A 137,854-nucleotide genomic window follows, 5' to 3' on the forward strand; every position below is an offset into this window, starting at 1 on the left:
GGGGTACCACTGTATCCTTATCACAGTTTAAAACACAATCACAGAAATAAGGTGATTCCTGAAAATAGGTATCTCAAGTACCAAAAGCCAGGGTAAAGATGAATGAGAATGACTTTAAGGAAGCACTAAGCCTAGCTGCAGAAACCCTGGAAACCAGAAATCTCTTTCCCCTGCCTCCCACATGTTGGCATCCACCTGCATCAAGAGACAATGGAGTGTGCCTTCGGGGGTGAAGTCAAACTGCTGTGTTTAGCAGCACCAAAGTGACCTCCCTGAGGTGCAAGCCTGGAGGTCCTGGGCTGCCCAGCTGACAAGACCTCTCTCTCAGCCTCGCTGATGGGGTCCGCAGGAAAGCAGAGCAAGACGCCTGGCACCAGCCTGGCGGTAGGAGTTGCCAGAAGAAGGTGTACCAGGCGCCATCCAACCGTCTTAGGGACCCCGCTTATGCAGGGCTTAGCTCCTTTTTTTTGTTAGAGTGTTTATTAATTTTCCAATAAAAAACATCCAATTAACATATCAAATCATAATCCAAAAAAAATTAAAATACCGGTAAATTAAAAAAAAGATCAAATTGTCTTCCGAATTGTAATTTTGATTTTATGGCTTCCCACAGTCTGAACCTCGAAGCATATCCAAATCTCAGTCCTGCCTCTCATCATGTCGGGCTTAACCCTTAATCTTTTCTCCTTCCAAAGATAACCCGCAAGGCGGCGGAGGTTTAGGTTCAGAATCTTCCTTCCCCTAGATGGGCTCCCTTCCCAGGCTGACAAGCCTCACCTGCCCCCTGCTTCCCTCTACAACATGGGCAGAAACTCCCTTCTTAACCACTGGACCCACTATCGGTCTCGTCTGCTCAAACTACAGAAGCCTGTCTTCATACAGGGGAAGCCCCTGACTCACAGAGGGTTTGAGGCCCATCAGCTCCCATCACCTGCTTCAGCCGGCCAGTCGAAGCCGTTCCCTAGGTGTGGCTGCTGCCGCATGCTGGCAGTTTCTAGGAGCCACAGGTGAGAGCTGAGTGCAGAGTGGGGACCAAAGGTCAACAAACTACCCCAGAAGGAGCACGACAGGTTCCCCGCCAGAAGTACTACCCCTCTCCTAACACCCTGTATACCCTCACATGGAACAACGCCAAAAGAAAACGAGAAGTAGAAGTACTGGAAGAGTCTTCAGATATTTAATTTTTTCAGTAGTAGAAAAACAAAGATACAGGGGGGCAACTCAACTATAAAAAAGTACAAAACACCCCAAAATTCAAGTATCAAATAAATTAACAAACAACCACACACACACATATACAAACAAACAAAACCCACTGATTGCATTGTTCTGATAAATTAATTCTAAGCTGCTATGATCTCGGAGAGTAAATGCACACTACTAAAAGTCAATTATTTATCGGAAACCTGTTTTTAATCCTCGTGAGATTCAAAATATGTAGAAGCAGTCAGATTATGCTAGGAAGGACACCTCAAAATACTAATTAACATTAATGAAACCTCTTTTGCATAATTGGAAAAACCACCCGAGTAATCTATTCACACACTTTTCATCTCAAACAGGGAAGGTGGTGAAATATTCAGTAGGTGTGATAGGTTTTATTGAAATAAAAGGTTGCTTGCTTGTTTTCGACATCACTCCCAAGGTACTTTTCTTCCCAAAATATGGTTGGTGACTTTCTGCAGAGAAAGAAAACGAGAAATCTGTTAGCCTTGTCATCACTGCGGTGCCATAATGATACCCATGCCAGGAGGGCAAACCTCCTACTGTCACAAAGCATCCATCCACTGCCCGCCCATCCATCCTGTGCCGTGGAAACGGAAGCCTTGAGAGGACGGGAGAGTGCCGAGAAAAGGTGTAGCACAGGAAATTATAATAATAATAATAATGATTTAGTATTTGTACCCCGCCCATCTGGCTGGGTTTCCCCAGCCACTCTGGGCGGCTTCCACGGAGACCAAAAATACACTAAGATGTCACACATTAAAAACTTCCCTGAACAGGGCTGCCTTAAGATGTCTTCTGAATGTCAGGTAGTTGTTTATCGCTTTGACATCTGGCGGGAGGGCGTTCCATGGGGTGGGCGCCACGACCGAAAAGGCCCTCTGCCTGGTCCCCTGTAGCTTTGCTTCTTGCAGTGAGGGAACCGCCAGAAGGCCCTCAGCGCTGGACCTCAGCGTCCAGGCAGAACGATGGGGGTGGAGTCGCTCCTTCAGGTATACTGGGGAGAGGCCGTTTAGGGCTTTAAAGGTCAGCACCAACACTTTGAATTGTGCTCGGAAATGTACTGGGAGCCAGTGTAGGTCTTTCAAGGCCGATGTTATGTGGTCCCAGCAGCCACTCCCAGTCACCAGTCTAGCTGCCGCATTCTGGATTAGTTGTAGTTTCCAGGTCACCTTCAAAGGTAGCCCCACGTAGAGCGCATTGCAGTAGTCCAAGCAGGAGATAACTAGAGCATGCACCACCCTGGTGAGACAGTCCGTGGGCAGGTAGGGTCTCAGCCTGCGTACCAGGTGGAGCTGGTAGACGTGGTGACAAGAGCCTGGCTTCTGGTTCAGTCCAAAAGTCCTTCTAGCCCAGCATCCTGCTCTCACAGTGGCTAACCAGATGTCTATGGGAAGGCCTGCAAGCAGGACCTGAAAGCAACAACACTCTCCCAATTGTGATTCCTGTGATGGCCTGAGATTTGGACTCGGATGCTGAACCTGAGGGATCCCAGCCTGCACAGGAGTCCTCGCCTCCAGAACCAGCTGAGCTGGGGCTGGGGCATGAGCCTGAAGGGTCCTCACCTGTGCTGGATCCTCAGGTGCAGGCACCAGCTGAGTCTGCTCTGGCTCCTGAGGTGATGGAGGACCCATTGCCTGCAGGTGCTCCACTCTCAGCCCCGTCAGGGGAAGCTGAGGTTGCCTCTGGGTCCGGTCACCCTCCAGCCTCTCCTGAGCTGCAGAGGCTCAGGGCAGAGAGGCAGAGGGAACTAAGTTCCTGCAGGAGGAGTGCTCGCCTCCAGGCCAGAAGAGGCGAGTCACCTGAGGATCGGGGTCGCCCTATGCCTCGGGGCAGATAAAAGCTGGCTAGCCCCAGTCCCAAGTTGCAGGAGGAACATTGTTGGTGGCTAGTTCCTGCCTGAACCCTGTCCTGCTTTCGTGCCAAAGCTCCTGACCTGGCCTGGCTCCCTGCTTGCAAGCCTGTTCCTGACTTCACCAGACTCCCTGCCCTGCACCCAGCTTCAGCTACTACGGACTGCCTCCCCGTTGCACCTTTGACCGCGGACCAGACTTGGACCTCGCCTCTCGGGTAACCCACGGGACCAGCACAATTCCCAACAAATTGTATTCAGAAGCATACCACCTCCGGCAGCATGGACAGCCAGCTTTTGGAGAAATTATCAAAGCAGTTAAAACACAGTAAACAAAAAAGGCCAGGGTCCAAAGAGTCGTTTTGGCTTGTGCTGCCCTAGAATAATTTGGTTTTTTAAAAAGCTATGAATTGCTGGCCCTCAATGCCATGGTGAGAGGCACAGGCTTTGCATCTGTGGCCATTTCATTATGTTTACTGCAGTGCCACCCTGTGGCGAAAAGTCAAATTCACAACTATATTTTTCTCCTTGTTTTTCCAACTTTGGTGGTTTACCATGGCTTGCTGAAACAGAATCTTTTTTTGGTGGTGTCAAAAAAAAATAGTGCTGCAAAAACACCTGCTTGATGTTAACATGCAGGGAGTCACATTAAAAGACTGATTCCTTGCAAATGTCGGTTCTTAACGAGACGTTCTGATGACACTTGAATTTAAACGCATGTTAAAATACAGGCTTTGGGAGGGGAGTCTGTTGATAAAGGCTGGTCTGGTCTTTTTTTATTTACAAAATTCACAGCATTGTTCTGGTGGGTGTAACTCCACTGGATATAGAATATTTTAGTCCAGGGTGCACACCTGGTCAGGATTTAGTAATGACTTGATTTGGAGCTTCACCTGTACTCTGTTGTGTTCACTGGGCTTCTGGCTTGTGGGAGGACTTCACATGCAATGGGAAGAAGCCCATGGGCTTTCCCTAATGTTATTTGCAAACCGCCCTGTGATTATATTGTAAACTGCCTTGTGATCACTGGACAAAGGGCTGCACCGAAATTTATAAATTAATTAGTAATTAAATATTCACAGCACTCTTACATAACGACCTCAATTCTCCCTCCCAAAACCAAACACACACACACACACACACACAAGCAAACAGCAAGGAAAGTTCAATCAGTTCTGCTTTGACATTCTTCCCAGTCCACTCCCTGTGCCAGCAGCAGAGGCAAGAAGGTCAACAATGCCGTTTTTATTTTGTTTGTATTAAATCGCAGTGCAAAATTTGCATTTATGGGAGCCCATAACGTGATTTCATAAAAGTGAGGGATTGCCAGCTACCGTGATGCTTACGACAAGCATTTATGGACCTTTTCTGCGTTGCAAATTGCATTTTATGTACCAGAACAGTTAATATGCAGCCGCTTTGCTGAATGGATCATTAAATCCCGGGCCGTGAGAAAAGCTTCCTCCAGGAACCTTGTCCCTACAAGATCCGTTATGGCTTCTTGCCCTCTGAGCTACTTTAGGAATCTACTTGGGTGGAGAAAATGGGGTATCAAATGCCGTCAATGCAAACCTATAGGGCAGGTTTCTGTGGGGGGGTTCTCTGGATGTTGTTGTGCTCCAATTCCCATTGGCCCAGCAGCCAGCATGGCCAACGGACAGGGACGAAGGAAGCTGTAATCTAATGACAACTGGGGGATCCACTAGCTTGACACCCCCTGATATAAGAGATCCCAACCCTGCCCCTCCTTTTTTATTTTTAAAATAAATATTCTAACTTCCCTGGCTTTTTTCTGGCCCATGTAGGACCAGTCTGGATAGTTAGCCTTGCATTTTAATCTTGTTATTTAAGCTGTATTTCAATTAATTGTGTTTATATTTGGTGTTAGCCGCCCCGAGCCTGGTCTAATAATAATAATAATAATAATAATAATAATAATAATAATAATAATAATTTTCTATTTAAAGCCTGGAAAGGCTGCAGGATTAGCATGATGAAGATCTCCAGTTCAATCTCTGATGACTTCAGTTAAAAGGTAGTAGGACTGGGGGGGGGGGAGAACCTCTGCCCCCAAACCCTTAGCAGAGCCACCACTTGCCAGAGAAGAGTGGACTACGTGGACCAATCTCCACATTCCTTGTACTGCAGCTTCAAATGTTTAAAGGCAAAGATGTCGTTCAGTGGTAGAGCACATGTTATAAGAACCAGGTTCAATCCCAGAATCGCTCCAAGGGTTTTAGGTAGGAGAGTCAGAAAAGGCTTCAGCTGGGGATCTTAAAGAGAGCTGCTGTCGGTCAGAGCAAATGGCACTGGCAAAGGACCCCTGGACGGTTAAGTCCAGTGAAAGGTGACTATGAGGTTGGGGTGCTCATCTTGCTTTCAGGCCGAGGGAGCCGGCATTTGTCCACAGACAGCTTTCCGGGTCATGTGGCCAGCAGGACTAAACCGCTTCTGGCGCAACGGAACACCATGACAGAAACCAGAGCGCACGGAAACGCCGTTTACCTTCCCGCTGGAGCGGTACCTATTTATCTACTTGCACTGGTGTGCTTTCGAACTGCTAGGTTGGCAGGAGCAGGGACCGAGCAATGGGAGCTCACCCCATCGCAGGGATTTGAACCCCCAACCTTCTGATCAGCAAGCCCAAGAGGCTCAGTGGTTTAGACCACAGCACCACCCGCGTCCCTTTACGTAGATGGCAATGACAACCGGTTCAGCTCAGGAGGAAGCAACTGCACATGTTCATGTGCAGAAGCCAGGCATTCCTGGTTGCATTGGCGCATGGCAGCAGCATACCTGGGCAGTTTCCCTCGCTCTGCCCCTCCTAGGCAACATCACCTTTTAAATGAGTGCTTGTTTTGTTGACCCGGGCGGTATATGGAGGGTTGAAAAGTGTGGTCGCCGGGGATAAATCAGGGCATTGCAAGAGAGCCTCTTGTCTGCCAAAACTCCCATTTCCCCACTGAAATACTGAATCAGGTGAAGTCTGAGCATAAGAAGAGCCTGCGGCCCATCTGGATCTCACAGTGGCCCCCAGAACAAGAGCACTCTTAATAATAATAATAATAATAAATTTTATTTATATCCCGCCCTCCCCAGCCGAAGCTGGGCTCAGGGAGGCTAACAACAATCAAAATAATCCAACGTTCTAAAAACATTTCATTATAAAATTAATTAAAATCAAATTGATGGCAACCATTAAGCAAAATTCTGTGCAGATTGCCAGAGGGGGTCAGGCTGCGCCCTGACCAAAGGCCTGGTGGAACAGCTCTGTCTTGCAGGCCCTGCGGAAAGATGTCAGGTCCCGCAGGGGCCTAGTCTCTTGTGACAGAGCGTTCCATCAGATTGGAGCCGCGGCTGAGAAAGCCCTGGCTCTAGTTGAGGCCAGCCTAACCTCTCTGTGGCCTGGGATCTTCAGGATGTTTTTATTTGCAGACTGTAAATTTCTCTGTGGGACATACCAGGAGAGGCGGTCCTGTAGGTACGAGGGTCCTAGGCCGTATAGGGCTTTAAAAATTAAAACCAGCACCTTAAACCTGATCCTGTACTCCACCGGGAGCCAGTGCAGCTGGTATAGTACCGGCTGAATATGATCTTGCAGCGAAGACCCCATAAGGAGTCTCGCCGCGGCATTCTGCACCCGCTGGAGTTTCTGGGTCAGTCTCAAGGGCAGCCCCACGTAGAGTGAGTTACAATAATCCAGTCTGGAGGTGACCGTCGCATGGATCACAGTGGCTAGGTCAGGGCGAGAGAGATAAGGAGCCAATTGCTTAGCTTGGCGGAGATGAAAAAATGCCGCCTTTGTTATAGCTGTAATCTGCGCCTCCATAGAGAGGGAGGTATCGAAGATTACACCCAAACTCTTAACAGACGATGCTGGCACTAATTGCACCCCCGCAAGAGATGGGAGTTGCCCCCTCAATCCCATATCGCCCCGTCCCAGCCAGAGGACCTCTGTCTTCGAAGGATTTAACTTCAACCGGCTCCCACGTAACCATCCAGCCACAGCTTCCAGACATCTGGTCAGTGTGTCTGGGGCCGAGTCAGGATGGCCATCCATCAACAGATAGAGTTGGGTGTCATCGGCATACTGATGGCAACCCAGCCCAAAACTCCGGACAAGCTGGGCGAGGGGGCGCATAAAGATGTTAAAAAGCATCGGGGAGAGAATCGCACCCTGAGGCACTCCACACACCAAGGAGTGGCGCGATGACAATTCCCCCCCCCCAAGCACCACCCTCTGTCCCCGACCAGAGAGAAACGAGCGCAGCCATTGAAGGACTATGCCCTGGATCCCCACGTCGGCAAGGCGGTGGTCCAGGAGTTCGTGATCGACCATGTCGAAGGCTGCTGACAGGTCTAGCAGAATCAGCAGCCCCGACCCGCCTCGATCCAGCTGCCTGGATCTTCCTTCCAACAAATTGGCTGTGGCTGCTTTTGGCGTCTCTACAGGTTTTAGGGACTGGGGCAGGGGGAAGGTTGTTATATTTGATGCATGTAGCTAATCTGGGCAGCAATTCAAGTTCTTTAGATGGAAACTGCAGGAAACATTTCATTGTGACCATCTGATCACTGGGGAAATTCTGTTTATCCCAATGCAATGAACTTCCTCAACTCTCTCGCTCTCTAAAGGACACTCAGAGAAGACTGGGCTGTTGTGGAAACAAGGGGGGGGGGCTGGGAGAAAGTATCTCAGCAGTACAATGAGTTACTATGACTTTACGGAATTGTATTAATTGTCTTGCAGCTGTTGTTTGCTTTATTTATATGCTGCTGTGATTGACTGTTGTTTTAACTCTACTGTGATTAACGCGTGCTGCTTTGAGCTTGACATTAGCTGTTGGAAAAGCAGTACAAGTATTAAACCAAATCAAAGCACCTACCATTTTATAAAGCTGAGCCTTCAAACGATTTGTAGAATAGTCGGATTTTCTCTTTTCTTCTTCCCGTCTTTTTCGCACCTCCGGCAGCTGCTCATAGATGCTAAGAGAGCAGAAATAAAATGAAGGGATTACTCTAAAGAAATCCCTCCCAAATGAATCAGCCATTGCACTGCCGAGTGAGTGCAGGGTTATATGGAGAAGAAAGAGGGAGCTTAAAAGAGCCAAGGTGATCTCTTTGGTACTCCAGGCCGAAACACAGACCTGACCTGCTGGATCTCAGGTGACCTGCTGAAGCCTAAAACTGATTAAAAGACTCTTTTGAGCCTGACTGCTCTTCTTTCAGTTACTCCCTTTGGCCAGCACCAGGCTGAAAGCTTTTCTGATAAATCCCAGATTCAGGATCTGCTGTGGGCTCAAACTGCAACAACTGACCTCTCTCAGTTGTGGTTTTCCAACTGACCGGGCTTGGTAGCCTCACAGAAACAAGACACTAAGCGTATGACAAAGAAGAGTGGCAAGGGTTGTCCTGCTCTAAGAAATGGCCCCAGACCATTTTACAGAATTCCTTATTTGGCTCATTTACTGTAAAGTAACCACCAGAAATCAGGGCTGTAACAGGACTGAAACCTGGGATTTACAGGATTTCTAGCCAGGGACTGGACCTGAACTGCCATCCTCCACCCACAAAAGCTGAATATTTCAAAGAGTGTTGGTTTTTAATCAGGATGGGCAAGGTTCCAAAGCCCATGGACCTGTTGGGATGCGTCCGGGGAGACAGGGCATTTGGCAGGCCCCCAGCTGGCTCCAGCCACCGGCCGGCAGCTGAGTGAATGCCGGTTCCCGGAACAGCATCAATCAGCGACTCGAGCCTCTGATACGTTCAGAAGCTGAGCACACTCTTATCAGCAGAGTGAATAAATCTTCACAACGGTCATGGCAGACAGACATGTGTAAGCAATATTTACAGGCGTTTATTCAGCAGTGTTCAGGAACAAAGAAAAAACATGTTTGCTTCCCTTTGTGTCCAGCAAAACAGCAGTATAGGCAAAAGCAATATACAAACGGAAGTTCCCAGCAGACTTGTGCTGGAAGTAAACAGGCATGTGACACACAACAGGCATGCCTGTTCCTTTTAAGGTGGAACGGAACTATATCCTAACAGGGCCCCATAGAGACAGCTGACAGCTAAGGTTGCTTCACAGGTCTCTAGCAACAGCCAGGATCCCAGCTGTTAGAGCAGAGCTGTTAGCAGCTGTCCAGTAGGAGCCAGGAGTCAGCAGTCAAGGTGGAGGGCAGACCTGGGAGGACAAGCCAAGGAGTCAAAGCTAGGAAAGGTTTAGTGTTGCCCAGACAAATTCCCAGCCTTTCCCAGAAAGCTTTTATAGTTTGTCCTAGTGAGAAGATGCTCTAAGTCAGAGAGAGCCCTGGTGGTTCATCGCACGGGACAGATGTGCACAGCGAGCTGTGCTTCAAGCTCCAACATCTCCCAAGGCCCCCTGCCCAAGAGAAAGGAGTGACGGCAAGGAACGTGGTAAAGATTGCAGGAAAAGCAAAATGATGGTTGAACGGTTGCAAAAGCAGAATAAAGAGTAATTATGCTTACGCAGGAGAACGGCTGTGAATCACTCCCAGCGCATTTCCTTAAAATACACCCCCCGATTCCCAGCTCCAAAAATGAAGTATCTATCAAATCCCCTTTAGCAGTTAAAGGAATGAGCTTGTTAGAAAGAAAGAAGAGTTATCTGCTTTAACATTCCCTGGGGGGGATCTGATAAATATTGCAGAGAAGAGTAAAACAAACAGCTCATTTGGAATAAAGACAGGATGTGTCCCTCGGTGATTGCGTTCTCACCACTTCATCTGTCCCCACAATCCAATAACCCAATCATCTGTCTGATCCCTCCCTCCTATGCACATAATACATATTTGGAAAACTGCCATTAATAAACAAACGAAGTCAAAGCCAGTTTACTGCGGAACAGAAGATCAGGCTTTACAACATACCATAAACAAATCCCTATTCTTTAGGCATTAAAATACCCTGGCTAAAAATGTATGTATAGCCAAAGCTAGAAAGATTTCTGTTCCTGTAACTCTTGTTCCCACAGGAGAGATATCCAGAGCTGGCCTAACTGAAGAACAAGGCAAGATGTGTGCCCCAGGGAGATAATTTAGGGTGCCATTAAAGATTACCGTATTTTTCGCTCGATAACACGCACCTGACCATAACACGCACATCGTTTTTAGAGGAGGAAAACAAGGGAAAAAACATTCTGAATGAAACAGTGGATGTATCATTTTTGTGCTTCATGCTGTGGCCACAGACATGTGATCTGATGGTGAATTTGGGGTGACCCAATGCAAAAATCCTGAGAATCCCTGTGGATCCATGCTTTGTAACCACGTTTTTGCACCATTGCAGCCCCAGGCAACAGTGGGTGTGTGATTTTGGGGGGGGGGCAGGCTGTAGCCATGGACATGCTATGTGCTCTGATGGTGAATTTGGGGTGACCCAATGCAAAGATCCTGAGGGTCCATGTTTTGTAACCACGTTTTTGCACCATTGCAGCCCCAGGCAACAGTGGGTGCGTGATTTGGGGGGGGGGCAGGCTGTAGCCATGGACATGCTATGTGATCTGATGGTGGATTTGGGGTGACCCAATGCAAAGATCCTGAGGATCCATGTGGATCCATGCTTTTTAACCACATTTTTGCACCATTGCAGCCCCAGGCAACAGTGCGTGTGTGATTTTTGGGGGGCAGGCTGTAGCCATGGACATGCTATGTGATCTGATGGTGAATTTGGGGTGACCCAATGCAAAGATCCTGAGGATCCATGTGGATCCATGCTTTTTAACCACATTTTAAGTGGGGAAGGAAGGAAAAATACAGAATGGACAAGGAGCACGAGAGGGGTGTGCAGAGAAGCAGCTGGCTAAGAATGCAGGAGAGGGGTATAACGGGAGGGAGGAAAGGAAGGCAAAAGTTTTCCCTCACCTACCCACCCAAGCCAGCCAGCTCCCTCTCTCTCTCTCTCTCTCTCTCTCTCTCCCTCCTGCATGTTTTCAGCAGCACCGGAGCACAGAGACGACACTCTGCTTTCCCCTCTGCTTGCCTGGAGGGGAGGGGCTTTCCCTGCTCTTTGTTCCGTTTGAGCAAACACAGCAAGGAAACAGAGGAGGGTGGGCAGTAAGACCCTGAGGCAGAATGCAGGAAAGCAGCCACTTCCTCTTTTCAGGTTTCCCTTCTCCGAGACGCGCGATTTGATTTTTGCCTGATTTTTTTTGCCATTTGGCTCCAGGGACCACACATTCGCTCAATAACACGCACAGACATTTCCCCTTCCTTTTTAGGAGAAAAAATCTGCGTGTTATAGAGGGAAAAATACGGTAAGAGATAGGTCTTACCTAGTGATGAGGTGAGAATATTCTCCAGAAAATATTCTTGAGAATGAGAATATTCTCTGCTGGAAAATTCTCCAGAGAATATTCTCCACAAACTGTAAATTCTAATGTAAGAACCAGTTTTACAACGCACATTTTTAAAAATCTAGTAAATAAGTCAAGCTGCGATATTGCCAGGGTAAGAAATGAATAATGTTTGAGGAGTCAATATAAATTTATAAACATTTGAGACTTGTTACTTAAAGCCTATTTTTTAAATAAATTTCTTTCTTGTGACAATTTATCAGTTATAATTTAAATATGTTGTGTGTTGCCTTACTTGTCTAAGCAGATAGTAATTTGCATTTCTGATGTTATGAAACTTGTCATTACTGATTTTAAACTTATTTTAAACTTTATATTGATTTTATTAGTGTTGGACTGAAAATACTGTACTGTATAGATATGCTTATTAAAAGAACGTACTCATGTAGCAGACCTGAGGTTTTTTTTATATACAGTATTCCTTTTACTTTAAAAGCTACATTTCATACATACACAACATAATTAGAATTCAAAGTTGATGGTAAATATACGGGTTAGTGGCAGGCTTAGTGATTAACCTGAGTCATTCACGGTGAATTTTCAAGTTCAAGTTTGGTGCAAAAAATCAAAGAATGTGAATTCGCTGCATTGCCCCACTGAATAAAAGTATTTGTACAGTTTTTGGTTGTCATCTGAACAAGTCTACCCATGAATAAACATGTATATTAACTAATTATATCATTTTCAATGCATTAAAATGAACATTCTCCTAATTTAAATGAAAATTCGCTAATATTCTCATTAATCGAGAATATTCTCCAAAAGATTATTCTCGAGAATTTAACATCACTAGTCTTACCCATGGTGCACAATCCAGCAGAAAGGTGTTTCACACATCTCCTGTTCATTTCAAGATAGCCTGTGAGCAGCTCTAATTGACTAAGCCAAAGGCCCATCTAGGCCAGTGGGCAAACAGATGCCTTTGGAAAGCCCACAAACAGGACCCCAGCACAGCAGCACTCTCCCCACATGCAACTGGTATTCAAAAGCACCCTGCCTCCAAGAGTGGAGCTAAACCAGGCAAAGGGAAACTCGGCCCTCCGGATGTTTTGGGACTACAACTCCCATGATCCCTAGCTAACAGGACCAGCGGTCAGAGATAATGGGAACTGTAGTCTCAAAACATCTGGAGGGCCAAGTTTCCCTTTGCCTGTGCTAAACCGTGGCCATGGTGGCTAGCAGCCATTGTCAGTCTTATTGTCCATGAATTTGTCTAATCCATCCAAGTTGGTGGCCATCAGTAATTCTTGAGAGAGGGAGTTCTGCACTTTAACAATGTGCTGTGTGAATGATTCCCTCCTTTCGTCTGTCGTGAATCTTCCAACAATCAGCTTCACTGGATGCACTCAGATTCTATTATTATTAACTGTCCTTTGGTAAGGTAAAGGGACCCCTGACCATTAGGTCCAGTCGTGGCCGACTCTGGGGTTGCGGTGCTCATCTCGCTTTACTGGCCGAGGGAGCCCGCATACAGCTTCTGGGTCATGTGGCCAGCATGACTAAGCCGGTTCTGGTGAAACCAGAGCAGCGCATGGAAACGCCGTTTACCTTCCCGCCGGAGAAGTACCTATTTATCTACTTGCACTTTGATGTGCTTTCGAACTGCTAGGTTGGCAGGAGCAGGGACCGAGCAACGGGAGCTCACCCCGTCGCGGGGATTCGAACCGCCGAACTTCTGATCAGCAAGTCCTAGGCTCTGTGGTTTAACCCACAGCGCCACCCACGTCCCTTGTCCTTTGGTATCAATCAGAAAATTTGTCTACTATACTGCTTACCCACTTCTCCAAGACCCTCCTTTTCCATCACAGCGAGGGAGCTGTCATCCTGGGAGTGGGATGTAGCTCTCATGAACCCAAAGGCCCCATCCATCAACCTCTCTGCCTCTTTTAACTTCTCCAGGCCAGCCACTTTCACCTCCAGGGAATGACATTTCTGCTGGGTTGTGCCCCACGTAAATTAGGGGTAGAGAAATTATGTGCATTGGATTTTCAGGCCCCAATGTCTACGGCCAATCTTGTGCCTTGTTCATTTTCTAATTTGCGTTAGAAAATAAATATATGAGGTTTATCCATATTTTTCCATATGCAAAAATATAACAGGGTTGTCCTCCAATCCAAAGCAGCCTTACCGTTTTGATCTCTGAACCATTTCATTCTTGGAAATTGCTCTTCTCTTCTGCATAGCCCTGTAGTCTAAACAAAGCAGGAAAAATGATGAGTACAGCACAATTCAAAACGTTAATGCGCCAGACAACCGATGTTCTCATCCTACAAGATGCTGTGCCAAGATAGAAGCTCGTAAGATCTGGTGATGCTACGAGTGGGCCATGGGAGAGACATGAGTCCTCAGAAACAAGGTCTTGTGCAGGGGTCAGCAAGGTTTACCTCGCCTGGGCTGGTTCACTCCCGTGGAGATCGCTCCGTGGGCTGGATTGCGTCTGCACAGATTTAGCGCAGCACGTGGGAACTCGCTGAGTGGGCGGCTCGGTTCGGGGGCGGCTTGTGGGACACTTGTGGCCCATGGGACGCAGGTTGCCAACCCCTGGTCTTGTGCTTCATCCTCTGATGTAAAGACCATTGTGCCAATCTGACCAGGAGATGGGGGCTCCTCCCTCCTGACCCTTTTTGGACCACAGAAGCCGTAGAGGGTCAGGCTTAAGGTGCTGGTTTTGACCTTTAAAGCCCTTTGTAGCTTAGGGCCCTCGTATTTATGGGACCGCCTCTCCTGGTCTGCCCCACAGAGGACCTTAAGGTCCATGAATAATCATAGTTTAGAGGTCCTGGGCCCTAAGGAAGTCAGATTATCCTCCACCAGGGCCAGGGTCTTCTCAGTGATGGCTCCGACCTGGTGGAATGCTCTTGGTGGTTTGTTGTTGTTTTTTAAAAACTACTACTATAATACAAATACATACATACACACCTACACACAGACACCTCTCACAATTTTGCAACTAAGTAAAATTAGCATACCATGGGCAAATGGAGCAAAAATGGCACTTGCTCTAGCTTTGCTGCTTTTCTAACACCCTTTACCACCGCAAGAATGTGCTTTGCTAAAGAAAGAAAAATCCATGGCAACAATCATCTATGAACAGCCACTCTGCAGAAAAATGGCCATGCAATACTCAGTCACAGGTTGAATCTATTTTTAGTTGTTTGGGGTTAAAACAGGGCAGCTCTGCAAGCCTACAGCACACTGCCCATTAGCCTTTTCTGAATATAAAACTGGCTATTTACGCCAAGCCGTTCCCTACAGAGAGACACGACATGTGTCCATCATTACTGCTAGGGAAATATATGACAGCCTTGATCCAAAGATGTGATATAACTGTACAGGAGCGAGCGGTGCACACAGAGACTGGCTGCTTGCTGTTTCTGCTATGGCAGTTTCCACTGCCAAATGTAAGGATGTAAGAAAAGCCTTGCTGGATGAGGCCAGCAGCCCATCTAGTCTAGCATCCTGTTATCACAGTGACGAACCAGATGACGCAATGGGAAGGCCACAGCCCTCTCTGCACTTGTGATTCCCAACAACTGGAATGCATAGTGTGATAGGAACTTTGAGGTCTTAGATATATGTTAAATGTTCATAAGTGTACCAACCAAGCACATACATAGATCAGCACAGGAAGACCAACCTGGAACCATTTTGATTTTCAAACTGTCCCAAACTGACCAAATGTTTTCTCTGTAAGGTCAAAGGAAAATGGAAAAGCCTCCCCATTGTCTTTTCCTTCACAAATCCTGTCTTAAGGGTATGTCTGTTGTCAGGGAACTGACATCGGAGCCAGTAGTGGAGGCAAGGCTCCCAAGCGATGCCGGAGAAGGGCCCAGCAGGGAGAGAGGGGAATCATCGGCTGGGGAAGGGAATCAGCGTAACACCAGGGATAAAGGGGGGCGGATGGAGGAATCGGAGAGGGGGCTCCAGGACTCTTCGCTGGAGACCAGCGGGGAGAGCACAGGTCCTCCGCTACCCACACCCACCCTGCGCAGAAGACTTCCGCGCAGGGAAAGTAGGCGTAGACTTGGCGTCAAAGAACTTCTTTGCTGGAAGAAGTTCAAGAAACGCCCACTGACGGATACTGCTAGCGACTGAACAGCCACGAAGTGAAGGGCTGTCCAGCCAGGAAAAGGTTTAACCAGGCAACCTAGCCAGGAGTGGCGGCAACTTACACACGAGCAACCCCTTATAACCATTACATCTGTGTTTGAATAGGGTGTGAGCCTGTGACCTGGTCCAGGAACTAAGTATTTATCACTACAAAAGACTGGCCAGGCTCCCCAGGCAATCCAATCAAGTAAACTGGCAGACAGGAGATAAACAACGACAGGAGAAAAACAACATTCAAATTTCTGTTTTAGACCCCCTTTTCTGTGATGTAGGTATGATGTATCTGAGGGGTGGTCTTAGGTTACACCCCTTCTGTGATGTATGTATGATGTTTCTGGGGGTGGTCTTGATCTACAGGGTGGGAATTTCAAAAGTCTTTATAAGGCCTTGCACGCCATTTTTCTGGGTTCCTCCTCTCTCCTGCATGTGAAGGGAGCACTCTGTTGCAACAGATCAATAAAGATCAGGCTTACTAGCTGCTTTGCTTCTCAATATTCTCTGGTTGGCCTCTGTTATTCTCTCCTACCAATAGGGAACCTATGTAAGGACTCTATATAGGCTCTTGGATACCCCATAAGGGAAAAGGGCAATTTTTGTTTACAATAGGGAGCTTAGAGAGACAAGCTGCTTGCCTCTTCAGCAATGGCTTGCCTCTTCAGCAGCAAAGGCCTTGCCCAGCTTCTCCCAGAACACATCACACCCGTCCTTTGGCATGCAACCCATGTCTGTAATAAGGAAGGCACCTCTGTTAGGAAGATGGAAACTTCTTCTCTCTTCACGAGCATTAAATAATTCTTCTCTCTCGCCCTGGAGCATGCTCTGCAATTTCCTTTCTTCCATTATTAGCTTAAGGCGCTTCACGCGCTCCCCGGAGCTGGAGATGAAATCAGGACGGTGCAGTGCAAGAGACTCCTGAGTTGGAAAACAAAAATAAGAGCTGCTTCAGAAGCTCCACTTAAGGCTGAGGAAATGTCAAAAATAGCTAACCCCATTAACAAAGCACTGAAAGCATGCCTCAGAAGAAGAGAATTATTCACGCAATGTACAGAATATTGCATCTACAAAAGGCGAAGGGATCTCTCTGTGGGTCTTGTTAACAAATGCTTTGATCTTGGACAACCAATTGGAAAGATACCAGGCTGGGAATAAGCGCAGCTACATTTTTGTAAAAGGGATAAGTACTTAAGCTTAAACAAGCTGGTTGGAGTGTGCACATGGGACAAAAAAAAGTCTCCGTGCAATGAGGGAGGCCTCTCGGTGACTGTAAATGAAATGGATACATGGGGAAATTAACACGGTTCAATATTAGTCTTGGGGAGGAGGTTTCACAAGAGCCTGCTAGCTGCCAGATCTGCCAAAGCGCAATGGAAGCAGGATGAGAGCGCTTCCCCCATCCTCACGACCCCCTTGCCATCAGGAGCGTAATGTCAAGCGCAGGAAGCGTGAGAACTGTTCGATTTGGACTGGAATTTGAAGGCAGGGATAAGCTGGCGAATGCAGACAAACAGCTTTACATTTCCCCTATTCCATCATCTGAACCAATGGGGGCTGTGCAAACCCCACCTGCCCAGCAGTTGCTGGCACCATCCTTTCCCCGCTGGCGCATGTCATGTTTATGCTAAAGAAGAAAGGGCCCCATCCGGCAGAAAAAGACCGGCCCTCGGAGCATTTAGAGTTAGAATAAGGGTAGAAGGGAAGGCAAAGTAGGTTCTATTCCAGCGGTTCTCAACCTGTGGGTCCCCAGATGTTGTTGGACTACAACTCCCATCGTCCCTGAGCTCTGGCCTTGCTAGCTAGGGGTGATGGGAGTTGTAGTCCAACAACATCTGGGGAGCCACAGATTGAGAAAGGCTGTTCTATTCTATTCCTGCCCAGCCCTTACATATTTTGAAGAGGGAAGGGGACGAGACAGACACATAGATACACACAGAGGCACACATGCTGCATCTGTTAAACTGATGGGTGGCTCAGCTCATTTGACAACCAAAGCACTCGCAAACAGGACAGCCAAAGCCAGGCAAGGAGTCCGAGGCAGAGCCTGGATTTTACCTGCAGTGTCATTTTCACAAAAGGTGGGGGCGGCTTATTCTCAACGTCTCTCGGTGGAGCCATCAGACGCACCTGCAGCTCGCTGTGATCCTCCTGCCAGTTTTTCTCCCGGAGGGGCTCTCGCCAGGGCTTCGGGTCGGCTTCAAACCAGGAGGGACCAGGATCAGAAACGTAGCTGGATCCACTTCCCTTTTTGAAGTCAGGTTTCAAATCCTTTGCTGAAACAAACCAGGAAACTCCTGGGGCAGGGGAAAGAAAAACGCTTTAAAGAAAGGAACATAGTGCAAATGGTTCATCCCAGCTGCAGTTCACTTATAAAAGACAGGAAGGCACAAAAACAGGGGGCTGCCTCCGCCGTTGCCCCATTTTGCTCTGGGCTGTCCTCTGCAACTGTAAAAGGTCCAAGACGATGCTCAGAGCAGACATAGGCACATCACAGTTGCATATATAATGTATGCCACTCCCCAAATCTAGGGATTTAGCAAAGATAAAATGGCCCAGAACAAAGAGTGAAGAAGCATGGAAGCAGCAAACAATCCAGGAGAGGAAGCCAACATTTTAGTACAGTGGTGCCTCGGGTTAAGAACTTAATTCGTTCCAGGGGTCCGTTCTGAACCTGAAACGGTTCTTAACCTGAGGCATGCTTTTGCGAATGGGGCCTCCTGCTGCCGCTGGTGCGCAATTTCCATTATTATCCTGGGGCAAAGTTCTTAACCTGGAGCAACCACTTCCTGGTTAGCAGAGTTTGTAACCCGAAGCGTCTGTAACCACTGTACATTAAATGCTCTGCACTCTTACCAGGCCTTTGCAAAAATGTTGGTTGATGGGATTTAAAAAGAGATGGAAAAGTATAGCAAATCATTATTAATTGTGGATTATTATCAACAGATCTTATTTTGCTTTGGGGTTCAGCATTTGTTTTCTTTGCTGAAAGAATCCTTGGGGAGGTGGAGATGGCAGAGAGAAGCAGCGGTGAATCCTTGGGCTTCTGGCTCTTGGGTCACGGCAGCTTACTGGGAGGGAAAGGGGGTTGGGGTTGTCGCTGTGCAGACACTCTGGCAGAGGAAACCCAGTGACCCCACTAGTACGCCCCCACAGTGATGACCCTCCCTGCCATCTCTCTCCCTAGAAGCCACAGTGACCAGAGACTCCTGATGCGCATGCTGGTTTTTGAAGTACCATATAGTCATTCTTTCCTCTTGCAGCTGAGAATCTTCCCCTCCCTTCTTTATACCACCAAAAACAAGGACTGGGCTATGATTTGAATTGTCTAAAACCAGAAGTAATAAGAAATAAAAAAAACCCAACAAGGTACGGAAAAGTAAATACAAAGGGTATTGGATTTACTGTCAGCGTGCGGTCAAAGCTGAGGAACAAATATTTTCCCCTCATGCAGTGTTTGTTTAAAACATCTTGCTTTGCATAGTTCTAATCGGTCTGCTATTTCATAGCTTTAGGAGGCAGATAGCAGAAAATCCCCAGATCTCCAGATGATGAAACGAAATCTGTTTGCTTCTGGTCCCAATTTATTAGCACGTTTAAAGCCTTAAATTGTTTGGGGTGTCTGAAGGCCTCTCTTCTGTACTGCAGCCACCAGGTGAGGACCTGCTGCATGTCCTGCCTTTGAAGGTGCAGAGGACAAGGGCACAGGATTGGGTCTCCTCCATGAAAGCACCCAGGCTGTGGAATTCACCGGCCCAGGTGGTTTGGCAGGGGGTATTTTGGCAACCAATTACACCAACTTTCTAGGGCTGCACTCTCTCCCTGATTTTATTTTTGTAGATTAAATAAGTGGTTTTGCTGCTGAATTATTTTCCGTTTTATTCTTCGTTGTTCTAATATGATATGATGTTTCCATGTTTTGCCTGCAGCGCCGACAGCCCTTTCAAAGATGTGGGGTGTGAATTATTATTGCATAAACAAAACAAAATAAGAGCAGCCTGTGGCGGTGTAATATAGAACCCTTTTTTCTTCCTGGCCTGTGCCTAAGATGTTGTGTTGCGCTAAACAAGTTTAAGACAGTGGTAGGAGCAGCATCTGGGTCAGCCTGACTGCACAAGAAAACCAAGCAGGAGATCTGGCGTTGGGGTGGGTACTCCCAAGAGATGCCTCTGGGGAAGTGAGCCTCAGAATCTCTTGGAATTTGAAGCTGAGCTGCACTTCCTGGGTTAAGCGAAGCAGGGGCCCTCCAATGCCCCGCTCCCCGGGATTATGCAAATTGCAGCGCAACATCATCTGGCAGGCCACAGATTCCTCGCCCCTGGATTAAGCAATGCAATCTACCTGCTTTGGGGTAGTTTTGAGACCAAGAGAGTTTTGGAGATGAACATATGAACTAGGATCCCGGAAGTGATATAAATAGAAAAGAATGTAAACTTTTTTTATATGCAGTAACAGCAGCTAGAATATTATTAGCCCAGAAATGGAAGCAAGAAGAATTGCCGACGAATGAAGAATGGAGAATGAAGTTGATGGACTATGCAGAATTAGATAAATTAACAGGAAGGATCCGAAACTGACGGGACCAGAGATTTACCGAAGACTGGAGTAAATTTATGATCTATATGAAAAGTATTTCTGATGAACAAACGACGTTTGTAGGTTTGCAAGAAGTTCTGTGAGGAGTATTGTTAGAAATATTGTAAAATTGGAGAAGGGGACATGACAGGTTAAAAGAGGTAAAGACAATATAAAATTAAGTAATGCATAAAAAGTGATTAAGATGGAAGATCATCGGAGGTGCTGATGGAAGTCCAAAAATAATGTATTTGTTATAATATGTGGGGTATGTTTTATAATTTGTATGCTAAAATTAATAAAAAATGTATTTTTTAAAAAAACATATGAACTAGGATCCCACACACCCAATATTGTATTTACTTACAGTGGTACCTCTGGATGCGAACAGGATCCGTTCCCGAGACCCGTTCGCATCCTGAAGTGAATGCAACCCACGTCTGAGCGTGCACCGGTCACGATTCGCCGCTTCCGCGAATGCGTGTGACATCGTTTTGAGTGTCTGCGCATGCGCGAGCGGCGAAACCCGGAAGTAACATTACTTCCGGGTCGCCACAGAGTGCAACCTGAAAATGCTCAACCTGAAGCTACTTCAACCCAAGGTATGACTGTATTTGCGAAAGATAACCTGGAATTCTTATTTATTTTTTGCTTATGGCCACATCCTAGAGGCAGGCTGACGCAGACTCACCTGCCTTCGTCTTGCCCTGAGGCTCTTTGTCAGAATTGTCTGACTCCCCATCCCTAGTGGAACCAAAGATTCATTCCTCGGATAGCCGTGAACAAGCCTATCAACAGGGGCAGGACAGGGAAATCGGCTACAGGAGAAACAGTAGCACATGTAACTCCCTATCAATCTACTGGTGTGTGGGTACAATGGTGCGTTTTATAGCCACCTTTGATTTGTTATGATGTGTGTGCTCTGTCCTCTACATGCACCTAACTGTTGGTTTTTATGGCACCACAGCAACAACAGGCAAAAGTCTGGAGGACCATGCGAGTCCTTCCTCATTCACAAAAGATGCAACGCTTGTCAGAGACCTTGCCGCCACCGTGGCTTGTTCCTCCTCGGTTTTTTCTCTGCAAGAAGCCTGCCATGCTGCCTCCTCTGCTTGCCCTTGCTTTCCAGAAGGAACCCATCCAGCTGAGCAAATTCGCCCTCCGTCCCACTCTCGGGATCTTCCCGTAGCCTCGCCTGGCTGGGTGTCGGAGTGGGGAAAGTCAGGCCGACGTCTCGGGTGTGCTTCTTGGTGGCACTGTTCACAATCTCAAAGTCTCCTGGGGTTCAAAAGAAAGGGATTTGATACTGGTATGTTCTAAACATTATGTATGTATATATAGCTTTAATTCTATTGGTGTTTTAATTGTATTTTAACGATTAATTTTTCTATGTTTACCACAAACTGATTATGAGCTAGGCTTGACACGGTCTGCTCTAGACACATTAACAAATATGCACATTTTTGTTATTAGTAATTAGCTGAATCTGAAACGTGCTTACATGGATGGATGGATGCCAAGCCACAGCTGGCATACAGACTGAATCTTAACTCTGCTTTTTTATATATTCTGGAATTAGATCCACATGTGAAACCTGCTCAAAGTTATTAAAACAGAAACAAGATATGAAAAGCAAAATCCTGACTTCTTTTTTTACTTTCCTCTTGGTTTCTGAGTCTTTAAAAATATGAGTCTTTGAAAATACGAGAAATATACAGTATTTTTGGATAGAAACTGGAATGTCCAGGGCGTGCAGAAACGGAGAGGATGACAGCAACATCTCCTTCCTTGAGATTTTGAAGGATGCTCAAGCATCAATGAACAGTGCAAAGAGCTATGCAGAATGAAGAATGACACATACACACAGCAAAATCATCAGATATAGTAGCCTAGCTACAGGATTTATTACTTCCATGTATTAATTTTGTCACGTGTGCTTCCATGTTCATTTTCTGAATATACACACTTGCTTTCCCCCCAATATACATTAGTCTGTTGAAGAAGAAGCCCTGCACAGAGCCTGGGTCCTATCACTGAACATGTTGCTGAAACCACACAATGGGATCAGAAATTTCAGAAGACCCATCTAACTCATTTTTCAACCTTCACAGGCATGAGAACAGAATGCTAGACTAGGTGGAGCTCTGGCCTGATGCAGCAGAGGACTCCATATCTTAACAGGGAGAACCTTGATTTAAACCCAGGGGTCAGCAAACTTTTTCAGGGGCTGGTCCACAGTCCCTCAGACCTTGTGGGGGGGGCAGACTATATTTTGGAGGGGGAGAAATGAACAAATTCCTATGCCCCACAAATAACCCAGAGATGCATTTTAAATAAAAGCACACATTCTGCTCATGTAAAAACACCAGGCAGGCCCCACAAATAACCCAGAGATGCATTTTAAATAAAAGCACACATTCTACTCATGTAAAAACACCAGGCAGGCCTCACAAATAACCCAGAGATGCATTTTAAATAAAAGGACACATTCTACTCATGTAAAAACATGCTGATTTCCGGACTGTCCGTGGACCGGAGTTAGAAGGCGATTGGGCCGGATCCGGCCCCCGGACCTTAGTTTGCCTACCCATGATTTAACCAAACAAAACACACCAAGAACCATGCCTGTCTTATGCAATGTGGAATTCCTGCATCCCTCACCCTGCCTCAGAGAAGGAGGGCTGGAGCACATGTCCTCTTAGGTCCCCTCCAACTCGCAAACTCTTCATTCTGCCAATAATGTATAGACCTGCAGAAAACTGGAGGTTGTGCACGGCTTCAGTTTCAATAGGGGGTGAGGATAGTACACGGTTGTGTATACCCAGGCTCCATTTTTAGATAAGTATTGTCCCAGAACAGAAATCACACAACAAATAAGAGCAACATTCACATCATCAAATAAGGAGTGAAGCTCCAACCGTCTGAGCAAGAGAACTGACATTTATTTGCAGTAGTGAGAAAGTTTACGACTGTGCTTGCAAGTGGGGAAAATACCACACAGAACAAGTCAGTTCTCTGACCCAAGATTTATTACGAGGCCAGAGTCAAGAAAGCCCACAGAACGAGCAAAGGAACTACCTGCTAGCATCAAAGAAGCCCGTGGAGGGAAGGGAAGTGCCATTTCACCGGAGTTCAACTTGTTATCCGTTTTTTGAAAGGATCTGAGCTGCAAAGATGTGCAGGCAGAGAAAGCTCTGCAAGCACACCTGGCTGACTGAAGTAAGAGCGAGGGACTCTGAAGAGGATCACAACAAAAAGGCAAGAGCGCAGACATGAAGGCAAGAGTCGGAATGAGAGCTGCTCACCTGCCTGGACAGCCTTGTTCAACATCCGCCTGCTCCGTTTGCTACTGAGAGCAGGGCTTGGTCCAAGGGAGCTGCTGATGGTAGAAACGGAATCCGAAGAAATGAAAGAGTCCGTTGCCTAAAGGAAAGAATCAGGCAGATGCATAAAGGTCTCAGAGGACTGCAAGTTCGTTTGTCGGTGTTTGGAAAGGAATCAAATCAGCCAGTCTCTCTCTCTCTCTCTCTCTCTCTCTCTCTCACTCACTCACACACACACACACACACACACACACACACACAAAAAGAGCACCACCTTGGCTCTGAGAAACAAGCCAGCTAGCTTTTTAGAACACAATGTCCACATCCATTTCCTTCAGGAATCGTCACTTCTGTGGTCATGAGGATGGGGCAATTATTCCCCCTGTTCATGGCTTCCAGCTTGGATGAATGTAAGTTGCTTGGTGGGGAAGTATGGAAGGAAAGTTACTGGTGGCCATCTGGGGCGGGACCCCAATATAATAAACCACTTTGGCATATAAATTAGCAATAGCTGTGGGCATGATGCCTCCTCTTTATTACGTCATGTCCCCATCTATATTATGAAGCAGGACAGGATTATTATTACAATTATTATTATTATTATTATTATTATTATTATTATTATTAGTACTACTGCTACTGCTAAAATTTGTATGCCACCCTTTTTCTGAGATATCAGGATGAATCACAGAATAAAAGCACAAAGTACATAATAAAAACAAGAACAAAAACAAAACAAAACAAAAAAGCCCATTCCCACAAAAACATTTCAAAGGACGTGGGCTGTTAATCAGCCAAAGGCCTGGTTGAAGAGGAATGTTTTCGCCCGGTGCCTCAAGATGCATAATGAAGGCACAGCTAAAGACCATTTCACCTGCTGCTTACGAAAGCTAAAGGACAACAAGGCTGACCTTTTTCATACTCTTAAATGCAGAGGCCTCAGCTCAGCTGATGCAATGGAGGATGAGAAAGACAGAGAGACCCCAATGAAGATTAGCCTGCCTCCGCCCACATAGCTTAGCTGATCTTCAAATTAAAGGCTAGTTGTCACTCTTTCCTTTCACCGGTTTTATGCAGATCATAGGTAAAGGGACAACTCTGGGGTTGTGGCGCTCATCTCGCTTTACTGGCCGAGGGAGCTTCCGAGTCATGTACAGCTTCCGAGTCATGTGGCCAGCATGACTAAGCCGCTTCTGGCGAACCAGAGAAGCACACGGAAACGCCGTTTACATTCCCGCCGGAGGGGTATCTATTTATCTACTTGCACTCTGACGTGCTTTCAAACTGCTAGGTTGGCAGGAGCAGGGACCAAAGCAACGGGAGCTCACCCCGTCGCAGGGATTCGAACCACTGACCTTCTGATCGGCAAGTCCTAGGCTCTGTGTTTTAACCCACAGTACCACCCGCGTCCATATGCAGATCATAGATCATAGCAAAATTTTTGCTGTGGATTACCCCACAGGTTCCTATGCCACATACTTGGGCTTAGGGCCCTCGTATTTACGGGACCACCTCTCCTGGTCTGCCCTGCAGAGGACCTTCAGGTCCATGAATAACCATAGTTTAGAGGTCCCGGGCCCTAAGGAAGTCAGACTATCCTCCACCAGGGCCAGGGCCTTCTCAGTGATGGCTCCGACCTGGTGGAATTGCTCTGTCCCAAGAGACTAGGGCTCTTCAGGATTTAACCTCCTTCTGTCGGGCCTGTAAGACAGAGCTATTCCGCCTGGCCTTTAATTTGAATTCAACCTGATCTTTTATTTCCCTTCTCTTCCCTCCCCTTTTATGAAGATCACCCGCTCTGAGACCCCACAGCTAATTCTCCCCTGGCCTCCTCACTGGCCCAAATAGGACTAATTCAGCCAGCTAGTCTGGTGACTATCTAATGCTTATTAGATGGATTTCCCCTAAATTGATTTCTGAACTTTGAATTTTGTTATTCATGTTTTTATACTGTATTTTATGCTGCTTTTACAATTAAGTGTTTTACATTTTTTGTTAGCTGCCCTGAGCCCAGTTTTTGAACCGGGAAGGGAGGGGTATAAATAAAAAAATATTATTATTATTTATTATAGTTACCTGGGTCTCTTTTCTTTTTGGCTCAGCATGAGCCGTTCTTTGGTAGTCTGCTGCCCTGTCTTTCCTGCTCCCCCCCTTGGCATACTTCTCCGAGCGCGTCTTCTGGTGTCGGATTGCGCTGTACAGCTGGGACAGTTTGGGGGACACCTGCACTCTGTCATGCCCAAAGGCCCGGATCAGCCTCTCTGTGTCGATCGTGGAAACGGAAACACTTGCCTCCGTCCGAGACGCAGTGTCCGTCTCGGGCTGAGTCACTTCTGAATCGGAGGTGATGTCGGTTAACACGCTGGCATCTTTCACAGGCCTCATTTCAGAAGAGGTGTCGCTCAGAATCGCCGAATTCCGACGCTGCTCCAAATTTCTATCCATGTGGTAAAGAGCTGTGGCACTGCCAACTTTACAGTGCCTAGATTTTGTATTGCTGGTAGCCTCTGGGCTCTCTTCCACCTTTCCTCTGGGGCTATGGATTGCCACTCTACCTTTGTACGCCTTATTTCCTTGGGAAATGATCTTCTTTGACTCTTTCCCCTTTGGCTCCACTTGGACACGGACATCTTCATCCTTGACAGGCACCAGGGTGTGCCTAACCGGGTTTTGCAGCAGTCTGGCTAATCTATCAAGTCGCTCTACCAGAGACAGTTCACTTCTGCTGCTGCCACTCGGACTACGTTGCTGATGCTGCTTCTGGCGCTCCAAGTATTTAGCCCAGAGTTCATCTAAACTGCCTGTGAAAGGAGCACTTTGCATCGTTGGGAGATCGGCTACCCGCTTCTCTTTGAAGCTGCTCCTTTGGCTGCTTGGAAGAAGCTGGTCTTTGGACAATTTGTGGCCACTTTTCCTCACATCAGGCTGTTTTAGTTCCTTACTTGGAGAGCCTCTCTCCAAAGTCTCATTGAACCTCAATTCCTCCAGCACACTGTAATCTGGCTCAAAATTCGGTGGGGAAAACCTCTCTTCTCCTGCTGGCTGGTGTGGAGAGAAAACTGCCTGACCTCTTCTGGATGTTCCGTCATACTGGAAGATGTCTTTTGAAGGAAGGGCTGGGTGCTCTTGCACTGCATACTGTCCCAAGGCATCATTCCCAGCAAGGAAGTCAATTTCATGCTGCAGAGGCACTGGGTGATGCAGATAAAACTGAGCAGATCTGAACACTGAATGGGTAGGGGCCACAGATTCCAAGGGATATGGGACTTTGGGACTTCCTAAAGGGGGAAGGGAAGGAAAAAGAAAATGAAATATTTACACTCGGCTGGAATGAAACAGCTACAATACATGATGGTTCTCATTCTAAATTGACAGTGCTATTCATCAACTCTAGGCGCAGTCTCCTTACATGTTTAGTTTATTTTCTTTTCATCCATTAATTTGGGGATTTGTATAAGTTGCTTTTCAAAACAGGGCTCTCCCAAGGTGACATACAATTAGAAGAACGCATCAAACCATACCTTGAAAAAAGGAACTTTAAAAACAAGACAACTGTGCTTAAGGCGGCCAACAAAAATAATACAAATTATACCAAAAAAAGAAGATAAATGTAATGAAAAAGTGACAATACAAAATGAAATACATAAACACAAGGGAAGTGAAACAAATAAAATTAACAAGCACAATGGTTAAAATCCATTTCAATGCACTTCCAAGTCCCTTTATGGGCCAGAGCAAAAATAACAGTAATAAATGGAGTTGTATAAATGAACTCAGAGAAGACTAGTTTCTCTGTACAAGCAGTTGTCTACTCCTCTGCTAGACCAACAACAAAAATAATTGCTTATGCTGGCCTAGGCTTGTGGAATCTTGTCAGGAAAATAAAACGGCAGCACAAACTCTTTCCTCAAGCTGAAAATAAGGCTGTGCAAAATGGACGGCTGCCTGCATTTATTCGGGCTATTGAATTTAGATTATCTAGTTATAGGCTAAGGAGTTTTTTCCCCCTCTGGCAGAACACACAGCTCTCCACACACACCCTCGCCCGAGGCATGAACATTTTTTAATGTGCTCATCTCCCCAACGTTCTTCTGTCCTCCCTTCCTTCTAATACTAACATTTCAAGAGTTGTGTATGTCACTCCATGGCAAGAGCTGATCAAAGGCACAAAGGCAAGAATTCTCCTTCGGCTTCTGAGCCCGTTGCCGCACTGAGATTTTTTTTATGTGGAAACGCAGCCAGTTACGAACCTATAAAGCTTGCATGGAAAAGCTCATATATTCTGTCCACTCTCTCCCTAAAATACTACGCTGTTCTGCTCTAATTCTTTTGGCATTTGCAGATTCTGTTGAACACCTTTCCTTCCTTTGGCAGTGAGAGAAACTTTGGCTGGCTCGTTCTGCACTGCCAGAGGATACTGAGTGAAAGAGCACAAAGGGAAGACCAGGTTCTGGGTTCAGTTATGGAGCCAAGCAGTGGGTCCAGAACAGAAGCATTGGTTTAAGGCAGTGGTTCCCAACTGGTGGTCCATGGACCCCAGGGGGTCTGTGGCACCATTCACATAACAAAAACTACCATAGAGATATCGAAAATTTCAAAAGTATGAGATCCATGGCCACAAATGGGAACAGCAAGCACCACACTCACATATATAAAAACAGTTTGTAACTTTTTCTAAGTCTGATTTCTGGGCCAGAGGTGTGTACGATCTTCCTGGAGGTTACAGTTGGGGGAAGGAAGAGTTAACCGTTTACTCCCCAGCTGCCCTTAAGAAGTTCACTGCCCGCCCCCCATTAAAAAGACTACTTGTGGCTCGAGGTGTTTTTCCAGGGATCACAGCATCTAATCATTTTGCCCTTCGTTTTCAGAAATCATCTTCATCCACAATCTTTTGATGATGAATAAAAAAGAGCATCCTTTTCATGGCATCCTAAAACTATCATCCGGTACTGTTGCTCTGAACTGCTGTTCTGTTACTTTTGTGATTGTGTGATTTTGTAATTTTAGTTTAATATTTTAATGATACAGTGGCACCTTGGTTCTCAAACTTAATCCGTTCCGGGAGTCCGTTCAACTCCTGAAACCGTTCGAAAACCAAGGCGCGGCTTCCGACTGGCTGCAGGAACTTCCTGCACTCAAGCGGAAGCCACGTCAAGACGTTCGGCTTCCAAAAAACGTTCACAAACCGGAACACTTCCCAGTTTGCGGCGTTCGGGAGCCGATTTGTTCGGGAGCCGAGCCGTTCAAGAACCAAGGTACCACTGTAGTGTGTTTTTGTTTTCAACCAAGATATTTTTCTAGCTCCCCCTGGAAGCATTTGGTGAAGGGAAGATTATAGCAACAGCAACAAGTTATTTCAACTCCCATAGCAAAACAATCATTCTTGGGACACTCTGGAGCTAGCACAATACATAAGAGGCTTCCAAACTGTATTAAATATTCAGATGCCACAAAAGCAGCTCTTGTTCCACCTTCAGAGATATAGAAGAATAGTCACCTTTGACACCTTCCTGTGCTCCTGCATCTCCTCCTGTCCAAGCCTCCTTAGGAATAGCCCTTTTACTATAGATGCCCTCTCTGTGCTTGATAGTTACAGGACTTGGTGGAATCTCATCCCCTGAGCCAAGTGCCTGTGCTGGAAATTTTGGAGGGGTGGCATCGTTTGATCCTGTTAGAAGACAGAGAGTAGGGAGACCAATATATACGTATATATATGAAAGAAGCCTGGGAAAGAAAAAGTACATTAAAAAAATAAAGACACAGAAAAAATAAACATCCTGCAGCGGCATGTTTCTGTGTTGTAACAGTTCTAAAGTCTGCAACGGAAGCCGATTTATATTCTGGGTCAACAGCACTTGGTCACCTAACATTTTCCCAATTAAACAAGACATATCCCAACTCTATCAGTTAATTTAGTTCTTTTTAAAAATGGGTGTATGCTTTCTAGGATACCTCATTACTGAACTCCACCGCGGTCCTGGATGGATGCTACAACAAGGTCCCCTATGTAGACAGACTTCGCATCTGTGGTCAACCTCAGGTGGAAGATCATTCATTATCTGTTAGCCTGCCTCTTATTTAGAGATCCAAGAGACGGCTTTTTGAAACCTCTGTTCACACAAGCAAACAGGTACACCCTGGCAGAAATGGTTGGGTTTCTTTTGAGTGAAAATAATAGCTTCATAACACACAGGAAAAATGAGTTAGATGGAATCACTTCAAGTTGTGGTGATTCGGAGGTTTAATCTGAAATCAAGCTAGATGGTGTCTCTGGTATCTTCTCTCTCATACTTCAGGGATGTTGGCTTATACTATGGATGAATGTTCTGTATTATTTGCTAGGGGTTTGTCATGACCTTCAGCTAGAACAATAAACTTACAAACTGAACATTACAGAACTACATTCACAGAGTTCCAACCACTAGCTATGTCTTCTTGGTTTCGGTTCCAACCAAACAGGATAGGCAAACAACAGAACCTAAAAGCACGTGAGGTCCAATTTTGACCAGGTCATCTTTTCCATCAGGGAGAAGCTCAAAGCTATTGCCTGCTTTGAGGAAGAAAGACTAATAAATTCATGCCAGTCTTGTGATTGAACTTAACAAATAAGAAGCACCGTCCAACACCTTAGAAAGATGGTGCAAATGAGAAGGAATCTGTTTCCCATTCAGTGGTAGGACTCAGCATTATTCAGAACTACTTCAAGTCAAGCAAGCATGCCTCTGAGCATGTACAGAGTACAGGTTAACTAAGCTCTTGTACAAATACAGGCAACGCAAACATTTTGGGTCTCTGTTTAAACCAGCATTTCTCAACCTGTAGGTTCCCAGATGTTGTTGGACTACAACTCCCATCACCCCTAGCTAGCAAGGCCAGAGCTCAGGGATGATGGGAATTGTAGTCCAACATCTGGGGACCCACAGGTTGAGAACCGCTGGACTAAACTGAACATTGCACTGCTTCCCAGAATACTTCACTGATACCTTACCTAAAGGTAAAAACACAGAGAAAACTGGAACAAAAGAGGGAAACATTGCTGGAGGGAGAGAAAGAACTGGAATGATGCAGCAGTTCGAAGCAGAACCAGGAAAATTAAAGACATCTAGGGTCCACCAACACTGGTAGAAAGAAATCATGCTGCCTTTCTAGCTATTAAATTGTTCCCCTTGTCATTCAAATCTAAAAAGCCATTTCACACCAAAAGGCAAAGCTTAAATGAAGCACGCATACGAGTTCTGTTTCTGCTCTACAACTATTGTAAATCTAGACTATTGCAGCTCAACTCTATTCAACACATTTAAACACAGCACAACAAACTGCTTACGTTCTTGCATTTTATGCAAAGTCGGTTCCTTGGCTCTGGTGAGAACAGCCATGGTACTGAGCCGCTTAGATAAAAGTTTGGAGCAACAGGAAATACCTGAGTGGGAGCTCTCCATGGTAGTCTCTGATCGGACCCGTGAGAGTCTGAGGGTTTCTTTTGGACAGGGAACGTAGTACATCTCTGAGCTCCCAGGTGGTTTATATGGCAGCAACCTTGGCGTACCTGCAGGCATCGGAAGCAAGGTGGACAAGACAAGGACGCAAACTTAGCACCAAATGCGATACTACTTTAACCTTATAATCTGTTGGCATAGCTAGGATCCTAAACGTATACACTTCAGTCTATGTAAAAGTCTGCAAGGAACAAGCCTCTCACCTGCCTTGTATGACTTTTCCATCCCACAGAAAATGTGGCAGTGGATTCACAAGCTAAACTGGTAGATTTACTCAAATATCCCTCAAGGAGAAAGTAGGTCTCACAACTGAGAGGGGATAATATATAATATGAACAAGGCTGCCTTGCTCATTAGGCATAGCTCTTCAGATCAAAGGACAGTAAATTAAACTTCTCACCAGCCTGCCTGTTCAAAACGGAGATGTGGCTCATGGGAGCAGCTGCAGAACCCAGCATTTCATGACTCTTTCGATGAGAAGGTCTCAGAGCTTCCACGTCACCAGTGTCATTGCCAACAAATATCTCTGCAGAATAGGTTGCCCTCTCAGGGCTTTCTGTTGTTATTTGAGTGATGGCATCCGATGACATCCTTTCCGTTTGGGAAGAGGCCGTGGTTTTTAAGTTCTCTTCGGGACTCTGCCAGTACGAACCCGGTACTCTTGTGCTTCCTCGGTCTGTAACTGGGAAAATCTGCCTGATCTCCAGTGGCTCCTGATTTGGGGCTGGTTTTGCTACAACTGGAACATGGGAATGCTTAAAGTGGGAATCTGGTGTAGGTGACCTTGGAAAATATGCAGAATCCTGGGTGCTTGTGAAACGTTCTGTGGGTTTCAAATTAGAGGTCGCTTCTAACGAATGACTCGGATCATTTAAAGTTGCTGGATGAGGGTCGCTTTTAAATCCACCAACTCGTCTCTTTTCAGCACCAGCATCTATTAAACTAGGAAGAGGCAATTCCACATGCTTTGGAGAGAGGGTCAGATGGACACCAGACAGTGCTTTCCGGGTTGGTGATGAAGGAGGGACTGGAATGGTCGTTGAAATATGATCTGGGGAGGAAGTGGATAACAGGCCGCTGCTTCCAGTGTCCATGGCTTCAGCCCTGCATAAATATTGATCAGAGGCAGATTTGCTCTCTTTGTTCAATGTACTTTCCCTGCCTGGAGGAAAGTGTGGCTTAGGAATACCAGCAAAGCTTCTCGAGACATCTTGAGAAGCATCCTCTGCCTTTTGTTGAGGTGGGTTGACGGGACGGAGAGGATCACCCATAGTTTCTCCTGGGTTAAATTTATTATCAGAAGCGTTAACTGAAGGCCTGTCGTATCTTTTTAGCCCAGTAAAGCCTTGGTAAGCAGCCTGGGTTTCTTCCCGATTCTCTGTAACTGAGTGGACCTTTTGATCAGAGCAACTAGGCTGGGAATTCTCCATAGAGGCAGAACTCTTTTCCTGAGGATATGCCTCCTTGCTGACAACCATGGGCACATGACGATGGCTGTCTCCACCTGGACGAAATTCAACACTCTTATCTGGCGCATGAACGGCTGTCATGCTCGCAGAAGCGCAAGGTTGAGGAGTTCCCACTTGCAGCTTACTAGACTCCAGCTGTTCATTGCTAATCGACTGGGTTTCCAAAGGAATGGCTTCAGGAATGCTGGCACAGGGCACCCGGGAAGACGATGTCCTTTTACGGGATGCAAAAGTAATGGATGTGATTTGTTTGGCAGATTCTGTAGAAGAGGTGTCTGCAGCCAATTTTGCCTGTACTGAGGCACTCACTTCTTTTCCTGTGGCTGCCTTGGTGGTACCTGTCAGCCCCTTCAGACTTGGGTCTGTGGCGATAGACAAGGGAGTGTGAACATTGTGGCTGGAGTCCGAGAGATTTTCTGAGTGTGCCCGCGGCTGGTCGCTGACATGACTTTGGTCACTGGTCAAAGACGTAATCTCGGAGTCATCCGGAAGGGCACGGTCTGTTCCACATACCACCCTAGGCTGGGCTGCACTTATTACAGGGCATTCAGCTAGTTGGGAGTCTTGTATCTGAAAGTCCTTTTGCAGCTCACTGTCACTTGAAGTTTTTGAGAGTTCTGTGTCTGTCTTCAGAATAGAACTGCAGCTAGAAATTCTTTCATAGCTGTTTCCCCGCAGCCCATCCTGTCAAGAATCCGAGACAAACAGAAGGTGCAAACTTTAATAGTATAGATCCACAACAGCAAAATCAGTTCAACAAATTAACGTAAATATTTTTATATTTGATCTGTCACAATCAGTGGGGCAGAGATAAAACCAATGAATCCTGCATGTACAAACAACTGCCAAATTAAGAAGATCAGAGGACTTTGTTTTAAAGAAGGCTTCCTAATCTAAACCTCAACAAATCTTTAACTTTAAAGAATAGAAAAGGAAGTGGACCAAATCTTTTGCCTCCAAGTCCCAACTTGGTGTCAGACTGCCTCCAAATGTGCCAAGATGTCACCATGAACAGAGAGAGTCAAAGTGAACCCCGATTTAGTGGCACATATAAACTAGGGATGGAGTTTAACAACCCAAATCAGAAAAATATGACTACACACGCAAAAGTTGTGAAGGCACCAATGCTATTCCACCACTTCCTTCTGACACTTCTAACAAATTTCTATCACTTAGATCCTGCATTTAAAAATAAAAGTATTTTCAAGGCTGCTTGCAAAGTCCAAACATAAAAAACCCATCAAGATCAAAGAACAAGCAATTAATAGACATCAGTAGAAAAAGCTAACAAATCAAAAGAACAGGGAAGTTTGTCATTAAGAACCTTTCGGAATAATAATACAGTTAGCCTACAAGTTAGCCTTCAACAATTTTATTCAGAGATTTTGTGTTGAAGGGCAATTATTATTATTATTATTATTATTATTATTATTATTATTATTAGTATTATTATTCCTGGATAACATTCTGGGAATTGTGCCTAAAGCCAAAAGCTGCATATAGCCAAAACCCATTAGATTCAATGGCAGGTGGGATTGCCAAAGTCATTCTTCCTAGAACTACTTTCCTCCCCTTGTTTGTTTTAATTTTACCTTTTTTATTTTGCCATGTGCATCATGCTGAATGCACACTAGTTAGATGCACACAAGTTGAGGCTTACTGTAGTCCCACCCACCCCTCCCAGTTTCAGAATCTATCTAAAAATGTGGCGGCTTGGTGGATTTCCCCAGGGAGAAAACTGCAGTATCACCACCCAAATGTGTATTGTTCTCTGGTGCTCCTTATACAGTTCAGCAGAATGGCATTTATGAAAAGACTGATCTGCCTGATGCACAAAGTAGGTCTATGTTCTTGCAATCAGCACAATAAAAATGTAAAGGTTTTATTAAACGTCAGTTAAAGGCAACATTTAATTCTACACTTTACTGATAGGTGGTTTATTTGCAGAGGCACTTGTGGATGGCTCAACAGAGGCAGGCAATTTCTAATCTAGATTTGAAGACTATTTCCAACAGCTCCGGTGTCACCCAGTTTAATCTGTTTACTGAAATGCCAATCTAAATAATGCATGGGCAAAAGAGAACGGCGTAAGCTTTGAACTCCACTAGGCTCTCTTCCTAAAAAGGAATAAAGAAAACCCCTGGCATGTGAGGTTTGCAGCTTTACTGAAACGAAGCACACTTTTGGGCATGCTACGGATGAAGATTGCCCATTAAAATAGAATAAAAATTCTCATCTTTTCTGCAGTTAACGTCAAGTCTTTTGTGAGCCAGAGAGAGAAATTATAAAAGCTGCCATTATTCCTTTGGAGGCAGCGATACAATAAATGCAAAGAGATATCCTCTTGTTTACCTGATGTAGTAAAAACAACTTATTTGGCACAAGTAAAAACAAAGAACAAAAAACACCAGCCTGCTTCTGTAAGAAAGGCTGAAACAAAACACATCTTTTCAGAGCAAAGATCACACAGCAAACTGTCAGTCAAACAAACAAACAAGGAACCTCTTTCAGATGCATGCAGAAAATTCAGCAACTCCAGCTTCCTGGAGTGAAAATTGTTTCTTGGAAGCAATTAGAGACAAAGAGATAGTATTCAGGTGCATTACTCAACGCTTCAAAACATGCTGCAAAACCCTCACCTCACCCCCACGTCAGCACCAGAGGCAGAGACATTGTTCTCTTACGCTGGGAACAGACAAGACAAACAGGTACAAAATCAACAGGCATTTATATCTATGAACAGTTACAGATAGGTAGCCGTGTTGGTCTGCCATAGTCAAAACAAAAATTTTTTTTCCTTCCAGTAGCACCTTAAAGACCAACTAAGTTAGTTCTTGGTATGAGCTTTCGTGTGCATGCACACTTCTTCAGATACACTGAAACAGAAGTTGCCAGATCCTTCTAGATAGTGAGAAGGTGGGGAGGGGTATTACTCAGAAGGGTGGTGGGAATGGGTGATTGGCAGATAGCTGTGATGAGCCTGTTGACGACTCTTAACGACTGCAATAGGTCTTACAGGAAAAACGACTGCAATAGGTCTTACAGGGGTGAGAAGGTGAAAAATGGCTTTGTCATGTATACTGAGATAAGAATCCAATGTCCAAAGACATGGATTCTTATCTCATTATACATGACAAAGCCATTTTTCACCTTCTCACCCCTTGCTTTTTCCTGTAAGACCTATTGCAGTCGTTAAGAGTCATCAACAGGCTCATCACAGCTATCTGCCAATCACCCATTCCCACCACCCTTCTGAGTAATACCCCTCCCCACCTTCTCACTATATAGAAGGATCTGGCAACTTCTGTTTCAGTGTATCTGAAGAAGTGTGCATGCACACGAAAGCTCATACCAAGAACTAACTTAGTTGGTCTTTAAGGTGCTACTGGAAGGAAAAAATTTTTTTGTTATATCTATGAGTTATTCAAGAACGTAAAACCAAGATGCTGCTTGCATTACGGAGTTCTTTAATACAAAAGGTCTCCCTACCCACCACCACCGCTGCACCCCCAACATCAAGAAGCACAGTCGCTTCTCACATTACTTTGTCATACATGTCTATCAAAGACATGGGCAGGACTGAAAATGACTGGATAAGGTGCATGTTTGAACTTTTGAAAAATGAGATACAGGCCTCAAATGTGTTTTCTAAAAATATTCAAGAAACAAGCCAGCAGAAGAATCCCTGAGATGAATTATTATTATTAATAATAATAATAATAATAATAATAATAATATTACTACTACTACTACCGTTATTAACCAGCCCACCTGGCTGGGTTTCCCCAGCCACTCTGGGTGGCTCCGAGCAGAATAGTTAAAACACGATAAAACATCAAACCTTAAAAACTTCCCCTCAAAGGGCTGCCTTCAGAGGTCTTCTAAAAGTCAGATACAGTCGTACCTTGGAAGTCAAACAGAATCTGTTCCGGAAGTCCATTTGACTTCCAAAATGTTCAGAAACCAAAGTGTGGCTTCTGATTGGCTGCAGGAAGCTCCTGCAGACAATCGGAAGCCGCGGAAGCCCCGTCGGACGTTCAGGTAAATAAATTTTTATTTATACCCCGCCCTCCCCAGCCAGAGCCAGGCTCAGGGCAGCTAACACCAGTAAAATTACAGTAAAAAACATAATAGGGGAGGGGGGGAACCATTTAAAATACAGGTTAAAAATACAATTTAAAATGCAGCCTCATTTTAATAATAACCCATAGATCAAGAGCATAAGGTGAGGGCAACATAAGGGTCTGACTGAGTCCAAACCAAAGGCCAGGCGGAACAGCTCTGTCTTGCAGGCACTGCAGAAAGATGTCAAGTCCCGCAGCGCCCTAGTCTCTTGTGACAGAGCGTTCCACCACGTCGGGGCCAGTACTGAAAAGGCCCTGGCCCTAGTTGAGACCAATCTAACCACCTTGCAACTTGGGACCTTCAAAATGTTGTCATTTGTGGACCTTAAGGTCCTCCGTGGGGCATACCAAAAGTACGTTCACAAACCGGAACAATCACTTCCGGGGTTGTGACGTTCGGGAGCCAAAATGTCCAAGTCCCAAGGCGTTCAGAATCCAAGGTACGACTGTAGTTGTTTATTCCTTGACATGTGAAGTGAGGGTGTTCCATGGGGCGGGTGCCACTACTGAGAAGGCCCTCTGCCTGGTTCCCTGCAACTTCACTTCCCTTCAACTCTGTCAGTGAGGGAATCAGCAGAAGACCCTCAGAGGAGGACCTCAGTGTCTGGGCTGGACAATGGAGGTGGAGACGCTCCTTCGGGTATATGGTAGGCCAGGAAATCTGTAAAGTCATTGTTTGAGAGCAAGCTGTATGAGTAACCCTGAAAGCATGTATGGAGGTGGGATATGCCCTAGGCAGCCACTTGATGCTCATTCCATTTCTTCTAAAGGATTCCTGCATTGCAGAGGGTTGGATAATAATAATAATAATAATAATAATAATAATAATAATAATAATAATAATAATAATTTATACCCCGTCCATCTGTCTGGGTTTCCCCAGCCACTCTGGGCGGCTTCCAACAAAACACTAAACTGCAATAACCTATTAAACATTAAAAGCTTCCCTAAACAGGGCTGCCTTCAGATGTCTTCTAAAAGTTTGGTAGTTATTTTTCTCTTTGACATCTGATGGGAGGGTGTTCCACAGGGTGGGTGCCACTATCGAGAAGGCCCTCTGCCTGGTTCCCTGTAACTTGGCTTCTCGCAGGGAGGGAATCGCCAGAAGGCCCTGGGAGCTGGACCTCAGTGTCCAGGCTGAACGATGAGGGTGGAAACGCTCCTTCAGGAATACAGGACCGAGGCCCGTTTAGGGCTTTAAAGGTCAACACCAACACTTTGAATTGTGCTCGGAAACGTACTGGGAGCCAGTGTAGGTCTTTCAAGACCAGCGTTATATGGTCTTGGCGGCTGCTCCCAGTCACCAGTCTAGCTGCCGCATTCTGGATTAGTTGTAGTTTCCGGGTCACCTTCAAAGGTAGCCCCACGTAGAGCGCATTGCAGTAGTCCAAGCAAGAGATAACTAGAGCATGCACCACTCTGGTGAGACAGTCTGCAGGCAGGGAGGGTCTCAGCCTGCGTACCAGATGGAGCTGATGGGGACTAGATGGGGTCCCTGGTATCCCTTCAAACTCTGCAGTTCTATGATTCTATGCCAACACCTGGGAATAAGGTCAAGGCTTTCCTGCCCACTCTGGACACTAAATATTCCATAGTGGCAGAAGTTTCATAAGCAGCCAAACTAGCATTTGAAAGGTAGGGGTGGGTGTGCATTTCCTCAGGATCCGTGGTCAGGAGCTGTTTCCCACTGGTGGGTGGGGCAAAACCTATAAACACACACAAAAGCTATACATACACAGAGTTACACAAAACACACCACAAAGCTAATTCATGCAGATTGGCTGGGGGGGTATTTTTATCCCCAACCTGGGAATGAGGAGGCCCCCTTTGCTCCTTAGCTCATTGGTGAGCATCAGCTGAGAAGAAGGAGGCCCAGTCAAAGGCCGATTTAGGGGAGCATGTATCGGGCGCAGAGCCTTGGGTGAGCCGCCAGGGATGCCGCAGCTACAATTTAGAATGGAGTGCAAGAAGCAGAGGGGCGCTGAATTTTTGCCAAGGACATTTGAGACCCCAAGATCCGCCACTGGCCCAGTTTTCATCCCCATGCTGCATGCTGGGTGGGGAGAGTGAAATCAGTGTGACATGAAGGTGTTGAAAATCAGGTCTTCTGCATAGGTCCTTTGATGACAGAGGGCACAGCTTTCATACCCACTGCAGCAAGATAGGGAAGGGTTTTTTTTTTTATGTCATTTCAACAATTTGTAAGCCGCTTAATTACAGTCATCTCTAGCCAGTGTATAGGAGACTTAATACAATAAAACTAAGAATGAGTTAAAACTTTATATTTTTTATTATCAACTGGCAGTGTGAAAGTGAATGGTTACTGGCATCTGACATTATATATATATAGCGATTCACCAGAATCAATGTCTTATCAATTCTGGCAATACCCCATAATGGAAGCCAAGCTGGGATGGAAAGAGAAAATGATCAATGGTGACTATGACACCAGCTGTGTGAACTTGCCCTCAAAATGTGGGGCAGATTACTACGGCTCCTTTGGATTTTGAGTATATTAAGGGAAGCAGGTATTCAGCTACGCAAGTCTCACTTATTTCCTGTTTATGCTTTTCAATTGACAACATACAATCTATTGTCTGGTTTTCATAACTAACTACAATAAAACTGCAATGTAAAAAGGTAAAGGGACCCCTGATCATTAGGTCCAGTCGTGGCCGACTCTGGGGTTGCGGCGCTCATCTCGCTTTACTGGCCGAGGGAGCCGGTGTACAGCTTCCAGGTCATGTGGCCAGCAGGACTAAGCCGCTTCTGGCGAACCAGAGCAGAGCACTGAAACACTGTTTACCTTCCTGCCATATCTACTTGCACTTTGATGTGCTTTCGAACTGCTAGGTTGGCAGGAGGAGGGACCAAGCAACAGGAGCTCACTCCGTCGCGGGGATTCGAACCGCCAACCTTCTGATCGGCAAGCTCTAGGCTCTGTGGTTTAACCCACAGCGCCACCTGCGTCCCTAAACTGCAATATAAGATGTACTAAAAACCTCAGCGGCTAGGACTCGCTGATCGCATGGTCGGCGGTTCGCATCCCCATGGCGGGGTGAGCTCCCGTCGTTCGGTCCCAGCTCCTGCCCACCTAGCAGTTCGAAAGCACCCTTAAGTGCAAGTAGATAAATAGGTACTGCTTTCTAGCGGGAAGGTAAACGGCGTTCCGTGTGCTGCTCTGGTGCCGGTTCGCCAGAGCAGCTTCGTCACGCTGGCCACGTGACCCGGAAGTGTCTTCGGACAGCGCTGGCTCCCGGCCTCTAGAGTGAGATGAGCGCACAACCCTAGAGTCTGTCAAGACTGGCCCGTACGGGCAGGGGTACCTTTACCTTTACCTTTAATTACAACATAAAACTAAAAATGTGTCTGCGCATGCATGCGCACGCACGCATGCATATATACATACAACAAGCCTAATGTCAGTTTCACTGCCGAGATAAAAATAAAACACTAGATCCTCACCCACAGGGATCTGACAGGAGTCCTTGCAGACAGGAAGCTTGTATGTGTGTCCCACAAACACTAATGATCTGCTGCTAATAAATAGACATAGGCCAAATTTGCTTGTAATACTGAGTTAAGTTTTAGCGCTACGTGGATGAGTCCATGCCAAACATCAAGCTTGTGTTCTTCCCCTCCTTCTACCATGTGGCCAGCATGACAACTTTAGCAAAGTTTAGTTTCACTCTAGCAGAATCCCTGCCTAGCATTATGTTTGAACCAGGAGTCCCAATTTAAAACAAGCTCTGTTAAGTTTCATAACAAGACAACTTCACGCCTGGCTTGAACTGGGCTTGTTATCTGTTTTATTTAGTGAACTTGTATACAGCTTCACATCTCAGAAAAACCTCTAAGCAGTTCACAAATATTTCAAGCAAAACACAAATGCAATAAAATACTGCAGATATAGATTTTTTTAAAAACACCATGAATACATTAGAAGAACTCCATCATTAAAATAGCACAGTCAGCAACAGAACAGAATAACCATCCTTGTTATGAATCTTATTAGCTTAAACTAGGTTCCTTGCTTCAAACATAATGCTAAGCTGGGAGTCTGTAAAAGTGAGACTAAACTCTACCCAAGTCTTCCTCCTGGCCATATTCTTCCACGTAGCTTGGTCTCATCCTCACAACACTAAACCATGGTTCAGAATGTATGCGCGCACACTGCCCATAACACTAACAGCTGAAGCTGTGCTAGCTATGGTACAACCAAGCTGCATATTCAGCTCACACCAGAAGGGCTATAGTTCGGTGGCAGAGTGCATGTTTTGCATGCAAAGTCTCTGCTTCAGTCCCCATAACATCCAGACAGAGCGAGGAAAGACCAGACTTCTCATAACAGACATTCTGACTTGCACTGCAGTCAATAAGAGCTAGTCCCTTGCCTTCCGAATGCAGGGCACATACTGGAAAAGGTGACCTCCATAATATGCATATTATAAATGTTTTAACCAGTCATCCGGTTTCCAAAAATCCCAAGCTATGTGGAGATGCTATTAAAAGGTCACCAGGACTGTGCACATGGTAAAACCACACCACTGGGAAGAAATTATTGCTTTGTGCAACACTTTTTTTTTTATTCAGCAGTTGTAAGATGCTTGTCCACAAGCAAAAGCTTGTGATTCTGTCCTAACCCTACAATGCTTCCTAAATCTGCCTCCTGGTTCCCCCTGGTTCCTTCTTACCTTAACATTTCCAGTTTTCCTGGCACTCAAAAGCTGCATTCTCTTGATCTCTTCTATCATCCGCCGGTCTTCCTCGTTTAGATCAGCCTCGGCGTCTGCAGGTTGAAGAGTCAGCTTCAGTTTCACCCAGGCTGCCAGAGAGATCACAGAAAATGAGAGGAGAAGTTGCTAATTCAGTCTGATGCATTGGCAGGTGGTCCACGTTCTATTAAGGTAACGGCTATGGACACACAAACCAAGAACGGTTATTAAACAGAGAGTTTGAAAGATTGCAATATTAACATATATCCTGCTATGCAGGAATTGTTTTAGCATGTCTGTTCAGGACATGTTACCTAAAATTTTCCAGGATTAATTTCAGATTAGACTGGTATTTTCACTGATTCTTGGAGAAATACTTCAACTTCTTTTACACTTAAAGGTAAAGGGACCCCTGACCATTAGGTCCAGTCGTGGCCGACTCTGGGGTTGCGGCGCTCATCTTGCTTTATTGACCGAGGGAGCCGGCATTTGTCCGCAGATAGCTTCTGGATCATGTGGCCAGCAAGACTAAGCCACTTCTGGCGAACCAGAGCAGCACACGGAAACGTCGTTTACCTTCCCGCCGGAGTGGTACCTATTTATCTACAGTGGTACCTCGGGTTACATACGCTTCAGGTTACAGACTCTGCTAACCTGGAAATATTGCCTCGGGTTAAGAACTTTGCTTCAGGATGAGAACAGAAATCGCGCAGCGGCAGCAGGAGGCCCCATTAGCTGAAGTGATACCTCAGGTTAAGAACAGTTTTAGGTTAAGAACGGACCTGCGGAACGAATTAAGTACTTAACCCGAGGTACCACTGTACTTGCACTTTGACGTGCTTTCGAACTGCTAGGTTGGCAGGAGAAGGGACCGAGCAACCGGAGCTCACCCCGTCGCGGGGATTCGAACCGCCGACCTTCTGATCGGCAAGCCCTAGGCTCTGTGGTTTAACCCACAGCGCCAGCAATTGTGCTCCATGGAACTCCTGAGGTTCAGTTACTTACCATGTGCTTTTTCTTCTTCCTCCTCAGCACTCTGAAGTATCTGGGCTGCATGCATTACAGGGCGTTCGTCTTCCAGAAGAGTTTTGACACGAGCAGCCAAAGAGTCCAAGCTACTGCCGTTCTCACTCTCTTGGGACGCAAGATCCCCTTTGCTACAGGCTACACGGGCTCCAGCTGAGGCTTGTTTCTGACTATGTTCATTGTGCTTCTCCCCCTCCCCCCACTGTGTTGTGTGTAAAACGGGACGTTCACACCGCAGAAGATTCTTCACTTTGATACCCAGCGAGTCCACACTGCTGCTGTTTCCACTTCCATGACTGCCACCCGTTTCTTTCCTGGTTTTCTGCAAGACTTGCTGACCTTCCTCCCAAATATTAGAGGCAGTGTCTAAGGACCCTGCGCTAGACGTAGCTGCTAATTCTTTGAGATCTTTGGGCGTAAACAACTTGCTGTCTGCACCGCTGTCTACAAAGACGGGCAAGCTTTTATTTACTGTGGCACTATTGCAGCCTTCAGGCTCTGATCGCCTAACAGGCTTCACGGTCCTATGTTCTTCAACCGTTACCTGGGAGGGTGGCATAGACTCTTCTGGCAGAATTTGGTCATTGCTGAGGACATCTGCAGCTGGCTGACCATCACATTTTAAGCTACCAGTGAAGCTAGCTGTTTTGGAGAGCACATTGTAGCTGTGAACATTTTGCCTAGCCAGCGTCTCGTCCCATGACCACATTCTCTGAATTCCTGGGCTGCTCCCCTTGAACAATCCAGAATCTCCGGAGCCATCCATCTTTTTTATTTGCTTTAATGAACTGTCCAGGTCTGTGGAGGAGATGGATGAGGCGGATTTAAAGTTTCGGCTTGGGCTCCTAGATTCTGCCTCTGCCAGAATTTTCTGGATCTCTTTTAATGTTTCAGATCCTATTAAGAAACAATCTTTTTCTCCTCCAAGAAGGATAGCTGAAGAACTGATTTTTTGACTTATGCTTTCTTCATCTTTTCCATGAGCCAAAGAGCTAGGCGAGAGTTGGTCTTGACTTACACCAAGTTCCTTTGAATCAAATCTGTCCATCAGTCTCTGTACACATTTTGGAGATCTCCCCTCACCAGAATGGATGTTGGACGGCCATTCTGGGGTTACGTGACTCTGCTCTGCTGTCTTAGGAGGAGCTGAAGACTCAAAAGTGCCTTCTCTTGGCTCTGGAGTCGGAGTATGTAGTTCCAACTGAGGGCAGACAATGCTGCCCTGATTGAAACAGTCTCTGGAAGCCTGGTGGGAGAACTCTGTAGGCAGTGGAAGATCAGTGCCAGGATCTGACCCAGCTGGGGCGTGCACACTATGAATGGAAGAGTCAAAGCTTGACTGTATAGCATCTATCACAGAGGCAGAGTCTCCTAGAAGGAAAAGAAGAATGGTCAGAACTCCAAGTATCCCTTGCCAATGTTGAATAATCATAAGTCCTTTTCACGAACTGAAATAACATGGTGTAGGTAATTATACCGGAAAAGTAAATTATTTGGAGCATAATAATCACCAGAGTCAAGGGACGCGGGTGGCACTGTGGGTTAAACTACAGAGCCTAGAGCTTGCCGATCAGAAGGTCGGCGGTTCGAATCCCCGCAACGGGGTGAGCTCCCGTTGCCTGGTCCCAGCTCCTGCCAACCTAGCAGTTCGAAAGCATGTCAAAGTGCAAGTAGATAAATAGGCACCGCTCCGGCGGGAAGGTAAACGGCGTTTTCATGCGCTGCTCTAGTTCGCCAGAAGCAGCTTAGTCATGCTGGCCACATGACCCGGAAGCTGTACGCTGGCTCCCTCGGCCAGTAAAGTGAAATGAGCGCCGCAACCCCAGAGTCATCCGTGACTGGACCTAATGGTCAGGGGTCCCTTTACCTTTAACCACCAGAGTCAGGTTCACCAACATACGCCATTTAAAAGCTTCCCAGTTGCTTATTGGTCTGTTTCCATATGGCATGGGAAGGAAGATAGTGCTAAAAAATGACTGTCTGATGACCCAGGGTTAAAAGATAACTGAAAGTACAGGCAGTGTTTATCAGTTTTCTGTTGGGAAAGACAGGTAAAGAGCTGCTCAAAATTTTATGTAAGAAAACTGGAAGATTGCTGCCAAATTCAGGAAACCCTAATGAACAGGGACTCTTGACTGATCGCCTTTCAGAAATAGGAAGTCAAAAAGGTAGCTTCACTGCAAATAAAGTGTGAACACCTGAAAAAAAGATTCACATCAAAGTCTTTACCAGTGTCATGAGCAGCAGGAGAAACCCAAAGGACCCACAGACAGGGCTTCTAGTGTGGCTGACCCTGTTCTGTGGAGCAGCATTCCTGCCAAGATAGGCCAGGCACCCACTGTCTGCAGTTTCCAGAAACTGAGAGCCCATTCTGACGGACTTTCCCAGTTGCCATGAGTGTTTATTTGTTAGGGTGTTCACTTCAAATGTATGGGTTGTTTTTGTGTTTTCAAGCTGCCTTGAGAGGGGGGTTTAGGAAGTGGCTCCATCTAGCTGAGCATTTGGTTTCCAGTGGCCAGTCAGGAGCTGCTGGGAAGCCCACAAACACGGCATGAGGGTAACTGCCTTCCCCAACAACTACCGTTAGTGATGATGGCTATCAGCTGCTGACAGACCCACCTATCTTCCACGAATGAAGCCGATTCATTTCCTGCCCTTACCTTCCGATAACTGCAGGCGTCGCGCTAACAAATCATTGGACGTCTTCAGTGTTCTGAGCTCAGTGGGAGAGAATTCTATTTCTCTGACTGGTCCTCGGGGCATAAATGGAGTCAGTATGGACGAAGGTGACTGATCGATGCCCAGGTTATGTAGGTAGACCTGATGCAAGAAGTGAACACGGTTAATCTGGGGCAGCAGTCAAGGACTGCCACGTACAAATGAAAATTTCGCCAACCACCACCACCCCACATAAACAGCACAAAACCTGAAAGGCAGAAATAATTCCACATGCAACTCTCAACAACACACAGCATGGGAATCTGTTCATTCGGATTCTGTTCATTCAATCACCAATACTACAAAACTTCTGTTTCAGGGTGGCGAACTGGTGACCCTACAGACGCAGTGGGACTTCAACTCGCATCAGCCCCAGCCAGCATGGTAAATGGCAAGGGGTGATGCGAACTGTAGTCCAGTAGTAGTAATTTTATTATTTATACCCCGCCCATCTGGCTGGGTTTCCCCAACCACTCTGGGCACCTCAGCAGGATCTAGTTTCCCAAAGGTTGGCCACAACAGTACCTTCATTGGAGAGGAAGGTACTATAAAACTCTGAGAAACCTACTTTCATGCTCACAACTGTATTTAACCGGATTCTGATATGGTGCAAGCACACATATGCACACACACACACACCCCTCCACATTCCTTTAAAAGCCCAAATAAGCAACCACTTCACAGCCCTTTTTTCCCAGCAAAATTAAAAGCCCTTCCACAGCAGGCACATCATGTTTCTTCCTTGCCAGAAATACATTAATTACCTGATACCTAAACTATATTTGGAAATGAAGGCGAAATCACGGAAGGGAGTCACATCTGTGTATATTAAATGCATGATTTATTCTGATAAATCGGTCCTGGCACTGATTTACAAGACAAATCCCCTCAAAGACTGCAGGCAAGGTGGCTGAATCTCAAATGCCAACCACAGGGATCCAACGAACATTTTTGTCAGGCGTAAAATAAACCCTCAACCTTTATGTATTTCTCACACCTCTTAATGAAAAGGTCCAGGCCATCTTTTCCAGGCCAATATGTGTCAAAAAGGGAAGAGACTTCCTTGTCTAGGCACTGGTATGCAGGGATTATTACTCTTTTGCACACCACGACTTCCAACGAAATGGGCATTACATTTGAAGGGAGCCTTAGCTCAGTTTCATCAGCAACAAGGACTCATCTGTTCTTTCCTGCCCTGAAGTAGCAACAGGCTGGGGAAAACAATGGCCACAAAATGTGCAAGATTGGGGGGTTGGGGAGAGTTATGAACATGTATTTTTCCAGTCCCCGCTCCAAAGCAGGCCAGGGGCATAGATGCACAAAATTACATTTCCCCTTAGAAAGGGTCTGCATATGCCAATACCATGTTTAAAAAGGTAAAGGGACCTCTGACCATTAGGTCCAGTTGTGGCCGACTCTGGGGTTGCAGCGCTCATCTCGCTTTACTGGCCGAGGGAGCTGGTGTACAGCTGGTCATGTGGCCAGCATGACTAAGCCGCTTCTGGCGAACCAGAGCAGCGCACGGAAACGCCGTTTACCTTCCTGCCGGAGTGGTACCTATTTCTCTACTTGCACTTTGACATGCTTTCGAACTGCTAGGTTGGCAGGAGCAGGGACCGAGCAACGGGAGCTCACCCCTCGCAGGGATTTGAACCACCAACCTTCTGATTGGCAAGCCCTAGGCTCTGTGGGTTAAACCACAGTGCCACCCATGTCCCCAATTGCCATGTTTAGAGGTGTGGAATTATTTCTGAGCAGGTGAGGCCGATGTGTGTGTTGTTGCACTATATTTGCAAACACTGGCAGACAGGGTGGTATGCAGGCACGAGTTCTGGGAGTCAGGCTGAAAAGAAGCAAGCCACTTGTTTCCTTTCTGCATGGGTTTGAAAGGGAAGGAGGGAATAGCCTTGCTTTCTCTGAGACTAACTCTACCTACCCTGGGGTCTTTGAACTGCAATGGGGGCGGGGTTGCCCCTTACTAAGCCATAGGATAATAATAATAATAATTTATAATTTGTACCATCTGGCTGGGCTTCCAACAAAGATTAAAAATACATTAAAATGTCACACATTAAAAACTTCCCTGAACAGGGCTGCCTTCAGATGTCTTCTAAATGTCAGGTAGCTGTTTATCTCTTTAACATCTGAGAGTTGATGCTCTAATACAGCAGGTTTTGGATCAAGTGGAGGAGCTATAGGTATCTCCATCCTAAGTGTGCATTCTACTGCAAGCAGCCCAGTGTAAACAGATCACATTCCCACAAACAGGCAGGTGCACGTTCATGTCTGTGGGTCCCGCTCCAGCAAGTGATAAGAACATGGAAAACTGCTTTCTCACTCGGATTCCCCTTGTTAGACCTGGCAAGAAGATTGGTGGGGAGGGAATATAAAAAGAGGAAACCTTTCCTCATCTTTGTCCTGCCCCTCTTGCGCCATTTGGGGTGGGTGGGGCTACATTTCTTGATGTTAATTCCAAAGACCAAATTGGTACAGCAGGACAATCTGACACCAAAAAGAAAGGTAACAGGGAGAGAAAACTGCTTATTCCAAAAGTCTCACAAATTCATAAATGAGCATGTATTTATTCCAGGAACCCACAAGAGCAAATATTAACAGGCAGCCACCATCAAAGTAATTCTTTTATTACCAAAGACCAATTTTCAGGAGCTGCTGTTAAAAAGGCAGGTGGGCATTCATTCCATGTCAGCAGTTTGCATGCTTTCGTGCTAGAGATAACTTGAAAAGAATAGAATATTTATAGGGTCTGAAATGTGCTTTGCCAGGAGTTTGTTGTACCAGCTTCTTCTGTTGTTAGAGACATGTGGGTGTGAATAATTTTCTCCCTTAGACTCCACTAAAAGCTGGGCTTGTGTCACAGAGTAGATTTCTGGCATGGAGTATCTCAGTATGTCTGCCCAGAAGGAAGAGACTGGAAGGTCACAGACAGCTCTTCAATGCAATAGTCAGAAAACATTAAGCTCCTCACCACTTAGCCATCCTGTCTTGTTCTTCTCATTGCAAAGACACTGATTCACTTCTTCTGTCATGCCAACAACCTCAGCATATGCCCTATACCATCCATCTTACAAGGAATGGCTTGTGGATTCTTGTTACGCAACAGTCGAGGACTTTAAATTGTGCTTTTATATCAAATTTCCTTTTCTGCATATACTGTAATGTTTTACTGTTGCTATGGCCATTGGCTAATGCGAATATAGTTTATTTATCTATCTATACGCAACAGTCCTCACCGAAAGACCGTAAGGCCTCAGTTTTATGTACATGATAATTTGTCCAAAGCTGCCCTCCTCCCATCCACCCTTGATAAAAATTGGGCAATTTACTATGCCACAAAGGAAGACCATTTTTCAGACATTTTGTTTGGAATGCTTCAAAATGTGACACATTGATAAGAACAAGGGCAGGGGGAAGGATTAGCAGATCTTACTAGTAGGCAGATATGGGGGGAACTCAGGAAACAGCTAATGAAGTTATTTTCTTTGAAAAAGGAACTAATTACTTAAGTTATTAATTTTTTACCACTCCAAAGCATATTTTTTCTGTTTCCCATGACAATGCTGAGGTCTATATACTTTTTTTTACTTTTTTGTCCTTTTCTTTCACCACTATGGTGGTTTCTAATTTACAGTTTTATTTTTCCTATTTTCAAAGTGACAAAATATATAAAATATATATCCTTAGGCACCATATGGCACTGGGCACATCAAAAAATGTCTGGGATAGAAGATTCTCTCTGACATGCTCAATTTTGTACATGCAGGATGATTCCTATTTGAAGGATATTTCTACTCTGAACCTCCTATCTGCCACGGTAGAGTCCAGTTTCAGTCCCTTCTACAGATTTAACCAAGTACTGTAGTTGCTGTTTTGGTATAAATGCTACCTATGTAATTTATTGACCTCTCTATGTTTGCATGTTCCATAACTGTTGACACTGGCTCCTTGGTTTCAGTGCTAATGCCAATACTAGAAAGATCCAATTACCCACCCCGCTTTGGTTCAAGACTCCTGTCCCTTCCATACAGGATCAGGTTTAAGGTGCTGGTTTTAACCTTTAAAGCCCTATACGGCCTAGGACCCTCATACCTACGGGACTGCCTCTCCTGGTATGTCCCATGGAGGACCTTATTGTCTTCAAACAAAAACATATTGCAAGTCCCGGGCCACAGGGAGGTTAGGCTGGCCTCAACCAGAGCCAGGGCTTCTTCGGATGTGGCTCCGATCTGGTGGAACGCTCTGTCCCAAGAGACTAGGGCCCTGCGGGACTTGACATCTTTCTGAAGGGCCTGCAAGACAGAGCTGTTCCACCAGGCCTTTGGCCAAGGCACAGTCTGACCCCCTCCTTTGGTGATCCTTGTAGAACTCTGGCCCAGTGGTTTCCATTAATTTGATTTTGAATTGATTTTAGAATATTGATTTCAGAAAGCTGGGTTACTTTTATTGTTGTTAGCTGCTCTGAGCCCGGCTTTGGCTGGGTAGGGTGGGATATAAAAAAAATTATTATTATTATTATTATCATCATCATCTATTTTGATGGAAGGAGAAGTATTTGGCAAAAAGTACCATGCATACCTGTCTCCAACGGTTAACAAACTAGAAAGACCCTTAGGAATTCATGCATACGCACTATAAGTATACCATAAGATAAGATGGCTGTGGAGCAAATGTACCAACTGTAACTGCAAACAGCAACGTATTGTGGCAAAATTAACTTACAGGAATTCTTTCTTCGATGTTTATCTCCCTGTCATATGGAGTTTTGAATACTTCTTCCAAACTGCCATGCAACTTTCCAGAAACAACTGAAGATCGCATTGAAGAGCGTCTTGAAGACTGTCTTGAAGAAAGTCTCAAGTCAGCGCAGCTGCCTGTCCCAGGACTAGTTCTTTGATTCAAGCTATCTGGTGAAACATCACTAAAGTGGCCCAAACTGACCTGGTTGGTACAAGGAAGAAAACCCGGCAATTCTCTGGTATTATCTTGAGAGCCATCTGTCTTTTCTTGGCTACCACTAAGAAAGCTGGCATCTTCTCTGAGGAGTTCAGCAACTCTTTCACTGGAAATAAAATTATCTGGATTTAGACCCCTTCCTCCAGTGGCACTTTCACCGATTTCTTCATCGCTGGAGACAGTGGAGACAAGAACAGCTGTATAATGTTGGGAATGTGCATCCTCAATGTTAGCATCACTCTGCTTGACTCCAGACGATCCTGATACTCTTCCCTTATCTTCTACTGGATGAAGATCTTCATTGTGGGACGTTTCATGACCTACTTCAGCCCTTGGCATCTCTCTGCTGACTGCAACCACAGAGTTTTCAGACTGAGACCTGGTAAGGGGTAGAACCTGTGGTGGGTTTTTATCATAGACATGCAGGTTGGTCATGGAGTTTGGCCCATAAAAAGATGCTGCCAGCCCTGCCTTAAGATCAACCTGGCTCTGCTGCTTTAACAAAATGCGGTTCAAGGAATCTGCTATTGCACTGTAGGCCTTCTGCCTAGGAGAAGCGCCACTTGAGCCATGTAAAGCCAAGGCATCAGACATCCTCTCAGCTGAATGACTCATGTTCCATGCCCCAACCTTCTCCATGAAGTTGAGAGAAGGTAGAGACTGAATCCTACCTTTAAGAGGATATAGAACCTGGAGACCGCCACTGTTTTCATCTTTGGATGCTTGGCCACTTTGCAGGGCAAGTGGCTCTCCCGCAGAGGGTATGCAAGTATCATCCAGAGAAGGTACGCGAGGCTCTTCCACGGAAGGAAGGAATGTATTGGAACAAGAGTTATTTGAGAACTCCTCATGTAAGCAAGGGAGAGAGGACTGAAGAACAGCTTTGACCGGGTATGTCATAGCAGGAACTTCCCGAGTCAAGCTTCTAGTTGTAAAAATTCCTGGAGTAGAATGATGAACGGGATGCGCCAGATGTAAAATGAATGATCCCTCGTTAAAGGAAGGTGAAATTCCGACATCTTTATGTTCCCTCTCTATACTGAAGTCTGAATGCATTAATTCACTTTTGTCCCCCATCTGGATTTCTCCCATGTTACGGATATTGCCATGCTCTGCAGCTACAAAGACTGGCTGGTGGGGTGCAGGGACATGAAGTTTAGCGTCAGCAAAAGCCGGAACAAGCTTCTTTTGCTCCTCAAATGCAGCTTCAGAAACATGCTGCAACTCCTGCTTGCTCAGAAAAGGGTTTGAAGATATCCCAGGGACGATGCAAGAATCACCCAAACCCATCATTTGCCCCCTGAAGGACACATTTGAAATGTCTGAAGATGATTGTTCTGAATTACCGGCATTTCTAAAGGGCTTTCCCTCCGAATAAGAGAGTACGTTCAATGAATCACACTCAGGAAGAGTTCTTCTTTCTTGCCCAGGTGGTTCTGCAAAGGTTTCCAACTCCCTTTCCCCAAGAACTACATTTTCCATTAAGGGGCTCATTTCATTTTCAACTGGATCCTTTCCCAAAACACTTTTGCCAGACGAACTCTCGGAAGACAAGAAGCCAGAATGCTTGGATAACCCCACCTCTTTCTCCAGAATTTCAAGGAGGACAGGTGCTGGCACACGGCTGTCCAAAAGGAACAGATCCTGTCCCCAAGACTCATTCGGAGGAAGAGACGTTGCCGACTGAGGATTTAGCTGCTTCTGTGAACCTGGGATTCCCAAATTCTCATCGCTGGAGCCCAAGGTTTCAGTCCTTGCATCAAGGTGTTGTGTATGCTGCTCACTATGAGGAGCCTGTTCCCTGGGAGTGGGCCCAGAAAATGAAAGGGGATGCTGGGACAGACAACTGCCAAGGCTGGTATTGCTAGGTGCCATGCTGCTGAAAGCCAAGGGATGCTGAGACAGTTTAAAGTAATCGGAGAGAAGAGAAGAGTCTGAGCTGACATCTGTGGCTGCCAGCCGCACAGCTTCACTCATCCGCAAATGGCTTGAAGACTCTTCGAAAGCAACATTAGAAGCATCTGGAGTCCCTCTGAAAGAGAATTGGGGGTGGGGAGCCAGAATTACAATCCTGCATTGCGGTCTAGCAGAACCCAGAGAGAAAAGATTTCCAGGTCCAACACAGCTCAATATTGCCCTTCAAAAAGGGACTTTAATAAGTCACTGTCTCTGACAACATAAAAAGGTAAAGGGACCCCTGACCGTTAGGTCCAGTCGTGGACAACTCTGGGGTTGCAGTGCTCATCTCGCTTTATTGGCCGAGGGAGCCAGCGTACAGCTTCCGGGACATGTGGCCAGCATGACTAAGCCGCTTCTGGCAAACCAGAGTAGCGCATGGAAACACTGTTTACCTTCCCACCGGAGTGGAACCTATTTATCTGCTTGTACTTTGACGTGTTTTCAAACTGCTAGGTTGACAGGAGCAGGGACCGAGCAACGGGAGCTCACCCCGTCGCGGGGATTCGAACTGCCGGACTTCTGATCAGCAAGCCCAAGAGGCTCAGTGGTTTAGACCACAGCGCCACCCCTCTGACAACATACAGGCATGATTTTGTTAGGATGAGCTTCTGGCCTTCTAATGGTTTTGGGGGGGTGAAGGTGGACCCCTTTGGCTGAAGCAGCACTAGAATGAAAAAGCCAGTGGTGCTGCAGCGGTTAAAGCACTGGACTAGGAACTGGGAGAGCCGGGTTCAAATCCCCACTCAGCCATGAAGCTCACTGGGCTGACCTTGGGCCAGACAGCCTCTCTGCCTAATCTACTTCATCGGGTTGTTGGGAGGATAAAATGGGGAGAAGAATGCACTCCATCTTGTGCTCAGTGCATTAAACAACACAGCTAACAGAGTACAAGAGAACAGTAGGTTTACCCCACCTCAAAGGAGCAAAATCTGTTCCGGTTTGCTGAAAGAGGGTCTCGTTGAAGAATGTTCGGCCTTGAGTTGAGTATGTTGTCATCAGTGGGAGGTTGGGAGAGAGGCGACTGTCCTCAGCTTCTGTCAACATTACAAACACCATGGTTATGTGGCAAGACTGAAAAGTCATGGCTTGCTAATCAAAGCCTTACTAATGCAAGCGCCCTGCCAACTGGCAGGAGCTTAAAAAACCAAATATGGTTGAAAATGTGTAATACGGCAACTTTAAATGGCTAAAGATGAATCAGACTGAAAAACACAGATTTCACATATGGTATAGTCGTTTCTAACATAAAAAAAACTTTAAAATAAATTTTATGGTACAGCTTTAGGGGAATGTGTGACATGCCTCCTCTTAGAAAAAAGCCTCAAATGTCTGAGAGAAACATTTACGTGTATGTAACTCAATGAATTTTGCATCCCCTTTTGAGCATACACCAATTGGAGACCTGATAATCAACGTTAACATCTATAACCTGAAATCCTGCCCATATTTCAATGAAGCTCATGCACATATGTCCAGTCTAATTTTGGTGGTTCCTAATAGCTGTCCCGCTCTTCGGAGGAAGGCAACAAGCTTACTTAAAGAAATTCATTTTTGCCATTAACTCAGCAAGAAGGATTATTTTAAACAGTACAAAAAGAGTTTTAAATCTTTTAATGGAAAAAAACCCCCACGCTTCACCAAGTAGGATGATCTAATGCATAATGGGTCAAATGAAATGCAAATTAGAAATCAATGAGTTTTTTCTGTCATATAAGGTCTTAATGAATGGATTTCTTATCTGTTTCTTTTAAGTAAGCAAGAAAATGCTTCAATAATCATAAAAATGTTGATGCAGAAGCCCCCCCCCCAATCTATCCACAGTCTGTAGAATAATTTGATCATAGAGTTGCTTGGCATCCATCTGTCTCGAGAGAGAATGGAAGTGTGCTTTTGGGGGTGAAGTCAAACTGTTGGAAGGTTGCATTGCCTGCTATGGCCATAGAGAACAATACAGGAGAGACATGTTTTGTTGCAGCTGGAGCAGACGAAGGCAGACTTCGTGTTGCGTTTGAATAAATCTTTGTGACACAGAATTGGTCTGCCAATGGGCCCAGTGCCTGAAGCCAGCTCCCCATAGAGCATGTTCTTGGGGATCATAGAATATGTTTGATTTTGGAGAACACAAAGCGTACAGCAGGGGTCGGCAAGGCTTACCTTGCCTGGGCCGGTTAATGCCGCGGAGCCCCCTCTGTGGGCCGGATCAAGTGCGCGCCTGCGATCTCAAGCGCCTGCATCTGCGCAGATGCAGTTTCCAGGGCGGGGGCCAGTAAAACAACCCACATGGGCCGCTTGTGGCCCATGGGCCTTAGGTTGCCGACCCCTGGCCTATGGCAAAGCTGGGGCACTTTGTAAGAAGCAAAAAGATACAACACAAGTGCAGTGTCTCAGCTTCCAGATTTTGGGAAAAGGTTTTGTTTTGTTTTGTCTGTCTGTCTGTCTGTCTGTCTTAACAACCTACACCAGGGGTCAGTAAACCTTTTCAGCAGGGGGCTGGTCCACTGTCCCTCAGACCTTGTGGGGGGCCAGACTATATTGGGGGGGAGGAATGAACAAATTCCTATGCCCCACAAATAACCCAGAGATGCATTTTAAATAAAAGCACACATTTTACTCATGTAAAAACACCAGGCAGGCCCCACAAATAACCCAGAGATGCATTTTAAATAAAAGCACACGTTCTACTCATGTAAAAACACCAGGCAGGCTCCACAAATAACCCAGAGATGCATTTTAAATAAAAGCACACATTCTACTCATGTAAAAGCATGCTGATTCCCAGATCATCCACAGGCCGGATTTAGAAGGCCATGGGCCTTAGTTTGCCTACCCATGACCTACACCTCGATCCAAATCTCATAGATCTATCCAGGGCCAGAAAAAAAAATGCTTTGGAGGCTAGATCTGCTATTTTACCTTTCAAACACAGAATTCACCAACTTAAGCTCTTCCGTTTTCATGTTTATAAAAGAAATGTTTATGTATCAAGAAAGGCTAAAGAAACCAAGCCACATGGAAGTGCCTGGGAACCTCAGAAGCCACGACTGGGGTAAGAATGGAAGATGAGAGGCAGTGTTGGTGATGGGGCTCCAGTGCTTTGGGAAGGTCTTGTCCCTCACCCTTGGGGAATAGCTCCTGCAACTTGTGCCCATTTCAGTCTCCCTGCTTTCACCACCTCTTCCTGACCTCCAGTCAAGCCTGCCAAAATATTTAAAAGAGCTTTGAAAACATATCGCACAGAAGCAGGTTTGTGCAGGTTTCCTTCATTTTCAGAATGCATCCTGTTACAAAATGGAGGATTTCTTGGCCTGATACAGAATTTGAATATTCAACCGAAGGTAGATAGGCTATAACCAAAACCCCAGAAATAGCAATGCCTTGAATATGCCGCTGTTTCCAAGAGCTTGAAATAGGCTAATATAACCTTGTATTGTGTTGTGAGTTTCCCAGCAACCAGGTTGCAAGTAAGAAAAAGCATCAAAAACAAAAGGTCCATTTTCTGCCTCTCTATCCTTCTCTTTCCCCTTCTGTACTATACTGTTAAAAGGAACAAAATGTGCCTTATACAACTCAGTATTCTCTATTCATCCAGCAAAATATTAATACCCTCAATGCATTTTATACAAAATGAGTCATTAAAAATAAGGTACAAAGGTTACTGTTGAATATAAAGATTCACACAGTTGCAGGTGCTTCACAACTTCCCTGTGTAAATGCTACAGAAAACACAACAGAGAATCTTGAGAAGCCTTTAAGCTTAATGCACTTAATGTGGAAGAAGTTTTTCAGGCCCTGACTAAGCAGAGCACATTCTCACGGAGCTATGAAAAGGGCAAATTCTGCACCACAGGTTATCAGAAAAGGGAACAAAAATAAAAACCCCAGTATAGTATCATAATGCCCTTATGCAAATATCTATGACATGGTCTGTGTACAATTCAGGTCACAATACCTCAAAAAGGGTATTACACAGAGGTAGAAAGGATGCAGAAAATGTCAACCAAAATGATCATGAGGCTTAAGCACCTTTCCCTGCGAGGAAAGACTGTAACATTCAAGGCTTTTTAGTTTTAGGAAAATGGCAGCTAAGGGAGGACAAGAAAAACACTTGCAGCAATAACTAAAAGTAAGCCTGTGTTCTCAAGTCTTAGGATATGCTTCATGGCTGAATGTTACAAATCTTATCACAGACCACCTCATTTCTTAGGCCAAAATACACTTCCATATTTGCAAATGAGTTAACTGATGCCAAGCACAAAGCGTGAGGGGGCTTGGAAGAACCACTCAAGAGGACAACCAGGCAGAGTCAGACATATGTCCGGCAAAGAAATTCCTCCTTCCCTAAAATATCAAACTCCCAAGTAAAGGATGCTTGAAACACAGCCATGTTTCACTACCTCACATTTCAAAACAAGGTCAGTGAATCAAACCAGAGATGGGCGACTTCTTCAGCATCTCAGACAGCACTGGAAATCTCATGAGCTGGAATACAGCAGCAGCTGATTTCGCATTAGGCAGCTTTTTGCATAAAGCTCATGCAAAGATGGCTGGCTGCCAGTTGTAGCTGGAAGGCACTGTGTATTTCTTCCCTTAACACAGGGGCAGACAACCAGTAGTGGATGTCACGAGACCCAATACCTCAAAATTGCAAATTCAACCTTTCAGATGTTACAAAAGTTGAACACATGCTTTTTAATGTATTCTCTTCTCTTTAAGCCTTGAAGATAGTGGGCCTCAAACTGTGTTTCTTGCCCAACACTTGGCTCCCAGTATGTTTCCAAGCACAATTCAAAGTGTTGGTGCTGACCTTTAAAGCCCTAAACGGCCTCGGTCCAGTAGACCTGAAGGAGCGTCTCCACCCCCATCGTTCAGCCCGGACACTGAGGTCCAGCTCCGAGGGCCTTCTGGTGGTTCCCTCACTGCAAGAAGTCAAGTTACAGGGAACCAGGCAGAGGGCCTTCTCGGTAGTGGCGCCTGCTCTGTGGAACGCCCTCCCACCAGATGTCAAAGAGAACAACAACTACCAGACTTTTAGAAGACATCTGAATGCAGCCCTGTTTAGGGAAGCTTTTGATGTTTGATGCATTACTGTATTTTACTAGTTTGTTGGAAGCCACCCAGAGTGGCTGGGGAAGCCCAGCCGGATGGGTGGGATATAAATAAACTACTACTACTACTACTACTATTATTATTATTATTATTATTATTATTATTATTATTATTATTATTCCAACCTATCTTGAAGTGAGGTCCAAGGTCTTTGTACACCATTATTCGCTGTTATGCCTCCTTCTGACAACCTGGTTTAAAAGTTACCCAGGATTTCGGCAGGATGGTACCCAAGAGCCATTTCTTTGGAGCAGGGTGAGGGATGGGAAGAGAAACACATAAGCACTGCCTTTTCAGCCACCCCAAATCAGATACAAGCCTTTCTAATCCATGTACAATACCTAGCAATATTAGTCATCTCAGAAACAAAATCCATCAGCTATTCCATTACACAATCTAAATCAGGTTATTCACAAGTTACACTGAAAACCTATTAAATTTTATGTTGGCTGGAAAAATTAATGGAGCTTTGCTTTTCTCTAGGGAACTGCAAAATCATCATCTCAGCTCTTGCTGCTTGTGATGGTTTTGGGGAAACGTTAACAGTAGTGTTCTGTGGAGAGACCTGTTAGGTCCCAGAGCAGCAAATGATACCAGTTCACACCATCTTTGGGTGTCTGGTGCAAAAGAAGAGCAGTACTTCTTCCCACTGTCAATTCTGAAGGTCGCCTCCCTCATTCATAGCTAAATTTACCCAGCAAGCAAACCTGATCCTGCATCATCTTACATCCTGCTGCTGACAAATGTGAAAGCCAGAAATCAGAATGCCGTTTGCTGAGCATTTAGAGATGGAGGCAAAACCTGAGCAGAGCCCTTCTTTGTTTTCAATTTGCTATATTAATTAATGCATTACCATTAGAAAATACTTTTTCAAAAGGACTGTAAATGATGCCTCAATTATGATGTCATAATGAATACTTTTAGGAAAAAGAGAAGGGGAAAAAAACATTCCAGTATTTCCATATGCAATAAAGCAAGGCACTCCCCTCCAACCTTTTGACACGTGATTCAACCGTTTTATTTAGTGTACACACTCACTACTACAAGTATAGTCCAATGAATGGATAGTGAATAACATTCTCTTGGGAGTGAGGAAATGAGCTGGAAATGAACTGAATCTTTATTGGGTGGGTGGGAGGAGAGGCTTTCAGAGCAAAAGCATCCCTTTCACACATCAGTAGTTGCCTGCTACCTAGTTTGCTAAATGGGACGCGGGTGGCGCTGTGGGTAAAACCTCAGTGCCTAGTACTTGCCGATCGCATGGTCGGCGGTTCGAATCCCCGCGGCGGGGTGAGCTCCCGTCGTTCGGTCCCAGCTCCTGCCCACCTAGCAGTTCGAAAGCACCCCCAAGTGCAAGTAGATAAATAGGTACCGCTTTATAGCGGGAAGGTAATGGCGTTTCCGTGCGCTGCGCTGGTGCTGGCTCGCCAGAGCAGCTTCGTCACGCTGGCCACGTGACCCGGAAGTGTCTTCGGACAGCGCTGACTCCCGGCCTCTTAAGCGAGATGAGCACGCAACCCCAGAGTCGGACACGACTGGCCCGTACGAGCAGGGGTACCTTTACCTTTAGTTTGCTAAATATGCAGAATCACCATCACTCCAGTCATCTGATTTGGCATTTGCCTACTCCTCTTGAGTGAGTAACACTGCTCATAGACTACACCACTAGTTTTTCCATTTCCACTGACACCATGGGCCTCTCTGTGCTCTCCGCACCCCACTCTCAATCCTGCCACTTCCATTCCTCCATTACAGCAGCCGCTACCCTCAGGGTGCAACCTTTAGAGCTGTGCATCCAATTTCCCCCTCTCTTAGTCAAAATGTTTTAAATGGCCAAGACCCTTTTAAAGCCGGGACTGAAGGGAAAATATATATGCAGCAAAGGAAAGGGAAAGGAAAAGAAAAGAAGAAAGATTCTTACGGTGACTCACACCCAGCAAGCCATAAAGGCTCAGGGACAATAAGATCAAGGAACCTGGGGAAAGAATAATCCCCAGGAAAGCATCGCCCTTACCAACCAATCTACCCCACTCCAATTTCACTGCAGATCAGATTCACAGGTTTTGACAGGAGATCAAACTGCAAATGCATTAAAGAAAAGGAGTCATTAAGAGGAATTATATAAAGCTGTGGAAACTGATGCCTCACACGACAACAAATAGGTTCCCTGGCTGAGGTAGCTGCATTGAATAAGAGAAACAGTTTGATATACGTGAAGTGGGTGGGGGAAAGGAGTACTCATCCCTTTTACATGGGAAGTCTCAAGGTGCTAGATAATGCAAACACAGACAAAGCCCATCTTAAGCCAGTTCAAACAATACGAGCCCATATATGCTGCCTTGAGCTATTTGGGATATTAACAAAATAAACTATTGGTGCACATATAGTCAGTCACTCTGCTACGCACATGTTTAGATGCCAGCAATGCTAGTCGCTAGAGGAGACAGAGGAAGATCAGGTAGAGACTCCAGGGAAGAACTAACAAATAATCACAGTTCTGCAAGCACAGCAAGAGAATTTTGCCCCATGTTCCAGTTCAAATCAACTGAAATGCTTAACTACCCATTATCAGATTCCGACTCTGTGAGCAATATTCACCGAACCATCCAGCAGTCACAATTGGAAATTCAAGCCTGCCAATGACTAAATGCTGAAGCTAAACTGGGAGCAGGAGCTGCCACCAGCAGTCAGAATATGAAGCAGCAGGGAGAGATCAGAGTGTAGGTGGCATATCGTTCTCAATGTCTTTTTAAAATTTCTAAAATGTCTGACTGCTACAAAGAAAGTGTACTATATAATCCAAATATAACACCCTTAGTCATATTATAATCATATTTTGCATATGTGTTCATTTTTAGCATTTACAGTTCTAAAGGGCTGTTATGTCTATTTTAATTCTGCCGGTACCCACCCTGGCTGAGTTGAGGCATGGTGTTACATAAGGAACAGGGCCCCGATCCAAAGCAGTATATGCCATCTTCCCTATACTCTCAGCGGCTTTGTAGCTCCTTTCTGTTCTGTAGTAGCCCCACACACTCACAACCCCCCTGAAGACTAGGGACCCTCCAGACAAGCATCCCCTAAAGTATAAAAAGGTAAAGGACCCCTGACAGTTAAGTCCAGTCGCGAATGACTCTGGAGTTGCGGCACTCATCTCGCTTTACTGGCCGAGGGAGCCAGCATTTGTCTGCAGACATTTTTTCCAGGTCATGTAGCCAGAGCAGCGCACGGAAACGCCGTTTACCTTCCCGCCGGAGTGGTACCTATTTATCTACTTGCACTTTGACATGCTTTCAAACTGCTAGGTTGGCAGGAGCAGGGACCGAGCAACGGGAGCTCACCCCATCGCGGGGATTCGTACTGCCGACCTTCCGATCGGCAAGCCCTAGGGCTCTGTGGTTTAGACCACAGCGCCACCCGCGTCCCAGCCCTCAAGTATACGGGGCTGCTATTGGAAATGAGGGGAGATCAGCCACCCCACCACAATGCATTTGGAAGCTCTTTACATGCGAACACAGGCATGTCTAGATCCAATCACAAATACAGAATTTTCTCAGACCACTTGTATTGCCCTCATGAAGAGGCAGAGGTAACTGGGTGGTGCCAGTTACTGCCTGGTTGCTGTAGTCTGTCTCTCACTTGCACACTTTGGAAGTTACTTGTAGAACCATTGAATAATTGTAGAGTTGGAAGGGACCCAGAGGATCATCTAGTCCAACCCCCTGCGAGGGGGGCCACCCATCCAATTTGAAACCATGCCAGACCCTGTTTAGCTTTGCAAATGAACTAGCAATTTTTAAAAAAATATCTGTGTGACCCTGAAGATGAGAGAAGCATCCACTGCCCAATAAAACCTGAATAATAAGTAATAAGCTAAAAAGAGAGCGAGAGAGAGAGAGAGAGAGAGAGCACAAGCTCAAACTGGCGCACACACAAACTTCATCCTCTTGTACCTCAGGGGAGGAAGAATTGTCATGAACCCCACAATCCTGATGGGTTCAAGGTGCAATTTGCTGTCAGATGAAGAGGAGGGAAAGCACAGACCATGATGTCAGTGGGGAGGAACCCGAAGGAGAGGATGGGGCCTCACCTCCTTTTCTCTTAAAGAGGCCGGGAAGGGGGAGGTTGAACAACTGAAGGAGGGGCTATGAGGGGTTGAGCTCCGTCCCATCACCAAGACCTTGGCACCACCTCTGCTGCTGGAAGCAGATCCGTGCCCCCCATCTGGAGAAATATGCACCACCAAGCCCACCAGCCTAGTGGCGAGAGAATTTCACAAGCGAGTGCACCATATCTTGCTTTTAAAAACTGGCATGAGGGGTGTAGCTATTTGTTGAGACAACATCACAGATTTTGTCCAGTCTTGGACCCCTAATATTAGTGCCTCTGGCAATCTCTACCTGTAGTCTGACCTGAATAGCTGTAAGCCTTAAATAAAGCTTCCATTTTATACACAGGTAAGCCCCTCTGGTCCATGGGGTCACGAAGAGCGTGCTCTGGCGTGCTCTGGTCTATGGGGTCACGAAGAGTCGGACACGACTAAACGACTAAACAAACAAGCCCCTCTGTTGCTGCCCTTGGGACAGGAGCCAGGACAACAATCTCTAGAAATTATTTGGCCTTACCATATGTTTCAACAGTAGAAAATGGAGGAACACAAGAGAAAAACAGTTACTGTCATGGGAGGGTTCTGATAAATTTCAAGAGATGCCATCTAAAAGAACAGGAATAGGTGTGTAAACAATCTGACTAATATGGACCAATGTCACAAAGAGTGCCCAGAGTCCGTTTTAGGAACTTGCAAATTCAGTCTAACTGGGTATGCTGTATATTTAATTTCCTCCATTTGAATCCAGTTTGTCATGCACACAGAGAGCATGTGGGTGGATCCTGCCTGCTCACCTTCCTTTTCTGGAATGATCAGCTGAAATGCTAATAAGGAAGAAGTGTGGTGACAGCTGAAATGAATGGCATTATGTGCTTTGCCCAGCTGGCTCAAAGATCTGGAGGTAGATGTGTGATCTTGTCACCAAGTGAGCATTCTTGATAGAATCCAGAATGCGGCAGCTAGACTGGCGACTGGGAGTGACAGCCAGGACCATATAACACCAGTCCTAAAGGGTCTTCATTGGCTCCCAGTGCGGCGTCTCCAGCCCCGTCGTCTAGGCAGGACACTTGAGGTCCAGCTCCGAAGGCCTTCTGGCGGTTCCCTCCCTGTGAGAAGTGAGTTTACAGGGAACCAGGCAGAGGGCCTTTTCAGCGGTGGCACCTGCCCTGTGGAATGTCCTCCTATCAGATGTCAAGGAAATAAACAACCATACAACTTTTAGAAGGCATCAGAAGGCAGCCCTGTATCAGGAAGTTTTTAAGGTTTAATGTTTTAGTATGTTCTGATGCGGGTGGCGCTGTGGGTAAAACCTCAGTGCCTAGGACTTGCCGATCATATGGTCGGCGGTTCGAATCCCCGCGGCGGGGTGAGCTCCCATCTTTCGGTCCCAGCTCCTGCCCACCTAGCAGTTCGAAAGCACCCCTAAGTGCAAGTAGATAAATAGGTACCGCTTTATAGCGGGAAGGTAAACGGCGTTTTCGTGTGCTGCGCTGGTGCTGGCTCGCCAGAGCAGCTTCGTCACGCTGGCCACATGACCCGGAAGTGTCTGCGAACAGCGCTGGCTCCCGGCCTCTTAAGTGAGATGAGCGCACAACCCTAGAGTCGGACACGACTGGCCCGTACGGGCAGGGGTACCTTTACCTTTACCTTTATGTTCTGATATATGCTGTGAGCCACCCAGAGTGGCTGGGGAAACCCAGCCAGATGGGCAGGGTATAAATAATAAAATTATTTATCATCATCATCATAATCATCATCTTTTTACAGTCACGCCACCTGAGGTCTTGTAAAGACATTATTGGTTCTTGTCCAAGGGTAATTCTTTAAATAAAATAATTTATCCTGTTTCTACATGATAAATACCAAGGTCTACACACTATTTCTTAGTGCAGACAATAAAATTTTCCTTACTATACTATAATGATGATTTGTATTTTGTTTAACCACCCCCCCCCCATTTTTTCAACTGCCCAACTAAGGTAGCCTTAAGAACTCTATGCCTTTTTCTAAAAAATAACAAACTAGCTGATATTGCTGGTGTTTATTACATGTGAGTGATACATTTATTGTTTTTTTAAAAAGAACCCAAGGGAACTGTCCTATCTCTTAACAATAGGTATATCTGTAAGCAACATTTTAATAAATGAACAGATCTGTATTTTCAAAGGTCACAAATATCTCTAAAAGTACAGACTACTACCTAAATTATACAAAATGTTTCATTTTCTTACCGTAGCATAGGAAGCTTACATCTGATAAGAAATTAAGTACTGTATTGCCAATATGTCAATTTTGAGGGAAAGGGTGACATTAACTGTCCACTTTTTTCCCTTGGCTTTCAAAACTTCCAGGAGTTGCTGTCATCAGTACTGTCCCTGTTAGCACCATCAAATCCACAAAAATGGTGATGAAGTTTGAGGTGTCACTGGAGCACAAGGCAGAGCGTGACAGGGTACCTGTGGCAGTAACCAGCAAAAAGACCCTGATGTTGGGAAAGATGGAGGGCACAAGGAGAAGGGGACGACAGAGGACGAGATGGTTGGACAGTGTTCTCGAAGCTACCAGCATGAGTTTGACCAAACTGCGGGAGGCAGTGGAAGAAAGGAGTGCCTGGCGTGCTCTGGTCCATGGAGTCACGAAGAGTCGGACACGACTAAACGACTAAACAACAACCACCATATTTTATACCAGCAAAAAAAATGCTTGCTACTTAGGCAGACTGGAATTTCAGCAGAGAAGCCACAGTGAAAGGCACCTGCATTCAGTCCCTTGTTGTTTTCTCCGAATTGTGAACTCTCAATATAAAACAACAGAACTCGAGATGGCCAGGATCAACACCTTGAAATTCCTCTGAATCTTGACTTCGCTACAAATATATATGTACATACTTTAAAAAAGGTCCTTGCTTATGAAAATAATTATAAAAGAAAATATTTAAGAGTACAGCGGTACCTTGGTTTAAGAACAGCTTAGTTTATGAACAACTTGGATGAAGAACGCTGCAAACCCGGAAGTAGGTGTTTTGGTTTGTGAACTTTGCCTTGGAAGCAGAACATGTTTTGCTTCCTGTTGAGTGTGTTCCATTTGTAAACTGAGTCCCCCGTGCTATGGGAAAGCACGCCTTGGTTTAAGAATGCTTTGGTTTAAGAACAAACTTCCGGAACGGATTAAGTTCGTAAACCAAGGTACTGTATACAGAACATACCCAACAGCCGTGTGTGTGTCACATTGGGTGCTTGCTGCGTTCTGGAGTCTTCGGCAACAGTAATTGAGCCTTCCTCCATGCTTGGGAACTCTGTCAAGTCACGGGTCCCACTGCTCTGACTAAGCCTTCTGCCCAAGGCTGTTGGCAGGTTGCTTGTGTCTATTTCTACATGAGGCTGGTACCATGTTTTCATTTCCTGAAAGTAAAATATGGGGGGGGGGAGAGAATAGAAAAATGAATGATTCTTCAAGGCAATTTTTAAAGAACCTATAATTTTCTCCAACAACATTTTTTTAGAGTGCATATGCATTAATAATAATAATAATAATTATTATTATTATTATTATTATTATTATTATTATTATTATTATTTATACCCCGTCCATCTGGCTGGGCTTCCCCAGCCACTCTGGGCGGCTTCCAACAAAATATTAAAATACAGTAATGCATCAAACATTAAAAGCTTCCCTAAACAGGGCTGCCTTCAGATGTCTTCTAAATGTCTGGTAGTTGTTGTTCTCTTTGACATCTGGTGGGAGGGCATTCCACAGGGCAGGTGCCACTACCAAGAAGGCCCTCTGCCTGGTTCCCTGTAACTTGGCTTCTCACAGTGAGGGAACCGCCAGAAGGCCCTTAGCGCTGGACCTCAGTGTCCTGGTAGAACGATCCGGGTAAAATATCTGATTGCTTATGCATCATAATACAGTGGTACCTCAGGTTACATACGCTTCAGGTTACAGACTCCGCTAACCCAGAAATAGTACCTCGGAACTTTGCTTCAGGATGAGAACAGAAATCGTGCTCCAGCAGCACGGCAGCAGCAGGAGGCCCCATTAGCTAAAGTGGTGATTCAGGTTAAGAACAGTTTCAGGTTAAGAACGGACCTCCGGAACGAATTAAGGACATAACCAGAGGTACCATTGTATATGAAAGAAAAGTTTCGAGGACTCCCTACTTCAGATGGCCCAGGTCTCTGCCTCTATCTGGAGTTCTGTTAGGACCTTTGCTTTTTGCCAATCCTTTTGGTTGGTTTAGAGAGCCAGTGTCTCCACCCCTCAGCCATGAAGAACACTGGGTGCCCTTGGGGTACTCACTGTCACCCAGCCTAACTTATTCCACAGGGATATGGTGATAACATGCACTACTGTGTGAATATTCTAACTGGATGAAAAAAAATATGGAAAAGATTGCAAAGTTACCTGATTAGCAGTAGATCTATGTCTGATTGCTTCTCCCAAGGAGATGCCACTGACATATGAAACCTGAGTCCCACTGCTGCTTTGGCTTAATAGCTCTTCTTTCGGACCTTGACGTGGTGGCGTTGTTGCAATAGGCTGAAACAAACAGATCTTTTTAATAATGATGGCTGGAGAAACTGGTATTTTGTCCTATTCTGTCCTGCAGGACCAATTAGATTATAAAGTTTTACGGATATTCAGCAATATTTTATATTGCTTGCTTAAGTCAGTGAGGCAAGAGTTGAATACTACGCTGGAACAATGAGTTAAACAGCAAAATCCAATTATCTGAATAGTCGCAGGAGCACCCAAAACATCTTTCAGTATCCGAAACTCAGTAAAACAATACTGCATGGCCATCTGTCATGGATGCTTTAGCTGAGATTCCTGCATTGCAGGGGGTTGGACTAGATGACCCTTGGATCCCTTTCAACTCTACATATTTTTATAATATGTGGATTCCTAGAATCGTATTTTCCAGGCATGAAGAAACAATGGATGTTTAACAAACATATTACTGAAGAGGCTGCCTTGTGAAAAGTTCCAGTTTTTCTCTGGCTTCTTAATCTCCTCATACCTTAGAAAGGATAGGATCAGTCCAATACATTTATCTTATACAAAATGCTTATTAACAGTATAGAAATTTATTTATGCATGCAACTACAGCTGCAGGAATGTTACTTGCCTAAAAATGGAAAGAAGTGGTAGTCCCAATGAGAGAAGAATAGATACAAAAACTTAGGGACTATGCAGAAATGGAAAAACTTACCGGAAGAATAAGAAATCAAGATAACAAACTTTTTATAAAAGAATGGAAATGGTTTATTGACTATTTACAGATAAATTGTAAACAGATAAAAACATTGGCAGGATCTCTTTCTCTGTCCATCTACCCAACTCAGCCCTTCCACCTGCATCCCAAAACTCATTTTCTTTCTGTCCCCCCCCCACTTGTTATCAGATGTTACAATTTCCCCTTTACCTTTGTGCCTACAAGCTGATGTAGTTTGGTAATTAAGCCAGCAAGCTTTTATTTTAAGAGTGAGGGTGTTGTTGTTGTAAAAAAAGAAAAGAAAGAACGTTAATGGTCTGACATATCCTGTGCACTAGACAAGGCCCTCACTCCACCTTCCCACCTTAATTCCAGTTTATTGAAGGAATTGAATAGGATGCATACACCACTCCTGGGCAAATCAAAAGTGGTGTGTGATGAAGCACGAACAATGAAGGCAATTAGTACTGGGTAAAACGCAAACGGTATTGATTTTAGATATGTTAAGCAGAGGTAATTATGTGGGTGTTCTGAATGATAATCAAACAAGATGAGTAAAGCAGACATTGCCTTCAAAGGGGTCCACAGAGAGCAGATGGAGACTAAAACAGAAGAGTAAATCCACAAGGGAGGGGGCCACATTTCTTTGGTTTCTTCCTAGTAGGGAGAAGAACCAAATGTAATAGCTGTATTCTGAACTGAGCCTGGACATTGTGATCGTACCACACTTCTGCTTTATGAATGCACTTGGCTCCATCGTTCTGCCCAGACACTGAGGTCCAACGTCGAGGGCCTTCTGGCGGTTCTCTCCCTGCAAGATGTGAGGTTACAGGGAACCAGGCAGAGGGCCTTCTTGGTAGTGGCACCTGCCTGTGGAACGCCCTCCTACCGGATGTCAAAGAGAAAAATAACTACCAAACTTTTAGAAGACATCTGAAGGCAGCCCTCTTTAGGGAAGCTTTTAATGTTTAATAGGTTATTGTATTACTAAAATAAGCTGCCCAGAGTGGCTGGGGAAACCCAGCCAGATGGGCAGGGTATAAATAATATTATTATTATTATTATTATTATTATTATTATTATTATTCCACCTGTTCGGTTCTAGGCTAAATTCAGATTGCTGGTTTCAATCCTTCACGTCCTTTTTTTGTTTGGGACCAGGGAACCTGAAAGATTCCTTGCCTCCGTACCTACCTGTCCGTACTAAAAGACCTGTCCATACTAAAAGACCTCTGGCCTGTGGGCCAATGTAGGCCTGCCATGGAAACCAAGCAAACTAGCACCTGTCTGTCTACCAGCTATTACCAGACAAGCGAGCTGTGATGGCAAAGAGTTCTTCCGATACTATGGCAGCACCGCAAAAAGGAAGAGAGTTCAAGAAACGGCGACAGCAATGGTAAAAAGGGAGGGACGGAGACCGTGACAGTTAGGAAAGGACTGCTACCTGTTTAAAAAATGGGACATCCAATTTCTATGAAAGGATCTGCTAACTGTGATTGGAAGGGTCCTTTACAATATTTGCTCCTCACACAGCCTGCTTTGCCTCCTGCTTCTTCGCACCAGCATCCCATCATATCCTTGAGCACCATATGCCAAACTGATTGATGCATACTGGAAACCCTATAAAAGAGATCTGGCAACCAGATAGAAGAGGAGATCCTTTTAAATTCCGAAACAGGAGACTAGGCTTCCCTTCGCCAGCATCTAATGCTGAGTACCTTACAGTGGTACCTCGGGTTACATACGCCTTGGGTTACATACGTTTCAGGTTACAGACTCTGCTATCCCAGAAATAGTACCTCGGGTTAAGAACTTTGCTTCAGGATGAGAACAGAAATCGTGCTCCGGCGGCGTAGCGGCAGCAGGAGGCCCCATTAGCTAAAGTGGTGCTTCAGGTTAAGAACAGTTTCAGGTTAAGAACGGACCTCCGGAACGAATTAAGTACTTAACCCGAGGTACCACTGTATATGAATTTAACTCACCCAACAGATCCACGGCATTTGGGGGGGGGGGGATGCCTTCACTTCAGAGCCAAGCAGTATATAGAGAATTCAGGACTTACCGTAGCTGTAACCGTCCTTGTCGGGAGAATGAATGGGGCCTGGGGCACCCAAGAGCAGTGAGATATTTCAAATATCTCAGCACAGGAATGAAGACCCAGCAAGCACCAACACGGCAAGGCCTCCCCCCCACCCCCCAACTGCCAGGTGGGGGGGGGGGAGCCAAGCCCTGTCTAAGCCTCAGCTATACTGCTGTCATAAAGACTGAGACCTTTGTGAGATTCGGTTGTCTGCCTCACCCTGACAACTTTCACAAATTATCACATCATGTTATATCCTGATACAGACTGAGGGGAAGCCTCCATGCCGAACCAAATACACAAAGGTTGCTAGTTGATCCCAAAGAGCCTCCTACTCATTCAGGCTGCTTTCCTCCTTTTATTACTAGAATTCACTTATTAATTGCCTTCTACACACATAAGATAGTTAGAAGCACTTAAAAACACAAATACAACAAATACATTTAGAACAGAACTACAGTAAAACCCTGGGGAGCGATATATACACAAGGCATATGCTACCATCATGAATGAAGATACTATAATTCAAATCTGTACGGTTACACACGGCAAGCACACAGATTAAGTATTAACAATAATTCTTTGGAGGTGTCTAAAGGAATGGATGCCCGTAATGAACACCAAATAGAATATTTCATATCTCAAAAGAAAGTTAATTAACTAGAGGCTCAAAAACTGCCACATTAGTAACTGGAAGAAGCTGACAGCAACAATACATTCATATGACTAGTTGCCAAAGAAAGTGGGGAGGGATGAGGAAATGAAAGAGCAATGCAGAAGGAATACAAATATCCAAGAAGTTACACCATTGGGTGCAGAAACTCTAAAAAAAAATATTTACTTTGGTAGCAGCCAGAAAAACAAACAGGAACAAATAGACTTATAACTTCAAATTAATGAAACTGGAATAATCCCTCTCCAGGGATGTGCATGTAATTAAGCTAAGGGAAGAAAACCTTGTCAGATTTTGAAAGTGCAAGAATTAGTTCTCTTCACTAAAATATATTTTTTTTGGGGGGGGAGGAGCCACTGACAGCTATGAACTAAGCTCATTTCATCACAGCTGTATCGATCAATGTGCAAGGCAGAAAAACTCTCAAGTATCTGCTGTATTTAAGAAAACTAAAAGAACAACCAATGATTTCAGGCTAGGCAAATAATAGATAACCAGACTAGAGTCTACTGTAAACAGTGAAGATGTGAAACCATCAACCTAAACTGGAATAAATGTTAAGACCCATGTATGTTGTCCCTAGGGAAATGCTGTCCCTAAAGAAATGGATCATTCAAGCAGTAAACACAGAGCTGAGAGAAAATAAATAAGGAACCTAGGAAGCTGTCTCATACAGATCAAGCCAGTGGTCCATCTAGGTCAGTATTCTTGACACCAACTATCAGCGTCACTCCAAGGTTTCGGAAAAGAAGCCGGCACAGTCCTACCAGGAGAGATGCCTGGGACCTTTTGCATGTAACAGCTCAGCGTTAAAAGTAGAAATCGTTACACAGGAGACAACCAAGAGGAGGATGAGAAATTCTCGATAGTTTTACAGCCACAAACATTCAGAAAATTGCATGTCATGAATAAAGGAAGGAAACATGCATGCTAGGGAAAGAAAATGTGCCTGTTGGCTTGTTCACTCCCCTTGTTCTTTTCGAAGACTTTGGGGAAGCATGTACTACAGTTTAGCAGACAAGGAATGAACAGTAGGGCTGGGCAATATATCATCCAAACCTGGTTTGAAGTGCATATCACGATATTGGTTTCATAATGTTTGATCTGGCAATATCGTGAACCATAGTGGGTGGGTGGGTGTGCGTGCGTGCGTTATGCCAAAATCACAATGCAGGGAAAACCACGAAGCCAGACCATGCCTCTACATAAAGGTAAAGGTACCCCCTGACTGTTAGGTCCAGTCATGGACGACTCGAGTCAGCGTTTGTCCACAGACAGCTTCCGGGTCATGTGGCCAGAATGACTAAGCCGCTTCTGACAAACCAGAGCAGCGCACGGAAACACTGTTTACCTTCCCGCCAGAGCGGTACCTATTTATCTACTTGCACTTGACGTGCTTTCGAACTGCTAGGTGGGCAGGAGCTGGGACCGAACATGGGGAGCTCACTCCGTCGTGGGGATTCGAACTGCCAACCTTGCAATCGGCAAGCCCTAGGCTCTCTGGTTTAGACCACAGCGCCACCTGCGTCCCTATGCCTCTACGTAGTTCCACCCTTATTACAGACATTGTGATCTATCGGTATATCACAATGTTTAGCTGGTGTTATACAGTATTGCAATGCTGGAAACCAGACATTGCCCAGCCCTAGAGAACAGCCCAAAACTTAATTTCAGAGGGGGAAATGGCTCTGATGGTCTAAACTTAACATCATACACAACCAAAAGCAGGTTTTAACACCGCAGCTACCTGCGAACTTTCATGCACGGAGATTCAGAAGAACCAACAATCTTACAGAGGGTTTGAAACGACACGAAACTTTAGCTAATTGTAACTGGAAGCAAAAGCTTCTGCATTCCTGCAGGGTGTCTAGCCTTGCTCCCATTACAATAAACAACAGTTTATAATGAGGTCTGAATGCAGCCAATGTAATACAACCAGCAGAGTTTATCATGTGTGGCACAATCCACCTGTCCCCTCAGAATTAGCTAACTCCTAATTGGAGTGGAAACAGAAAGCAAAGGACGCGTACTGTGCAATGAGCACCTCTGCTGATCAGTTCCTGACTGGGATATTTTGACAGGTCACAAAACCTTGTTGCCAAGAAATATAAAGTATTCGCTCTAGCTGCTTAAGCAAAGGAGTTGTGCAGTATGCCAGGATTATTCAGGTTTCCCAGAACTCTGATACTTGCGTTGTCTGCCGCACAGAAGTTGAAGGGAGGGTTGTACCAGCACAGCAGAACACAGTGTTAGAAACAGATATATAACCTAATCGCCAAATGGCACAATGGAATGTTCAAGCACCTTGGCATTATCTTTATTAATTTCATTTCTATAGCGCTTTATATTTTAAAGGAAAAAAATATCCAAAAATCTCATTTCAAGCAGGTAAAATGGTGGGCATCGCTCCTGCCTGTCTTGCCAACAATTTTATTAGCTGAGAATAAAAAAGTTCTTTCAGGCCGGTGAAGTCTTCGATATAGCATTAAAGCTTGCATACTATTTCAGCAACACTCACAGGTCAACCCTGCTTATTCAACAGGATCTAGACAGAGGCAAGTGGAAGGAAGACAGACACTCTAGTCTCCTTCTAGTCTCTCTAAGAAGTACAAAACTAATGATATACCCTGGAGTGTAGAGACGGGTTGGGAACAAATATAAATCACACTATTTATTTGATTAAAACTATGAATTAACTGCAAGAGATGGAGTTTTAAAGGGTCTTGATTTGACTCACAGGTAGGAAGTAACCCATCCTAGGTACAAATAGCAGGAATTTGTATTATTTAAATTTGAAGGATGTATCACCCATCCCTAGGTTCACTAGAGTCCGAATTGATTTTCTGTGCTTGAAAACTGGCAGTGAATGTCAAGCCTCTCTTAGGCTCTGATAATTACATGTTATGCTTAATTTTAAAAAATCAAGAACGGCTGCGAACATCGACGGCTGAAGATACTAATTTACACCCCAAACATAAACATGTCTAATTGGACTTCAGTAGGGACTTGCTTCAGAACAAACATGCTCAAACCAGGATGCCTGTAGAAGCAATGTTTTCACTTAACCATGAGTAAGTTAGGTGACAACCATCCACAGCTACCCCACAAAAACATGGGGCAAAAGGCTGCATCCACTCTACCCTCCCACTAGAATGCCACTAAAATTACTATATGCCACAACAGAGCTCACACATCCATAATACTAGTTCACTATGGTTCTCCGTGGTTTAGAACAGGGTTTCCCAAAGTTGGGTCTCCAGCTGTTTTTGGACTACAACTCCCATGATTCCCCAGCTGGCAGGAGCAGTGGTAGGGGATGATGGGAACTGTAGCTCAAAAACAGCTGGAGACCCAAGTTTGGGAAACCCTGGTTTAGAGGATCCTCCTAGCCTAGACAAATACATATTTTGACTTCCAGAAATTAAAGTCACAGGCATCCACAAAGCAGTGGCAAACAGATCTGAAAACTTTACCCCATCACAGTTCCAGATGATACTTCACACCTCCTTCCTCCTAGCATAGGGACAAACCAAGGAGTGGCCAACTTTGCATTACACCCAAACCAGCAACATGTGGTTTGTTTCTAAAAAGCTACAAGTACAATTCTAAGCCAGCTGCTCCATGGTTTGCTGGGCAGGAAGGGAGAACTGTTACTTCCGAATGTGGCCAGTGTAAAATAAAACTAATTTTCATATTATTTTTTGAAAACACACAGGCCCATATGCAGGTCTGAAAATTCACAGCGTAATAAAAATAGTACATATTTATTTACAAGGAAAGTATCTGCTCAACAAGACCTCAAAAGGTCACAGCTGGCGTGCCTTGCTTTTGAAAAAGGGCAAGTGATTCCCTTCCTACATTTCTGTTTCCATTATAAAATGCCCTGGGAATTTTCACTGGAGAACAATTATAGCAAATAATAAAATAAACTTCACTCCGGCACACTGTAAGCAGTTTACCTGCAAATCCCACATCCCCTGCTAAACTCCTAGTGTCGTTCCTTCAATTATGAAAGCAACAATGCAAATTAAGATTACTGCAATGGGCTGTATGTGGGGCTACCCTTGAGGATGATCGGCAGGCTGCTGTTGGTGCAGAGATCAAAACCCAGGATGCCTGAAGGCAGCATAACTACTTGCACTGGCCGCCAATCTGCGGTGAGGCCAATTATGAGATTTTGGCAAGAAGATATAAGGCCCTATGCAGCTCAGGACTACATTACTTCAGAGACCAACTTATCCTTCATATATGGTAGGTCACTAAATTCCGCAGGACAGATTCTCCCTTAAGTCCCTAAAATATCAGAAGCCCATGCCGCAGCAACTCTAAGCAGGGCCTTCAGTTTGGCTGCCCCTGTTCTGTTAAGCCACTTCCGACATCAGGAGGAGGCGGGGTTGCGGGCTCACGCCCCCAACACGCGCACGGAGGCTGGTTTCCAGCCCCGCGCGATCCGGGGAATCCTCAGGCCTCGCGGCCCAGGGATCTCCCTCTTTGGTCCGTGCAGCTGTTGTGGTTTCCCACCCACCCGCCCTTTAAGGCTTCCCTTCTGACCTTGCTATGGACCTCGGTTGGTCGCCGTTAAGGGGCCTGGTAGGAATTTTTTCCACTTGGCAAATTGGCACTGGCCATTTGGTTTTTCGCCGACCTCATAGCAAATCGTCACAACTCCTTTGGTTTTGGCGGTTAGGCATTGGTAGGGGTATTTTTATGTAGATGTGTTGGGGGGAAGGAGCACCATCACCTCCCCCAAATATTGAAGGATAGTCCGGTAAAGGATTCCGGGGGGCGTTGCCTCGTCCGAAGCCTATAGAGTCCAGGGCCTAAAGCGCGCCCCCGATCGGTGACCCCGGGGGAGTACCTAGTTGATGTAGATCAGCAGGGCTCCCCCTGCTGGTGTTAACCCTTCCTGGTTTTCAAGCAAACAGGCTGAAGCAGAATAGTCTGATAGGACCGATGCCTAAGCCAATACTGCTCTTACCTGTAACCAATAAAGTTGTGGCCCATTTTAGCCCATTAACCTTAAATAATTGTGTCCTGTCTCTTTATTCCTACTGGGGGGGAGGCGGGAACTCGCCACACAAAACAACATTCCTATAGAGCTACAAGAAGAACCTACTCTTAATGATTAAATACAAATCCCAAGATTAATTTATCACTGATATAAGATAATTTTGGTATGACTGGATGTTACCAGCGGAAAGACTTATTAAAAGCAAACTTTACCCACTTTGGAAGAATGGCAGATGAAGATGATGGACTATATGGGATTGGCAGAAATGACTGGCAGAATCCGGGACCAGGGAGAAGAGGCGGTGGAAGAAGATTGGAAGAAATTTAAAGACTATCTACAGAAATATTGCAAAATTAATGAATGTTAGAATGATGTTGGATAGAAATTAAGTGGTTTCCAGCTGTAATGCTATAAGAATATGGAAGAAGGGTATAAATAGGTAAAAAAAAAAATAACTAAAATGGTGTTGGATTGGAAATAAGTAGTATTAGTAACAAAGTTAATAAGAATATGCAAAAATGAATTGATAATGGATGAAAATACTGAGTTATAAAATGTCAAGATATAGAGATAAGATAAATGAAAGAGGGTAAGGATTTGCTGATTTGATTATTTAAATGGGAATACAAGAAGGGGAGGTGTGAGGAAGTCAAAGAAACAAGCAAATGAGTTTTAAATTATGAAAAAGAATTGTTTTTAATTTTTTGTATCTTTTTTTGTGTGTGTTTATTCTTTTTTTCTTGTTTTTTTATTATGTGTTTCTGCATCTGTTTTTTTTGTAAAATCTTACTAAATATTTCTTTAAAAAAAAAGCAAACTTAACTTTTAACAAATCTAACCAAGGGCATGCAAATGCACTGTATTAATGAGAACTCCTACACTGAATGCCAGGTGAAGGAAATGTGCCATATCTAAAGTCATAAACCTGTGCAACAAAAACAGCAGCCAACTTATTGTAGGTATTAGACAGTTTGCATAAAAGGTTATAAACCCAAGATAAAACATACAATCCTTATAAATCAGAGCTTTCCAAACTGTGTGTCGCGACACCTTAGTGTGTCAGCTGCAACGGTTAGGTGTATCAAGCGAAAGCTCTTATAAGGCGTTAGCTTAACCTCCAGTTTGCTAGTAAAACTGAATTACTGCGTGGCGAAATGACGCGTGTCTAAAAAGTGTGTCACCGACATGAAAAGTTTGGAAAGCTCTGATATAAACCAAGAGAGGTAGAGATTTGCGGGGGGCGGACAAGATGCTCCCTGCTCCACACTGTGGACTAGCACCATGGGAAACACATGGGGAGGGGTCCTGCAAGTTCAAATTGTGCGCAGACACACACACATCATTTATAACTTTTTGTTTTAATATAGGGGGATAGGATTTCCCTTTCTGATGCATTTCCACACATGCAAGCACAAAAAACCCCATTGTATTATGAATGGGGGGGCAGTGAAGTGCCCTTAAAAGAAGCCCCCAACTGAAACCCCTCACCCCCTAATTAAAGCCCCACCCCCAATTAAAGCCCCCATTAAAGCTCCCTCAATAATAATAATAATAATGGTAATATTTGTAATATTATTATTAATATTATTATTAATATTAATATTATATTAATCTGGCTGGGTTTCCCCAGCCACATTAAAGCCCCTCACCCCAATTAAATTCCCCCACCCCAAATAAAGCCCCCACCCCAATTAAATCCCCTCACCCCCAATTAAAGGCCCTCACCCCCAATTAAATGCCCCCAATTAAATCCCCTCATCCCCAATTAAAGTCCTCACCCCCCAATTAAATCCCCTCACCCCCCAATTAAGGCCCCCACCCCCCAATTAAGGCCCCCCACCCTTCCAATTAAAGCCCACCCCCTTATACTCACGGGAACTTGGCCCTCCTCCTTCTCAGACCCCTCCATGGCTGTGGGGAGTTGAAGGGTGGGGGGCGCTAGTAACGGCAACAGTGGGGGGGGGCTGGCTCAAAGCTCCGCCCCTTTCAGTGCCCCCCGCCCTCTTTTCTCGCTCCCGCTCCCGAGCGAGCCTCCCGAGTCGAGGAGAAGCGCGCATGCGCATGCGCCCGCGGGGCCGCTCTCTTCCCGCTCGCTCGTTGTTAGGGACTCGCTCTAAGGAGGGCGGGAGGGGGCGGGGGCGGGGCTTCCTCCCGCCCGACGCCGGCGCGAGCGAAGGAGGGAGCCGCTGGAGAGAAAGCGAAGGTGCGCGCGCAAGCGACGGGGCGGGCAAAAGGCTGAACGTCCGTCCTAGGTCCAGGAGCCAATGGGCTGGACGGCTCCGAGCGTGCCTAGCTCCCATTGGGCCAGGGGCTTCGCGAAAGAGGGCGGAGACTCCAGCTGCGTGGCCGTGCGCGCTCTCAGGCGGGAAAGTGGGGGGGCGAGCAGAGTCTGAAAGACCCGGATGACAACATTCCCTACTAGCCCCCTGACTGCCTCTGAACATGGAGGCTCCACTCAGCCCTCACAGTTCATAATCCTCGATAACATATTTCCTCCTCCATGAATTTCTCAATAGTCCTAGATTTGGAGGGCGCCCCAGAGGTCATCTAGTCCATCTGCCAGGAATGACAGGAGGGATTAAAAGAATTTTTTTATTATTTTTTTATTATTATTTTTTTAGGCATTATCAACAAGGTTAATAAGAATATGCAAAAATGAATTGATAATGGATGAAAATATACAGTTATAATATGTTAAGATATAGAGTTAAGATAAACGAAAGAGGGTAAGGATTTGCTGATTTGATTATTTAAATGGGAATACAAAAAGGGGAGGTGTGAGGAGGCCAAGGAAATAAGCTAATGAGTTTAAAGTTACAAAAAACGGATTTGTTTTTAATTCTTTTTCATCTATTTGTATTTTGTATTTTTATTCTTCTTTTTTCTTTTTTATGTATTTTTCTATGTTCTCTTTTTTGTATCTTTTTCTTTCTATATGACTTTTTTCTATTTTGTAAACGTATGTTTTTGTAAAATCTCAATAAATATCTTTTTTTAAAAAAAAATATTAATGTTCTAAATAGTTATATGCAGAATTCATCATGCGAAAGGCTGGGCTGGATGAATCCCAAGCCGGAATTAAGATTGCCGGAAGAAACATCAACAACCTCAGATATGCAGATGACACAACCTTGATGGCAGAAAGCAAGGAGGAATTAAAGAACCTCTTAATGAGGGTGAAAGAGGAGAGTGCAAAATATGGTCTGAAGCTCAACATCATAAACACCAAGATCATGGCCACTGGTCCCATCACCTCCTGGCAAATAGAAGGGGAAGAAATGGAGGCAGTGAGAGATTCGACTTTCTTGGGCTCCATGATCACTGCAGATGGTGACAGCAGTCACAAAATTAAAAGACACCTGCTTCTTGGGAGAAAAGCGATGACAAACCCAGACAGCATCTTAAAAAGCAGAGACGTCACCTTGCCGACAAAGGTCCGTATAGTAAAAGCTATGGTTTTCCCAGTAGTGATGTATGGAAGTGAGAGCTGGACCATAAAGATGGCTGATCGCCGAAGAATGGATGCTTTTGAATTATGGTGCTGGAGGAGACTCGTGAGAGTCCCATGGACTGCAAGAAGATCAAACCTCTCCATTCTGAAGGAACTCAGCCCTGAGTGCTCACTGGAATGACAGATCCTGAAGCTGAGGCTCCAAGACTTTGGCCACCTCATGAGAAGAGAAGACTCCCTGGAAAAGACCCTGATGTTGGGAAAGATGGAGGGCACAAGGAGAAGGGGATGACAGAGGACGAGATGGTGGGACACTGTTCTCGAAGCTACCAGCATGAGTTTGACCAAACTGCGGGAGGCAGTGGAAGACAGGAGTCCCTGGCGTGCTCTGGTCCTTGGGTCACGAAGAGTCAGACACGACTAAACAACAAGCAGATGTTGGCTGGCTGTCCATCATGGATGCTTTAGCTGAGATTCTTGCAATGCAGGAGGTTGGGCTATGAAATGTACAGTGGTACCTCAGGTTAAGTACTTAATTCGTTCCGGAGATCCGTTCTTAACCTGAAACTGTTCTTAACCTGAAGCACCACTTTAGCTAATGGGGCCTCCTGCTGCTGCTGCTGCTGCACCGCTGGGAGCCCGATTTCTGTTCTCATCCTGAAGCAAAGTTCTTAACCTGAAGCACTATTTCTGGGTTAGCAGAGTGTGTAACCTGAAGCGTATGTAACCCGAGGTACCACTGTACTCCAAGTCGAATGTGAATTTCATGCTCTTTATTCAGCTCGTAGTAGCAATGAATGAAACTCCCCAAAACGTCTAGCTATATATACATTATTTACACAATGGGCCCCGCATGATTGGCTAATTCCGGGCTGCTACTGTAGGCCAATCAGGTTTCGGATTCACTTCCTCTAGGAGCCTGATTGGCTGCTCCTGCAGGCCAATCAGGTTGCTGATTCACTTCCACCTGGAGATGGATTGGGTGGCTCGTGCGGACCAATCAGACTGCTGCATTCTGGATTCTATTGATCTAGGATTCAGCTCAGTACATAACAGGCTAATAAAAATAATAAATTTTATTTATACCCCGCCCTCCCCAGCCAAGACCAGGCTCAGGGCGGCTAACACGAAATATAAAAACAATTGTTTGAAATACAGCTTAAAAAACAAGAATAAATTACAACATTAAAACATTAAAATGCAGCCTCATTTCAGTGGAAACTCAATCAAAAACTTTTTGGGGGATAAAAATGTTAAGTCTTCACCAACGTGTAAGAACAGTGACCCATTCCCGACAGAAGTAACTGGCAATAACCTTTGCTAGCTTTGCCATGTTTCTGTATCCACGGTTGTGATTAAGTGTTAAATAAACTGGACCAAACCCGCTGGTCAACCTGAACTAAGCAGCTTTTTAAAAAATGTCACTCTACCCCTTTCGTCTGCAGAGATGCAAGCAAAAGCGAAGTGGGTGCAATTCAGTAAGGAAGCAGACCTGCTCTTGCCTCCTAGGGTTCTGGCAGATTAATGCACAGACCCTGCTCTGATTGACAAGCAAGACAAGCAATGGTGTTTGACCGCCTTTGCTCCCATTGCATGCACTTGCCTTTAAACAAGAAGGGTCAGGTGTAGGATGTCTGCAAGAAAGACCATACCCTGCCTTTTATGCTCAACTTGATTATTGTTATATTATTTTTCCAGTTGGCTGCATTGATTTTCCAGCAGCAGGGAGCTCTGGGTTTGTTTGTTTTTCCTCGAGAACAAATTGGTGGCTTTCATTTGTCTGCCTTGAGAATAGCTTAGGCATGGTTTTTCCAAAACATCTATGCAATTGCAATGCGTATATTAATTCAACGAAGGCATGAATAATTAAAATAGCTCATTACCCAGCACTGAGGCTGAACCTCAAAAAAATCAAAGCAGACAAGACGTTAAAATCCGGAAAGTCAAAGCCTTTCTCCGGCCACAGTGGTTGCGGATTTCCAAAGACTCTGCAGCGCAGTGACAAAAATAAATGTGTCTCCTTCTACAGATATTTCCATACTGCACCTTCCATCCAGACTAGATCCTCAGGTCATTAGACAATAAAGCACTATTAAAAATAATAGCTAAACAGCAAAATTGAGAGCAATAGGGCAAAAATAAACAGCAGCAGGCAGAGAAAATAATAGGATGTAAGAGCAGTGAGCCATAAAGCACACATTCAGATACGTTGATTCAGGAAACGCGTTTTTGAATTAGGTCATTTTAACCAGTTTAGTGAGCCAGTGTCTCATTCACCAAATCAGGGGTAGTTAACCTTTGGCCTGTGGCCAAGCTCATCCTGCTAGTGGGGTCAAATTTGACCAACGAGGCCAATGTTTAAATGCCACGCCCCCCAGCCAATCAGCTGACGTCACTTCAATGGCAGGGGGAGTGATGTCTGTCACCTGATTGGCAGGGGGCTGAGACTGATTCTGCATGAGCTGCGCATGTCAGTTCCCCTGTGCGCAAAAGGGCTTTTAAACAGCCCCATGCTGTGCTTTGAAGTCCCGACAGGCGGGGGTTTCAAAGTGCCTTACCGCCTGACACCGCTATATAGGTGGGTCCCATTCGCCCTAATTGTCCAGCCGCCACTGTTAATGCGCTGCCACTAACATAATGGTCCAGGAGGAAAATTGGTAGGTAACTTTGTTATGTACTGAAGTTCTCACCTTGGGCCGGCAGGGGGATACTGTAGATAGTTTTCAGTCAGGTACACACATGCAAATAAGGAATTGAAAGTGACGTTCAGTGATTGGATAGTTACAGAAAGTTGTTACTGTTGCTTTGGAGTGGAGCTCTGTATAAGCAGGTTGGCTGAACCCTTCAGCCCAGTTCTGTCCTGGCCTGTGAATAAACAAGTGCTGTCTGAAGAATCGCTGTGTCGTCTGATATGTTCACCCACAAGTTAACAAACTTAGCCAGTGTGAAATACTGTGCCCATTGGGCAGCACACCCCAACGTCTCTTGAGACAGATGGATGCCACAACAATTCCCTCTGGGAGAAACTAAGCCATGTTTATTGAAGGCTTATTGCTGATGGTTTGTACAAAGGTGCTTTCAGGCAAGTGTTTTTTGTGGGATTGGTGCCCCTCATGCATACAGGTTTTTCACAGCCACCACACAATGTTCTTTGCCTCAAAAAACCCTTTTATTTCCCCACCTCCTTAAACCAGATTTACCATTTCAGTGGAAATCCAATACTGGGGGGGGGGGGGAACACCCCTGTTAGTAACAATTATTTATAGTAGAGCCTCAGTCTGAAGGCACTCTGGTCTTTTCTTAGAAATTTATAAAGGTTTTATATTTGTTTTCCACTTCAAACCCTTAACACAAAGCAGTATAAAACAGAGTAGAGATACATGAAAGGAGGCAGTGTGATGTAGTGGTTAAACTAGAGCAGGCACGCCCAAACTCGGCCTTCCAGATGTTTTGGGACTACAACTCCCATCATCCCTAACCACTGGTCCTGTTAGCTAAGGATAATAATAATAATAATAATAATAATAATAATAATAATAATAATTATTATTATTATTATTTATTTATACCCTGCCCATCTGGCTGGGTTTCCCCAGCCACTCTGGGCGGCTTCCAACAGAACACTAAAATACAATAACCTATTAAACATTAAAAGCTTCCCTAAACAGGGCTGCCTTCAGATGTCTCCTAAAAGTTTGGTAGTTATTTTTCTCTTTGACATCTGGTGGGAGGGTGTTCCACAGGGCGGGTGCCACTACCGAAAAGGCCCTCTGCCTGGTTCCCTGTAACTTGGCAACTCGCAATGAGGGAACCACCAGAAGGCCCTCGGCGCTGGACCTCAGTGTCCGGGCAGAACAATGGGGGTGGAGACACTCCTTCAGGTATGCTGGACCGAGGCTGTTTAGGACTTTAAAGGTCAGCACCAACACTTTGAATTGTGCTCAGAAATGTACTGGGAGCCAATGTAGGTCTTTCAATACTGGTGTTATATGGTTTTGGCGGCCGCTCCCAGTCACCAGTCTAGCTGCCGCATTCTGGATTAGTTGTAGTTTATGGGTCACCTTCAAAGGTAGCCCCACATAGAGCGCATTGCAGTAGTCCACGTGAGAGATAACCAGAGTATGCACCACTCTGGCGAGACAGTCTGCGGGTAGATAGGGTCTCATCCTGCGTACCAGATGGAGCTGGTAGACAACTGCCCTGGACATAGAATTGACCTGCGTCTCCATGGACAGCTGCGAGTCCAAAATGACTCCCAGGCTGCGCACCTGATCCTTCAGGGGCACAGTTATCCCATTCAGGACCTGATGGGAGTTGTAGTCCCAAAACATCTGGAGGGCCGAGTTTGGGGGTGCCTGGACTAGAGCGTTGGCTTAGGACCTGAGAGAACAGGGTTCGAATCCCCACTTGGCCATGAAGCTCACTGGGTGCAACCTCGGTCCATGTCATCTGTCTAACCTACCTCACAAGATTGTCGTTGGAGATGAAATGAGGAAGGAGGAGAAAACCGTGCGAGGAATAAATAGATAAACCATAGCAAAACTAGAGAGAAGAGCTTCTTATGTTAAGATATGGGAGGGTCACTCACAACCAAAAGCTCAGACTTTTTTAAAGTTCGGTTTAAGGTAAAGGTAAAGGTACCCCTGCCCGTACGGGCCAGTCTTGACAGACTCTAGGGTTGTGTGCTCATCTCACTCTAGAGGCCGGGAGCCAGCGCTGTCCGCAGACACTTCCGGGTCACGTGGCCAGTGTGATGAAGCTGCTCCGGCGAACTGGCACCAGAGCAGCACACGGAATGCCGTTTACCTTCCCGCTGGAGCGGTACCTATTTATCTACTTGCACTTAATTGTGCTTTCGAACTGCTAGGTGGGCAGGAGCCGGGACCGAAAGACGGGAGCTCACCCCGCCGCGGGGATTCGAACCGCCAACCATGCGATCGGCAAGTCCTAGGCGTTGAGGTTTTACCCACCCGCGTCCCAAAAGTTCGGTTTAGATCACCGGAAATGCAGGCGCCTGAACCGGTAAACAGGCCTGTGTGAGAACACAGCCGCGGATCAGATAAATAAATCCGGAGCAGGCTGCAGTCTGGCTTTGTAAATGTGAAACATATCGGTAAACCCTGTGGGATTCGGAGGGTGGAGAGCGGCTGGAATTGACAATGCAAGCGTGAAGGCATTTGGGCACTGGTGCAGTGCTCCTACCTGAAAGGCTTTCCTCCATCTAGTGCTGATATAATTCCTCCACTCGCCTGTTATGCAAGCTTTGGTTGCTCCCGGCAGGATGTTGGCAACAGCCTATTTTAAATCTTCCCACATGACAACGTCTCTAATGCTCCAGAAAGATGGAGGGGGGAGAATATGATCTGTTCGGATTCGGCGCTGATGATGCACTTACAAAGAGCTTCTGGATTTGATTCAAATGGGTTTGATGGAGGTTCTGTGAAGAAAACACATACCGCCACTTATGGATTTTCCTGCTGGGGCCTCGGATTCTGCCTCCCCACTAGCCCCCTCCCCTCCCTGGAAACAAAATTGGTCTTTTAAAAGGCAGCATTTTGCAGCAGCAAAACTCTCCGCTGGCTAGTCCATTGTTACAAAACCGGCTGCTCTAAGCCTGCCACTCAGGGTGGAACAGGTTGTACTCTGCGGGGTGGGCTAGTTTAAAAATAAAAGAGAGAATTGTGCATTTAACGAAGAAGACAAGGCTGCTCTGACACTGGGGGCACGGGAAAAGAAGGGAAGACCGGAAGCTGTTCCGGCTGCAAAAATCATGTTGAAGGAGTGCATTTGTTGAAAGGGGATTTCTCTGATCTGGGAACTTAGCCTCTCCTTTCCCCTTAAAATATTGCCATGTTGTTGTTGTTTAGTCATTTAGTCGTGTCCGACTCTTCGTGACCCCCTGGACCAGAGCACACCAGGCACTCCTGTCTTCCACTGCCTCCTGAGGTTTGGTCAAACTCATGTTGGTTTCTTCGAGAATGCTGTCCAACCATCTCGTCCTCTGTCGTCCCCTTCTCCTTGTGCCCTCCATCTTTCCCAACATCAGGGTCTTTTCCAGGGTGTCTTCTCTTCTCATGAGGTGGCCAAAGTCTTGGAGGCTCAGCTTCAGGATCCGTCCTTCCAGTGAGCACTCAGGGCTGATTTCCTTCAGAATGGAGAGGTTTGATCTTCTTGCAGTCCATGGGACTCTCAAGCGTCTCCTCCAGCACCATAATTCAAAAGCATCCATTCTTCGGCGATCAGCCTTCTTTATGGTCCAGCTCTCACTTCCATACATCACAACTGGGAAAACCATATCTTTAACTATACGGACCTTTCCTGGCAAGGTGATGTCTCTGCTTTTTAAGATGCTGTCTAGATGCTTTTTAAGATGCATAATCATACCTTCCAACATTTCTCTACAATTATTCTATGACTAACGGGAAGACGTATAAACACCCAGCCTGCACATCAGGATCAGTGCTCATCGTCATATTGCCACCCTGTAAACAAATCGGAACCAAGGCTTAATAAAGGCCAGATACAGTCTCACCTCCCAATGGGCTTTGTAATAGCAAATGGGGGTGAAGACTGAATAAACAGGAAAAAAACCCTGCATTTCTTTCTTTCTTTCTTCCTTTGCTAAAGGTATTTCCAGGATATCTTTCAGCTAGGGCAGCCAAGGTGGCTTACAAGCGAATGAAGCCCAATATAGGAAGTCAAGGATCTGATCTCAACAATATTATGTAGAAACTACTCATCTGTAGCCGTTAGTTATGTTTATTCGGTAATCAGCTACCATTAATAGATCGCTAGAGCACAGATTTGTTTTCTTGGCTATTGGCCAATGGCTATTAACCACATTAGTCATGCAATTAAATTCTGCATCTCTTGTGTTCTGTTTTGTTCCTGTTATGAAATGGACATCTTTTCAAAATATTTTTGGCTATCACTATTTTCCTGAAAGGTGTGGGTGGCGGAGGATTGAGTACTCATGAAGCACCAGACATTTGCAGAATGAATTGGCCATTTTTAATTAACCCATCCATACTATATTCCTTAATAATGCTGGGGCTGTGGTGGGGAGAGCAGTACACAGTCTAGAGGGGAAGAGGAAACAGGCAGATCAGAAAACGGTGTAAAAGCAGCAGATATTCACAGCATCTGTAAACACCACTGCCAAAACCCACCAGGCAGGCTTCGGCTGATGATGACCCCCGTGTTTTATTTAAAAGCATTTCTAAGCTGCTTAATATTTCCCTCCCATCAGATGTCAAGGAAATAAACAACTACCTGGCTTTTAGAAGACATCTGAAGGCAGCCCTGTTTAGGGAAGCTTTTAATGTCTGATGTTTTGTTGTATTTTCCATATTTTGTTGGAAGCCACCCAGAGTGGCTGGGGAAACCCAGCCAGATGGGCGGGGTATAAATAATAAATTATTATTAAATTATTATTATTTGTGATGAATTTAGCACATCCACCTTCTTCTTCAAAAAAAACCCACAAAACCTGCCAGCATTTTCAGATCCAGCAAGATGACAGGTCTTAGCTGTTTAATTTTTCAGGTGTGCATGTGTGGTTTTTTTTATTATTTTCCCACCACTCCCGAAAAAAGATGAATCATCATCTTGTAAGAATGAATGTGGCAGAAGTGGTGAGAAACAAATAATGAGGAAGGAGGACCAGGATGGGAAAGACAAAACACTTGCTGATGCAAATTGTGTTCCAGACCTTGCCTAATGATCACCTGGAAGAACAATGTGCATCCTTCTCTCCCTCCATCACCTTTGTTTCTGGCACATTATGCCACAAGCTCCTGTTTCCAGGGAAATGTTTTTGTCTGCTTTAAGCATCACCAGAGTCTCTCCCCCCCCTTTAAAAACAATCGAAAGAGAAATAAGTCTTCTGTTGTGTCAAGAATCCGGAGGGCTGCCTCTGTTTCCTGTCGGATCAGGGGGCTCTTGAAAACATCTTTGCATGAAATCTGCATCGGAAGAAAATCGGCCTATGCCCAGTATACCTGAAGGAGCGTCTCCACCCCCATCGTTCAGCCCGGACACTGAGGTCCAGCTCCGAGGGCCTTCTGGCGGTTCCCTCCCTGCGAGAAGTGAGGTTGCAGGGAACTGGACAGAGGGCCTTTTCAGTAGTGGCACCCGCCCTGTGGAAGGCCGTCCCACCAGATGTAAAGGAAATAAACAACTATCTGACTTTTAGAAGACATCTGAAGGCAGCCCTGTATAGGGAAGTTTTTAATGTTTGATGTTTTATCGTGTTTTTTATATTCTGTTGGGAGCTGCCCAGAGTGGCTGGGGAAACCCAGCCAGATGGGCGGGGTATGAATTATTATTATTATTATCCTCCAGGGAAACTTGCTTTGAATTGGCAGTCCCTCCAAGTGCCCCTATTTTCAAGGGACATTCCCCAATTCACAGAAACCATCCTCATTTCTGATTTTATCCTGGAATGTCCCACTTTCCTTTAGGTCACAGTAGTTCTCAACCTGTGGGTCCCCAGATGTTGTTGGACTACAACTCCCATCATCCCTGAGCTCTGGCCTTGCTAGCCAGGGGTGATGGGAGTTGTAGTTCAACAACATCTGGGAACCCACAGGTTGAGAAAGGGTGCCTTAGGACGTCCCTATTTTCATCAGAGAAATGTTGGAGGGGATGGAGTTATGCGACCCATGAGCCCAGGAAATAAGTAACAACACAACTTTTAGAAGACATCTGAAGGCAGGGAAGTTTTGACTGGGGCAACCCATTCAGATGGGTGGGATTTATAGTGCTCATCTGTTGAAAGAGAACCACCCAAGCAAGATGATGTTGTTTAGTCGTTTGGTCATGGCCAACCCTTCATGACCCCATGGACCAGAGCATACCAGGCACTCCTGTCTTCCACTGCCTCCCACAGTTTGGTCAAACTCATGCTGGTAGCTTCGAGAACACTGTCCAACCATCTCGTCCTCCGTCGTCCCCTTCTCCTTGTGCCCTCCATCTTTCCCAGCATCGGGGTCTTTTCCAGGGAGTCTTCTCTTCTCATGAGGTGGCCAAAGTATTGGAGCCTCAGCTTCACGATCTGTCCTTCCAGTGAGCACTCAGGGCTGATTTCCTTCAGAATGGAGAGGTTTGATCTTCTTGCAGTCCATGGGACTCTCAAGAGTCTCCTCCAGCACCAGAATTCAAAAGCATCAATTCTTGATGAAGGCGATCAGCCTTCTTTATGGTCCGGCTCTCACTTCCATACATCACTACTGGGAAAACCATAGCTTTAACTATACGGGCCTTTGTTGGCAAGGTGATGTCTCTGCTATACCCAAGGAACATGCCAGGAAAGCTCAGGCCCCTGTGGGATTGAGCATCAGTCCCGCTAATACCAAATGTGCGTGCTAAGTTGAAGTTACCAGATATTTTTCAATGAATCTGGGGACACTTTAAATAAATAAATACTACACGTTCAGGACGTTGATGCTGCAGTGATGGCGGTGGCTGAGAGGCTGCCGTCACCTTGACCTCAACCGCCATGTTTCCCCTTCCTCCAAGGCTTCTATCTCCTTTCTCCATGAGCCCGGGCAGCCCCTGAGTTGTTGGTTCTTCAGTGGTGGTAGTGGTGGTGGAGAAGCGGTGTGCAGTGGGTCAGGCATGGAAGGCGGAGAAGGAGGGCCAAGAGCGGTGGTGATGAGGCTCAGGCAATGTGATGCCTCCCTTCCCATCGGAGCAGCCCAAATCCCAGTCCTACTTGCGTGCAAGCCGGAGGGGCGGGGATTCCTCAGCTGGGAAGGGAGGCTTCTCATTGCCTAACTGAGAGATCCCTGCCCACTCCTGTTTGCACGCAAGCTCTGATAGGCAGCGTGAAGCCTCCCTTCCCAGCTGAAAAATCCCCGCCCCGCTCCTGCTTGCACGCAAGTAGGAGTTGAGAGGCTGCTCCGAGAGGCAGCATGAAACCTCCCTTCCCAGCTTAGTTGCTGGGGTCAGGGAAGGTGGAGGCAGCCCGGAAGCTGCATCTGAGAGCCCCTGCACCACCGTCATATGGGGACTTCTGAGCATCTCCTGAAGCCAGCCAGAGCCAACTGCTCCGGGCTACTGAGACTGCCACTGCTGCGTTTCCCGGGGACATCAGATGAAATCCAGGGACATTCCGGGGATGGAATTTGTCCGGGGACTTATTCGCAAATCCGGGGACTGTCCCCGGGAAACAGGGACTTCTGGTAACCCTATGCTAAGTGTTATGTACTGAAGTTCTCACCCTGGGCCAGCAGGGGGATACTGTAGATAGTTATGCAAATATGGGATTGAAAGTGACGTTCAGTGATTGGATAGTTTTAGAAAATTGTTACAGTTACGTTGTACTGGAGCTCTATATAAGCAGGCTGACTGAACCCTTCAGTTCTGTTCTGTTCTGTACTGTGAATAAATAAGAGCTGTTTGAGGAATTGTGTCGTCTGATGTGTTCACCCACAACCTAACACTAAGTGCCATCAGAAAAGGAGTCGAGATGGGACCACTGAGACGCTTGGTGATAGCATCAGCTTGCCTTGGGGGACCTTCAGATCTACAGAAGTACAAAAGAGGCATTGTGTTGTTTTCAAAAAATGAAAAAGGCCTTCCACTCCAATAGGGAGATATAAGAAACAGACGGCTCACTCCATCAGCTTTGCCAAAAGCTCAGAGCCTCCTGCCCCTGAGCTGTGCCAGCCGATCATTATAAGAATAATTGGTGCCCAAGTTTTTCCTCTTCCTCCCCTGTCCCTGTTACCTTCATGTTTTGGAGGGTTAGATCATAAGCCTGTGGGCAGCGACTGTCTTGTTTTCACTGAATGTATGTAAGCCACTCCGGGAGCCGTTTTGGCAGCAGAGCAGAGTCAAACATGCTCCAAATAAGTAATCAATCAATCAATCAATCAATCAATCAATCTGGAAGCTACTAGATGAGCCCTGCAGGATCCTGAAGGAGAGCATGACTCATGGGCTGAAACTCCGAAGGGGAGTGCTCAGCTTGTGCGATGAGGCTGCACACTGCCAAATTTTGTTCCACCTGTCATCTTCCGCTGCCGGGCGTTGCCACGGCAACCATGCACCACCCGAACCGCTCATGCAGTTGATGCAGCATTCCAGTGAAACATGTATTAACCAGGCACCTGCACTCAAAAATGTGCTTGGGGTTCAGGCACCTGCCTGCAGGGTTTTAAAAACATTTTTCGACCCCTTAATTTCCCGACCCAGGGCTTCCGGGTTGGCGCCATCGCCGAATGGCGGACTCCCTCCGAGCTCCGGAGGGAGTCTGCTCGGCAGGGGCTGGGTTCTACCGCACCGGCGATGCGGGGACCCTTAGAAACCACGGCCACGGAGGCCGTGGACATGGAGACTCGGCTTGCACCGTTAGCGCCCTCCCGACTCGTGAAGGAGCCTTTTTAAAGGCTACGGATCGGGTGCCGGGGAGAAGCGTGGTGCCTTGAGTTCTCTGCTTCCCCTGCTGAGCGAAGCCGCATGCCATTCGGCGGAGAGCGCTGACTTCTTCCATTGAAAATTCGGACTTTTCAACAACAACCCGTGAGTAAATTTGGAAATCGGGTTCAAAAGGAGGAAAAAAAAAAAATTTTTTTTTCGAATTGGATACGAGCGGGGGGGATCCAAAAAGGAAGTCAGTCCCCTCCCTATTGTAAACTTTCCAAAACAAGGACGGGGAAACCAAGACCCAAAAAGGCTTGCATTGCTGATAAAAATCCAAAATTTCACGATGGGGAACTACAAGAACTGTGCTGGAGGAGGAACTGGAGAAGGGAAACGCAACCCCCCCCCCTGGGAACCGGGGTGACTGAAGAGAGAGCCTGGTGAAAGGAGTCGGAGATCTTGACAGCTGTCAAAATAGCTGTCAAAGTCGAAAAGCGGAGTGGATTTTATTATGAGAACTTGGCTGGTTAAATTTGATACAATTTGCTACAACTTGTTAAAATTTGGATACAAAATGGCGAATATGGATAACAAATTGACTTTTGGATTAGAGGAAACAAAGATACAACAATCCCCCTTGAGGAGTTTCGGGACATTACAAGGATTGGGAAAGTGGAAAAACACCAATGGAACTTTACAGGACTGGTTATCTTCTGGGAAAGCTGCAAAACGGAAATAACATCTCGTCTTCAGGGTGTTTTCTTTTTTGTTTTTTTAAAGGAGACAATAGATTTTTCTATTGAAGAAAGGAAGGGACTGAACGTAAGGTTTTGCCCCTGAATAACAACCATCCCTGCAGACTTACCAAACTTTCGAACTACAACGTTTTAGCAGCGGAACAAAGGGAAATCAGACTACAACCTGGAAAGAACAATGGAGGGAGTTCTATTACAGTTTTATTAAAGACTGAAGTTAAAGTTTTGAAAAATAATGTTAATAATAATAATTTTGATTTTCAAAAAAATTTATTTTTAATTTTAAAAAAGAAAAAGCCAGCAAGGAGTTGGGGAAAAGTTGTGATTTATGGTCTTAAGAATTCCAGGCAGACACCAGGGGTTGATGGTCAGGGGGAAATTAAACCGGGGACAGGGGGGGGAGAACTAAAACTCCAAAGGCTTGCCAACTTGGTTATTTTTTGCTGAACTGGTCTATTATTCATTATATTTTTTTTATTCTCTACCTTTTCTGTTTCTATTATCTGGGGTGCTTCTTTTATTAAAAAATGGAAATTGTGGAATGACATGGGGTGGGTCTTGGGGAAAGAACACTGGGTTTTTTTTTTTTGTTTTTTTTACTGTAAAACAAATTAAGTTTCAATTTGAATGGGGAACTTGTTTGGCCAACAATATGAAAGGGGAATATGGTAGGGGTGGGGGAAGGGGGGAGTCCCGTAAAGTGATATTTTTTGTATTTTTGAAAAATTTTAATAAATATTATTTAAAAAAAAAAATTTCCCGACCCAAAGTCCTGCCATCCCACCCTAAAGTCTCCCTTTCTGTTCCCTCTCCTTCCCTCCCAATACCACACACTTCCTCCTGTCCGGTAGGGAGGAGACTTTCTGCAGTCCTGATGGATTTTTCACCGCACAGAAGGTGGAGTGTTTGTGAACATTCCGTTACTGCAGAACGTTTGAAACCTTTGCCAACCTGGTGCCCACCAGATGTTCCAGACTGCAACTCCCATGAGCCCCAGCCAGCATCTTATAGGACATGGGAAATAAGCCCCTGGGAATTCTGCCTAAGGCTGTCAAAGACTGCAGGAGAAGAACAAAAATGGGAACTGCTAAAAATATAGAGAAACCAATAGTTAAAGATTAAACATTGATAGAATTGAAACTATATGCATATTGATTTAAACCATGCAAATAATAAACCATTACAATAAAAACAGAGTGGAACCAGCCCTTTCATTAAAAAGCAATCAGTTACCAACAGCCTGTTGGAACAAGGAAGTACAGTCATACCTTGGGTTGAATGTGCTTCAGGTTGAGCGCTTTTGGATTGCGCTCCGTGGCAACCCAGAAGTAACAGAGCATGTTACTTCCGGGTTTTGCCTCTCTCACATGCGCAGAAGCTCAAAATGACATCATGCGCAGACTCGCCGTTGCGTCTTACGTTCTATTCAGGATGCGAACGGGGCTCCGGAACGGATCCCGTTCGCATCCCGAGGTACCACTGTATTCACTTGTCAACAGGACAACTAGGAGGGAGCCAGTTTGGCTTTTCCAGGGAGGGAGTGTTAGGATATTCCGTTCCACCTTAAAAGGAGCAGGCGGGATTGTTGTGTGTCACATGCCTGTTTACAGTCCAGCACTGCTTGCTGGGAACTTCCGTTTTGTGTATGGCTTTTGCTTTAGCTGCTTGCTTGGACATGAAAGGGAGAAGTCATGTTTTTCCTTTGTCCTGAATAAACTGCTTGTAAATATGCTTTACATATGCCTCTATCTGCCATTCTGTTGCGAAGAGTTATTTACTCGGCTGATTAGAGCGTGCTCCAGCTTCTGAAGAGTTCTGAAGCTGTGGGTTGCTGTTTCATGCTGTGCCTAGGACCAGTGATCGCCCAGCTACCGGGCAGTGGGCTGGAGCCAGGTGGGGCCTGCAAATTGCCCCCATTTCCTTGGACACATCTCAACAGGGAGTTCCAGAGTATGGGAGCAGGCTGGGTACAGTGTGCCAGCCTAGAAGACTTGGGTTCAAATCCCCCCTTGGCGATGAAGCTCACTGGGCAGCCTTGGGTAGTTGTGAGGATAAAACAGGGAATCACTTGTATCACCTCAAGCTCCTTGGACGGAAGATGGAATATCTGATAGCAGCCCTATGTAGGGAAGTTTTCAATGTTTGATTTTTTTATATGTGTTGGAAGATGCCCAGAGTGACTGGAGCAACGCAGCCAGATGGGCAGGGTATTATTTTTATTTTTATTTTTATTTTTATTGTTATTATTTTATCATCGCATCACCAATCAATAAAAAAAACCCTGCATCACAAAGGTAAGCTTTAAATTTACTGCTACACCTCTGTTTGCCTCTGGGCCTGCCCACCAGAGACATCTGGTTCCTGGAAGATGATCTGGATGAGATTGTGGTCATGAGACTGCAAAAGTCTCCCTACCCTGTCCCAGGTGGTCTCACCTGGTACTATGGCTCTTCTGCCAACATCTCCGAGTTGCAAGCAAGGGCTTCTTTTAAAAAAACAAATCCCAGGTTTGCCTCCCTTTGGGGAACAGTGAGGGCTTACAGCTGGGCAGGGGGAGTCAGAAATTATTCTCTGGCTCAGATTTCAACCCGAGGCAGAGAAGAACTCAAGGGCTTTACAAATCCTTCCCTCCTCGAACCCCAAATCCTCCTGGAAACTTATCCACGGGACTCCAAGGCTCCCTGCGGCAAACTGCTTTGAATGTTCCCCATGCTGGTCTGAATCCGCAGCGGAAGACAACTGTTTACACAGAGGGTGTAAAGTGTCGAACAGCCAGAAGGGAGCCCTTGTCATGCATCTCTCTGTTTACTTCTGCCTTCTCGTTTGTTTCCCCCCTGAAAGTCACGATTGTGCCGGGGATGTGGAAAAGCTGTGACGGGACTTGTGCCAGGATGCTCCCGGCTGGCCACGTGCCAGTTGCCGTAGGAACCTGCAAGATGCACATTCTAGAAGTTGTCCTGAAAGGAGAGGAGGAGTCGGTTGGACAGTTGTAGGAAAGGGGGCAAAGCGGCCCTCGGATCCAAACCACAAAGTCTCAGGATGTCCTGGTGAGTTGACGGCGGGCAGGGCAGTTCTGAAACGGGAGCTTCTTATGGGACCCAGTTGCCCAATTTGCAGTCCTACGTCTTGGGGACAGTGAAGCGGGCAGGGAGATGGGGGTCTCACTTCTGGGGCCAGAGACTCCAGTCTGCCAGCTGGTTTCCTTAACTAGAAGAATGAAAATCTATCGGGGGACGTATAGGGCCCTGTGCCTGTTTTTTTGCACCACAGACCATGGAATTTGGCCTCTAGTGCAGCCTAAGTAAGCAGGAATTCCAAGAATCTGAGTCTTCGTTTTTAAAATGAAAGGGCTGTTTCTAGCCCTCAGAGTTAAGCAAGGAGAACAATCAGAAGAATGTACGTTATGTTTTTGCTAAGTGGTGATAAATTGAGAGGGCATTTTCTTAAACCGTAGCACCCAGATCTGGACATGGCACTCTAGGTGTGGTCTGACCAAGGCAAAATGTTGTTGTTGTTGTTTAGTCGTGTCCGACTCTTCGTGACCCCCTGGACCAGAGCACGCCAGGCACTTCTGTCTTCCACTGCCTCCCGCAGTTTGGTCAAACTCATGCTGGTAGCTTCGAGAACACTGTCCCACCATCTCCTCCTCTGTCATCCCCTTCTCCTTGTGCCCTCCATCTTTCCCAACATCAGGGTCTTTTCCAGGGAGTCTTCTCTTCTCATGAGGTGGCCAAAGTATTGGAGCCTCAGCTTCAGGATCTGTCCTTCCAGTGAGCACTCAGGGCTGATTTCCTTAAGAATGGTTAAGTTTGATCTTGCAGTCCATGGGACTCTCAAGAGTCTCCTCCAGCACCATCATTCAAAAGCATCAATTCTTCGGCGATCAGCCTTCTTTATGGTCCAGCTCTCACTTCCATACATCACTACTGGGAAAACCACAGGTTTAACTATACGGCTTTGTTGGCAAGGTGATGTCTCTGCTTTTTAAGATGCTGTCTAGGTTTGTCATTGCTTTTCTCCCAGGAAGCAGGCGTCTTTTAATTTTGTGACTGCTGTCACCATCTGCAAAATAGAGTGGTACTCTTCCTTCTCTTGGCCTGGACAATATATTTCTGTTGATGCAGCCTAGAATTCCATTAACTTTTTTTTTTTTTTTTTTCCCTCTGAATACCAGTTGCTGGAAACCACGGGAGGTGAAAGTTTTGTGCTCAGATCTTTCTTGCAGGTTTTGCACAGGCATGTTTCACAGAACTGAAGAGTTGGAAGGAACCCAACTCCCTCAACCTTTCCTCATAAGGCTTGGTCTCCAGACCCTTGATTATCCTGGTCACCCTCCTCTGCACATGTTCCAGCTCTTCAAAATCCTTCTTAATTTGTGGCACCCAGAACCGGACATAGTATTCCAGGTGTGGTATAATCAAGGCAGAATAGAGCTGAATTATTGCTTTCCTTGACATGGACACTATACTTCTGTTGATGCAGCCTAGAAGATCATTAGCTGTTTTACTGGAGTCCCTCTGAAAGAGAATTGTGGGTGGGGAGCCGGAATTACAATCCTGCATTGCGGTCTAGCAGAATAATAATAATAATAATAATAATAATAATAATAATAATAATAATAATATTTACATCCCGCCCTCCCCAGCCAAAGCCGGGCTCAGAGCGGCTAACAACAATAAAAGTAACACAACATTCTAAAATCAATTCATTCTAAAATCAATTCAAAATCAAATTAATGGCAACCATTGGGGTAGAGTTCTGTGATGATTACCAAAGGAGGGGGTCAGGCTGCGCCTTGGCCAAAGGCCTGGTGGAACAGCTCTGTCTTGCAGGCCCTGCAGAAAGATGTCAAGTCCCGCAGGGCCCTAGTCTCTTGTGACAGAGCGTTCCACCAGATCGGGGCCACGGCCGAAAAAGCCCTGGCTCTGGCTGAGGCCAGCCTAACCTCCCTGTGGCCTGGGACCTCCAAGATGTTTTTGTCTAAAGACTGTAAAGTTCTCAAACCAGGAGAGGCAGTCCCATAGGTACGAGGGTCCTAGGCCGTATAGTGCTTTAAAGGTTAAAACCAGACCTTAAACCTGATTCTGTACTCCACCGGGAGCCAGTGCAGCTGGTATAGCACCGGCTGAATGTGATCCCATGGTGAGGACCCCATAAGGAGTCTCACCGTGGCATTCTGCACCCGCTGGAGTTTCCATTGACTCGTGTTAAGCTTGTGGTCCACTAAGACGCCTAGAGCCTTTTCACATGTGCTACTGGCAAGCCAAGTGTCCCTCATCTGAGATTTGTGCAGCTGTTAGTCCTGTGTAGAACCTGACATTTGTCCCTAAATAACTTCATTTTGTTAGTTTGGGCCCAGTACTCCAATCATCAATCCTGATTCTGTCTTCTGTGGCATTAGCTACCTCTCCCAGTTTGGTGTCCAAATTGGATGAGCATCCCTCAGTTTCTTTAAGTCATTTATAAAGACGTGGAACAACAACAGGCCCAGGATAGAACCCTGAAGCACCCCGCTTGTCACTTTTTCCCAGGATGCCGAGGAACCATTAATGAGCACTCTTTGGGTTCGGTCAGTCAACCAACTACAAATCCACCTAACAGTTACTCGTCCATCCCACATTTTACCAGCTTCTCCACAAGAATATCACGTGGGACTTTATGAAAACCACTGTGAATTTGGCCACAGGATGCTTGACTAGATGCATTGATGCTTCTGGGAAGGGGAGAGGAGATTCCAAGTCACCTAACCCTTTTGTTTTATATAAAGAAATAGTTCTTCTTTTTCCCCAATTTTTTTAATTAATTTTCACAAAATTATAAACAAACAAGACAAACAAACAAACCCAAATCATAATCTTATTAGAAATTATACTCATTAACATTGTTAAGTGACTTCCTCGCTTCCCCTTGGTTAAATTTCCACGCATATCCATTTAACGGTTTTCCAGATCACAGTTCTTATAAAATTTACCTGTAGCTTTAACATCTTTCAATCTTTACCTTTTGAAATTATACACATTGATTCATCACTTAACATATAAAATCCTAAGCCTATTCATCCACATGTCATATCAATATGCTGTGGTTTGTCCTTTTGGGACCCCAGGCATCTCAGTCTGTTTTCAGCCTGCTCCCACCCACCTGCCTTACTGGTGACCTGTCCAAGGAGTAGCACTGGCTGCTGCCGCCACCTACTCCTTAGCACCAGTGCTGTCATTGTAGGACTCAGCTGGGAAGAGCATTGGGGAAAACCCGAGTGTTGGTTCTGCCTGCCAATGGGCACCAGCCAGCCACCCCTGTAAAATGGCAAGCCAGATCATTGGTCCAACTAGCCCACTAGTATTGATTGTGCTGACTAGCAGAAATTCTTCAAGGCTTCGGCTTCTTAAGATTATTTCCGTTGAACATTCCATGTTTCTCACCATGTGTGGAGTAGTGGTTAAGAGCAGTGGACTCATAATCTGGTGAACCGGGTTTGCTTCCCCACTCCTCCACATGCAGCTGCTGGGTGACCTTGGGCTAGTCACACTTCTCTGAAGTCTCTCAGCCCCACTCACCTCACAGAGTGTTTGTTGTGGGGGAGGAAGAGAAAGGAGAATGTTAGCCGCTTTGAGATTCCTTCGGGTAGTGATAAAGCGGGATATCAAATCCAAACTCTTCTTCTTCACCCTGGAGCTATGGGTCATCCCCTAACCCGGGGCAGGCAACCTTTTCTCTTTCTACAGTGGTAGGTGAGGAAGGAGGGCTGGGCCACCTTCTCTCTCTGGTTTCACCCACACAACACATTTAAAGCCGTCCTTCTAAGTCTACGTGGACCATAACTAAGGTCCTGACATTTTGAAAAACACACCTAAGCAGAAATGACTATTATTATGCCTTGTAGAAGTCAACAAAGCTACACTAACATTGAGATCCACCATTGATTTTTCTCTGCTGATTCTTAAAAAAAAAACCCGACTTGAAAGGGGAACTCCTTCCTGGCAGGTATCTTGGCCAGGTGGGCAGACAGGTGGGCAAGTCAGCAGGTGCTCAGCTGTCAACCTTCGGGAAAAGATGGGATCCCTTTCAAAAATCCCTGGCACTGCAAGGTCTTGGATGCATTTTGCGGAGGGGCTTCCAAGAGAGCAGGTAGGCCTGGGTACCACCATCGCAGCATCCTCATCCTCTTGAGGAAGCACTGCATTGCTTGCTTCCAGGTTGCTTGGACCGGTGTGCAGCATCCCTTAGATCTCTGAGTCCCCGCCCCCTTCTTTTCCCTGAGTGGTGGGAGAGAGGAGGCTTTGCACATGAGAAACAACACCGGGGACCGTCAGTCTTTTTGCAAGCTGAGTAGACTAAACTCAAGTGGTGGGGAACCTCAGGACTGGCTGCTGAATGTGGCACCCATATCTTGCCCACAGGCTAAACCAGGTGAGGATGGCCAGTGGGTTTCAAACCCTCTTTGAGTTAGGGACTTCTCCTGCATGCAAAGATAGGCACATGAGCTTCAGCACATGGATGTAGCCAGGATTTTTGTTGAGGGGGCAGGACTTGGCTGGGGGGGCAGGACTTTTGGGGAGGCAGAACCGATGGGATTGGTCAGTTAAGTAAATCCAGCAGGTTGAAGAGACGAGACCAGTTCAGTCATACCTCAGGCTGAAATAGCTTCAGGATAAGTATTTTCGGGTTGCGCGTTGCAGCGACCCAGAAGTAACGGAGCGCGTTACTTCCGGGTTTTGCCGCTCGCGCATGTGCAGATGGTCAAAATGACGTCATGCACATGTGCAGAAGCGGCGAATCGCAACCCGCACATGCGCAGATGTGTGGACGCGGGTTGCGTGCGCTTCCGGATGTGAACTGGGCTCCGGAATGGATCCCGTTCGCATCCAGAGGTACCACTGTAGTGGGTTCAACAGTCAAGAAGGGGGTTTCTGCACATGCTGTAGAGGAGACATGTCCAAAGTCCATTTCGGGGGCCTAATCTGGCCTGCCAGTTGGTTTAATCCAGCTCATGTGGCAGTTTATTTCCTGTGGTAAAAATCCGGGGGAAAACAACTTCAGTCCTAAATGAATCTCAACAACCTTCGGGTAAAATCATAAAAAAAGGCTCAACTTCAATCCTATAAAAAAAGTCAACAACTTTGGTTGGCCCTCACAGCCTTTCACTTAATCAAATCTGGCCCTCTTTGAAGAAAGTTTGGACACCCCGGTGTAGAGGAAAGTAAGGGGCAGATAGGAAACATAGACCCTGGGAAAGCACTCCTGGAACCTCACCCCGCTGTGGCATGTCACAATATCACCTCTCGGTCTTCTCCCCACTTGGACTTGGCCTACCGTCACACACCCCCCCCCCCAAGAGGCTGGCTCTCAGGGTGCAGGGAATTTGTGTCATTGGAAAGAGCATTCTGAGTGCAAGGCAGACAGAGTTTGTAAACTGAATTGTTCTTAAACCGGACAGTTCTTCAACCGAGGTGTATACGGCTGATGTCTGGAGGGACACAGATCATCAGCACTTGACAGCATCCGGCCGTCGCAAGGCATCTTCAGCTGCGGTTACACAACGGAGCAGCCTTTAATGACTTTGGCAAAAGGCAGCTACCCTGTTACGGGAAGCTGTCAAGGCAGCTTTACATCTCCCCAGGCGCTCATTCACCTTATGCTATTTTTGCCCTGAGTGCGGCTCTCGTCACTCCAGTGTCTTCTAGAAGCACAGAAGGTGTTGGTTTTATTCGCTTCCTGCTCTCCACCCTCCCCCTTGCTTTTTCCCTGTTGCTTTTCTGCCTTAAGCTCAGCCTTCCACGCTTCGCTTTGCATCCTGCACAGGCTGGTCCTGATGCCTTTTCCTGACGACCCAGATCGATAGTCAGATGATAAGCAACACCTTTCTTAACTGGGCTTTGTTCACCTGAGCAGAGAAGGTTTTCTGCCGGCCTTTTCTACAATTCGAAGTGAGATGAATAGCAACGGCTGAGGCCACATAATGCAGCTTGCATTCAAAGCGCATTCCCCAGCCACGGCTTCCCCCAAAGCATCCTGGGAACTGTAGTTCGTTAAGGGTGCTGAGAGCTGTTAGGAGACCCCTGTTCGCCTCAAGGAAATACAATTCCCAGAGCTGTTTAACAACGAGTCCCTCTTGCATCATTCTAGAATAGCTCAGCTGGTTAGAGTGTGGAGCTGAAGATGCCAAGGTTGCAGGTTCGTTCCCCGCGAGGGAGAGCTGCAAATTCCTGCATTAAAGGAGTTGGGCCCCTTCTTCTCAGGGCTCCTCCATCTTTCCCAACATCAGGGTCTTTTCCTGTTCTTAGACCGAAGTAAAGTTCTCAAACCAAGACACTATTTCCTGTTTTGCGGAGTTTGTAAACCGAATCATTCTTCAACTGGACTGTTCTTAAACCGAGGTACCACTGTATATATTTGCGAACAAACCATACGTCTGTTCAAGGGACATACATGCACTGCACAAACTTTGCTTGGTCAATGCATTGCACAATTGCCACAGACACACCTGTGGTATTGCATGTACAAACATGAGAAGATAACTGCCCAATTTGCCTCTGCACCCAACAGATACAAATGTCTCTGTGCTGATTGTTTGTACAAACAGAACCTGTCTATCTTTTTCCTTCCATTTGTTGTTTAGTCATTTAGTTGTGTCTGACTCTTCGTGACCCCCTGGACCAGAGCACGCCAAGCACTCCTGTCTTCCACTGCCTCCCGCGGTTTGGTCAAACTCATGCTGGTAGCTTCCAGAACACGGTCCCACCATCTCGTCCTCTGTCGTCCCCTTCTCCTTGTGCCCTCCATCTTTCCCAACATCAGGGTCTTTTCCAGGGAGTCTTCTCTTCTCATGAGGTGGCCAAAGTCTTGGAGCCTCAGCTTCAGGATCCGTCCTTCCAGTGAGCACTCAGGGCTGATTTCCTTCAGAATGGAGAGGTTTGATCTTCTTGCAGTCCATGGGACTCTCAAGCGTCTCCTCCAGCACCAGAATTCAAAAGCATCCATTCTTTGGCGATCAGCCTTCTTTATGGTCCAGCTCACTTCCATACCTCACTACTGGGAAAACCATAGATTTAACTATATGGACCTTTGTCAGCAAGGTGATATCTCTGCTTTTTATCTCTGCTGTCTAGGTTTGTCATTGCTTTTCTCCCAAGAAGCAGGTGTCTTTTAATTTTGTGACTGCTGTCACCATCTGCAGTGATCATGGAGCCCAAGAAAGTAAAATCTCTTACTGCCTCCATTTCTTCCCCTTCTATTTGCCAGGAGGTGATGGCCATGATCTTGGTGTTTTTGATGTTGAGCTTCAGACCATATTTTGCACTCTTCTCTTTCACCCTCATTAAGAGGTTCTTTAATTCCTCCTCACTTTCTGCCATCAAAGTTGTGTCATCTGCATTTCCTTCCATAGGTAAGATAAATCCACACCAACAATAAAATTAAAGAGGCACATCCCTGCCTTGGTGAAATGCTGTGTGTGTGTGTGTAAAATATATACATGGCACATCATGTGTACAAATGTTTATAAAGTGCACAAGTGTGTGTTTGTCTGCTCCTGTTTCCATATGGAAACAGCCAAGAGTCTTGTGGCATCTTAAAGACTAGCCAATTTATTACAGCCGAAGATTTTGTGGACTGGAATGGTGATATATATTAATCATATGCATTCCTGTGTGTCTGGATAACATGTCTCTCTAATAGCATACATGCTCAGCTCTCTGAGCATAACACACATCACATGCAGGTGCAAGAAGTGTATGCAGGGAGAGCATATAATAATGCAACCGATAGCATAACAAGATGAGAAGAGCCTGCTGGATCAGGCCAGTGACCCACTTCTAGTCCAGCATCCTGTTCTCCCAGTGGCCAGCAAGATGCCCTAATGGGAAATCTGCAGCTGGATTCGAACACAAGACTCTCCCCTCCTGTGGTTTCCAGCAACTGGCATTCAGAAGCATTGCTTCCTCCATAGCTTCATCCTCCATGGATTTGTCCCATCCTCTTTTGAAGCCATCCAGATTGGTGGCCCCCACTGCTTCCTGTGGCAGGGAGTTCCATAGTTGATATGTGTTGATATAATTAATAACATTGTGCCCATGGAAGATGTTAACTCCCTGTCTGTTTGGTGGGTATGCAAGTAAACACTACACCTAGTCTTCCCCCTATTCAGGTGGTTGCACCAATTCAATGAATAGAAGAATGCACTCTGCACATGTTCAGATGCTTTTTAATCCTTGTCACGGGAGGGAACCCTGGAACTGAAAGTATGTTGGGCTGGAATAAACCCTGACTCCACACATTTTTCCCTATAGCAAAGGCAGATTTATCATTAAGGAATGTTGTTAAATGACTCTGATTATGATCCTATCTTTCATCCATATTGTTGACACCCTGAAGGCTCCGGGTTCAATCCCCAACGTCTCCTGGTACACCTGGGAATCTGAAGCCTGGTTGTAGCCCTGGGAGTTGCTGTCAGTCGGTGCTGGCTGTATTGCCCTGGGTGGACCAGTGGTCTGGCTCTATATAAGATGACTTCCTGGGCTCCTGTGATTTCGCCCCAGATCAGCTTGGACTCTGGAAGCTCCTCTCCTCTCCCCCTGCACATGTGGCGTGGCTCACTTTCTTGAGCCACCTGCCACTGTTCGCCTATTATTTTGCACCTGCTCTCTGCTTGGGGCTCATGCCAGTAAGGATTGTACTAACAGAAACACGGGAAGTTTGCAGAATTGACTGGGGTGATGGATGCTGCAGCCTTTTGGCAAAAGTTTGGAGCCAGTGGTCTTCCTTGCACCGCATGTAGTATGCGCCCAGATCGCATATCCCTTCTCCTCCTCCCTTTTCTCTGGGCCACGAAACGGGCAAGCAACCCCAGAAGGCTCAGATGTCCAGGTCTGTCCGCTGCTGAGCTTTCTCAATGCAATGGATTATTACTAACAAAACATAGCAGTTAAGTAAGAGTGCTTTGTTCCGGTGGAACAGAAGGCGATGGGCTCTCGGTTGCTGGAGTTCTCAAAGAGAGAGGTTGGATGGCCATCTGTCAGGGATTTCTTTAGCTGGGCTTCCTGCATGGCAGGGGGTTGGACTGGATGACCTTGGGGGTTCCCCTTCCAACTCTATAACTCTATAAATGAGGGGGTAGCGTTCAGCTGACCCGCTCACTCTCCTTCATCCAAAAGTGGAGCTCTGCCAACACTGAGATCCTGGCCTTCTTTCACCTTGATCTTCCTGTGCCAGTGACCTAGAAATCTCCCCTCCTGGGGCACCCTCAGACCGGCAGCTGCCTCCTCGACTAGGGGGAAGCCCGCTTCCATCTGGTCCCACTGCGCAACAGCGCCCCTTGGTGCCCATGCCAAAGCATTGCCTGGCAGCAGCCCAGAGAGGACCAGGCGCCGGGTGGTTCTGGTGATTAGGCACCCACCTCCAGGATTTTGCAGGGTTTATGGAGGCTTCCAACTTCCTGACGGCCAATTTTGTTTTATTTTCTCTTTCCCCTCCCTCCCTTTTCTTAACCATCTAGATATGAACTGTTGTTGTTCGCAAAGCAGAGAGCGGGGAGGGGAGAGCGCGCGGAGTGAGGTGGCGAGAGCCCGGCGCCAAAAAAGATGCTAAAACGTCACAGGGAGAGATTTCCTTATTGGGTCTCCCTCGCCTGCATCCTGAGTCCATATATGGGCATTTATGTCACAGCAGCCTCGCTCGGGGAACTCCAGAAATGGAAGAGCGGAAGATCAGAGGCAGATATATAAACCCAGGCTGCGTCTCCTCGGCTCTTTGCTTACAAACACCGAAGAGGGGAGAGAGAGACGCACCTGCCGAGCTCAGCCCAGGTGAGGCCTGGGATACAGATACAGCCCCCAGCTCCCTAGGAATTCAGAGCATCCTCCTCTCTCTGCTACAGAGGACCAGCATCCCTGCGTCTTTCCACCTGTCGGAGGATCCCTTTACTCACCCCACCTGGAGCTGAAGCGACCTCTGGCTTGGTGGGGCCTCTGAGCAGCCAGGGAGGGGGCTCTCTCTACCCTTCCACACCTCCTGCTTTCCTCTCATCCTTGCCCCCCCATTCCCTCCCCCCCATCTCATTTTCTTCAATTTGGACATGTTGAACACCATGGATTTCTCGCACCAGGACCCTCTGTATGACAAGTGTCAGCTGAAAGCAGGTGACGCTTCCGTCTCCGGGCAGGACCAGGCGTCCCAACTTTTGACGGAGCAGCCGAGGGAGGGAGCCTCTGATTTTCTCCCAGGTAAGGAAGAGAAGCCTGCTCCATCTCACCTTGGAAAGTCGGGCGGGGGGCGGGGCGGTGGATGAACCTGCTCTGGATTTTTAAACCTGATTATTTCACGTGAAAGCAAGCCGGGGGGCAGGTGACCGGCATCAGATTTCTGAGCGCACAGCGGCACGGGCAAATGCCCTTCTCTGAAATGATGGTGTTATAATGGTTAGGGTAAATTTAGGAGTCCGTTAATTGTTTAAAACGATGTGTGGGAGGGGTAGTTAGTAGGGGAATGTGGTTTATAGATAGATAGATAGATAGATAAATTTATTGTCATTGTCCGTATATACACAGTATACACAACAACGAAAATCAAACACCCCCCCCAAAGACCGGGTTCACATACACATTTACACGTATCTCCAACACTCTCATCCTATTCAGACATAATCTATAAAACATAACATAATCCAGAATATAACATAACCTATTTAAAGGCATAACATAACCTAAAACCTATCTCATTCCTTCCTACTCCCTGCTTGCTATTTCTTGCAACTGGCCCTGAGATCATTATTTAGTGCAATCAGAGCTCTTGGATAGAAACTATTCAGAAGGCGTGTGGTTCGTGTTTTCATTGTCCTATATCTTCTGCCCGAAGGCAACAGTTCAAAGAAGTTGTGAGCAGGATGGGTGGGATCTCTCAGGATATTGTGTGACTTCTTCAAAGTGCGAGACGTGAAGATCTCATCCAGGGTTGGTAGTTGGAGCCCAATAACATTCTGGGCAATTTTAATTATTCTCTGTAAAGCTTTTTTATCCGTTTCGGAGCTGCTCCCATACCACGATAATACACTATAGGTTAAGACACTCTCGATGGTGCTGTGATAATAGGACAGAAGTAGGTGCTGAGATAGATTCAGTCCCCTGAGCATTCTCAGGAAATACAACCTCCCCTGCACCTTCCTCACAACCATATTAATATTTGCAGTCCATGAGAGGTCCTCAGAGATATAAATGCCCAGGTATTTAAAACTACCAACCCTCTCCACCTCCTCGCCATTTATGTACAATGGTAAAAATACACTTTTCTTTCTCCTAAAGTCAATTATGAGTTCTTTGGTTTTTTTGGTGTTAAGCATAAGATTGTTTTCTTTACACCATTGAATTAACCCCTGTACTTCTTTCCTATAAGCAGTCTCATTGTTCTCACTAATGAGCCCCACCACTGTTGTATCATCCGCAAATTTGATGATTTAGAAATAGGCTGTGATGGCATTCATTAGAATTACGTGGCTAGAGGTGTGTGAGGGGGGGAGGTTAATACAGAAGAAACATAGAATAGAACCAGAGGGGCTCCCACGAGGCCATCCAATCCAACCCCTGCTTTGTGCCCACCAGATTCTATATGTGCTCAAAGCATTCTGGACAGGTGCTGGTTTAACCTTTTAACCCAAAACTTACAAAGGAGGTGGTTCTTCAAGTTCCCTGCTAGGCAGCTCATCCAATTGCAGAACAGCAGGACATTATTATTCCCATTTCGCAGATAGGGAATGGTGGTCGAGAGAATGGCTGAGGAAGCCCGTGCAAAGGCTGACACCACCCCAGTGCTCCAAAATTGGGTTCTTCCCATTTAGAATCCCCCATTTTTTGGCCAATGCTCTGCACTGGATTGAAAATTGTGCTTGGGTCCAAGAGGGGAAAGTCCTTATCTCCGTGGTAGACCCGCTACCTGTCATGCAGGTAACATGTCCAGGTAGGGCTGAGAAGGACACCTGCCTGAAGCTTTGGAGAGCTGCTGCAGTCAGTGCAGACAGTTCTGAGCTAGATGGACTGAAGCCCATCTTGTGTCTCTTCACTAGGGCAACCCACTTGCTATCTCCCTGTCTAACCAATGGTTAATTGCTAAAAGGATGGGTCAAGGCTGAAATGCAACTGGTGGAGGCCTTTACCCCCCAGATCCCAAGCCTGTGAGGCTTGGTTATAGCTGCTTAGACTCTGCACATGCTCAGGAACTCTTCCTTCTTTCTTTATTTCACATGCTCTGGAGCCATTAAGACCTGGCCCATGGAGACCAACTCTGGGATCTAGCCCTGGGTCCATGAAGCCTCCTAGAAGTGTTGTGATGGTCAAATGAGTCAGGTGTGTGTAGGCATCGTAACCCACCTCAAACTGCTGGATCAGGCTGCAAATCCACCTTGAACAAGCGAGTGCCTCATTGCAGGCACCCCACAGGAGGACATGCCTCACCCCTATTGCATCTGGGGCACGAAACAGGGCCATGGGGAGCTACATTCTACCAGCTCAGGCTATTGGTCCACCTAGGTCAGGTCTGTGCCCTTATTTGGTGCCTGATCTTCAATGTCACAGTCAGGGAAGGGGCTCATCCCATCACCTGCCACCCGATGGCCACCTGTTTAGCTGCATTGCAAGGGGTTAGACCAGATGACCCCTGGGAAACCTTCCAACAGTTCCATGATGCCAGGACTCTTTTGGCTGAAGGATTAAAGCCGGGGCCGTCTGCTTGCAAAGCTATGTGTGCCACCATCCTAAGGAGCCATCGCACCTTCCCAGAAACCTCTGTTGCCTTTTCTTGTGGGGCTCTGGTGTTCTATGATTCTATGTGTAACGAAAACCCCATGTTTCTGTTTTCCAGGTGACTTTATGGGAGCCACAATGAACCCTGAAACCACAGATTACTACTTCGTCTCCGGACAGCCCTCCCCACCGGTCAGCTATACGGGCAGCTTTTTCATCAAGACAGAGCAATGCCAAGACCAGGAGTCCCTCTTCAACCTGATGTCAGGCATCCTTGGTCTTTCTCCCTTCTCGTCTTCAGAGGCCCACCAGAGGCAGCCGGATGCCGCCTACAGTGTCCCAGAGGCCATTCAGAACCATTTGGACCTCTATTCCACCTGCCAGCCCGAGCTGAACATTTCCGTGCAGCCGTCGTTAGCCGAGCAAAGCTATTCCACGTTCTCCAGCCCTGACACCATCCAGCAAGCCCAACCTTCCTCCGACGTGGGGGCCTCTTCCCAATGCCTCTTTAGCGAAAAACTGTTGGACAGCAAACAGGACATCAAGCTGTCCGCCATCTCCCCATCCCTGGAGAAGTTCAAATCTCCTTGTTCCCACTGGGACCCTCTCAGCCAATCTCAGAATTACCTACCAGCAGAATACACTCCTTCAGAGACATTCCGCCCCACAGAGGCCAGCCAGACAATGTTCCCCCAACTGGCATCAAAAACTGAGAATGTGTTGTCCGTCAGCTGCCAGTCAGAGCTCAACGGACTCCCCGAACAGTCGGGTTCCTTCGGACACAATCTGGACTTTACTTGCCTGCCGGAAAGGTTCTCCACTCTCACACAGATCCCCAGTGACTTTGTAGAGGCCAAGATCCCCAATTTGCCGCCCCAGCTCATCCAAGACTTTGAGTCTTCCTTGCCCCAGGCTGAGGTCATGCCAAACCTGGCAAGCACCAATGACCAGAGGCTGCACACCAGCCACACCCCACCATCAACTCCCATGACGGACTTCCTGGCCCATTCCTCCAGCTCCTTGGTCAACCCCCTAGCCCCCAGCAGGACCCCCGGAGCCGTCCCAGAGCCAAAGAAGAAGCCTCGCAGGGGGAAGTGCTCCTCCAAATGCTTCTGCCCCAAACCCCACGAAAAAGCCTTCGCCTGCCCGGTGGAGAACTGCATCCGTTGTTTCGCGCGGTCGGACGAGCTCAACCGTCACCTCCGCATCCACACCGGCCACAAGCCCTTCCAGTGCCGCATCTGCCTGCGGAACTTCAGCCGCAGCGACCACCTGACCACGCACATCCGGACACACACGGGGGAGAAGCCCTTCTCCTGCGATGACTGCGGGCGCCGGTTCGCCAGGAGCGACGAGAAGAAGAGGCACAGCAAAGTCCACTTGAAGCAGAAAGCCCGGGCGGAGGAGAAGCTCAAAGGCCTGGGCTTCTACTCCGTGGGACTTTCTTTCGGGATGCTGTAAAACCCCGGGGGTGTGGGTGCGAATCCTGCTCCGACTTTGTGGGGAGGTTTTTTCTTTCTGGAAAGGGCTCTGGGAAACTCAGGTTAAGGTTCCTTCGTGCAGCAGAGAGTTGAAAGGAACGATAGACGTGGCTGGACACAAGCATTGTGGCTTGTCCTGTTGATTCATTTTTTGGAGGTGTCCGGGCGGAAGAACGCGAATGGAGGGGACCAAAAGGGTCTGGTGGGATGCGGGCAAGAATTCAAAGTCATTCCATGCTCATTTGCAGAGGAGTTCAGGTCCAAAGGCCAGCTTCTGAGTTGTCAGAGAAATCTGTATTTTAGCAGAGGTGAGCTTCTGATTTTCAGCACCACATGAGTAGCGGACAGCTCCCAGTGGCTGAGCCGGGCTGAGCAAGGAGCTGAATTTCCCAAACAGCATTCTTAAATATATATATATATATTACAAGGGGGGGGGACACCTATCTCTGTTTTACACAAGAACAAGACAACTTTACGGTTTTTAATGAACTGAACCTACTTTCATTACATAAGCACTTTAATGGGCCTTCCAGGGAGAGGGAGGGGGTAATTTTAAAAAATCCTAAGAATAAAATTTCTCATGTTCAAACCGCAGGGCTGGGGTAGGAGACAAAGTTGTATACAATCAGCACAGTTCATTGCTTTGTTAATGATGCAAATTGTTGCTATGGAGTAGGCAAACTTTGCTTAATGAACATTTTGTATATAATTGTGATTGCAGGATTGGGTGGGCGGGGTGATTCTCATTTTTTATGTAAATCTCTCTCTTTGTAAAAACAGAATGTGCCAGGGTTATTACAAAGCTGTGTTTATTTTTACAATAAACAAAATGTGTTTTAATCTAAAAAAAAAAAAGTTTTAAGATTTCTTCTGTGTTGCTTTTCACCGCCACCTTTGACCCCAATCCAGATTCCCCCCCCCCCCCCGAGAAACCCAAACCCTTCAGTAGTGGGAATTGAGGGACAATTCCTAGTTCCCTGTTTTTCCTGAAGGCAGCACAACGGATGTTTCGGATCTAAGTGGGTCTCCTAGGCAGAGATGCTCATTTAGCAGCAAAGAGGATCCAGGAATCTGCTTTGTGGAGAGGAATAGAGACCTCCCCCCCCCCCACAGCCAAAGATCTCACCTCTCCAAATCTATCCAGATTTCTGCCCAAACCACCTCTTGTCTGGATTGTGATGGCCTGGGACTCGGGCTCAGACTCGGAGCCAGAGGAGACTCAGTCTGCACCAGATCCTTTGCCTCAGGCATCATCTGAACCAAGTCTGGGGCCTGATTCCGAAGAGCCCCAATCTGCACAGGTTCCCCTGCAACAAGCACCAGCTGGGCCGAGTCAGGGGCCTGAGCCTGCCCTGGCTCCAGATGCGGGGATTACCTTGTTGCCTCCAGCTGGGCCATCACTTACAGCTGCTCCACTACCAGTTGGGTCAGGGGAGGCTGAGGCGGCCCCGGGGTCTAGTAACCCACCGATGTCTCCCGAGCTGCAGAGACTAAGATCTGAGAGAAGGAGAGACCTGAGTGCTCGCAGGAGGAGTGCTCGCCTTTGGGCGTGACAGGGAGGTGAGTCGCCGGGGGATCAGGACCAGCCACTACCCTGACAAAGATAAAAGGCTGTCGGATCCCGCACCCAGGTTGTGGGAGCAACATTGCTGTTTGCTAGAACCTGCCTGTTACCCTGTGCCTGACCTAGCCCGGTTACCTGCCTTGGCCCTGTCGGACTGACTCCTCATGGAGCCCTTGGATTCAGGACCAGACCTGGACCACATTGCTCGGGTTAACCCCCGGGCCCAGCACATGGGTAATTCTCCAGCACCCACTGTGATTTTTCTATCAAGGCTCTCCACAGCATGAGTTCCCAGCGCTCTGCATCTCCAAAAGCTGTCTTATCCTCTTTTAAAGTCATCCAGGTTAGCGACCATCACTGCCTCCTGTGGGAGGGAGTTCCACAGTTTAACTCTGTGCTGCGTGAAGAAGGACTTTCTTTTATCTGTCCTGAATCTCCCAACATTCACCTTCACTGGATATCCACAATGTCTAGTATTTTGAGAGATTCATTGCTCTGCACACTTTTGCCCTGTCAATCACTGCAATGTGGCCCCCTGGAGCTCTAGGCTTGTCAATGTTGTTGGGATGCATCCAAGGGAACAAGGGCAATTGGCAGGCCCCCAACTGGCTCCAGCCCTCCGGCCGGTAGCCAGGCAATCTCCGGTCCTTGAATCAGCATGTAACTGCGACTCAAACCTCAGAAACCTTCAGAAGCTGAGCACGCAAGCCAGCAGAGAAAATAACTCTTCACAACAGAAGGGCAGAGAGAGAGGCTGTGTAAAGCATATTTACAGCAGTTTATTTAGCATACATCAGGACAAAGAAAACATGTCTGCTCTCCTTCATGTCCAAAGCAAGAAGCATAAGCAAAAGCTATACACAAACGGAAGTTCCCAGCAAGCTGTGCTGGAATGTAAACAGGCATGTGACACACAACAGCCTGTTCCTCTTAAGGTGGAACGGAATATCTTAACAAATGTTTGGGACATTAGACTGTATGCAATACAGTGGTACCTTGGTACTCAAATGACTTGGCTCCCAAATAAATCGGCTCCCGAACGCCGCAAGCCCAGAAGTAAGTGTTCTGGTTTGCGACCGTTTTTTGGAAGCCGAACATCCGACGCGGCTTCTGATTCGCTGCAGGAAGCTCCTGCAACCAATCAGAAGCTGTGCCTTGGTTTTTGAACCATTTCGGGAGTTGAACAGACTCCTGGAATGAATTAAGTTCGAGAACCAAGGTACCACTGTAACTCTGTTTACGTCAAGAAAGCTGACACAGGACCATGATAGCGAATCTTTCATTTCAACCGCATTGCCAATAACCGGAGATGAAGGCAGATGTGCTCCAGATTCTGGCAGGTGAAACAGCTTCATGGTCAGCCTGGTGAGGAATGAGGCAGGCTTCTGTAATCACTCTGAGCGTATTGTGAAGGACAGAGTGTGGTGTCCTGTAGGAGGAATAGACCGGAATTTTACTGGGAGGCAGAGCTTGAGCCAGAAGAAGTAGGAGCTGGAAAGGAACAGGCTACTTGGGACTCAAATCTAGTCTGGTGGAGAGAGATTCTTCCAAGGAAAAGGGAGAAACTCCCAGACCCAGTGAAGGGAGGGGTGTGGAGAGCCCTTTGGTCTATTACTTAAAGTACCTCAGGAGCAGGATTGTTAAATGGGGTGGATGACTGAAAGAAAGTGAGAGTGAGAGCTGGACCATAAAGAAGGCTGATTGCCGAAGAACTGATGCTTTTGAATTCTGGTGCTGGAGGAGACTCTTGAGAGTCCCACGGACTGCAAGAAGATCAAACCGATCCATTCTTAGGGAAATCAGCCCTGAGTGCTCACTGGAAGGACAGATCCTGAAGCTGAGGCTCCAAGACTTTGGCCACCTCATGAGAAGAGACGACTCCCTGGAAAAGACCCTGATGCTGGGAAGGATGGAGGACACAAGGAGAAGAGGACGACAGAGATGGTTGGATAGTGTTCTCAAAGCTACCAGCATGAGTTTGGCCAAACTGCGGGAGGCAGTGGAAGACAGGAGTGCCTGTCTTTTATGGGGAGGGTGGAGGGGGGGAAATGGGGGGGATTAAGGATGATATGTTTTTTGAGAAAATGTTTTGTTGAAATTCCTAATAAAAATATTATTTTTTATAAAAAAGAACCAAACACCTGTCACTCTGCCTCCCATTATCCTGTCAGCCTCCTCCTTCCTTGCCTTTTTGTTTGGATGACTGTGAGGAGCTGCTGTTGAAAAGACCAAACGACAGAGAGGTCAGCGCTCTCAAACTACTGCAACCTCCATGCGCCGCACTTTGCCGGCACACAGTCAACAAGGCCACAGCTGTCATCCGTGCTGTATTTGCGCTACAGCTGCTCCCTGCAACGAGGCAGGCCGAATTCAGCTTGGGAGGCGATGTGGTATAGCCTTCTCCTTGGGGGAGCCAAGTAAAATAGCTCCAGACAAGTGGCCGAGCACCACCAGTGTCCCGTCTGCCCTGATATGCTATGAAACTGCAGGTTTAAAATGATCTCCACAGACATAATATATGTATGATGGACTGGGAAAGGCTTTGGAAGCATTTTGGAAGATAGATTTGAATTTGAAAGTACTGCATGCACTTTACTTTACTGAAAAAGAACTACATGGAAATGATGTATCGGTGGTACGTATTTGTTGTTGTTGTTGTTTAGTCGTGTCTGCCTCTTCATGACCCCATGGATCAGAGCACGCCAGGCACTCCTGTCTTCCACTGCCTCCCACAGTTTGGTCAAACTCATGCTGGTAGCTTCGAGAACACTGTCCAACCATCTCGTCCTCTGTCGTCCCCTTCTCCTTGTGCCCTCCATCTTTCCCAACATCAGGGTCTTTTCCAGGGAGTCTTCTCTTCTCATGAGGTGGCCAAAGTATTGGAGCCTCAGCTTCAGGATCTGTCCTTCCAGTGAGCACTCAGGGCTGATTTCCTTCAGAATGGAGAGGTTTGATCTTCTTGCAGTCCATGGGACTCTCAAGAGTCTCCTCCAGACCATAACTCAAAAGCATTGATTCTTCGGCGAATGGTCCTTCTTTATGGTCCAGCTCTCACTTCCATACATCACTACTGGGAAAACCATAGCTTTAACTATGCGAACCTTTGTTGGCAAGGTGATGTCTCTGCTTTTTAAGATGCTTTTTAAGGTGCATATTTAACCCCGGTTTAATTAGCAAAAATGTACAGAACAAGTTCTAATAAGTGCTGGAAATGTAGAGAAACAGAGGGTACATTTTAACATATGTGGTGGGAATGTAGAAAGGTCAAAAACTATTGGGAAATGATTTATAATGAAATGAAAAAAATGTTTAGAGTAACCTTTGGTAAAAACAACAACCAGAAGCCTTTTTATTAGGTATTCTAGGAGCGGAGATTCCAAAAGAAAAGAAAAGAAATTTTCTGTTTGCTACAATGGCCGCCCGGATACTGTTAGCCCAGGGGTGCCCAAACCTTTTTCAAAGAGGGCCAGATTTGATGAAGTGAACATGTGTGAGGGCCAACCAAAGTTGTTGAGCCAGATTAGGCCCCCGAAACAGACTTTGGACATGCCTGTGTTAGCCCAAAGATGGAAAGAGTAAGCAGTCCCAACGGAAGAAGATTGGCAAACCAAGTTAATCACTATGCGGAAATGGCGCAACTAATTGGAAAGCTCAGAAACGAAGATGACAAGAAATTTTAAAAAGAATGGGAAATGTTTATTATGTACTTACAAAAGTACTGTAAATAGGTTAATACATTGGCAGGATTTTAAGAACACTTGTAATTTTAGAAAGAGTCTAAGAAATTTGAGGCAGAAAAATAATTTGGAGTAGAAATGATATGCAGTTGAAAAAGGAAAGTAAGGAACCAGGGATGAGGGAAGTCACGGGGTTCGGAGAATTCCATATCATTGATTTGATATGGTTTGGGGTGTTTTTTTTTTACAATTTTGTTTGTTCATTGTTGTGGTGTTTGTTGTTGTTTGAATTTTATTTCTGTTAGTTTTGTTGAAAAATTAATTTAAAATCTTTTTTTTTAAAAAAAAATGCTATTCACCTACTTATTTGAAATCCCACCAACTTACATTCCTGTTGGCAAATGAGCTAAAAACTGCCTTTGCTCCAAGCTCCCTTGCAGCTCAGGTTTTGCAATATTTATCTGAAATGGATTTGCAAGGGAGCTAAGGTCTTGCAAGAAATCCTTGCCCGGATCTAACAGGTCAGATTTTGCATAGGTTTTGTTTTGTTTTGTTTTGTTTTGAATTGCAAGAGAGATCCTTTGCAAAACCCAGGTAGTTTGCTGGGATAGCTCTCTACTTGGAAATCTGCCTTTAAAAATGCCTCGCTTTGAAGAGATGGCATTGCAGAGTTGGAAAAGGCTCAGAAAATGGCAACCAAAAACGATCAAAGAGTTGGAACAACAGCAGCGTCTGGGACTTTGAAGTTTAGAGAAAGGGCGAGAAGGAAACATGGCATGAGAAAGCAGACAGAGAAAAGTTTTTCTTCCGCTTTCATAACACTAGAACATTTGATGAAGCTGAATGTTGGACTAATCGGGACAGAGAAAATGAAGTCTTTGGAACTCCCTGTCACAGGATGGCTTTAAAACCAACTTGGATGGCTTTAAAAGAGGATTAGATAACTTCATGGAGGAGAGAGCTATTAATGGGTCCTAGCCACATTATCTACGCTCTGCCTCTACAGTTGGAGGCAGCAGTGCTTTTGAATCCCAGTTGCTGGAAACCACAGGAGCGGAGAGTATTTCTCCCGCACTCAAATCCCGCTCGTGGATTCCAACAGGCATCTGGTTGGCCGCTGTGAGAACAGGATGTCAGACTAGATGGGCCTTTAGCCTGTCTCAGCAGTCCATTCTTAAGGAAGTCTTAGGGCCCTCGTATCTACCGGACCACCTCTCCTGGTCTGCCCCGTAGAGGACCTTAAGGTCCATGAATAACCATAGTTTAGAGGTCCCGGGCCCTAAGGAAGTCAGACTATCCTCCACCAGGGCCAGGGCCTTCTCAGTGGTGGCTCCGACCTGGTGGAATGCTCTGTCCCATGAGACCAGGGCCCTGCAGGATTTAACCTCCTTCCATCGGGCCTGTAAGACAGAGCTATTCTGCCTGGCCTTTAATTTGAATTCAGCCTGATCTTTTATTTCCCTTCTCTTCCCTCCCCCTCCCCTTTTATGGAGATTATCCGCTCTGAGACCCCACAGCTAATTCTCCCCTGGCATCCTTGCTGGCCCAAGCAGGACCAATTCAGCCAGCTAGCCCTGGGGATTATCTAATGCTTATTTCCCCTAAATTGATTTTTGAATTTGATTGTTATTCATGTTTTTATACTGTATTTTATGCTGCTTTTATAATTAAGAGTTTTAAATTTGTTTTTGAACCTGGAAGGGCGGGGTATAAATAAAAAAATATTATTATTATTTATTTTATGAAATCAGGTTTTGCAAGACTGAAGGTGTCTTGCAGGTGTCGCTGGAGGGAAGGTTGCTGAGCGCTCACTTTGCAAGGTGCTTGCAGACTTAGCTGCCGGCATAGCCCGGATGTGAAAATACGACGCAGTGCAAGGAACATGCAGTGACTCAATAGCAGAGCAACAATCTCAGCGCATTTCCCATTCTTTGCAAATGGGTTTGCGCTCGACGTTTATTTAAAGCTGCAGCCCGTGAGGTAATGGACGCGTGTGTGTTGGCATGTGTTGTCAAGAGAGACACTCGCTCTTTCCAAATTCTTCTAGTTTTCCCTCCGGGGCTTCAGAACAGAGTTGTTCCCATAACAACCAAACGCCGTTCGTATGGCGAACAAGGCCCAGGTTCCACATTGTTTCCTGCAGTTATATCACAATCCGGTTCTGATTCTCGCCTTGCCGCTCTGGAATACAACATACAAATGCAAGATAATAATAATAAAATAACAATAAAAGCATGATAAAAAACAAACCTGTTATGTACTGAGTTGAATAGGATCCAAACTGCAGCAGTCTGATTGGTCCTAGAACAATGCAGCAGTATGATTGGTCGGCAGGAGCCACCCAATCCAGCTCCAGATAGAAGTGAATCCACAACCTGATTGGCCTACAGGAGAATCCTGGAATTAGCCAATCACGTGCAGCCCATTGTGTAAATAATGTATATAAAGCAGATACTTTGAGGGGACTTTCATTCCCTCCTCACCACTATGAGCTGAATAAAGAGCATGAAATCCACTCTCGACTCTGAGTATATTTCAAAACCAATAACCCCCAGTCCCTAGCCATTACATTTTTACTCCAGCTTTTCTCTAAGGAGCCCAAGGCAGCATATATACTTCTCCTCCTCCCCATCTTATCCTCACAACAACCCTGTGAGGTCGGTTAGGCTGAGAGCGAGCGACTGGTCCACAGTCACCCAGTGAGCATTATGGATGAGAAGATGCCTGCTTCTTGGGAGAAAAGGAATGACAAACCTAGACAGAATCTTAAAAAGCAGAGACATCACCTTGCCAACAAAGGTCCGTATAGTTAAAGCCATGGTTTTCCCAGTAGGGCTGTATGGAAGTGAGAGCTGGACCATCAAGAAGGCTGATCGCCAAAGAATTGATGCTTTTGAATGATGGTGCTGGAGGAGACTCTTGAGAGTCCCATGGACTGCAAGAAGATCAAACCTCTCCATTGTGAAGGAAATCAGCCCTGAGTGCTCACTGGAAGGACAGATCCTGAAGCTGAGGCTCCAAGACTTTGGCCACCTCAGGAGAAGAGAAGACTCCCTGGAAAAGACCCTGATGCTGGGAAAGATGGAGGGCACAAGGAGAAGGGAACGACAGAGGACGAGATGGTTGGACAGTGTTCTTGAAGCTACCAGCATGAGTTTGACCAACTGCGGGAGGCAGTGGAAGACAGGAGAGCCTGGCGTGCTCTGGTCCAGGGGGTCACGAAGAGTCGGACACGACTAAACAACTAAACAACAAGGCAAACTAAGGCCCGGGGGCCGGATCCGGCCCAATTGCCTTCTAAATCCGGCCCTCAGACAGTCCGGGAATCAGCCTGTTTTTACATGAGCAGAATGTGTCTTTTTATTTAAAATGCATCTCTGGGTTATTTGTGGGGCCTGCCTGGTGTTTTTACATGAGTAGAATGTGTGCTTTTATTTAAAATGCATTTCTGGGTTATTTGTGAGGCACAGGAATTTGTTCATTTCCCCCCAAAAAATATAGTCCGGCCCCCCACAAGCTCTGAGGGACAGTGGTCCGGCCCTCTGCTGAAAAAGTTTGCTGACCCCTGGGTTAGGCTGAGAGACAGTGACTGACCCAAGGTCACCCAGTGACCTTCATGGCCAAGTGGGGATTCAAACCCAGGTCTCTCCTAGGGATAGGAAGGCAAGTGTGGCAGGAAGATTCAAGGATAATCAAAGAAACATTTCAGCATTTCAACGTAGTATAGGCATGCCACTGGACTCTTTTCGGATATGAAACCAGAAACAATATCCATGCCTCTCTTTGGGATCATTGTGTATTCTTCCACAGTTTTCCACAACATTTGTTGTGTACAGGACTAGTCAACTCTGACAAATATGAGAGATCAGAAAAGAGAAAGGCTTCTTTGCATTGATGAGGAGATAAGAGTTTGTTTGTCCCAAATTAGACCAGATGATGATGATGATGATGATGATAATGATAATAATAATAATTATTTATTTATTTATACCCCGCCGATGTGGCTGAGTTTCCCCAGCTATTCTGGGCGGCTTCCAGGAAAAGATTAAAAACACATTAAATGCAGAGAATACTTCCCAAAAACAGTGCCCTAAAATACATACCTGGACATACCTGGACTTGTTTCGATTAATGTCTGCAGGAGACTTTGTGGATATTTAAGTTATAATTAGAAAAATCTTAATAATTATTCATAACGGAAACAGTTTATAAGAAGTAAATAAGTAGGCCAGATACAGGATAAAGGAAGTCTTTTATTTGGTTGTTTGTATTGCTGTATGTTATGTTTATTGTATTTCCGTATTGGGGGGTGGGGGGGGTTATGTTATGTTGTAAATAAAATTCTAATTAAAAATATTGTTTAAAAATACATTAAAACATCAGTCATTAAAAACTTCCCTAAACAGGGCTGCCCTAAATAAAGAAATTATTTTCTCCCATGTAAATGAGGTTACCTGGCAAAAGCAAGCTCACACCTCTCATTTTCGTATACATACTTAAGGTACGTGTGTAAGAGGCTCGTTTATCATTATATTTTGGGAATGATACATGTTATTATATAGCTGCATTGTTCTATACTTCCTGGATGCAACCATATTATAAAGCAGTTGTGATCTGTGTTATAAATCAAGCACTGCTAAGAGTTTCTTTTTCATTTCCTATATATTGCTTATCAAAAATTGGATTGGCGCCAGCAAATTTTTATTCTGAAAGTGAGGCTGAGAGGAAAAAAGTTTGAGAACCGCTCCTCTAACCTCAACACCCAGCCTGACCTTGTTTGATCCATTTGGGTCTCTCTCACAATCCAGCAGATTATAGGGCCACTAAGGAGACATTGCAGAACAGGGGCAGCTATAGACACTTGTGGTGGACATGTCCGAAAGTGGCAAGTTTTGGGGAGAAAGTGTTTAATGAGATGTGTAAAATTACTCACCAGCATATCACAAGGTCACCAGAGCTTCCATTACTGGACCTGTATTTAAATGAGAATCAGAATTTGATGGCTAAGCAACACCTTGTATTTCTCTTATTGGCATAATAATAATAATAATAATAATAATAATAATAATAATAATAATATATTTTTACCCCACCCATCTGGGCAGCTCCCAACAGAATATTAAGAACACGATAAAACACCAGACATTAAAAACTTCCCTAAACAGGGCTGCCTTCAGACGCCTTCTAAAAGTCAGATAGGTGTTTATTTCCTTGACATCTGCTGGGAGGGCGTTCCACAGGGCGGGCGCCACTACCGAGAAGGCCCTCTGCCTGGTCCCCTGTAGCTTCGCTTCTCGCAACTTTGCTCAATCCTATGCATTGCACATTTGCCACAAACACAACTGTGGTGTTGCATGTACAAACATGAGAAGATGACTGCCTAATTTGCCTCTGCATCCAACAGATACAAATGTCTCTGTGCTGTATGTTTGCACAAATAATAAGATATAATAATAATTTATTATTTATACCCCGCCCATCTGGCTGAGTTTCCCCAGCCGCTCTGGGCGGTTGCCAATCAAGTGTTTAAAACAATACAGGATTAAACATTAAAAACTTCCCTAAACAGGGCTGCCTTCAGATGTCTTTTAAAAATAGGATAGTTGTTTATTTCCTTGACATCTGATGGGAGGGAGTTCTACAGGGCAGGTGCCACTACCGAGAAGGCCCTCTGCCTGGTTCCCTGTAACTTGGCTTCTTACAGCGAGGGAACCACCAGAAGGCCCTCAGAACTGGACCTCAGTGTCCGGGCTGAATGATGGGGGTGGAGACGTTCCTTCAGGTATACTGGAACGAGGCCGTTTAGGGCTTTAAAGGTCAGCATGTATAGTTATAGTCCCATTCTGGAAGGACTTAAAAGCTGCAAACCTGACACAGGAGATTAAGGCATATTGCCCATATGGAAAAATTGACCCACAAATTAAAACCGGCAAGAGCACAGAGGCACATTTGCAGGAGCTTCATTTCGTTCACAAATTCTCCAGGAAACCAAAGACCGATTCCAGAGGTTTATACAAACTTGCAGATCACTTAATAAGCCCGTGTTTTGCAGGCCTATACCATTATAAGTTGATGTGTATTTATGGCAATGCAAGTTTTTATAATGTGTTTCAGGGAATCTGCTGGGAAATTTAAAGAATAAAATGTATTATTATTATTATTATTATTATTATTATTATTATTATTATCTAAGATGCATTGCAGGGAGGGGAGTCTAGCCGCTGGTTAGCGGCGCCTCTCGACCACCGCAAGACAGGAATCTCTCCTCTCCTTGGAGTAAGCACCGCTCGATCTCTTTCCACGCACCGTCTCTTCTGAATGATGCATGAAGCTTTATTAATACCCCCTCAGAAAACACATCTATTATGGATGCAATTGCAGGAAAAACCACTCACCAGTCCTGCGGTGAGAGGTGTGCAGACCCTGATGCATTATTGCCTATGTTGTTTTTAAATGTGTCTGTGTGTGCGTGTGTGTGTATTTGCAATCCTCAATGCACTTTGCAGCCGTTAGCCTCATCAGAAGCAGGTCAGCTGCAGCAGGGGATATCCTTACAATCTCACAACATGCATGAGTGTCAGGCTTCAGGGAATCAGACTGACCTCCCTCACGGCTGGCAGCCAGAAATGGGGAAACAAGACTTTCTTACCATGGTGTTTTATTCAATATTCACAGAGGGAGACGGATGGAGGCACCTCTCAGGTAATGGCATTGCTACGATCCCACCCACTCTGTCTCTTCTGTTGCACGTCATCCCTCCGTCGGCTGGTCTGTGTTTTCTGCCTCTGAGCTTTCTGTTCTACTACTCTCAATGCACGCCGGGTCCTGGGAGAGGGGGTTCAGGAATGCTTTCAAGAGACACTGAGTCTGTCAGCTGTATCTCCGCTGGGGCTTCTTCTTCTTCTTGCTGCTCCTCTCCCAATATTTCCCAGCTTCTCCCCTCTGCAGCCTCTGAACTACAACCTTCCGCAAATCACTGTTCTTGTGATGGCCTGGGACTTGGGCTCGGACTTGGAGCTGGAGGAGTCTCAGTCCGCACTGGATCCTTTGCCTCAGGCATCATCTGAACCAAGTCTGGGGCCTGATTCTGAAGAGTCCCAGCCTGCACAGGTTCCCCTGCAACAAACACCAGCTGGGCCGAGACAGGGGCCTGAGCCCGCCCTGGCTCCAGATGCAGGAATGACCTCGTTGCCTCCAGCTGGGCCATCACTCACAGCTGCTCCACTACCGGTTGGGTCAGGGGAGGCTGAGGTGGCTTCTGGGTCTAGTAACCCACCGATGTCTCCCAAGCTGCAGAGACTAAGGTCTGAGAGAAGGAGAGACCTGAGTACTCGCAGGAGGAGTGCTCGCCTTCAGGCAAAACAGGGAGGTGAGTCACCGGGGGATCAGGACCGGCCGTTACCCCGACAGAGATAAAAGGCTGTGGGACCCCACCCCAGGTTGCGGGAGCAACATTGCTGCATGCTACATCCTGCCTGAGATCCTGTACCTGACCTAGCCTGGTTTCCTGCCTTGACCCTGTCGGACTGACTCCTAGCAGAACCTACGGATTATGGTGCGGTCCTGGACCACGTTTCTCAGGTTACCCCTGGGCCCAGCACACCTCTGCAGCCTCTGAACTATAACCTTCCGTAAATCACTTTTCTAAATCTATACTGTCCTCTTCTTCTCCAGGAAGGTTCAGGAAGGGGGGGCGGTCTCCACCATTTCTCCTCAGACCAATCCCTGACAAAGAGTCAGATTCAGATGTGGGCTCTGGAGCTGCCCTCTGCCAGTCCTGGGATGCTAGCTCTGCTTTGCTCGGCTGCCGCCTGTGGGACAAGCCCTCAACAACTTACTTATGAGATTGCCTAACCCCACACAGGCCCACTTGACCACTTCGATCAGTGTATTTGGCCCCCATAATACCCACTTTGCGTTTGCAAGAAATCGATCTTTCAGTCTGGCAGCAACTACACTTCGGAACTCCCTGCCTGTTGATATCAGGTGGGCTCCTTCACTATGTTACCTGCTAAGGCAAGTCTATCCAGAGGCTTAGAAAGCTGGTGTGAATTTTTAACCCGTTTTACTATTTCGTCCTTTTGCATGTTTTAAACGCTAGTTGTCCATTTTTCTTGGTGATTTGATTTTTTTTAAAAAAAATCAGACTGCTTTGAGGTTGCTACTTTTGCAGTCAGGCAGTCTATCAATTTCATGAAGTAAATAAAATAAATACATGGTAAAGCCATCTGCTGCGAGGTCCCTTTGGGCTGCCGGTTGCTCGGGAAACAACGATGGATGGAACGAAAGGTCCTGCCAGGAGGATGAGTGATGGATGGCAAAGCTGGGGCACAGAATCAGCAAAGGGCCAGGAGGGGGTGGGGAGGGTCACCTGGACCTCCGACTTTGGGGAAGGGTTGTGTGGTTCAACATTAGAACATCTGGTATACAGTGGTACCTCAGTTTACGAACTTAATCTATTCCGGAAGTCAGTTCTTAAACCATTCAGATTCCACTCTTAGACCAAGGTAAAGTTCTCAAACCAAGACACTATTTCCGGTTTTGCGGAGTTTGTAAACCGAATTGTTTTTAAACCAGACTTTTCTTAAACCGAGGTACCACTGTACATGCAAAGTTTCTCTCGGAAGCAGTAAGAATCAGAAATCAGTATATACAGTGGTACCTCAGGTTAAGAACTTAATTCGTTCCAGAGGTCCATTCTTAACCTGAAACTGTTCTTAACCTGAAGCACCACTTTAGCTAATGGCACCTCCCACTCCTGCCGCCGCGCCACCGCGGCGCAATTTCTGTTCTCATCCTAAAGCAAAGTTCTTAACCCGAGGTACTATTTCTGGGTTAGCGGAGCCTGTAACCTGAAGTGTCTGTAACCTGAAGCGTCTGTAACCCGAGGTACCACTGTACTTGCTAAAGCTCCTCTGTTGGCTAGCAAGATCTCTCTTACACCTTAGTAACTGTTGATATATACCACTGTTGTACAGTGAAACCTCAATTTTCGAATGTAATCTGTTCCGGAAGATGGTTCGACTTCCGAAACATTCAAAAACCAAAGTATGCATTTCCAGAAGCATTTACGTCCGTAAAACTCAATACAGGAGCGGCGTGACATGTTTGGCTTCTGAAAAATGTTCGAAAACTGAAGCAGTTACTTCTGGGTTTTCGGCGTTCGAAAACCAAAATGTTCAACTTCCGAGACAATCATAAACTGAGGTACCACTTTACTGTGTATTTTGGATCTGTTGTTTAGTCATTTAGTCGTGTCCGACTCTTCATGACCCCATGGACCAGAGCACGCCAGGCACTCCTGTCTTCCACTGCCTCCCGCAGTTTGGCCAAACTCATGCTGGTTGCTTCAAGAACTATGTCCCACCATCTCGTCCTCTGTCATCCCCTTCTCCTTGTGCCCTCCATCTTTCCCAACATCAGAGTCTTTTCCAGGGAGTCTTCTCTTCTCATGAGGTAGCCAAAGTCTTGGAGCCTCAGCTTCACAATCTGTCCTTCCAGTGAGCACTCAGGGCTGATTTCCTTCAGAATGGAGAGGTTGGATCTTCTTGCAGTCCATGGGACTCTCAAGAGTCTCCTCCAGACCATAACTCAAAAGCATTGATTCTTCGGCGAATGGTCCTTCTTGATGGTCCAGCTCTCACTTCCATACATCACTACTGGGAAAACCATAGCTTCAACTATACAGACCTTTGTTGGCAAGGTGAAGTCTCTGCTTTTTAAGATGCTGTCTAGGTTTGTCATTGCTTTTCTCCCAAGAAGCAGGTGTCTTTTAATTTTGTGACTTTTAATTTTGGGTCTATGGACTGCAATAAAGATGTGTGTCTACATATGCCTTATGGAACCTGACTATCTATGTGTCTTGGTTGATGGCACCAACCTTTGGCCCTTGAGACTCAAAGGTGCTTGGACAGGACTTCTCCTTGCCCTAGAAATTATACCATTTGCTTCAGAGCCCAAAGATGGGCAGACTGGACCCAATCCAAGGGCACATCTCAATCAAAGCCACAGAATCCATTTCCTTTCTGTTTTTTGTTTTGTTTTGTTTTTTAAATCGAGTTTCTATTCCTTAATCCTGGTGAGACAGGGTTGGAGGTCTGTTGGCATTGCTTAGTGAAAGCTCAGGACCCAGAAAGGGATTTGAGGAGGTTTTCCTTTTGGCAAGAGTTCTCCAGTGAAAGTAGAAAGTAAAGTTGATTTACATCAACCAAAGGTCACTGCAAGTTCATGGAATGGGAGAGAACAATCACAAACGGCACTTAATATTCATTGCAATACTGGAGTTTGCAGCAATTGATCTCCATTAGGAGGGATAGCAAAGCTCTTTCACTGATTTCTCTCCAAGATGATGATCCGTTTGGCCGAAAAGCTGTCCTGGAAGTTGTAAAGACATCTATATCCACAAGGAGGTAGCAGATTTTGTGGGCCTGGGTAGAATCTGTTAATTTGCAAATAAGATCTTGTGTATGTGTGTGTGTTTATTTTTTAAAAAACCAATCCTTAAGCTCGTTTTATCATGACAAAGGGGAAAGATGGTGTACTAGCTAATGGAACCCAAACTGCAATTCTGAAAAATCTGATTATTGAAGACTTGGAAGGTAGCATTGATGGGCAAAGTAGAACCCTATGACTGGGTTTGGAATATTACTTAGGTAAAGGTAAAGGGACCCCTGACCGTTAGGTCCAGTCGTGGATGACTCTGGGGTTGCGGCGCTCATCTCGCTTTATTGGCCGAGGGAGCCGGTGTACAACTTCCGGGTCATGTGGCCAGCATGACTAAGCCGCTTCTGGCGAATCAGAGCAGCGCACGGAAATGCCGTTTACCTTCCCGCCGGAGCGGTACCTAATTATCTGCTTGCACTTTTGACGTGCTTTCGAACTGCTAGGCTGGCAGGGGATTCGAACCGCCAGCCTTCTGATCGGCAAGTCCTAGGCTCTGTGGTTTAACCCACAGCGCCACCCACATCCCTGGACAATTACTTACTTTGGTTTAAATAACCCAAGACATATGCCTGAGTTTTTTGCCTTGGCAAGGAGTTTTTCCCTCACTCCACTCATTGCTGTAAACCACAATTAAACCAAGAAATACCTAATTCCCCAAAGCTTCCCATTTTGTACAGACCAGGAAAGTATGGTTAGCAAGTTTGGAACAAGCCAGGATAACCACGGTTTGAAGTTGACTTACTATCCTGGTATGTTCTGGAGCTGCTAACCATTGTTTCCCGGTTTAGAGGAACTGGGACACTATGGTTAGTCAGATACTTCCTGATTTAATCACAGCTCACACAAAGGGGCTCAGCAGGGATGTGTTTATCTCTGTTTAGTAAACTACACTGGCAAAGCCAGGCCTGCGGCAGGTGGTGTGGTTGTAAGCAATGTCTTGAGATGTTTGGAAAGACTTCAGCAACTGTTTTAATGTTTGCATTAATTCTTAAGAGACAATTTCATTGTTAGATGGCTCTCTGGGTTTTTTGATATGGTAATAAAAGAGAGGGGAAAACAATGCCCCAGATTTGTCATTTCGAAGCTCACATTTTGGAACGTTCCTCTCGCTCCGGTTTCAATGTGCTGAAGGCAGTGTTTGGAAATGCAATTGTGTGGAGGATCTTCTCTGTGAGAAGGGGAATGAGTTGTGGCTGGAATCAGAGTAACATTCCCCTTTTAAACTTTCACGGCGGATAGGTTTGCCAGGCTTGTATAAGCCTCTAAAATAAGTTTCCTGGTAATTCCCCTTCATTCCCTCTTAAAAAGAATAGACACAACACAGTCTTGTATAAAAGTATAAAATAGTTTATTCACACATCCTGCTCACGGATGCATCTCAGAAGGCAGATTTAAGTTACAAAATATATACACGTGGAATCTATCCCATGAGGAGATAGTTCCTTTGTCCTCTCTTGGCTGGAAAGCAAGAGAGCATCTTAGGCTGATCTTCTTCGACGAAAGCAAAAAGGAGAAGAGAGAGATGTGGTGGCCAGTCCTGTGCTTTTGTTACCTGCGCAGGTGAGGCCACGCCCACCTCCAGTCACTTGCAGAGGAAGTCTGTCCCAGCCCAGGAGGAAACAGGAAGTTCCGACTGGCTGGTCCAGACACCCCCTTTTTATGTCCACTCTAGGAATGTTGTACTCGACTGCTCTGTGTTTCACACCCCAAAAACCTAACTGTGAAAAATTTGTTAAACTCCCTGTCTCTGAAAGGACCTCCAGGCTGCTGCATCTCAACACAGATGGGAGGCACAGTTTGGCTCAAAGGCCACAGATGTCAAAGACCAATGCTGTCTTCTCACACCTACGCTATTCATTAGGTTCAAGCACACAAACTGTGCAAACACCCCTTCCCTAGATACATCATGACACAGCGGTTGCCCATTTAGCTAGAATATGTACCTAAGAATGAATTAAATGGAGGTAGCTCCATTGGCAGAGAACAAGACTCTTAATCTCAGGCTCATGGGTTTGAGCCCCACGTTGGGCAAAGAAAATCCTGCATTGCAGGGGGTTGGACTAGATGACCCTCAGGGTCCCTTCCGACTCTACAATTCTACGATTCTATTATTGGCTTGGGCTTCCAAGCAACAGAGGACCCTCCCACTGCCATTGCAGAACAGGACCAACTTGTGCTGCCACCTAGCGGAGCCCAGAAGAAATGCAAAGGTTGTTGTTGACTGGAATTCTTGGGCTATTCTGGGCTCTGGGGGCATCCAGAACATCTGAAAAAGGGCCATAGCTCAGGGGTGGAGCATCTCTTTTGAATGCTCTTTTGAATACATGCCCAAGTAAGGCTGGGAAAGATTCCCTGCCTGAAATGCTGATGATCTGCTGTTGGTCATTGTAGACAATACTAATACTAATAATAATAATAATAATAATAATAATAATAATAATAATAATAATAATAAATAATGGCACCTGCAAAGCATTTACAGCCTGGCTGCATAGGTTCTCTGACTGCCTGGGAGCCCTACTGAGATGTGGGAGACCGACACTGTTTCTATCTACCCATTTTTCAGACTGTTCACAGTCAGGAAAGTGATGGGGAAATTACTGCTGTTTCCCAGTACGTTTCCAAGCACAATTCAAAGTGTTGGTGCTGACATTTAAAGCCCTAAATGGCTTCAGCCCAGTATACCTGAAGGAGCGTCTCCACCCCCATCGTCCAGCCCAGACACTGAGGTCCAGCGCCGAGGGCCTTCTGGCAGTTCCCTCCCTGCGAGAAGCCAAGTTACAGGGAACCAGGCAGAGGGCCTTCTCGGTAGTGGCGCCTGCCCTGTGGAATGCCCTCCCATCAGATGTCAAGGAAATAAACAACTATCTGACTTTTAGAAGACATCTGAAGGCAGCCCTGTTTAGGGACATTTTAAATGTTTGATGTTGTTGCTTTTTTATTGTTATTAGTGTTCTTTTGGGAGCCACCCAGAGTGGCTGGGGAAACCCAGCCAGATGGGCGGGGTATAAATAAGAAGTTGTTGTTGTTGTTGAATCTGTATACCACCCAATACGTGTAGGGCAGTTCACAACACAAAATTACAATATAAAAAACATGAAATTAATTATAAAAATAAAGACAACCCAATAATCCCCGCTTCCACAACAATTTTTTTTTAAAAAATAATTTTTTATTAAGTTTTCCATTTAACAATCCAATCATATCACATTAGTTATTCCAAATTATACAAATACATATCGAAAAGTCCAAATATTTTGCCAAATTTTAAATTTTTGTTGGGGGTTCCCATGCTTCGAGTTCAGTGAGGGTCCGATCGTCTCATATTTCTGCTGCTTTTAGTCTTCACAAATCCCATCTTTCGATCTTCTTGTTGTTATCGTTTTTCTTCTTAATAACCTCTGAGTTGTTTCCACAAGCAAGTTAAAGCAAGCATTATTATGTTTCTGTGTGAACTTTGTAAGGCTCCCCCCCTTTTTAAAAAAAGCTGGTAAGTCTATTGTTTGCAGTAAATCATCACACACTGATCCAAAAGTCCTGCTCGGGCGGCAGGCGCCATTTTTGTCAGTTCCGATGAAATAAAATCTAAGCATCTGCTCATTAATTTTCCCAGATCAGTTGCACCATAAACCAGTCTTTCCAGGGGAGATTTCGCCAAGTCAAACTTACAATCCAAACATGATAACAGAGGAATGGCTCACCTCCCCCTCTGACTATCAATCTCACAACATAGTCTGTCTCGATTGAGAACTGCGTCACAGGAGAGCCTTTCATTTTCTTTCCAGATCTTCCCAAAAAACAAAGCCTTTAGTTATTTCCACACAGTTTATTTTCCATTCTCCCTTGCTATCAGTCATGTGACGGTTCTTCTGGGGGGGGGGGTTGTTAGGTAGTATCATAATAAAAAGAAGAAGAAGCTTCCCCCCCCTTTCCGTTCCGTTTCAACATACCGACATAGCTGTTATTCTTTGATGTTATCTTCTGTACAGTCCATTCCATCACTCTTAACTTCTCAGTGGCAGGCTTAATTAGCAGCTGATATACCCCTTTCTTCGCTCAAAACATGTGCAATTACTTTTATATCCAATATTTTATATTAAGTAATGCAACTAGCATTGTAATGCAACTAGTAATGCAACTCAGAAGCAGCGTCGGGGAGATCCAAAGCTCACTTGAGGGCTTTCCGTTCAGTGCCCTCCCCCCTCCTTCTTTCGAGCTCGGGGGTGATTTATGGGCAACCGCGAACAAGGCTGCATCTTCCCTTCCCCGGGAAGAGTTTTGGGAGGCTGATTTACTCCCATATCAGCCTCTTAGTTACCTCGTGTGAGCTGGAGAGATGGTATTGTCAGCCATCTTCCAAGGCGCCCCTAGCGGCCCCCCTCCACAACACATTTTAAAAGGGCATTGGATGTCAATCAGCCAAAGGCCTGGTTAAAGAGGAATATTTTTGCCTGGCGCCTAAAGGTGTACGGTGGTACCTCGAGTTACGAACTTAATTCGTTCTGGAAGTCCGTTCTTAACCTGAAACCATTCTTAACCTGAGGTGCTCTTTCGCTAATGGGGCTTCCCACTGCCGCCGCACTACTGCTGCACGATTTCCGTTCTCATCCTGGGGCAAAGTTCTCAACCCGAGGTACTACTTCCGGGTTAGCAGAGTTTGTAACCCGAAGCGTTTGTAACCCGAGGTACCACTGTATAATGAAGGTGCCAGGTGAACTTCCACAGATAGGGAGCCACTGCAGAGAAGGCCCTGTTCTCGTGTTGCCACCCTCCGGACCTCTCAAGGAGGAGGCACACAAAGAAGGGCCTCAGAGGATGATCTCACGGTCCAAGTAGGTTCATATGGAGAGAGGTGGTCTTTGAGGTGCAAAGGATGACCATATCACAGCAGAGATCTCTGGAAAGGATGGCCGCGAAACGCATTGAAAAGTGCAGGCCCAAAAACTGATAGAGGAGTGGACTTGCGTGAAGGAATACATCAAAGAACATTGTTCTGGTATTACTATATCAATATGCAATGAATGAAACTTATAGAGTAAAAAATTAAAAAGAAATGGGTATAAGATGAGATAGTCAAAAATAATATTGATAAGAAGAAAAGAAGAAAAGAAATAAAGGAAGCCACATATAGGTGGAGGGAAGTCAAAATTTATGTCTGTATGTTCAGTTTGTATGGGGTTTTTTGTAATCTAAGTGGAGAGGTGTATGTATCTATGTATAATAAATTTGTTCAGTGTTCTAGTTTGTGAGTACTGCATTTATCAATAAAAGTTAAAAAAAATAAAAATAAAAGAAAGAAAGAAAAGTGTCAAATGATTAACAGGAAGATGCATAAGCGCCCTGAGAGCAGATCAGAATGGGTGCTCCCTGCCATATAACCACCCAGCAAAACAAATCAGAATGTATAGGAGAGCTGCATATTCCTACATTGCAAGGGGTTGGACTGGATGATCTTCAGGGTCCCTTCCAACTCCACAATTCTATAATTCTACCATTCTAGGAGCGCTCAGTGAAGTCTAACCTACGCAAGCAAATCCAGATGAATGCTCGATAAACTAGTTGCCAGTTTCCTCCAGACCTTTGCTGGGTAAACAGGTCAGCTCCAGGCCTCCCTGCCTCCTTCTCCTTGCCCCACAACAGCCTGACTCCCTGGCTGCTGCCCTTACCTCCTCACTCCAGTCCCCCTTTGCTTCTCAGGGCAGGCCCCCACCCTGCCATTTGCCCGTGCCTCTGGACCGACGCTCCTGCAGAGCGGTCCCAGCACCCCGACTCAGCTCCGCCGAGAATCTCGCCTCGAGTCCTCTACACGCTTGGCTGCCTATGGCAGGGCCTTGACAGACAAGGACGCAGCTTGGGAGTCCCATCTGCTCAAATCCTTCTGGAGCAACCCAAAGCACACATTGTGATATGTTGTGTTTTTTTTTTTTGTAATAATAAAAAGAAAACAACCATCGGAGAGAGCACAGATTGTCCAAACTGTACCAGATGCTGAAAATAGAAAAAGTGTGATAACGCAATTGGGAGAAATCAAGTGATCATCACATGGCAGGCAAAGCCGAAAGCAAATGAAGCCGACAAATTAAGGCGAATGCCTGACCCGACCTGACCGCAGAAAATGACAATTTTGCAAATGGGACCACAGAACTGCTCGACGCAACCGCTTCAGGGTAGGGGGAAATGATTCTCCTGTTTTCCTTCTAGAGAATGGGGGCATGATCATGAACTTTGAAAGATGCTGGATTGAATTTATGTGGTCTCTAGCTGTTATGGTAAAAAGAATTGGTATAAATATTGTTTAAGTTACAAAATTTAAGAAGTTGATTGGAAAATAAGGTGTTAGCTAAATGGAATGTTAAGAGATTAGGATTTGCTGGATAAATAATTTGAACTAGAAAACAAGAAGGGGAGGTATGAGGAAGTCAAGGAAATATGTTATTGAAAATTGGTATTGAAATTGATTTGTTTTTAATATTTTTTTCTTTTTCTTTTTTGTTTGTATAAAATTGAAAACTCTAATAAATATTTATTTAAAAAAAGAGAGAATGGGGGCATGATCAGCCCAAGGGCCACATCTCCTCCTGGGCAATGTTCTGGGGGCCGCATGCTGGTGGTAGGCGGAGCTTCAGACACAAGTAGGCGGGGCCATGGATGTTAGCTTTGTGGGGTAGGCTGCTTTCTGCACATGCTGTCTCTCTCTCTCACCTTCCTCTGCCCAGGCAAGGAAGAGGCATGGTCAGAGATCAAGGACACACATTCCCAGGCAGGCAGAAGGGCTCTGGGTGCCCAGGATTCCTGAACGGAGAAAGCCCCGGGGAAGTCCTTCCATCAGAACACCTTCCCCTGGGCTTTAACTGAAGCATGGGGGCAAGAAAGGAAAGAACTTCTGGGAAATGATATATAATGAGATGAAAAAGATGTTGAAATATACATTCTTAAAAAAAAAAAAGAAGCATTTTTACTTGGTATTATAGGCGAGGATATTAATAGACAAGATGTTAAATTGTTCTTATATGCAACAACAGCGGCAAGAGTACTGTTAGCCCAGAAATGGAAGCAAGAAGAAATTCTGACGAAAGAAGAATGGCAGATGAAATGAATGGACTATGCAGAATTGGACAAAATGACAGGAAGGATTCAAAACCTGCGGGACCAGAGATTCACAGAAGATTGGAAGAAGTATATGAATTATTTGAAGAGCAACTGCAATCAACAAATTACGCTAGTAGGACTACAAGAAGTTTTGTAAGGAGAAATCTACGAAGTGTTATGAAGTCGGAAAGATAGAGATACTGGTTATGAGTTTGAAATGTAATAGGGAAGATAAGAAATGCATACTGAGAGATTAGATTGGAAAATTTTCAGACAGGACTGATGGAAGTCAAAAAAATTGAATAAGATGTAAAAGTATGTTTAATTACTGTTGAAAATGGTATGTTAAAAAACTAATAGATATAGATAGAAAGATGATAGATAGATAGATAGATAGATAGATGATAGATAGATAGATAGATAGATGATAGATAGATAGATAGATAGATAGATAGATAGATAGATAGCATGGGAGCAATGAGAGGTTGAGGAAGGTAGACCAGCAGAGAGGTGGTGTGTAGAATGAAAGAAAGGATGCTCTCATGGACCCCCTCAGCGGTGGGGGCTGATCCATTTCAGGAGATGGGGCACTGACCCACTGACCTCCGGCTTCTCTGCACTCTCTGCCCCTCAGCCAGCTCTGGCAGAGTGTGGCTTACTGGTAAGAGTGTCAGACCAGGACCTAGGAGAGCAAGGTTCAAATCCCCACTCAGCCATTGAGCTCACTGAGTGTGACCTTGCAAGGGGGGGCAGTGGCTGCCTCTCAGCCTAACCTACCTCACAGGGGTGTTGTGAGGATAAAATGGGGAGGGGGGAGTACGTACGCCACCTTGAGCTTCCTAAAAGAAAGGCAGACTATTGGTGTAAATGATGATGATGATGTATTAGTTATAAAACTAATCTTTTAATGAGAGTGAAAGAGGAGAGCACAAAATATGGTCTGAAGCTCAACATCAAAAAAGCAAAGATCATGGCCACTGGGCCCATCACCTCCTGGCAAATAGAAGGGGAAGAAATGGAGGCAGTGAGAGATTTGACTTTCTTGGGCTCCATGATCACTGCAGATGGTGACAGCAGTCACGAAATTAAAAGACGCCTGCTCCTTGGGAGAAAGGCGATGGCAAACCTAGACAGCATCTTAAAAAGCAGAGACATCACCTTGCCAACAGAGGTCCGTATAGTTAAAGCTATGGTTTTCCCAGTAGTGATGTATGGAAGTGAGAGCTGGACCATAAAGATGGCTGATCGCCGAAGAATGGATGCTTTTGAATTATGGTGCTGGGGGAGACTCTGGAGAGTCCCATGGACTGCAAGAAGATCAGATCTATCCATTCTGAAGGAGACGACTCCCTGGAAAAGACCCTGATGTTGGGAAAGATGGAGGGCCCAAGGAGAAGGGGACGACAGAGGACGAGATGGTGGGACAGCGTTCTCAAAACTACCAGCATGAGTTTGACCAAATTGCGGGAGGCAGTGGAAGACAGGAGTGCCTGGCGTGCTCTGGTCCAGGGGGTCACGAAGAGTCGGGCACAACTAAATGACTAAACAACAACAATAATAATACTAATATCATAGAATTGTCCAGCTGAAAGGGATCGCGAGGGCCATCTAGTCCAAGCCCCTACAATGCAGGAATCTTTTTGTCCAATGTGGGGCTCAAACCCGCCACCCTGAGACTAAAAGGCTCGTGCTTTACCAAGTGAGCTATCTCACAGATGAGTAACAGCTGCTTTCCGGCCTGAGGATGTCATGCTGTAGCGGAACCAGGGTCTCCTTTGCTCTGTTGGACTTCACGACTGCTAAAACAGGGTGGGCCCCTATAAATGGAAGAGGCCCCAGCAGAAAGAGGAGCCTGCTACTGGGAAAGGGCTGCAGGACCTAATTGAAGTCCCAGCCCGAGGATGGCTGCCTGCTGCTGAAGCAACCTCTGTGCTCAGCTCTTCATGGAGCTGTCCGTGGTGCTAGCAGAGCCTTGTCTCTGCACTGCTGAGGCCAATGCTCCAAACAGAAAACGTACCTACCTGAGATCATCTATAGAGGCTCTGCTCTGACTAGGGATGGGCAGATTGCGTTCAGTTCCCCCCATTTCTACCTCGGGTTGCATTTTATTATCTTGTTAAAAGTCCTCATGAAAAATCACCAGCAGTTCAGCGTGCGTTGTTCCTAAGATCCAGGTATTTGTACGCCATTTTGCCTTGCTTGCATGTCTTTGCAAGAATTTCCCCTTAATTATAATGCATTTTCGGCACACTTTCCCCAAAGCACACATTTCGTTATTCGGTCAGAGAAATGTGGGTTTTGAGGGCTGGCTGAGTTTCCGTTCACACGGAGAGTGTGAATTAGGTAGGTTTTCAAAATTTAACAGAAGCTCATTTCTCTCCTTCCCCTAGCTCAGAGTTCCCCCTCACCCTGGTGGGTGGCCACAAGAGACAGGGGCTTCTCAGTGGTGTCCCCCCAAAAAAACCCCTCTCCCTATAGAGCCTTGCCAAGCAACCACATTAATACATTTTCGGTGCCAGCAGGTTTTTTTCTATTCTCCCAGAATTCTAACACCATTTTATTTATTTAATATTACTCATCTGAGTCTCGGCTGTTAGGCGTGTATCTTTTGCCCTGTGGTGCCTTTTGACTCTCTCTGCTGAGAGTCAATGGATTTTTATTTTTTTTTTTATAATATATTTATTGAAGTTTTCAAATAAAGCATATATTAGATAAGCACCACTTATCATTGTCCATTTAACATCTCTCAATTGTTACATGGGACTCCCCCACACCTCCCGCATACACTTACATCATTATTAAATTAATTTCAAACAAATTATCATTTAACTCATCTTAATTAATAATCTTAATTTGGTTTGACATATAATTCAGCCTTAAATCTAATTTAATGGTAGACAATTGTCTGCACTGGCATCCAATTCAGCACTCAGCCAAATTACAATATTTTTGTAAATAAATCTTAAATTTCCTCCAGTCTTCTTCCATCCTTTCTTCTCCCTGGTCTCGAATTCTGCCGGTCATCTCGGCTAATTGCATATAGTCCATCAGTTGCATCTGCCATTCTTCCACAGTGGGTAGCTCCTGAGTTTTCCAATTCTTGGCAATTAATATTCTTGCTGCTGTTGTTGCGTACAAAAAGAATGTTCTGTCCTTTTTTAACACACTCTGGCCGACAATACCCAGGAGAAAGGCCTCTGATTTCTTAGTAAAGGTGTATTTAAACACCTTTTTTAATTCATTATATATCTTCTCCCAAAAGGCCTTCACTCTAGGGCAGGTCCACCAGAGGTGAAAAAATGTTCCTTCATTTTCCTTACATTTCCAACATTTGCTATCAGACGAATGGTATATTTTAGCCAGTTTAACAGGGGTCATGTACCATCTATACATCATTTTCATCACATTTTCCTTCAACGCATTACATGGAGTGAAGTTCAGCCCAGAGGTCCACAACCTTTCCCAATCTTCAAACATAATATTATACCCAATATCCTGCGCCCATTTTATCATTGTTGATTTTACCATTTCGTCATGTGTGTTCCATTTCAGCAGCAAGTTATACATTCTTGAAAGTACCTTAGTCTTAGGTTCTAACAGTTCAGTTTCTAACTTTGACTTTTCCACTTGGAATCCTAGCTTTTTGTCATTTTTAAACACTTCTTTAATCTGAGCATAGTGTAACCAGTCTCGCACTTTGTCTCTCATCTTTTCTAAACTCTGCAATTTCCAGTTGTCACCATCCTTTTCTATTATCTCCCAATATTTTGGCCAGTTGGCCTCCATATTGGCTCTTTTCCGAGCCTTAGCCTCCAGGGGTGACAGCCACCTCGGAGTTTTATTCTCCAGTAAGTCTTTATATTTTGTCCAGACATTAAAAACTGATTTTCTGACAATATGGTTCTTGAAGGCCTTATTTATCTTAGCTTTATCATACCATAAATATGCATGCCATCCAAACGCATTATTAAAACCTTCCAAATCCAAGACATCCGTATCTTCAAGAAGTAACCAATCTTTTAACCAGCAGAAAGCTGCAGCTTCATAATACAACTTTAAATCTGGCAGGGCAAAGCCCCCTCTTTCTTTCGCATCTGTTAATATTTTAAATTTGATTCTGGGCTTTTTGCCCTGCCAGACAAATTTAGAAATATCTTTCTGCCACTTCCGGAAGCACTCTGTCTTGTCTACAATCTGCAGTGTCTGAAACAAAAATAACATTTTTGGCAATACATTCATCTTGATGGCAGCTATTCGGCCTAACAAAGAAAGTTTTAGTCTTGACCAACTATCCAAGTCTCTCTTAATCTCTGACCAACATTTTTCATAATTATCTTTAAATAAACTCAGATTTTTTGCTGTTATGTTTACCCCTAGGTATTTAACTTTTTTAACCACATTTAGTTCTGTCTCTTTCTGAAGCTGTTCCAACTCAATATCTGTCACGTTTTTCCCCAAAACTTTAGTTTTTTGCTTATTTAACTTAAATCCTGCCACTCGACCAAAATTTTGAATCAGTTGTAGTACTCTTTTCAAACTAGACTCCGGCTCCTGTAATGTCAGAACTAGGTCATCTGCAAAAGCTTTAAGTTTATATTGTTTCGCTCCGACCTGAATCCCTTCCACCAACCGGTCCCCCCTAATCATATTCAGGAGCACTTCCAGAACCGAAATAAACAGTAATGGGGAAATCGGGCAGCCTTGTCGTGTACCTTTTTCAATTTTAAACTCTTCTGTAACCACATTGTTAACTATCAGTTTAGCCTTTTGTTCTGAATATATTGCCTCAATCCCGTTCTCAAACCCCCGTCCCACTCCCATTTCTTTTAAATTCCCCTTCATAAATTTCCAAGATATGTTGTCAAAGGCTTTCTCCGCGTCTATAAAAATTAAAACTGCTTTAGTGTTTATGTTTGTTTGTAAAAGTTCCAATATGTCTATGATGTTCCTTGTGTTAGTAAACATATGTCTGCCCGGGAGAAAGCCTGCCTGGTCTTTATGGATTATCTCACTTAAAACTTTCTTAAATCTTCGTGCCAAAACATCTGCAAATATTTTGTAATCCACATTTAAAAGGGAGATGGGACGGTAATTCTTGAGTTGTGTCTTTTCAGTTTCTGACTTTGGAATCAATGTGATAAATGCTTCTTTCCACGATTCAGGCGCCTTCTTCCCCTCCATTATTTCATTACTGACCTCCAACAAAGGTTGTATCAAATAATCCTTCAATGTCTTATAGTAGTTAGAGGTCAGTCCATCTGGCCCTGGTGATTTGCCCTGTTTCAGACTCAGGATGGCCTGTTCAATCTCTTGTCGTGTTATTTTGCCATTTAAAATTGTTCTATTTTCTTCTGACAGCTTTGCTAATCCATTTCTCTCCAAAAATTGTGTAATCTCTATTTCATCTTGTGGCCCTTGAGTATATAACTTTTTAAAATACCTCTGGAAGCACTTTCTAATCTCTCCCGGGTTCTGAATGTTCCTTCCTTCAACCTCTAAGTTTGTTACTGTATTTAATCTTTGTCTCCTTTTCAACTGCCAAGCTAGCAGTTTCCCACATTTATTTGCCGATTCAAAAGTTTTTTGTTTCATTGTTTTAATCTTCCATTCTATTTCCTGATTTATCAGCTTGGAATATTGCGCCTGATAAAGTTTAATTTCTCTCAGAATCGGTTGGGACTTCGGGTTAGATCTTAACTTCTTCTCCAACTCTTTGATACTTTCCAGAATTTTATCTTTCTTTTCATTTTGCAGTCTTTTCTTTAAGGAATTCTGTTGAATCAAGAACCCTCTCATCACAGCTTTACTTGCATCCCAGATAGTTCTTTTTTCCACCGTAGTGTTCAAATTAATCTCAAAATAGTCCTTTAAGGTTTTTTGGGCCTTCTTTACAATTCTTTGGTCTCTAAACAGGCCATCATTCATCTTCCATCTAAAGGAGCCGATTGGGATCAATGTCATATCCATTCTCAAGGCGTTATGGTCGGAGCATGTTTTGGGGCAGATTTCCACCTTCCTCACCTTAGGTGCCAGACTTCTAGTTATCCATATTTGGTCGATTCGTGTCCAAGTCAGTTGAGCTTCAGAAAAGAATGTTCCTTCTCTTCCCAGGGGGTTTCTAACTCTCCAGATGTCAACCCAGTCCATATTGTCAGTCATTTCAAAAAAGGTCTTAGGTAGTCTTCCCTCTTTAGTAATGTTCTGGTTCTGTGACTTATCCATATTTGTTGATACGACCCCGTTCATGTCCCCCATCATGATGACGTTGTTGTAATCCAGATAATCCAGCATGGTCTCGTGCAACTTCTTATAAAAATCCGATTTTCCTTCATTTGGAGCATAAATTCCTAATATCAAAATTTTTTCTCCTTGATACTGTACTTCTATTGCGAGGATTCTTCCACTTTCATCTTTAAAGAGAAATTTTGGTGAAAGGCTCTCTTTTGCATAGATCACTACACCTCTCTTTTTAACTGTATCCGATGATATAAATTCTTGACCAAGCCTTTTATTTATTAACACCTTTCTATGGAGCCTAATCACATGTGTTTCTTGTAAGCATATAATGTCCAATTGTTCCTTTTTTAAAATATGAAAAATTTTAGACCTTTTTTCGGGACTGTTACAGCCATTTATGTTCCAGCTCAAAAGCTGCAGAGACATCCTGGATAGGTCTGGTTATTCTTTCTGGGGTGGTACCTTGTTCTCCGGTCCTTGAGGATCCGAGGGGGCGGGCTCCCCTGGAAGTTCTGGCGCTGGCAATCCAAGTCCTTTGTGGAGGTCTTCTCCGTGTGCTCCCAAAAACTTGTCTCTATCTTCCACTGTTTTGATTTTGATCTTTCTCCCTCTGTAGGTAAAGGATAATCCTTGTGGAAACTCCCACCTGAAGATAATTGCGTTGCTTCTCAACAGTCTTGCCAATTCCGTGTAGTTAGATCTAAGGTCCAGCAACTGCTTAGGAATGTCCTTGTAGATTTCAATTCTCTTGCCCAAAATGTCTAGTGACTTTTCGTAGTGCAGGCCCAAAATCTTGTCCCTTTCCTCCTTTGATCTCAGTGTTATCAAACAATCTCTGGGCTTCTCTGTCCTTCTGACTCTGCCAAGCCTGAAAGCAGATACAATTTTAAAGTCTTTTTCCTCTAACTTCCAAAACTTGGCAAATTCCTTAGTTAGAAATTCAATAAAATTATCTTCTTCCACCTCTGGTATTGACCGTATCCTCAAGTTGGTCTCCCTGTTTCGCAGTTCTGTCATCAAAAAGTAAATCTGATGTTCTCCAACTTGTTTGCTGAGTGGTCTTACTTCTTTCTCAAGTTCTTCCAATCTTTGACTAGTATCTTCAGCCAGTTTACGATTTTCACCTACAGCCTCCTTTAATTCTCCAATAGACTGGGCATTCTGTGCAACTTGTCCAGTCAGCTTATTCAAGCTTTCTGTGTTCTGTTCAATTTTAGCTGTATGCAAATCAGAGTCAATGGATTTTTAGTACTGTGCTGTAATCCTTATATATTATCTTTTTTGATTTTCTATTACTATTATTTACTCATTTCTTACACCCACATACCACCCTTTCCTCCAAGGAGCTCAGAGCGGCGCGCGTGGTCCTCCCCTCCCCTCATTTAATCGCCGCAACAACCCTGCGAGGTAGTTTAAGCTGAGAGGCACCCTGGCGCTCTAACCGGTGCGCCATACTGCTGGGATTTATAAACCCCCCTACGGTTGGAGAGGGTCGTGCGGGGAACCGGGCTGCAGAATTAAGAACCTAAAAAGAGCCACGTAGGTGGATCGGGACAATGGCCAACCAGATGCCCAGTATGGGAAACCCGCCAGAAGGAGCCGAGAGCACAAGCGCCACTCTCTTCGCCCGCAGTTTCCAGCAACTGGTATTCAGAAGCAGAGCAGAACCATCGTTGCATCTTTTGAGGGGCGATTCCTCGGCTGCAAATCTGCAGCGCGGGTTGGCGCTCAGTTCTGCAGTCGGTGCAATGCACGCGCAAATATATCGAGTGTGCGCGTCGAGTGACCTTGCGCCTGGGTGTGCAAGCTGGCACACAAACACACACACGCCCCTTTCGCTCCGGGGAGGGAGAAAAGGGACGCAAAGGGGGTGTTTTGCAAAACGTGGAGAGGTTCGCGCTGGCCCTGGTGCTGTGCCGGCTGCCTCTCTGCCCTCCCCCCCCAA

General features: G+C 45.6%; 2 protein-coding genes across 8 annotated transcripts; one reads left to right on the forward strand and one right to left on the reverse strand.

Annotated features, from left to right (window-relative positions):
• Nucleotides 1-1,583: 1,583 nt before the first annotated feature.
• ALMS1 (ALMS1 centrosome and basal body associated protein) lies at nt 1,584-76,293 on the reverse strand. 5 transcript variants are annotated; one of them, XM_083631527.1, is made up of 19 exons: nt 75,991-76,293; nt 65,543-65,677; nt 64,344-64,539; nt 52,838-52,958; nt 49,732-51,997; nt 44,937-45,096; nt 42,256-43,647; nt 41,230-41,360; nt 31,343-33,095; nt 30,867-30,992; nt 28,944-29,114; nt 25,523-26,724; nt 23,429-23,546; nt 21,165-21,401; nt 17,679-17,845; nt 16,301-16,469; nt 13,576-13,639; nt 7,960-8,059; nt 1,584-1,679 (listed from the first exon to the last, which is right to left on the reverse strand). In XM_083631527.1, the coding sequence occupies exons 1-19, from the start codon at nt 76,024-76,026 to the stop codon at nt 1,635-1,637; spliced, it is 8,589 nt and encodes a 2,862-aa protein (XP_083487653.1). In that variant the 5' UTR covers nt 76,027-76,293; the 3' UTR covers nt 1,584-1,634. The 5 variants fall into 5 exon arrangements, 4 of the variants coding, with proteins under 4 accessions (XP_083487653.1, XP_083487651.1, XP_083487652.1 ...); XM_083631525.1 differs by having other exon boundaries at nt 17,607-17,845; nt 75,991-76,227; XM_083631526.1 differs by having other exon boundaries at nt 17,607-17,845; nt 52,838-52,955; nt 75,991-76,200.
• A 16,335-nt stretch (nt 76,294-92,628) lies between these two features.
• EGR4 (early growth response 4) lies at nt 92,629-107,754 on the forward strand. 3 transcript variants are annotated; one of them, XM_083571485.1, is made up of 4 exons: nt 92,642-92,737; nt 102,184-102,493; nt 102,793-102,910; nt 105,537-107,754. In XM_083571485.1, the coding sequence occupies exon 4, from the start codon at nt 105,545-105,547 to the stop codon at nt 106,877-106,879; it is 1,335 nt and encodes a 444-aa protein (XP_083427611.1). In that variant the 5' UTR covers nt 92,642-92,737; nt 102,184-102,493; nt 102,793-102,910; nt 105,537-105,544; the 3' UTR covers nt 106,880-107,754. The 3 variants fall into 3 exon arrangements, with proteins under 3 accessions (XP_083427612.1, XP_083427611.1, XP_083427610.1); XM_083571486.1 differs by lacking the exon at nt 102,184-102,493 and having other exon boundaries at nt 92,629-92,737; XM_083571484.1 differs by having other exon boundaries at nt 102,184-102,910.
• The last annotated feature ends 30,100 nt before the right edge of the window (nt 107,755-137,854 follow it).

Source organism: Podarcis filfolensis, assembly GCF_964270895.1.
Source record: "Podarcis filfolensis genome assembly, chromosome: 9".
Taxonomy (NCBI): domain Eukaryota; kingdom Metazoa; phylum Chordata; class Lepidosauria; order Squamata; family Lacertidae; genus Podarcis; species Podarcis filfolensis.

Bases quoted from the DNA above. Each gene is read 5' to 3' on its own strand.
- ALMS1 (XM_083631525.1), bottom strand. From the start codon at position 76,026: ATGGAGGGGTCTGAGAAGGAGGAGGGCCAAGTTCCC. The intron at 52,959-64,343 runs GTATGTTCTGTA...TAATGTTGACAG, and splicing joins GACACACACACGGCTGTTGG to AAGCTGAGGACAGTCGCCTC. The intron at 43,648-44,936 runs GTAAGGGCAGGA...TTTTCCTTCTAG, and splicing joins ACGCCTGCAGTTATCGGAAG to GAGACTCTGCCTCTGTGATA.
- EGR4 (XM_083571484.1), top strand. From the start codon at position 102,763: ATGTTGAACACCATGGATTTCTCGCACCAGGACCCTCTGTATGACAAG. The intron at 102,911-105,536 runs GTAAGGAAGAGA...TCTGTTTTCCAG, and splicing joins AGCCTCTGATTTTCTCCCAG to GTGACTTTATGGGAGCCACA.